Source organism: Tenrec ecaudatus, chromosome 5 (assembly GCF_050624435.1).
Source record: "Tenrec ecaudatus isolate mTenEca1 chromosome 5, mTenEca1.hap1, whole genome shotgun sequence".
Taxonomy (NCBI): Eukaryota; Metazoa; Chordata; class Mammalia; order Afrosoricida; family Tenrecidae; genus Tenrec; species Tenrec ecaudatus.
Genome location: NC_134534.1, coordinates 72,433,067 through 72,577,245, shown reverse-complemented (window position 1 = coordinate 72,577,245; position 144,179 = coordinate 72,433,067). Strand labels below are relative to the sequence as shown.

The 144,179-nt window shown below is 39.7% G+C and overlaps 2 protein-coding genes, 1 non-coding gene and 1 pseudogene across 7 annotated transcripts; 1 reads left to right on the top strand and 3 right to left on the bottom strand.

Annotated features, from left to right (window-relative positions):
• Nucleotides 1-17,093: 17,093 nt before the first annotated feature.
• On the bottom strand, nucleotides 17,094-61,568 carry MYBL1 (MYB proto-oncogene like 1). Of its 5 annotated transcripts, none has more exons than XM_075549613.1 (16): nucleotides 61,194-61,568; nucleotides 49,635-49,740; nucleotides 48,277-48,348; nucleotides 46,292-46,384; nucleotides 45,676-45,896; nucleotides 43,712-43,886; nucleotides 39,594-39,665; nucleotides 38,785-38,889; nucleotides 37,247-37,477; nucleotides 36,039-36,407; nucleotides 31,577-31,719; nucleotides 31,015-31,129; nucleotides 21,880-21,996; nucleotides 21,687-21,791; nucleotides 21,076-21,255; nucleotides 17,094-19,683 (listed from the first exon to the last, which is right to left on the bottom strand). In XM_075549613.1, exons 1-16 carry the CDS (start codon nucleotides 61,211-61,213, stop codon nucleotides 19,555-19,557), a joined length of 2,253 nt encoding a protein of 750 aa, XP_075405728.1. In that variant the 5' UTR covers nucleotides 61,214-61,568; the 3' UTR covers nucleotides 17,094-19,554. The 5 variants fall into 5 exon arrangements, with proteins under 5 accessions (XP_075405728.1, XP_075405727.1, XP_075405731.1 ...); XM_075549612.1 differs by having other exon boundaries at nucleotides 37,247-37,480; nucleotides 61,194-61,567; XM_075549616.1 differs by lacking the exon at nucleotides 37,247-37,477 and having other exon boundaries at nucleotides 61,194-61,567.
• LOC142448786 (RNA transcription, translation and transport factor protein-like) lies at nucleotides 26,344-27,973 on the bottom strand (annotated as a pseudogene).
• Nucleotides 36,574-36,661, top strand: LOC142449728 (small nucleolar RNA SNORD88). The gene has a single exon (XR_012784843.1). It is a non-coding gene; the product is annotated as a small nucleolar RNA SNORD88 (small nucleolar RNA).
• A 9,237-nt stretch (nucleotides 61,569-70,805) lies between the features above and the next one.
• Nucleotides 70,806-117,152, bottom strand: VCPIP1 (valosin containing protein interacting protein 1). The gene is made up of 3 exons (XM_075549611.1): nucleotides 114,159-117,152; nucleotides 107,315-107,401; nucleotides 70,806-85,180 (listed from the first exon to the last, which is right to left on the bottom strand). The coding sequence occupies exons 1-3, from the start codon at nucleotides 116,863-116,865 to the stop codon at nucleotides 84,315-84,317; spliced, it is 3,660 nt and encodes a 1,219-aa protein (XP_075405726.1). The 5' UTR covers nucleotides 116,866-117,152; the 3' UTR covers nucleotides 70,806-84,314.
• Between the last annotated feature and the right edge of the window lie 27,027 nt (nucleotides 117,153-144,179).

Sequence of the window (144,179 nt, the reverse complement as noted above, 5' to 3'; positions counted from 1 at the left end):
TTGACATTGAGCCAACACCGACCAGTAGTAACTCTGTAAGACAGGACAGAACTGTCCTTGTGGGTTTCCAAGACTGTAACTCTTTTGTGGGAGAAAGATGAGGTGGGGCTGGTAGCTTCAAACTGCTAACCTTGTGGTTAGCAGCCAGTCATGACCGTCCAAGCCATCATGGTTCCTTGTGCATCGGGGCGGGGCGGGAGGGGGGGGGGCGAAGAGTACATTGACCGGGAATTCAACTCAGATCTCCTGCATGGAACGTGAGGAACCTGCCACAGAACTGACACTGCTCCCGTTCAGCGCAATGTTTTGTTCACTGCCCTCACGCCAGCCCACTGCCTTATGGGGAGCCCGCGAGCTGCAGCGTGGAACCACTCCATCGCGGTTTGGGCTGCAATTGTTATAGAAGCTGGTCACCGGCCCTTTCTTTTGCTCCTCTTGAGTTCGAACTTATAGTCAGCAGCCGATCTCAAGTAGCTTTCTGTAAGCAAGATGAATTCTACTTTATAAATGAGAAAGCTCGTGTCAGAAATGTGCTGTAAAACAACTGCAACCCAGGGACATTTGGAAATCAAGTCGATCTGACTTCTTCTGTCAGCGAACTGGAAATCAGGTACTACTGCCTCGGGAGAAATGCAAACATTGGATTAATGGTAACTTGGGCTGGCTTTGAGAACATCCACAATTTGAACAGTCAACAGTGTAATTTGTAAAAACAGTCAGAATTTTAAATGCAAGTGATTCTTCTGCATCTCCAGTTTGTCTTATACACCTAAAGCAACATCACTTTTCAAAGATTTGGGGGAAAAAAGAAAAAAAAATCACTCCTAATCCCACAGATTTGAACACAAGCACTGTTAGCTTGAGACCAACAACTTTACCTTAGAGCAATCATAATTTTCATACCCTGCTTTTTTAACCTGATAGTCTATGTATTCCTGTCTATATTTCTACATAGTCCAAAGATGGAACAAATCTTGGACAAAAATACCCAAGTTTGAATCCAGCTCAGGCCCTTATACCACCTCTGTGCAAAGGCAGGCACAGTTGTGTTGGTGCTCAAAGCTTTTATAATTTAGGTGGAAGGAAGAATACAAAATTATAAGTACCAAAGTTGAGGCCGCATTAAATAAGTATTTCTTTAGCATGAGAAAGAATCAAACACACTTATTTCTAGAGACCTGGAGATTTGGATCTTCTGAGTTTGCTTCATACAGTTGACCAGAAATGCTTAGCTAGAAATGCCTTCTTCTTCTTTTTTTGCTTTAAATAGTTTATATTTCCTTTTTTTAAAAAATATTTTAGGCCCTTTTTTTATCATTTTATTAGGGGCTCGTACAACTTTTATCGCAATCCATACATCCATCCACTGTGTCAAGCACATTTGTACATTTGTTGCCATCAGCATTCTCAAAACATTTGTAGAAATGCCTTCTGATGGGCGTCTGGCTTCCTCTCCACACTGCAATACGAGCCCTGTGGCCCTCACAGGGTTAAGCTTCATCAGTATTACCAGAACTCCACTTCTATCCGCTGGATCTTGGGCAGGTCAAATAAATTCTCGGTCACCAGCTTGCACAACTAAGAAATGGAGCAACAATCATGCCCGGGGCGGTGGTGGTTGTGAGGGAAAATTAAATCATGGACAAAGCAGATGGAGGTACGATGGGTGGGGTCCCAAGCTGAATATCATTCACCCAGCGCCAGGCTTGGGGAGGTGCACACGCTACCCTGTCATTCCTCACAGGCTGCAGCGAGTCCCTTCCCATTTTACTTACTGTCACCTTTTCAGCATACAATCTATGCTTTCCTTTCGTGCCTAACTTTTAACGGATCTTCAAACTAGTAGATTTTGTTCCTTTTTTGTTTGTTTCCAAATCTTTTTCTAGCAACGAAATGGCTACAATAGAAATCAGGGAGAGCAACACGTTAACTGAGTCTCCCCCTTAATTATTTCTTCTGGAAAGCGCTGCCTAATGAAGCCTGATTTGGGTTTGTTGTCCATCCTTTGTGGTTCAACTGCCAAAAGGTTTAGAAGACTCAAGGGATTCGCTGACTTTGGCCTGTGCGCAGACGGGCCCTTGCGAACCACGCAGTTTCTAATGCAGGCCAGCGTCTGAAGAATTGGATGACTCTCCTGTCCAAGCTGCTCAGCTCGAGGAACAAAGGTCCAGCCATTTCACGCCCGGCTGGAAGGGCACACGCAGGCCCGCCCCTCCACTGGCCTCTATTCACCCGAACGACTTGCAGCCGTCACAGATTTGACTGTTACAAATCACGACAAGGAAACCCAGTTTAATGGACACATAAAAGCTCCCCTCCTCCCCTGGGGATGCCACCAGTCTTTTTTTTTTTTTTTGCATTTTATAAGTCACCCACAAAGATTTCTAAGAACGATTTCCTGTTTCTACTCAAGAAAGATGCCCTTTGGTGGTGGGACTTTTCAGAAATGCTATGTCAATCCTGAAAGTAACCACGAAAACTTGTCCCGAGGCCATTCATTATCCCACAGCTGACAGCACAGCTCTCTGCAAGGGCTGTATTTGGGTGGTCTCCAGGTGAATGTGCTTGACCCAATAACCCACCAGGTCTCACTAAAAAGAACGAAATTTTAAAAAATCATTTTATTGGCGGGATTTTTTTTTAAGATTAAAAAAACTCACTGCTGTTCAGTTGATTCGGACTCTTAGCAACCTGATAGGGCAGAGTTGAACTACCGCTGTGGGTTTCTTAAATTCACTGCCATCAGGTATTAGCTCACAGGGGCCCTGTGACTTTCTGAGACTATAACTCTTTTTTTTTTTAAGAAAGAAAGACATTTATTTTTTGCTGTTTTAATCCTTACAAGTTAAGGATATCAGCTAATAATTCACATATTTGGTCCCCAACATACGAAGGATGAAGTACCCAAGAGCAATATAACTTCAGGACATTGTGCCTGTGGTTGGGAAGTTACCTTCAAACTTCTTCAAGAGCAGAAACCCACAAAACGCCTACAGGGATAACAGTGGTGATGGTACTGATAGCAGAGCCAAGTTACAGATATTTTGGGGAAATGTTTTCTATGTTAAGAATATTACGTATTTTTGTCTTAAATATTCAATAATTTGAAGTCATTAAACTTACAGTTAGAAAGGAACACTCCTAAAATCAGTGTTCAGACAAGCAAAATTCAGCACAGAAGCAACTATAACTCTTCATGGGACTAAAAACCCCCACGAAGCTTCTCCCAAGGAGCAGCTTGGGGCTTCAAACTGCCGACCTTATGGATCAGGATCACAGCCCAGTTCCTAACCGCCACACCAGCACAGACAGATTCCTCTCTGTCCCACCGAGCCACTGGCGAGAGCCACTTTGAACTTTGAGGTTCACCGCCCAACACTCAGCCTCCTGTCCCCCAGGGCTCCCTTCAAGACTTACTCAGATTCCTGCAGCACAGTCCACAGGCCTGTAACCCAACAGGCCAGAGAAACCAGGACATCCCATCGCAGATTACACAGTGGGCTCGGCTTTACTGCCACCTTTGTAAAAGAACTGATCCTGGGATTACAATGACAGCAGACTCTCAAACAACATGGGCACCGGGGCTCCAACATCCATGGATTGGAAAATGTGAGCATGACTTTGACACCGCAGAAAAAAACATAACTGATAAGAGCCAACTATTGACCGGGAGCCTTCCCAATAAACAATCGACACACATTGTGCCGGATAGCTGTATCACATACTAGGATCATATAAAAGCTGCATGGACAAGAAAGAAAAAAAAAGTCATGGGTAATGGGGGAACAGGGTACTAACCCACCCAAGGGAAGGGTATTTGTGGTAGGTGCATAATGTGGTGTCAATTTGGGACTTGAGAGGACTAAGAGTGAAGGGGTGGAGTCTAGTCTGTCAATTGGGTAATAGCCAATGAGGCCTCTGTGTGGGCATGGCCTTCTCTTGAGGATTCTGGGAACTCCTATATTTTCCTCCTTGGAGGTGGGAGACACCTCTCTCTTTGCTCACTCCCTTAGAGACTCTCTACTGACAAGGTTGAATCCCTGTGAGACATGCCTGAGGAGAAGCCACATGGACCTACCCTTAAGCAACCAGATCTCTGGAGCTAGAGAAGCCATGTGGAAGATGCCTGCCAGCACTGAGATACTCACAATGCCACTGAATCAAAAAAACTTCCCACCCACTGGCCTGTGATCCTCCTGCCTTCAGTGTCATTGCATGTGTTTCCTGAGTCTGAAGAGGCCTTTATAGATTGGTATCATGGGCTAATATGGGCGAATATAGAACTTATGGTCTTGATCTGAACTGGGCTGGGATGTTTTCTCAATGTTAAATTGCTCTTATATATAAGCCTCTTTCTTTTTTTAATAGTTTTATTAAGGGTTCATAAAACTCTTATCACAATCCATATATACATCAATTGTGTAAAGCACATTTGTACATTCATTGCCCTCATTATTCTCAAAACATTTGCTCTCCACCTAAGACCTCATTTTCCCCTCCCTCCCTGTCCTTCTGGCACCTTAATACTACACCTATAAATATATGCACATAGATCTATTTCCATATCCTCATATATAAATATATTTTCATATGTACATGTCTTTATTTAGACCTCTATAAATGCCCTTTGCCTCCTAGCTCTTTCCTCTATTTCCTTGGACTTCCCTCTTGTCCCAATATCATGCTCAGTCTTCATTTAAGTTTCAGTAATTCCTCTTGGTTACATTACCCTTGATCATGCCCTATCAGGCCTCCTACACCCTCTTCACCACCAATTTGGATCGCTTGTTGTTCTCTTGTCCCTGGGCTTGTTAACACCACTACCTTTCCCCCCACCTCCCCCTCTCCCATGTCCCCCGGAACTGCCGGTCCTGTTGTTTTCTTCTCCAGATTCTTCATCCAGCCTATCTTATTTAGACAGACCTGCGAAGATAATAACATGCACGAAAACAAGACAGAGCAAAACCAAGTAACACTATACAACAAAACAACAACAAACCAATAACAAAAATCGATACAAACCACAAGAAAGAAAAGCTTGTAGTTAGTTCAAGGACTGTTTGTTGATAAGCCTCTTTCTTATGCACATCTGAGTCTCTCTGGATTTGATTCTCTAGTCAACCCAGACCGACACAGTATTGTTTATATCTCCACAGGAGACAAAGAGAGGGACCAGACTTGAATCCAGTGTGCTAAGACATGAATGCAACATACCAGCATGAAACAGGGAACCAATAGAGAGGTCTCTGGGGCCTGCCCTGATCCCAACTACATGGACACTCCTGCACACACACACCCCAAAGAATGTACTTCAGAGGACAGCACTGAAGTGACAGCTCAGGGAGAGGGGCACATCTGATCAGAGCACACGGAACAAATAAAGAGGGACAGAGAGAGAGTGGAACACAGCCTGGTCCACCAAGCACCCTAGGACGATATTCCTGCTCAGAGCAGCCAATGAACAGAGAGGACCACAGGATCCGCCCCATCACAAGACATGATGTCCCTCACTGATCCATAGTGCTACAGGAGAAAACACTGGAGACACAGTGTAGGAATTGTGCCCATCTGAGCCCACCACACCGGAGCGAAACATTAAGGGCGTATATCAGAGCAGCAAGGGGAGCAAAGCAATGAAGTCCTGGGGAATACCAAAAATAGACTTTGGGGCCAGAGCATGGCACCCCATCAGACTCAATCAGAAAACACTGTTAAAGGTCAACAAACAGATCTGGAACTATGTTTAGGCTTTTCTTTTTGTTGGTGGTGGAGGTTTTTTGTTTGTTTTCTTTTGGTGTTTTGCTCTGCCTTGTTTTTGTGCTTATTGCTGTCTGTGAGTCTCTATCTAGATAAGAAAGGCGGGATAAACAACCTAGAGCAGATGTACAAAGAGAAAGTTGTACATCAATGTTTATTATAACATGATGGGTCATCCTTGACTTAGAATGCTCTTACAACGAGCCGTTTTTTATGCGCACAGTTCTTGTTTTATTTTTGTTTATTCATTTTTATATGTATTACATATAACATTGCCACACGCAATTTGCTGGTGTTCCCATGCTCCTATGTGCCCTTGCTGATGTTTGATTTTATGATTTACTATTCAAAACACTGCCATATAGATTTAGTTTTCTAATTACTGGAAAACGTGGCTCCAATTGCTTGGAAACATGGATCCAAACACTGATGGCTTTGCTACAGCTGACAGGCAGAATTGTGAAGCAGTAAAATGCTACCGCGTGTCTGGGAAGGACCATGAAGACAGCTCTCACGCGTTTCTGTCTAAAAACGCCATGCTGATTCCAGGACGATCCAGAACCTTCCACAAATGGAGCTATTGCTGTAACTTACGAAATGTCAGCATCTTCCAACTCTTCTTCATTTTTGGAGTGTTTATGACTTGTGCATTTTGCTATGTATGTATTAAAATATATCTTTCAATGTATAGGCAATGTTTACAATCCCAAAGACAAATAAAGATTGGATTTCTAGAGGCTGATAATAATAAATTCACTCATAATAAAAACTGGAGAAAAAAAGAAACCATGAGATTTGACTTACATCAGTCAGAACTCAGGATCGAGTTGTGGGGAGAACCCCGTTGTAAATGGAGACTACCCGTAGGCACAAGAGTCAAAGGGCAGAAAAATGCAACAACAGAAGAATGGATTTTTAACATGGAACATATGTCTATATAAATATTATTCAACAGTTAAGATAAATTAAGGTGATACATGCGATGTCAAAGACGGTCTTTGAAAACATGTCAGTGAAAGAAGTCAGGCACAAAAGCACATATTATATGCAATATCTCAATAGCAAATGCAGAGAGACTGCCAGGAAGTGGGAACAACGGTGAAACGGGCCACAGCTAATGGGAAAGACGTCAGTTCAAACCCACCCGGCAGCCCCAAGGGCGAAAGGGCTGGTGACCTGCCCCCAGAGAGATTATGCGTGTTGTTAGTCACATCGAGTCCATTTTCCCTGATAGCAGCTCTGTGCACAACAGAACGAAACACTGCCCGGTCTGCGCCTTCCTCGCAATTGTCCCTGTGTGTGAGCCCACTGTGCAGCCACTGCGCCAGGCCACCTGGTGGAAGGCTTGCCTCTTTTTCTCTGCCCCTCAACTTTACCAAACACAATGTCCTTCTCCGGGGACTGGTCTCTCCTGACAACATGTCCAAAGTACGTGAGACAGTCTCTCCATCCTTGCCTCTACGGCGCATTCTGGCTGTACTGCTTCCAAGACAGACTTGCCCGTTCTTTCAGCAGCCCACGGTGCTTTCCACGTCCTTCACCAGCACCATCGTTCCGACGCATCACTTCTTCCGCGTTGATTGCCCAACTTTCACATGCATTTGAAGCGGTTGAAAATGCCATGCAAGATCAGAACCTAGAAAATCCTAGGAGGCAGTTCTACGCGGCCGTGCGGATTGCTGTGTAAAAATTGCCTCAAAGGTGCGCCCCCCCCCCCCCACTGCCCAGGCAAGATGGGAAGAGGAAGCAGATGGGGCGCTGCCTAAGAAACGCGAGTTGCTGTTAAGAGTTATGAAAAAAGGCTGTAAACAGATAGGGGTGATGGTTACAGGACGTGGTGAATATAATAAATGTCACTGAAATGGGAAACGTTTTATGTATATTTTATCACATGCAAATTTTTTAATGTACTTGGAGATATACTTACTCTGGTTGTGCCTACAGGCTGGCTTTGAGAACCTTAGGCTGGACCAAAATAGATTTCTTTTTAACCATCAAATTCTACATGGATATAAATTAATTCTGCATGTAACCATAATTATTCAAAGTCATCTTTGATGCTTAGACTTGATCAATTAAAAATGACCCTTTTGAAAATAAATAAATAAAATACTTGGAGATAATTCGGTGCTATAGCAAATTTCCGTAAACACCAAAGTAAATTTCTCATAGTTGTATATTTGGTAACAGAGAGAATTGGCTTAAATTTTAAAATTATATTTCTAAAATATGTGCTTTTTCACTGTTTGATTTTATGAGAAGGCTCACAATGCTACCGTTCGTTAGCTAGTCAACCCGTCTTCTTTCCGTCTAATCCAGTGACACGGGAAACTTTGGCAATGCCAGCTATTGCTCGTCCCAAAGCTTCAACCCAAATGTCCTCTCTACATCTTGAACTTTATTTTCCAAAGTCTTCCAACATTAGTCGGAACTGGTTGGATTGTTTTCTGGTTGTTGTTTTCAGTATCACTGGTAACTTTATGAGGAGTCCCGGAGTGGTGCCAATGGTGAACGTGCTCAGTAAAAGAGCATGTGTGACTGTTCTATCTTACATATTAAAAGGAACTTTACAATGGGATTCAGCTAAGGATCTTTAGCTGGGAAGATTATTCCAGGCTCAGTGCAATGACAAACCAAAGAACAAACCCACTGCCATCCAGTAGATTCTGGGTCAGAGTGACCCTGAGGCTCAGTAAGTCTGTATGGAAGCAGAGAGCCTCCTCTTACTCCTGCAGAGCTGCTAGTGGGTTTGAACTGCCAGCTTTATGGTTAGCAGCCCAACACTCACCCATCAGAGCCACCAGAGCTCCTTGTTCAAATCGCAATAGTATCTTTTTTAAGAAATCATTTTATTGGGGTTTCATACAATTCTTATCACAATCCATACATACATCCATTGTGTCAAGAACATATGTACATTTCTTGCCATCATCATTCTCAAAACATTTGCCTTCTACTTGAGCCCTTAATATCGACTGCTCATTTTCCCCCTCCCTCCCCACTCCCCCTTACCTCATGAACCCTTCATAATTCATAAATTATTATTTTGTCATATGTTACACTGTCCGACATCTCCCCCCACCCTCTTCTCTGATGTCCATCCCCCAGGGAGGAGGCCATATGTAGATTCTTGTAAAGAGTCTCTTATAAGAAGGGGTCGACTATGGAAGAGGACTTTCAGATTGATGCCATGTGAGAAAGACTCAACCAGTCACTGCTGGCTTTGAAAATGGGGCGAGGCGAGGCGAGAAGGCATTCAGGTGGTCTCTAGAAGCTGCAAAAGACCAGGAAACAAGTTTCCTGCTAGAGCCTCTAGCAGAAATAGAGGCCTACAGACAGCTGGGTTGTAACCCAGATGAACTAATTTCAGACTTCTGCCTTTCAGCCTGTAAAATAATAAATGTGTGTGATTCAGGCCACTGGATGTGTAGTCATTTGTTACAGCAACAATAGGGAAATAATACAGCACAGTGTCGTGTAAGAACTGCTCATTTTACAGAAAGATGCCACAGATGCTTCTAGTTCAAACTTCTTTGGTACAAAATAGTTCAAAGCTGGGGCTTACTTACGTAAGATAAATTTATATTTCCTGAGCAAGTACACACTGACAAAATGATAGACCAGGAGCCAGTCCGGTGGCAAGACACTAATTTGGATTTTAAATCCATCTAAGGAAAATCTATTCAGGCTCAATGTAGACTTTTTGTTAGTTCACTGTTTTTAAAGAAAGCATTTACCTAGTACCTGTTTCTATAGGCCTTCCAAATCTCATTTATATATATATATACACATATATATATTATACATATATATAGTAGTGATTAAAATATGCTGACAATTGTAATCATAGTAGTGAATAAAATATGGAGACAATTGGAATAACTGGTAAGCCCCCAGATCCATACGTTGAGGCTGACTTTTCTAATGTCAATGCAGCTATAGGGACAGACTAGAACTTGACAGGGGAAGGTTCTGCCAGGAGTGCCCATAGTTGCTGACGGAGAGCCAGGAAGTGAAGGGCCTGTTCCAAGCGCTGGCCTCCTTCTTCCAACACTCCCCGAGTTGGGTCATACTTCTGAGCCCTCTGGAAATGCCGCAGGGGAGGCAGTCTCGTTCAGGTCAGAGTGCTGTCAGGAAAATGGACTTGATCAAGGCAGGGGTGCTACAAACCTTCCATTTGTTAAAAAAAAAAAAAGGAAATAAACAAAACACTTCTTACAATTCGTTCAAAAGTGCAGATGCAGGTACATTAAAATTTAACACCTTATCATTGGATCTCCCGTTAGATTCATTTAAAGTTTTTTTCTGGTTTTCAATATTTTCTTTCTTTTCTATTGAAGTTTTGATCTGTTTTACTTTGTTACTGTTGTCATTTTAATGGTTTTCTGCATATGATGTCCAGGATAGGCATAGCCATAGAGACAGGAATGGGATTAATGGTTCCTTAGGGTGTGGCGGGGGGGGGATGGGGAGCTAAGCATGATGAGCACAAGAACCAAGAAAACATGCTAAAACCGATTGCGGTGATGACTGTACAACTCTTCCTGGTGCAGGTGAACTCCTGAATTGTTTGATATGTGAGCTACATGCCAATAAAACTGTTCAAGTGCAATAAAGTGAAGCATGCTCAAACGAGCTACACCTATATGCCAGAATGAAGCAGTGCCCGGTCCTATGCTAGCTTCATAACTGCTTCCGTAGGTCTGTCTGCTTTTGCAGCTATTGTGTCTCTGCATCTCATTGTCTCTCCACTTGACCAAAAAAGATGTCCTTTTCTAGCAATTGGTCTTTCCAGGTGATGTGTCTAAAGTAAGCAAGTCACAGTCTCCCCACCCTCCCTTCTAAGGAACATTCTAGCTGTACACGTTCTAAGACTGACCTGTTCGTTCATTCCTCTTCGGTATTCTTCACCAACACCGCAATGAAGGCATCAGTTCCCTGGTCTTGTTTTTCATGATTCAATTTCTATTTGCTTATGAGGTGACTGAAAAGATCATGACTTGGGATCAGCTGTACCTTAACATCACGTAACAATGTTTGTGCAGGATACAATAAACATCTGTTGTGTGAATGGACAAAGAACTAGGGCATGCGTGGTTCCAGGAGCCTTTCCTCCTCCCACTATAACAATACGGAGCTAAGCTATAACTAGTCAGTGAAAAGGACTTCATAAAACAAAAAATAACACCCCAAGTGTTACCCAGGAAAACATGTGGAGGGCCTCGTGGGAGCTGGACCTCTTCCGAGAATTGCAGATCAGTAACTACAACCAACCCGGAAGCGATGGTAACTACAAGCAAGAGGGGGGAACGCAGTGGGAATTCAGAAGAGTCAAAATTTGAGAGCTCTGCTGCTGTTTTCATGAAGCAAGGTTCTTCATTACACTCTACCCCGTCATATGCTTGTGTCTTTGTTATCACATCCATTTGGCAGATAGCTATCAGCTCTGCTGTCTGACGTCTCTGCTGCTGCACTTGATCAACCGAGCCTTGCTGGGGAGGACAAGCATAGGACAGGTGGTGTGTCACTGGGTAGTCATGAGAGCCTTGCCTTGTGATTGTGCTGGGGGGTGAAGCACGGGCTGAATTAGCACCAAGGCATCATTTGCAGCCTAGTAGAGGGTCTGACTCATGTTTGACAACTTAAAACAAGGCCTCCAAGGTGCCTGAACATTCTACTGGGTTTCTTCCTTCCACTTCTCTCAAGAACTACTTACAAACGTTTTCATTCCTCTCAGATCTCTGACCCTATCTCCCTTATCAGCCATTGTTTTCGTTCTCTCTCTCGGTAGATGACACTACCTCTTCACAGAGAAAGTGTGTACATACTCAAGGGCAGACCCCTATGCCAGGGGAGTAAGCAAAATGCACTGCCATTGAGTAGATTGTAACTCACAACACCCAACACGTGCCCAACAGCACCCACCACAGGGCGGCCAAGTCCAATGACAGATCTAGGGCTAGACAGCCTTGGTCTCTCTGCAGCTTGGGACACAGAAAGCCCATCTGAACTTGAAAGCTCCCCATGGAGTGGGGGTCTTCCCTGGGGGCGCATTGCAGCTCACGTGCGCCTCTACTCTATCCTGCTTGCTCGCTTCCTTGGTGGTGATCATAAGGGTAGTAAATTTCCTTTCACTCGCATTTCCATTTGAGTCTATTTCAGTGAAATCCACAACTTAAGAAGTCTGGCCCCTCTGTTCCACATGAGCCTTCTCTGTAGCATCCTCCACCTCCCTGAAAAGTCTCCCTGCTGTAGCCACCCTGGCCATGAGTCTGAATCTGGAATGCTTGCTCCCAGCATGAAGCCTTCCCCCGTCTTTATTCCTATTTACACCATGTCTACCAATCTGTCAGAACTCATTTTTTTTCTTCAGATGAAAACAGAATAGATCAGGGTTCTCTGTCACAATCGCTCATGAACTTGTATGTCTTTCCTTCATAGCATTAGACTTACACTATCTCTTTGCTCTGAGTTTCACCATTGTATCCATTGCGTCTGCTCTCCATTGTGTCACATGTACTAGTGCTTCACACAGAACCAAGTAGTGTGCAAATGCTGGACATGCAGCAGTGAGCAATGCAGTCTCTGGCCTCAAAGGATTTACAATCTACTTAGAATAATAAGATTTTAATTTTTAATCCAATAGAAGCTGTTTTTCTATTTGCACTCATAGTTAATAAAGTGAACGTGTTCGGTAAACTGGAGAGAGGTCTACTAGCCTGCAAGCACTGGGTGAACAGGGAGCATTGGGCATGAAGACTATGCATCCAACAGGTCTACGTGGTGTATACATAGCCCAAAGAAATATTCATTTATTTCAAGTGGTTTAGTATAAATATACTTTACCAGAAGAAATAATCCAAGAACAAATACTAAGAAGTTAATAGCTAATCACTTTAGATTCTGATGAGGAAACATATTAATGGAATAGCGTGAAGAATAATTCATTACATTTTCCTCTGGGGATTCCCCTCTCGCTACCATCACTATCTCCCACTACTACCCACCCGACCTATGCTTAATTTTGTAAAAAACTTATTGTTGGTACATAACGTGCAGAAACACACACATAACAGAGCTTGAAATTTCACAAACTGAGCATATCCATGAAACCTTCGCCCAGACCAAGAAATGGGGCATCACAACACTCAAGAAATCACTGGGGTTCTTCCAGCCCCACCCCAACCCGAGTCACCACTCTGTTGGTTTCTAACAGCATAGATTCACATTGTCAGGATTTGTAATTTTCTACAAATGGAATCATATATAAATACACATTCTATTGCATCCATAGGAATCAACTCAAATCCAGGATAGAAGACCAACTCAGCATTTACTGCATGAACTTGGACAAGCCTCTTATCCATGGCTTCTTTTCATATTAATATTAATGGATTATAACAGGGTTTATTTCATAGCGTCATTGTGAGAATTGGACAAGATAATGTATGTAAAGGATTCAGCACAGTGCATAGCAAAGGAATACTGCCTGGTTTACAATCGACCCTGTGCATTCGGGTTGTCTCCTCTCACCATACACGCTCGATCTGTCTGCTGAGCAAAGAATCAGAGAAGCTGGATTATATGAAAAGAATGCAGCTTATTAGGATTGGAGGAAGCTGATTAACAACCTGTGATATGCAGATGACACAACCTTATTTGCTCAAAGTGAGGATTTGATGCACTTGCTAATGAAGATCGGGGACTGTAGTCTTCCATGTGGATTTCAACTCACTGTAAAGAAAACCAGAATCCTTACAACTGGACCAATTGGTAACATCAGACAAATGGAAAAAAAGACTGAGAGTGTGAGATTGTCTAGGATTTTGTCTTACTTGGGTCCATAATCAATGCTCGTGGATGTAGCAGTCAAGAGATCAAACAATGCATTGCATTGGGAAAATCTGCTGCACAAGACCTCTTTAAAGTATTGAAAAGCAAGAATGTTACTTTGAGGACTAAGGTATACTTGCCCCAAACTACGGTATTTTTAATTGCCTCATTTGGCTTTGAAAGTTGGAAGGCCAACATTGAACAAGGAAGACCAAAGAATAAATGCATTTGAATTATGATGCTGGCGAAGAACATTTAAAATGTGGTGGACTACTAAAGAACAAACAAATCTGTTTTGGAAAAAGTACAGCCAGACATGTTATCAGGAGAGACCAGTCCCTGGAAAAGGATCATGCTTGAGAAAGCAGTGGCGCAGGCAGTGGAAAAGAGGGAGACCCTCGATGAGACGGACTGGCACACTGGGCTCAGGTGTGTGGAGATGGCACAGGATAGGCGGTGTTCGTTCTGTTGTACATTAGGGTCGGTTTGAGTTGGAACCGACTCAGTGGCACCCAGCAACAGACCTCAATGAACAGAACAGACGACACAGAGTCAAGCCAGGTCTTAAATAGGAGACATCGAGCCAGGTGTGAATGTGTATTTCATTTATTTCTGCTCACACAAAAAGAATGAGTGTAGTTCCTCTGGCAGTTATATTTCACACTCAGCCGACTGGCATCCTGGTTTCACCTATCAGTCTCATGTCTAGAAACAATAGCTTCACATTTTGATCTTTTTATTTAATAAAGGTTTCTATTCTTTGTAGCAGTATTTGTGGTTTACTCTTGCATAACAGGAATTTCAGCTACTTGATTCATCTGGCATTATTCATCTCTTTCACTAGAGTATCAGCTTTTTTAAAAAAATTAATCCAAAAAAGCTTGGACATTATCCTTATTATGTAATACCAGGCATACCAAAACACAACTGTCATCAAGTCCATTTCATCCATTGTGACTCAGTCCATAGGGTTTTACAGGCGCAGACAGATGTATCTTTCTCCTATGGAGTGGCTTATGAGTTTGAACCGCTGACCTTGTGGTTAGCAATTCAATGCCGCTAGAGCTCCTTAGCAAGAGTCATTGCTTTCTAAGAGTTTCCGTGAAAGAGGACGTTGCTCAAGGAGATGGATTGACTTAGTGGGTGCAATACGTGCATACATAATTGTGACAACCATGTAGGATCAAGCAGTGAGTGTCTCTATTGCACGTAGGGTCGTTATGAGTCAGAAACAACTCCATGAAACCGAAAAACCTGAATGGCCTAAGCAAGGTTACTGTGCTTATTGCTCGGATAGGTCAGACAGTCCAGCCAGAGGCACTTCAGAAGTGATGCACATGGGGTTACTGTGGGTCAGAAATGAACCGATGGCAACCGGTTCACTTGTTTGTTGTGAGTGACTATGAAAGTGGTTACCTGTGGTAGAGCCTTGGAAATTATGTCAGAATCTACTCAAACCTTTTGAGTTACGATTGGAAAAATTACAGTGATAAAACCAAAGGAAAGTGAATCTTCCTCCCACTCTGTGCTGGCCAGGAAAAGTCACTCAATTCTGTACATTCTGCACTTGGAACTTAAATAAGCACGCCACGTCTGAGAACTTCTGCAATAAGGGCAGTACATTACACTGATTATTGTACTCAGTTTTCTCAAACTCAGCAGTTTTTAATGGACTTAAACCAATATACTAAAAAATGTTCTTTTAATCTCTTCCTAACACATGTCAGCTGCAAATCTTCAGATGCCCCTTATATTAATCAACCTACTTCACATCTTCCTGAACCTTCTGTGTCTAAAAAACAACTAGAAAATCAGAATAGAACAAAGTACAGTTCTGACAAAATTTCCCTCAGGTCATTTGCCCTCTACTATCGACCTCCACTGCTCATAGAATGGGAATTATCTGTTCAAACTGCCATCTATTTTACATTACAAATTAAATGTCTGATTTATTGACAAGCCCATCACTCTATAACTACATAAATTAAGTAGAAAATGACAAAGTTCTAAAATGAGCTACAAGATAGTTTCTTGATGATAAAGAATTGAAGTTTCTTGGTTTCATGTAAATAAATAAGGAAGGAAATCAGTTCCACTGCATAAAATGATTAATATTTCCTAATAGAGTAATGACAATTTTCAAAATTGTTAGTACTAAGATTTTCTAAAGTAAGCACTACGAGACACAGAAATGAAGGAGCCATATAACCACCTCTCCCCTTCAGAAGTACAGCCATATGCTCTAGCTTGAAGCCAGGGCAGCAAGACTTCATCTCATGTACCTTGGACAGGAGATTAGGAGGTATCAGTCCCTAGCGAAGTGTAGTATGCTTCGTAGATATTCCACTACAAGGAGGAAGACCCTCAGGGAGGTGGACTGACACAGTGGCTGCGACAAACTCAAACCTAACAATGTGAGAAAGGTGCCAGGCAGGACAGGATTTCCTTGTTGTACACAGAATCAACATGAATTGGAACCAAACCCTACAGCACACATCACCACCTTTCAGAAAAGTAGTCATGGGGAAAATATGATGGAAGACTAAAATAATCAGGAAATGGTTTGCAGACTTGTTCTTACTTACTTGTTGTTCAGAGCTGAGTAAGGTTTTATCAGGCTAGGGGGAAAAAAAGAAAAAGAAAAAGCAGCCAGGCAGAGGGAACATTACAGGCACGTAGATGGGAGCATGGATGTAGATGTCTGAGCCAAGTCACCAGAAGTGTGGAATCGAGAAGTGATGGAGAATAGGCAACACCGAATCAAGCAAGTTCTTAAAACAGGAGATATCTGCTCAGGTATGAATGTGTATTTCACTTACTTCTACTTACATGCAAAGCATGAGTGTAATCCACCTGACAGTTATATCCTGGGTTCACATCTCAGTCTCATAAATTTGGGACAAGTCTTTTACAGACCGGTAATTTCATTTGTAGTGTGCTACCTCCAGGCATAGAATAACAGTAAAGTCTGGAGAGTGATAACCCACTAAGGCAATGGAATACTGCAGCCCTGGCTGAATGATCAGTCGTTGCCCAGGTGAAACAGCCACCAGGGCCACTGTGAAGTTCCCTGACATGTGTATGGAATGGAGAGCGGATGATTAGTCCAACAAGGCAGTGGCCTTTTGCAGGCCATGGGTTAGAGATTTCAAAAGAGAGGTGAGGGATGGGCAGATGAACCAGTGGGTCAGAGAATGGACAGCAATAATACCCTAAGTAAAGGAACAAAGAAAGGGCAGGAAAGAAAATTTACTTTGGATTTGTTGCAGTCATCAGCAAAACAGTCATATGAAAAGATCTATAAGGCAGCTGAAAATATGACTTGGAAAAAGGTCATATAAGAGGTAAATAGTATCAGTACAAAAAACAACACCCAAAACCTATAAAGGGAGTTTTAAGGGAAAAAGGGGGCCTTAGAACAGAACATTTATTAGCACCAAATGTACTCAAAACCATAAAACCCTAAAACATTTTCTCCTAAAAATAAATGAACAACACCAAGGCCGCTTGTACACAGATGCTTTATTTTGGATGCTAACATACATCAGCATGGTATGCAAGATTCTCGTAAAACAGGTTTCCCACTATACCAAAACCTCCATGTAGTCCAGAGTACTTGCTGCTCGAATGTGAACGCAACAAAATGGATTGTGCCGGACGTGTAGTCGGTGTCTGTGCAAGTACGGCTGGTACACGTATGTCTGGCACCTTTACAACATACGGGAACAAATGCAAGTAATACAACAGTATAAAGGATGACTTAAGACGTCCGACATGTTTCAGACCACTGGACGACTCAACCAATACCAATCCAAATATGTGCTGTGTTCAATAAGCCCCGGTTTATCTGTGATATATTACATTTGAGATAAGTTAATGCTCAAGAAACACTAAACTTTCAAAAATACATAGCACTTCCAAAAACATTCTACTTTGGTGTTGAGGGATTGCATATGTTCTAACCAACTAAGGGCTTCATTTAGAAAAAGAAATCCAACAAAAGAAAGATTATAGACTCTCAGCTCAAGGAAACCGAAATGACCCAGGAAGGTTTTGCTACAATCACTGGTTTCATAAAGTGAAATTTCTGTGAGGAGTTCATTAATTAGGAAGCAATCAATCAAGAGAGTTAACAAACACTGCTCAAGAGATTCAAATTGGTTTACCGATTTGTTATCAATAAGGCATAACCTTAGTACCACACATCCTCCCTTCTCACTACATAAAACATGCAAAAATTAGCAAGTGGATTTAAATAGCTTAAAATCCTTCTAGATCTACTGCTCAAGAGCTAGGCATTAGCATCCTTGGAATTTCGATTTCTAGTAACATAAAAACAGAACCGATCATCGTAAGCTGTTTTTATTTTGTTTTAGTATTTGCCAGATTTTGCTTGGGAATGGCTGACTCCATGAGGTTAACTTGAGAACTTGCCATTATCTGTACACACAGTGCAAGTGGTGGTCGCTCTTTCCTCCTCTCATAGCAGCAAGCCAACTCTGCTACTGTCTATAGCAGCACACTTCAGGAGTGGAGAGGGAGAGAGTGTGTCAATTATAAATAGTAACAACTACAGTGTACAGTTTTATTTACCTGTCAGTGTTTACATTGACAGCACACCATTATGTGTCTCAAAGAATCTCATAAAATCTACCACAAAAGCAAATGAGACATTCTTTCAAGAAAAAAATCGGTGCAAACACCTAAAACAGGCAACTGAAGCAATTGTTGCAACCTGTAGAGAAACACAAAACATTTATAAAAGGACAAAATATCTTTATAAATAAAAAATAATGTTCTCTACTCCTGGACCATTTGAGTAAATATAATAAATTTCTAAGTGCAGGCTGTTTTTAGGGACCAAGATACCGTATTATTTTTTTAAACAAAATAATTGCAAAATTTTTCAAACACATATACAAATCACTGGATTAATTTATATGACCCTTCCCAATATAATTTAAAAAGGAAATATTAAATTATTACTTAGTACATTTTTAGAACTACTTTATAACCAACATGATTTAAAGGGCATAGTGCAATATTTAGGTAGATGTGACCTACAGTATAGATATTGTACTCTTTGCAGCTATAACTTACTACTGTTTCATACTTAAAAAATTAAAATTGTTCTTTACCATGTTAGCTGTAACAACAGGAAACAAGACTGGCTTCTAGACACCCTATATATATATGTATATATATTTGTATATATAAATACCTACATTTAAGCTTTAAAAATGAAAATAAATTATAAAAACAGACTTCTTTCCAATTTACAAAGTTTTCCTGCTCCTAAATACTGTACATACATTCAATAAAACTCTCAGCTTTCTGAGATTTATGAAGAAAATACTGACTCTTTACTAGTAAGGGAAAAACCCTTTTCAATTCTTTTTGTTTTCAGTACCATGCTCAAATAAATACATTTAACACTGTAGTTAATCTTACTGCTTTTGAAAAATACCAAAAATAAGTAGTGCAACTTCCTATCCTTACTTTAAATTCATTTTCACTGTTTCTTTGTACACGCCAGCCGAAATAAATCAGCTCGTGGGCAAAAGTACTTTGTAAAATCACATGTACTTCCCATGCAAAGACTAGTTTCAGAAATCATTACATATTACAACAAAAAGGTAGCATCAAGAGAGTAATGACATTTATCTCATGACGAAAATATTTGAAAACTTACTTTTAGAAAATCTATGAACATTCTAATATTATTTTCCCTGTCTTATTCTTCAAAAATATTAAAATATATATTTATTTTTAAAATAACTTATTAAATTGTCTACCCCTTACTTCAGTGGCTTAGCTTTTTGCCTATCAAGTTTTTTTAAAAAAGCAAACCATTTAAGACTGTATTAAAACGTTAAGAACAATTCATTGACAAAAATTTCACTGCAACCTAATTTAGTGTAGAAATAACACGGAAGTAGGGTATTTCATCCACCCCGATAGCAATCACAGCATCAGAGCCCTGGAAGTGCTGCTGGCCGCCGTGTAAGTACTCAGGTATCTTCTTGCTTGCTCAGTCATAAGAAGTTGGTCTTCTGTCTTCCCATAAACCACTGTTTCCCATTCACAGTTTGACTAGGAAGGAAATATTAAAAGTGACATGAAAGTTTCCATAACTTTCCTACTATTTCACACTAGACTTTTAAAAGTTTGTTATTTTGCTGTTTCTACACTCGACGAGAAGGACTGGCACAGTGGCTGCAACAGCGGGCTCAGCCACCGGCACTGTGAGGGAGGGAGGGCGGGGCGAGGCGGGGTTTCATACTGCTGGGGAGTCAAAACCGACTTGGCAGCACCTAACAACTCTTCACAGGCCTTTCTCTGCAGATAGTTCATTAGTTTCGTCCCAAAGCCAAATGAGTAAATCTTAATATAGGGAGGGGTGGGGGGAATATTGCCCTTCATTGCATCAGGATTCTTGAAAGAAAAAAAGATGGAAATGCTGTCAAAAGTGATACTTTACATCATGCACATTAGGAAATATATTCATAACGCAAAATCAAGTTTATTTCATTTGTTCTCTTCCCTTATCAGTGAGGTTAGGTCATTCTATTATAGGCATGAACTGCTTTGCAATAAATTTTCCTGAACAGTTCTTTGTTAATTATTTGCTAGCAACTCTGATCATTTTAGAGGGATTAAGATGTGCGTTTTGAAAGCGGTAGTTCAAGCCGGCGGGGAGTAGGCCATGTTTGGTTGGCAATGATGCTTTCAGGGAACGCGTGCTTACATGTTCGGGAATCCCAGTGCTTCGGCTACTGTGATAGAAAGGGAAAATGCCCTGCTCCGTCAACTATCAAAATTTCTGGGATCGACTCTCAGTATAATAAAAAAATGTCCCAGCCTTCATTTCCAGCTATACTGGGTACATCACAGCAAGAAAAGAAGATTTGTTTTACAGTTCTTGAGCCAAAAAGTTCACTAGAAATCATCCTACCGATAAAACCATGCTGAAACAGCTTCCAATCACTTACCCTTTTATAACAGCAAATTAAGGCTAAACATATGTATTATAGTAGAAGAAGTGCCAGAAGATGGATACAGGTTTTAAGAAAATAATAGTGCTTAAGAAAATCACTAGTAGAGTCTTTGGCTACAAGTTGATTAGTTTTAATTATTTAATTATATGTGCCCAGATAAATGAGTCTCAAAAAAGCCAAATCTAGTTTGAGTAATGAAACAATGGTGATTGTTTTGTTTGAGTTCATTTCAAGGAGGCTTAGTGTTGCTGTGGGTAAGCATGCTGGCTGCTGACTAAAAGGCAGACTACTTCCATGAAGACCTACAGCAGCTTTGTTCCCTAATCCTACTCTCTCCTATAGTCTCCACGAGTCAGAGTAGACTCGACAGCCAGGGGCAGCATCAAATTTGGATTGAAAAGGCAAATATAATCTGTGGTCAGTAAATCCAAAGTGAAATTTAATGAACAACAACAAAACTCACTAAAAGAAATGCATAAATCCATACCTGAAGATTCTTTTCCAATCTGACCACTTTGGAAGTGTTATGGTTTGGTTTCTTTTTAGTAAGTGTGCATGTTTTGTTGGTTGAATTTATATCTTGTTTTTCAGGAGTCAAGTTGCACCTATTGTCATGTATTTCCAATAATGGTATCATTAATAAAGATGTTGTAAATATATTTTCTGACTATGGGAGAGAGAGAGAAAAAGAGGAAAGTAAAATGCCTAGTTCAAAAGTGAAGACAAATAGGCCTATGGAGTGAGTGGTAATGGAAGCCCTGCTCCTTTCCCGCCAAAAAGCCTTTTGGCGCTTATGAAACTCTGGTAATGTAGTACTTAATATCTTGGAAACTAAAGATTAGCACTGAAATTTTGAAGTTTTGAGAACTACCATTAATTTGATATTATACTTAAGAGTGCGAACTTCTGTCAAAACACAACACATAGAAAAATAAGCAGAAAAGCAAAATACTCTATAGTTAATCATTTCTCTTCTGAATTAGGCAGAATGGTACTGAAGGAACTCCATCTCCAAGGAACTGGTCACCCAATGAATAAAAAACAAAAAGCCAGACTTAAAGCAACCACTTCATTAAAAAGAACCATTTCTTTACAAACCTGCATGTCTGAAAGGTCCTCAGTTAATAGCTGAGTATCCGGTTCTTCTTTATCCCAGTGCTCCAAAACTAGCGATTTTCTGACTTTCTTCACAGAAGCAGTGCGCTAGAATGAACAATTTACAACAGAAACATCATGGCAGAGTAGCTTGGACAAAAAGAGACTTTTATTAACTATAATACTAAAAGATCACCTCTTGCTTGCAGCTTTTATAAGCAGGTTCGTCTTCCTGTTTCAGAAATATGTCTGTTCCAGTTTCTTCTTTTAATACTTCCCGGATATCTTCTTCCAAGAAGGCAAGTGGCTGTGACTAAATCATTTTTTAAAAGATTTTATTAAAAAAACTTAGAGTGGTCTCTTTTACCCCAAATAAAGAAAACCCTTCTTTTATATTTTTCTCCCCACATATAGTAAGCCTTTGTTTTGTAGTGTTCCATTACAGGCAGCATTTTTGTCTAGTCACTATAAATACATAAATTGAATTATATTACTCAGATTCATGGAAACATAATAGTGGCTAATGCAAGCATTGGAGTGTGGTACCTTCTTCATTCTAAGTTACTACACAAAAGGCTTCCTGCTTCAATGACGATCTTTAGAAGTAGTTAATAGGAAAGAAAGAATAGGCCAGAAGAAACAGATGGTGCATGGCTAACACTGCTAACAACTCTGAAAGGGACCACAGTAAGAAATCCTCAATAAAGTGGGGGAGAACTATGGAAAACGCAAACTCATGAAACAGACCAGGCTTACTGACAGAGACTGGTGGACCCCTCAAGACTATCTATGGTCCTTAGTCACTCTTCAAACAGGGAACTAAAGTCACCATCGTGGCTCAATTTTCAGCTAAACCAGAGACAGGCCTATAAATAACACCAGGGAGCTACACACTCCTCGAGCAATAAAGATGAGCTCAAAAAGGCAGTCCTTGCCCAGGAAGAAAGCTCAGACAATAGGAAGGAACAGGAAACAAGGGAAGTAGGAAGAGCACTGCTGTTACATTGTGGGGATTACAATTCATGTCACAAAACAAACTACTTGTCAATTATTGAATGGGAAACTAATTGCTCTGAAAACTTTCACCTAAATCACAATAAAAATGTAAAAAGGATGAAAAAGAGTGTTTCTTTATCATCTTCCTTTAAAAATTAGAAGTCACTGTTGACAAACTGGGAATGCTCTAGTTCATATTTTACATATAATGTGCTTATTATATAGCATGCAATTCCTAGTTAACGAACTTCTCTTACCACTCAGGTTGGAAGTAATGACCATGAATATAGTCAGCCTTCAGCTTAGACCTCAAACGGTGCTCAGGAAGGAAATGCATTATGTGTGTGTGTGTTTGCTCTTAAATGTGGGCTTAGTCTCAAAATAGTATTAATCTACTTTCTATCAACTAGTTAAGAATATGTAACTAAACACATTTGAAACTATATAAAATTGACTCCTAACATTAACTTGATTTTCAAAGAAAGGTAATCAAAGTTCCAGAGAATGGCGAGCTATTGTGCCGTGTGCATTAAATTTAGCTTAACTGGCAGCACTTGAGGGCCAGCACCTCGCGCTCCCAGCCAGCAAGGTCAGGGGGCATACCACTTGGATATAAGTGACATCTCACAGCACTTCAAAAGCTTTAGAAGTGAATTCTTAAAGTACTCTCATCTGGAGCCTGAAACATACAGCAATGACAACGCATGTTTAGAGTTTCTGTGTATTTTTCCAAGCGATTTTAAGGATTACAATCTACCACAGTAGTTGATTAAGTGTACTAAAAAGAACCTGGAATTCGCCTAGGAGAATACAAATGTCTTATGCCTCTATAGTGGCGGCTCAGACGTAGGTGAGTTGATTCACAAACAAGAATTATTCTTTTAATTGTCCTAATGGAACAAAACAAAACTACTGCATCTAATACCTTATGGGTTTCATCCTACCATAGTTCATAGAGATTTATATTTTATGGACCTGGTTTTTAGTCCTTTGAGTATGTTTTATTAAACACTGGAAGAAACACTGTCTACCAAAAAGACAACAGATATTCCAGATGTATTTAAGCTGAAAAATTCCAAAGTCAACCTCCACAGAGTGCATTTGATTTCAAGTCAGACATGTTACAATGCTTCAAGAGTAGCACAATAGTAGGTGTTCAGTAACTAACCAAGAGAAGATAAAAAAGAGAAATGAAACATCAGCTTTCCATAAAGATAGGTTTATCTATACTTATATTTATATGTATCTATATATATTTTTAGAATCATTTATTACCAAATGATTACCTTCCTTTTATCTTAAATCACGATGAAAATTATGCTTTGACAACAAATTCTACCCAAAAAGCTGTTGGCAATGCTAGCATTAATTTTAAGAGAGCTGCAGGCTCGGGAAAAAACACTGACAGAGACTTTATACTAGGTTGTTTGCAACCTATTCTCTCACTCTTTTTTAAATGATAATTTTCCTCCAAATTATAGAGTGATCAAATCACCCAGAGGCACTATAAAATTTTTCATGTGTCCAAGTCACTGTTAACTTGTCTAAAGCTCCATTATTCTGTTGTTATTGTTTGTTGTTGTTGTTGTTACTGTTAGGTGCCATCAAGTCAGCTGCAACCCATAGCGACCCCGTGAACAACAGGACGAAACACTGCCCAGTTCTGTGCCGTCCTATAAAGGTGGGATCATAAGAATATCTAGAAAGTACTAAAATAATATGATTGTTCACAATATTATATGGAGTTATATGACAAAAACCTTTGATTATTCAAAGACAAGAAAAAGACTAGGAGACCTGAGAGTATGAGATGGATTTTGGATGAAAATGATGAAATCTAGTTAACTAGAATTCATTAATGAATCCACCCAAAATATAACTCAAGAGAAGAACATTAACTAAAGTACCCTAAGAAGTGACTTGATTAACCTATTTTTAATAACTCTAACATCAGAAATCTCTACCTTCTTAGTATGCTCATGTCTTCTTTGGTATTTTGAAGTTGACAAAATATATGAAAGTACAATTCACTAAAACACTTCCCATTGCTATTCATTCATGAACTGCTGCTACCACTACTATTAAAATAGCAATTAACCACAAGGTAAGCAGGTATTTTTATGGTTATTGTTTGAATTTTAATGTGAATCGGTATTGTTGTTATGTACCATTTAGTCAGTTTTGACCCACAGAGACCTTATGCAATACAGAACAAAACACTGCACGGTCCTGGGCCATCCTCACAGTTGGTCTTATGCCTGAGCCCACTGTCACAGTCACTGTGTCCATCCATCTCCACTGAGGACTTCCTCTTTTTTGCTGACCCTCCACTTGACCGAGAATAATGTCCTTCTTCAGAAACTGGTGTCTCCTGACAAGATGTCCAAGTATATACGATGCAGTCTTCATCATCCTCGCCTCTAAGGAGCACTCTGGTTGTACTTCTTCCAAGACAGATTAGTTTGTCCTTTTAGCAATTCATGGTACTTTCAATATTCTTCTCTAGTATCACAATTCAAATGTATCAGTTATTTTTTCAGTCTTCCTTATTCACTGTCCAATTTTTGCATGCATATGAGGTAATGGAAAAATACCATGGCTTGAGTCAGGCTCACCTTAGTCCTTAAAGTAACATTCTTGCTATTCAATACTTTTAAAGAATTCTTATGTAGCAGTTACATTTTCTCATCTTTTGGTCTGACTATTTCCATGAGCCCTGATGGTGGATTCAAGGATGACAAAATCCTTCACAACTTCAACCTTTCCTCTGTTTATCACATTACCTATTGGTCCAGTTGTGAGGCTCTTGGTCTTTTTTACACTGAGTTGTAATCCATACTGAAGGCTGAAATCCTTGATCATCAGCAAGTGCTTCATGTCCTCCTTACTTATAGCAAGCAATGTTGTGTCATCTGCATATCGCAGGTTAATAAGCCTCGAAACTAATGACATTTTCTTCAAACAATCCAGCTTCTCTGATTTGCTGAGCTCACAGAGGAAGTATGGTGAGAGGCTAAAGCCCTGATGTTAAACCATGCAGCATGCCTTTGTCCTGTTCACACAGCTGTCTCCTGATCCATGTACAAGTTCTGCATGAGCACAATGAAGTGATCTGGAGGTCATGTTCTTCTCAAGGCTAGTCATAGTTTGCTATGATTCACACAAATACCTTGGTATAGTCAATAAAACACAAGTAAACATCTTTTTGGTATTTTTTTGCTTTGAGCCGACATCCATCTAATGTCAGCAATGATATTCTTTGTTCCACATCCTCTCCTGAATCAGGTCTGAAGCTCTGGCAGCTCCCTGTCAATGTATTGCCGCAATCATTGTTGAATGAGCTTCAGCAAAATTTTACTTGCATGTGATATCAGTGATACTGTTCTCTAGTTTGAGCATTCTGTTGGGTCACCTGTCTTAGGAATGCGTATCTCTTCCAGTCAGTTGAACAATAAGCTGTCTTTCAAATTTCCTGGCATAGACAAGAGGGTGCTTCCAGTGCCTCATCAGCTTGCTGGAACCTTTCAATTGGTATTCCAGAGATTCCTGGAGTTTCGTTTTTGTCTAATGATTTCAGTGTAGCTTGAACTTCTTCCTTCAGCACCATTGGTTCTTGCATATGCTACCTCTTGAAATGGTGGACTGTCAACTAGTTCATTTTGGTACAGTGACTCTGTGTATTCTTTCCTTTTTCTTTTTACACTTCTTGCACCATTCAATATTTTGCCCATAGAATCTTTCACTATTGTAACTCCAGGCTTGAATTTTTTTCTTCAGTTCTTTCAGTTTAAGGTATGCTGAGTGTGTTCTTCCTTTTTGGCTGTTTAACATTAGGCCTTTGCACATTTCATTGTAATATTTGACTTTGTCTTCTCAAGCTGGAGAAAATTTACATTTCAGACCATCAACTCTGTATGGAACAGCTCAAACCACTCATCAATAACATGAGCTTTCCCTCCCTCCCTGCCTGTTTTAGCCTACTCTTTTCCCTTGATTTCTCTTCTCCCCCTTATGACCTCCATTTTCCCTTTCATCCAAGTCAACCTTCAAGGCCATTGCTTCATCTTCCCACCTTTGCCCTTCTTCCCTTGGGAACTTTCAAAATCTGTTGAGTTGACACAACTCAATATAAAGTAGTATCTCAGTTTTGATTTGCAATTCTTAAGATGGTTAGTGATCATGAACATTTTTATCATATGTTTATTAGCCATTTACATGTCATGTTTTGGTGAACTGTTCATGTGCTTTGCCTGCTTTTTAATTAGATTACTTCATTTTTTCTTATTGAGGTATTGTAGTTTTTTTTTTCACTTGCCCAAACTTTATTAAAGAAAAAAAAGCTGTGATGGTAAATACCTAGAACATAGTGTATTTTCTGTGATTTGTCCCTCAAAAATGTGACATATGATTTCCAAACACATACCAGAAACATATAACGGTCCCCAACTGTACTAAGTAGGTGAGAAGCTGACGTGCTTATCTTCCAACTTTGCCCAGTCTGTGGTCTGTCTTTGGACCTGCTATAATTGACTGAACAGCAACTATGGCTTCATTAATTTTTGTCTGTAGCTCTCCAAGTTCTTCTACATACAGCAATCCAAGAATCTGAGCAACTTCATTAAGAACTGCACCTATTTGAGAATGATGACGGCAACATATGTATAAATGTGCTTGACACAATTGATCTATGTATGGATTGTAGTAAGAGTTGTATGAGTCCAACTGCGCCTGTGTCAAAACCAAGACTATGCTTGTCTACAGGCAAGCCCTCTTTTGTTTAATGAGCTTTAGCAACTGCATCCTGTGTCAGGCGCTCCTGACCCAAAATTCAAATTGCCTTTAGCATTACCAAGTAACCTTCATGGAGCTGAACCTGAACGTTAGCCAAAGCCATTACACCAGCCTTGAAGTCAGGGTTACTTACATCCTAGATGACCAGTGGCTCTGCATTGTTAGCTGCATTGTCAGCATTTTTTGTATTATCAGGAACTGTGTCCTTGTACTTTTTAGCATCATTTGCATATTCGAGTCTAACAGCTAAGCCAAGAAGCCAGTCAATTGCTTCTTGTCGATCTTGAATCTTGAAAGGACAGTTAACATCTTTGAAATACCTTTCTAAGAACTTGGGCCAATCACAGCTGTGGATGTTTCTTAAGTTCCCTCTATCTTCAGTCTTGTACTGTCGGATTTTCTGGTCTTCAAGCCACACAATAAAATTTCTAAATTGCTTCATCTTTGCAGTTGAAGCTGGCAGGGTTGTGGTAGTCAAGCGCTGTCAGCTTGCATCAACACATGGTCCCAGCTTCCCACAGCAGTCCCTTGCACTGCAGCCGGGAGATGGGAGGTGAGGTGGCGGTATTGTAGTTTTCTAGAGAATTTAGAAATTAGTCTTTTGATGTGTTAGATTTTCCACTCTGTGGGTTCTCTTTTTACTCTTTTGATGAAGTCTTTTTATGTATGATGTTTTATTTCTAGTAATTGCCGGTCATCTATTTTGTCTTCCACTCTATACGGTTTATTATATTTGATAATATGCCTATGCCTTGCAATATGGCCCTTAAGTTTGTCCCCATTTTCTCAAAGATAATCTTTATAGTTCTTGGACTTACATTTAGGTCTTTGATCCATCTTGAGTTCATTTTTATGCATGGGATGAGGCATGGTTCCTGTTTGGCTCTTCTGCAGATAGAAGTCTAATTTTGCCAGCATCATTTGTTGAAGAGACTATCTCTTTCCCATTCAATATTTTTTGGCTCTTTGTAGATCAGTTGTCTGCATTTGAATGAATCTATTTCTGGATTTCCTTTTCCATTCTATTGGTCTATGTACCTATCATTGTGCCTGTACTACACTGTTTTGACTACTGTTAAAACAGGTTTCAAGGCCTCTCACTCGAGGTCTACTTCTTTCTATTAGCTTTGTTTATTCTGGGTCTCTTCCCTCTACATATAAAGTTAGTAAGTACTTTTTCCATTTATATAAAGAAGAGTTTGGGCTCTGGAGCAGTTGTATTTGTAGATTACTTTGGGTAGTATCAACTTAAATGTTAAGCTTCTTATCCATGAACATAGAATATTCTTTCATAGATGTAGGTTTATTTTGGTTTCTTATTAGTGTTTTATAGTTATATCGAGTCTGCTGCTGTTTAATCTCTTAATATTCAGTGTAATAATTGATGTGTATGAGTTTGTCATTTTTGTTGGTTTTTTTGTTCTTCCTATATTTATACATTTTAGATACTGCTTTGACTGTGATTTTTGGTGAAGTTGTCTTTTATGTTGATCTCAGGTGTGTCTGCTACTTTCCCTGTGGGGTTTTTGGTTTCTTTCTGTTCTGGAATCCGTTGAGAAGTTAGTTATTCCTCTTGATAATGTCCCACATAATTCTTAGGTTTTCTTCAGACTCCTTTGCTCTTTTTGTTGACTGTTCTCATAGATTAGAGTCAAAAAAATTGTCTTCAAGCTCACTAATTTGGCTTTCCATTTCTTCAATTCTATTACTATGCTATTTTACACTGTTGTGAAATTCTGTTTTCTTCGTATTGATCTTTTGGGCTTCTGTTTAAAATTTTTCTTGTAAGGGTTCTAGTTTATCTCGTCTTTCCTTTGTTCTCTTGGACTCTTTCTCATCCAGTAAAACTACCCAATTACCATTCTTCTGAATTATATTTCTGAAAGTTCCAGAGCCTGTTTATCTTCAGCAATTTCCTTTAGCTCTGAGTATTGTTCACTTGTTTGTGCCTGTTTTTTTTGTTTGTTTGTTTGTTTGCTTGCTTGCTTGCTTTAGTGTGGACCATAGCTTCTGCAGCATCTTGATGTAGCTGTTAGGGGTGGCAGGGAGACTCATTTGTGTGAGAATAGTTAACTCCTTCCGTGGCGTTGGAGAGGGATAATAGAAACCTCACACAAGTAGAGGAAGAAAAGAAATAGAAGAAAGAGAAAATGAAAACCATTTTTTTAAAGGTTAAAACAACAAAAAAAGGTAGTCCTAACTTTAAGATATTATTTTTAAAAATTTTAAGTATAATTAAAAATAGTAAGACATTTTATTTAAAACGAACTTTTTGAAAAGTTTGGTTGGGATTTTCACTCTTCCCAGAAGCACTGTAGCAATTATGGGCAAGAGCAAAGTGTGTCAGGGCAAGAAGAGTGGGGCACCAGCATAGGTGAGGGACTTGTGCTGGAGGTGCTCTTAAGGCAAGGTCCAGTGGAGCAAGTGTGTCCATTTCTGGGCATGGAGTGACCTGCATGGTCACATTCAGGTGCTCAGACTGGCCGTGAGTCTGACGCGGCAGGTGTGTATGCCAGGTAGGAGGTGAGGCAGTGGCACAGGCCAGTGGAGGGCTGAGGGAGCCGGATGGGCAGGAGGATGCACTAGGTATCTCATGGGCAATTTACTCTTGCCTCCTCTCTTCTGCCTGCCCACACAGTGCTTGGCATTCGGCAATCTCGGGTTATGTAACTATTGAGAAGTTTTTAAAGATTGCTGGAGAAATGTCTTGTTTTGTTCTCTTGATGTTTTTCTCCTGATTGTTGAAGAGGGATTTACTCTCCTTGGGATTGGTCAGCCATTTTGAATCGGAAGCCTAAGCACATACTTCCTACAACTCAGAACAAGCTCTTTTATCTTCACAATAACTCCCTGGGGTATATTTTATAATCTCCATAACAAAAAAGAGAAAGTGAAGCTCAAAGGTTCCATGGTCAATTAGCTTTTTAAACATTATTTTTAAAGTGCTTATGTATACAAAAATGTTTAAATTATTTATTCCTCTTCAGGTAACTTTTAGTACTGAAAGTATTAAAAGTGTGAGTTGTAATATAAAAAAGGGATCTATGAACAGTGCTTTCTCAGTTGATAAAGAAAAGGTAAAAGTTAAAAACAGCCAAGCAAAGGTTTATTCACAAGTCAACTTATCAATTGAGATTTAAAAACTTGTAAGATTTTTTTTCATCATCTGTAACATTCACTTTATTTTTCATAATATTTTAAATGTATTTCTTTTTTAAAAAATCATTTTATTGGGGGCTCATACAATTCTTATCACAATCCATACATACATCCATTGTGTCAAGAACATATGTACATGTGTTGCCATCATCGTTCTCAAAACATTTGCCTTCTGCTTGAGCCCTTAATATCTGCTGCTCATTTTTCCCCTCCCTCCCAACTCCCCCCTACCTCATGAACTCTTCATCATTCATAAATTATTATTTTCTCATACCCTTGTAATATTTTGAGAATAACTTTTTTAATGTTAAAAAATCAAGAATGCTAAAAATCACAATTTGTGATTTGTTGAAAATAAGAAAAATCTTATAAAGAATATACATACCACAATCTTAAGAGGTCCATATTTTTTCTCCTGAGCAGCAAGTGCATTCTTAAATGGAGTAGGAGTTCTCGGTGTGGTACCCAATATAGATCTTCTAATAGTAGGTGTTCTAAACCTATCCAATCATTTAAATATTTATATCATAGTCAAAATTTGATTTATACTAGTTAAGTCAAAACCATGATAAAGGTACACATTAAATATTGTCTTATATCTCTTATACACTTGCTTTAGTTAAGCATTTCAAGGCTATATTGTAAAAAATACTTGCCTAAATTAATTTTTATTCCAATCATTATTTTTTAAAAAGACTAATGTAGAATAATAACTAAAATCATTATTTTGCTGGAAATTAAAGTCAGAAGCTATATTTAGCTGCATTTTTGTTGTTGTTAGTATTCTTGCAAAAAAATACAATGTTATTATTTTCTAGTTCTAGTCCTACATGTATAGTGATTAAAACATACACATTAAGTTAAAAATTAAGCGTACTAAGAGCTACTCTACTATGAAAATTACAGTCCTCATTTTCTCTTAACATACTTACTTAACAACCACTTACCCCACATTTTCCTTTTGATCTTTGGGGGTCATTTCCTTATGAAGGGGAGTTGTAATGAGAACTTTTTGCCCACAAATAGGGGTGGATGTAAATGAAGGGTTTTCCATATTAATTTGTTCGTTTCCAGGACATGTGTTAAAAAACTAAAAAGAGAGGCAAAGTTTAAAGACAATTTTTAGGACATCAAAGTCTCTACACAAACATTAAATTGTTAAGATCCTCATATCTCTTGGGAAAAAAATTATGATATTGTATTTACATCCTACTGCATGTAAATTAAGCTCCATGATGACAGGAATTTTTTGTCTGTTTTGTTCATTACTGCCTCCCTAGCTCTAAGAATAATATTTGGCATATAATATGTATCTTAAAAATATGTAGTTATTTTTAAAACTCATATTATAAAACAAAATACAAAAATTTAAAAATAAAATATCAAATAGCTTATCTATAATCCCCAAAAAAACTCCCTGTCAACACACCAATTCTGACACATAGTGACTCTACTGGTCAAAATAAAGCCACCTTATAGGGCTTACAGAAGCAGGCTACCTCATCTTTCTTTTTATAAGTAGCTGGTGGGTTTGAACTGCTAACCATTCAGTTAGCAACCCAATGCTTACTTCACTGTACCAAGGCTCCTTAGCAATCTATAGAAACCACATCAGAAAAGACATATCTTTTTTTTTAGTTGTTATTAGTAAATAACGTTAAGTGACCTTTTCTGTGAGAGGAGAAAGATGGGGCTCTCCACTTCTGTAAAGAGTAAAGTCTTGGAAAATCAAATGGGCAGTTCGATCCTGGATTGCTATGAGTTGGTGTCCAACTCGATGACAGTGAGTTTAGTTTTATGGGGTTGTTGTTTTTGGTTTTTTGCTATGAAAATACTTTGAATTCATTTTCAAAATACTCGTTTTACTTAAGATTCACAATCAGTATCCCTAGAACCAATGGTCAAGAAATGAAATGACAGATGGTGTTGGGCACATCTGCTCCAAAAGATCTTTTTAAAATGTTTACGAAAAAAAATGTCACTTTGAGGACTAAGGTGTGCCTGACCCAAACAATGGTCTTTTCGATGCCAAAACTTAACAATGAATAAAGAAGACTAACGAAGACTCGATGCCTTTGACTTTGAATTACGGTGTTGGTGAAGAATATTGATCTTATCATGAACTTCCAGAAAAACAAACAAATCTGTTTGGAAGTACCTACGGACCCTTAGAAGTGAGTATGGCAAGACTTAGTCTCACGTACATGCTAACATGTCCCTGGAGAAGGACGGCATGCTTGGTAAAGCAGAGGGTCAATGGAAAACCAGGAATCCCTTAAAGAGATGGGCTAACACAGTGGCTTCAATAATGGGCTCAAACAGCAGCAATCAATGGACCAGGATCAGGCAATGTTTCATTCTGGTGTAGATGGTGTCGCTATGAATCAGACTAACAACTTTGAATTCAGAATAAAACAACATGTTGTATCATTAAGGAATATAGCACTTGTCTCTCTAGAATACAGCACAGAACCTAATAGCCATAATTGATATTGCAAAGCCTGTTTACTAAATTACTGGTTGAATATAACTTACATATTATTGTGAAATTTATTTTCACAGTCAACAGATTGGAAGCAGTAGTATAAAGAATAGAAATTACTTTTTGGCTATTTACACCCGACATGAATTCTTGTAGTTCTATGGCAATTTACTTAATTCTAATACTTAACAATTTACTTAACCCTAAGACTAACATTCAAATTCTCTTAATACGCTGCAGTAGTGTCCCACCATTTACAGGGTAAAGTCCAACCTTGGATATAGAAACTCCTTTACTGTCAGGCCCTCGTTTACCAATCATTTTTCACCTGAGAATTTGCTCCTCAATAACAGTTGAATACTCCACATGGCTCCACTTTCAGCCAAACAATGGACAAGTCTAAAAAGTGAAAATAGTACCAGGAAGTGTGGACTTCCAAGGACAAGCAACCACACAGAGGCAAAAGGCAGTCTGCCCAAGGGTAAAGCTCAGGAGGCAAGAAGGGGTGGGGAAGAAGGACAGAGAGAAATAGTAAAGACAGGGAGGAGGTGGGAAGAGTGCTGTTACATTGTGAGTATTGTAGTCAATGTGACAAATTAAAATGTGCATAAGTTGCTGAATGGAAAGCCAATCTGCTCTGTGTATTTCACCTGAATCACAATTAAAATTTTTTTTTAATTTGTTGAGGGAGTGGGGTACAACAATAGTGAATACCTCTAGTCCGTAAAATTCCAAATGCAGAAATCGACGAGCATGTCTAAGCTGGTTTTTCCATTTGCAGAAGAGTAGGAGAGCACATATTATGTAAATGGTACCCTCTGAAGTGTGGAAACACAATTTTCAGAGACCAGAACGGCTGTATACTGCCAGATCCTTCTCATTCTCCCAGACTCAACACATAGCCCACCCATCCCCCACCAGCAATATCCCAGCATTCTTCAAAGCTTTTTCCCCATAAAACATTTTAATAAACACCAGCTCCATTTCCCTGGATAAGATGCTGGAAACATTAAGTGTTCAATAAGAAAAATCCTACTATAAAATAAGAACTGTTTGTCCCAGTATAAACATCACTACAGGAGAACAACTATTTCCTTAAGAATCTCCTCTCTGAGCAGCTGTTTAAGTTTCTTGCTGTGAACTATAAAAAGGAAAATTACATAGAGACTAAAATATAAATTACTCTACATAGCTGAGGTCTACATAGCATAAGTGTCGGCATGTTTGTGGGAAAACAAAATCACTGGAAACTCAGATATACATGTATACCCAATAATGTAAATGATGTGAAATGTTTGAAATTTGTGAACTTGTCATTAGTTTTAATGATTCAGTGTTCTTGAGAATAGTAATTATATAAAATTGCTATTGCAGCTTTATTTTCAATAATGATATTCCTCTAAGCCTTGGATTTCCCCGATGTAAAAAGTCATTGTAGATAATTTAATGTTAGACTATAGAAAGGTCATTAGATTCTTGTTACATGTTGTTAGCCTGGCTTTTATTGTTTATCAGATTTAATATTATTCTTGAAAATAGTTGATGCTATGTCATGTACTACCTTTCTAATAAAAGTTATGTTATGAACTATAAAAAAGGTCTTATACTTTATGAGTCATATTGGTTGAATATTAAGTCAGGAAACTGGATCTCAGCCTTTGTTCAGCCACTAGATAACTCTGGGAAAATCATCTACCTTTCTACGGTTACCTATTGATTATTTCTATAAAAGTATGGAATTACTTATCTCAAAAGTCTCCTTTAGCTAATGAGAATATTTGTACAACTAGAGGAATGTAAGCAATGTTACTGAACTGTACATGTTAAAACTGTTGAGATGAAGCATGTTTTGTTATATTTTCATACATAATAAAAAATTTTGAAAATTTTAACTCCTCTATAGCTCTAAAAATTGAGTATACACTATGAAAGGTGATTCTACAGAATGTCAAAATTATTGAAAAATATTATTAATATCTCATACAAGCAAAGTTTTACTGAAGATAATTCAAAGACAGTTATAGCACAAAGGCCAGAAATTGGAGCTTGATTCAAAAGAGGCTATGGAACAGGGATATCTTTAATAATATAAATGGGTCTTGACAGAACAGAAAGAGATTATCTGTTTTTTATTGTCTCTAAAGAGGCACTGGACTGTGTTGGTCACCGCAAGTTATGAACAACATGGTGAACAATAAGAATTCCAGAACACTTGATTTTGTTCACGTGCTAGCTACACAAAAACCAAGAGGCAGTCAAAATCTGAACAGAACAAGAGGAAACCGTGAGGTTTCAAATCAAGAAAGGTGAGCATCAGGGTTCTATCCTTTCACCACACGTATTCAATCTGTGTGCTGAACAAATTATCTAAGAAGCTGGACTCTATCACTGAGAACATGAGATCCGAACTGAAGGAAGGCTCATTAACAACCGCCCGTATGAAGATGGCACAACCTGGCTTGCTGAAAGCTAAGAAACTTGAAACACTGATAAAGATCAAAGATGACTGCCTTTGGTATGAATTATCGCCCAATAAAAGAAGAAAAACCCTCACAGGTAAACCAATAAGCAACATCATGATAAAGGGAGAAAGGATTGATGTTGTCAAGGATTATATTTTACTTAAATCCACAATCAACACCTATGACAGCAAGTCAAGAAATCCAACAACAAATTGCAAATGACAAAGTATTAAAAAGCAAAGATGTCAACCAACTCAGCAATACCTAGCAGCTACATAATGAAACACCTGTATTTTGTGAGATACCTTCTGATTTATAAGAGTTTAGGAACTCACCTGTATAAGTTTAAACACATTAACATTTGTATGTGTAATCAAAGCAATCACTGCTGGTAAGAATATTAAAGATGTAATTTAATCTAGTTCATCAACATCCTGGAGCATAAGAAAATACAACACTACTTACTTGGGAAGGGGAAAATGGTAGTGTTTTCACTGGTGTATGTTTTAGTGCTGTATGACCACCATCACTGAAAGCGCTGTCACCAAACCCGCATCCTGGGGAATGACCCCCACGCATTTTCTTCTTCTTTCTGAGGATGGTTGGTGGAGTGCTAAACTTTGCCGCATTTGGAGATGTTAGAGGTATAGCCTCACTGTCTCCACCATTACAACTATTTTTTTTCCCTTCAAGCACAAGACTGACGTTAAATTGGCATTCCATAGGCCCTTCATTATGCTGAATCCGCATTAGCTTCACTGGGGTAGACTTGACAGGAGAAGCAGCAGCATCAGAAAGATCAAAACTGGTGACATCACTCCATGCTACAGGATCCTGTAAGGAATTAAAATTTTAACTGGTTAATGCTATACCCTGGTTAAATCTTGAGCATGGAATGATAATTTCCATGGGGAATTATGCATCTTTATCAGTAAAAGTGCGCTTTGCCTAGGCATCATTTCTTTACTCTTTTTTTAAGTAAAACCATTTAAAAAGAATGGTATCCCAGTGATGGCCAAAACTGGGTCAGATCACCCCTGAGGATACAATGCTCCAGAACCTTTAATGCCTGGGAGTCTAAGGGGGGCCCTAGTGCATTGCTGATGGCAATGATAAATGGTGCAGTCACTGTAGAAAACAGGCAGACAGTTCTTCAAAAGGATAAAGAGAATTACCATATGACCCAGCAATTCCACTCCTACGTAGATATACAGAAGACCTTAAAAGCAAAGACTGAGACAGATTCTTATATATCAATATTCATTGCAGTATTATTCACAATAGACAAAAAATAGAATTGCACATCTAAACTGGTAAAGGTGGCAAATGTTTGTTATATATTCACATATAATTTTCACTTTTTAAAATCTTACTGTGTTTTAGGTGAAAGTTTACATAGCAAATAAGTTTCCTATTCAATGGTTCATACACAAATATTTCATGGCATTGGTAGTGATTCTTGTACTTTACCACTCTCAAGATGAAAATATATTAAAGTTGAGAACTTCAATACAAGCGCCCACTGGAAAATGTCAGAACCAAAACTAAGTAAGGCATACAAAGTAATGATTGACATGTAACTAACTGGTCAGCGTCCACTAAATCGAAGTTTCTGAGCGTGAAATCATGTAACTAATATTGAGCTTTTGATAACCTAACACTTTCAAACTTACAGATTCAATAAGTTCTAGAGTCTCTGCAAATTCAGGAATGGTCTGTAGCGATGACAGCACAGCATTTGCCTCTATAGCCAGGAACTTTGTGGGTGAATTCTGCTGAGCAGACACAGTTTGATTTTCATCCATGCTGTAAAATTCACTTGTGTGTTCCTCAAGGGTATTGAGAGTATTAGACACGCTATCATCCATAAGGAAACTACCAGACCAGCTAGAAAAGCTTCCAGTCTGCTAAAAGTACCAAAGAAAGGTGTTGTCATTTTCAACATAAGCATAAATTTGTATTGCAAAACAAAGTCTTTCTAGGATAAATTTCATCTTCACTTCAGTTAAAAATACAGTAGCATACATTGTCTTATAAAAATTAACATAAAGTTTTTTCATTAATCCTCATAGCTTGAACTCTATTTCCTTTTTTGAACTGAATTTTTAAAAAATTATCTTTAAAATCAAGACATAAAACAAGCATTTACAACCAACATAAAGATCCAACTCCTAGAATATGGCCTCTCTCTATCTTTCAAACTTCATTGCCAACACTGCAGCTTACACACCCCATCTCAGGGAATAGCTCTTACAAACCAAACCAATTGCCGTCAAGTTTATTCTGATTCTCAGTTGTTATATGGACAGAGAAGAGCTTCATCCCAGGGTTCCCAAGGCTATCATCTTTCTGGAAGCAGACTTCCATGACAGCTTCCTTTTGTAGAGCAGCTCGGAGGCTCCTATCTTCAATCTGTGGGTTACCTTCAGAGCACTTCACCAGTACTGGCAACTCCTCCATGAGTTTTATAAGTGTCTTTACCCATATTACTGCTGCTCCCTCCATCTAGAATACACACTCTGCTGGCCAGGGAAATTCCTATCCTCTCCTTTAGTACTCAGTTCAAGTACAATTGTTAAATGCAATAACTAATGTATATGCGCATGGACTCTATCACAGTGGGCGCAATAATTTCTCTCTAGAGGCCATAAAATCCTTAATCAACAAGATCTTAATAAGAGAGTAGATTTTATATAGAAAGTTTTCAGAAAAGAAATTTCTTTCTTAGTTTAATGCATAGCTTAGTTATTGAGTGCTGGCTGCTGTAAAAGACAGACCACAACTAGGTGGCAAACACCTTTATTTCCTCACCATTTCAGAGGCGAGAAGTCCCGATGCAAGACCCTGGCTCTAGGGGCAAACTCTCCGCACTGTCAGCTGAGCTTCTGTTCATGAACAATCTTCATGTGGCTCAGCATCTCCCTCCCCCATCTCAGTTTACTACCTTACGGTAATCTCTTTTAGATCTCAAGAGATTGATTCAAAATGTGCCCTAAACTACTCCTGAGTTATTGAAAAAACAAACACAACCCATTTCCAAACGGGTTTATAAACACAAGCATAGAGGTTAGGATTTATAATACACTGTCTGAAATCATATTCAATGTTCTCTACTTGTTGAAATATTAAAGTCACAGGTGATTTTTAAAAACTATGAAAGCATACAAATGGAATATTCTAACAATAATTTACAGACAAACGAATTTCTTACCGATGGAAGTCGCTTTCGTCTAACTTCATTCTCAGCTGACATAAGAAGTAACTCGAGTTCCTTTATTTTCTTTTCCTTATCAGGATCTTCATCAACAAATGGTTGCTAAAATAAGGTAAATAAGAAAGAAAACTAGACTGCTTAAATCCTTGATTTATGATTATTATAACTATGATTTTCATTTTTAAGCAACTTGAAACAATTTGCTCTGATAAGGTTTAAAATCACTGCCATCAAGTTGATTCCAACTCACAGTGAACCTGTAAGGCAGAATACTGCTCCCTAGGATTTGTGAGGCTGTAAAGTGCTACAGATCTAGACTGCCTTCATCTTCTCCCGCAGAGCAGCCCCAAAACAGTTTCGTTCAACTAGACTAAACTCCAAAAACTCATATCACAATCTCTTTGTTAGCTAAAGAGGACTTAACAAATGTTTCCAATTAAGCCAAAAATATTTAAGAAAATTTAAATACATAAAAGCAAACACCTTAAAAACCCATCAAATTTTAAATTTGCATTTGAAATAAGTTTGTTTATTGAATCCCAATGCATAAGTTCTAGCCAACTGAGCAAAAGCTTGTCAACTCACAACTTTAGTGCTTTAAGTTGAAAGGATGAAAGGCCTGGTGTTTTTTCAAACATACTGACATATTTCCTCCTTATACTCAAATTATGCTATAATATTCAAAGAAATCAGAGGAGAGATTATTGGTTTCCCCCTACTTCTTTAGGTCAGGAAACTACTAAACTTCCTAATATATGTTCAAAAGCATTTCATTCATTTTCATTTTGTTGGATATAAAACGTTACCTGAATAAAGGTAGAAGTCTGAACATGTTCTACACAACTGCCTTCAGGTGACATATATTGGTAACCTGGGATCTAAAAAACAATTAAATCATGAATAACTTAGGCAAAGCATAAAAGCCATTGTCAAAATATAAACATTAAAAATTTTTAAATTATTTCTATTAACTTTGAAAATTCATAACTATATTAGTTTATCTGTTAACTACATCTCTACTCTTATATTCTATTGATTAAAAATACTAAAATCTGTAAGGGGGTGTCCAGTTGCCTGCAGATGGCCTTTGGTGAAGGGTAGCAATGATGAAACATTCTTAAATACTTCCTCCCCACGGCTATCATGATTCCAATTCTACCTTACAAATCCGGCTAGACCAGAGGATGTGCACTGGTACAGATAGGAACCAGAACACAGGGAATCCAGGACAGATATCCCTTCAGGACCAGTGGTAAGAGTGGTGATACCGGGAGGGTGGCGGGAGGGTGGCATAGAAAGGGGGAACCGATTACAAGGACCTGCATATAATCTCCTCCCTGGGGGATAGACAACAGAAAAGTAGGTGAAGGGAGACATCAGACAGTATAAGATATGGCAAAATAATACTTTACAAATTATCAAGGTTTCATGAGAGAGGGGGAGTGGGAAAAATGAGGAGCTGATATCAAGGGCTCAAGTAGAAAGCAAATGTTTTGAGAATGATGAGGGCAACAAATGTACAAATGTGCTTGACACAATAGATGTATGTACGGATGGTGATGAGTTGTACGAGCCCCCAATAAGATGATTTAAATATATTAAAATCATCTTATCTGACCTCATTCAAAAACCAGTGCATTTGAAAATCAAAAGGTAAATTATATCTAGTGTTTCATGCAAATATGTAGTACAAAATACTTTAACTTGAAATCTCTAATTTCAAGTTCTTCAAATGCCATGTTCTTAGCTGAGGTGATGGTTGTGTCCTGTCGAGCCAATCTTGACTCATCGTGACTCTACGTGGCAAAGTAGAACTTCCCTATACGATTTCCTAGACTGTAATCTCTATGGAAGCACATTGCCAGGTCTTTTTTCCGGGGGGGCTGCTTGTGGGTTTGAGCCTTCAGTCTTTGGGTTAACAGTCAAATGCTTAAACATTGTGCCAACAGGGCTCCTTTTTAAGTCATAACACGTAGGAAAGGCCTTTAATTTCGCCTTTATGAAATGTGAGATTTAGCCTAGATTATCAGCCAATCAGTCGACCTGTTATTTTTTAATCTGGTATTTATAAGAGTGCTTTATCTCTCAGAGGAAGGTCCTGGTTGATATGAAACACTCAAAAGGATGAAGACTAGAACAGGTTTATCAAAGTTCCTATCTCCCACTCTTTAATACTAGCCCCTAGTAACCTTTGCATCAAAAAATATGAAAGAGAAGACTTCAGTCATGTGCCTTGAATAAATCACTGTGATTGTGGACTAGAAATCATCCTGCCATTTTCCTAGAACATTGAGAAAGCTGCAATAGCATATAGTAGGCAACGGGGAAAATAAATTTGTGAGAAATAATTTTAAACCCTTTAACATCTAATAAACATAAATGAGTCTACTTTCCATAAATGTTTACCTAAATTACTGTCATTGTCCTTATACACTAACTCCTACTATGCTGCTGTGTCTTTGAGTCGGTTCCAACTCACAGAGATGCCACAGGACAGAAGAATAGAATTGTCCTGAAGGACTTCCAAGCCCGTAATCTTTATCAAAGCAGTTTGCTACATCTTCTTCCCACAGAGTGGCTGGTGAATTCTAATCACCAACCTCCAACTAGCAGCCAATAACTTAACCACTTCATCGTCAGGGCTGATTCCTTCTACTACCTCACTGCCATTGAGTCGATTCTGACTTCCTCACTGCTCTCCTTTAGGTTTCTGAGGCTGCAAATCTTTATAGAAGCAGAAAGCTTTGTCTTTCATCTGTGCAGTGGCTAGTGGGTTCAAAATTATGATCTCCAGCCCAACATGCAATCCACTGAGCCATCAGGACTCCTATTTCTACTATAAAAACAAACAAACTCACTGCCATTGAGTTAGTGCCAACTCAGAGACCCTACAGGGCAGGGTAGAACCGCCACTGTGAGTTTCGAAGACACTGTACAGGAGTAGAATGCCCTATCTTTCTCCAAGAAAGCAGTTGATGGTTTCAAACTGCTGACCTTGCAGTTAGCAACCCAATGAATAACCACTACACCACTAAGATTCCTTACTTCTACTATAGGACCTATTTTTTACAATATTTAATTAGTATCATTTATTGTTCAGCTTATTAACTCTAAAACACTAGAAACTTATATTTTTCATAAAAATCTGTGGTTAGTATTTCATGCCAATCCATTTTTTTCTTTCAAATTTCACTTTATAGAAAAATTAGAAATCTCGTCTTAGAAGTTTAAGTGACTTGAACTATAAATATAAAAGTCTTCCAAAAAGTAGCAAACGGAGAGTGAATGATTCTTAAAGCATAAGTAACATCCTTATCTTTCTAAAATAAAACATGCTTTAATTGAGATGGTTAAACACTCCCTTGGTCCCAAATAATGTGTAAAATTATCTTTCTATGAATAAAAACTATTTAAATGATAAACTTTCTAAGAAAGAAGCTTATGATTTAAATTATGCTGCTGAAATGTAGGACTCTAAACTGTAAAATAATGTCTTTTAAGGTATTGAGTATTACCAAATAATTACACTGTCTTCACATGCTCTGTAATTTGTATATTAAGATGTCATTAGTTTTTATAGCAGTTTATTAAATATTACGTTTTAAGAACTTTAGAGTGTTTAGAGAGAAGAGATCAAATGGGAAGCATAGTAAGCACAGATTTCATCTTTTGGTAGATATTATTAAGCCCTAATTCAATCTTTATATTTATGTGATAAAAAACAAATTTATTAATGATGGTTTAAAAAAACAAAACAGCATGTCAAGCAAATGGAAAAACTTAAAACAAACCTTAGGAAGACTCGTACTTTTTTGCAGATAAAAAAGGTACTGTTAGGGACAACATAAATTTCATCCCATTTTGAGTTTGCATAATCTGTACTTTAATGAACTAGTCTAAACAAAGACTGACATCAGCCAATTTGATTAGTTGGGGGAAAACCAAAGTTGAATGTCATTGGAAGAACCAATTATTTACCATACTCCAAAATGATGGCTTGAGTCATTTTGACTGTTTTTCTCTTTTAAATATTTTATAAATGTCCACCTCTCCTAGATAAACAGTATTGCAATTACATAGAAATAATTTCGAATGACAACCATAATATTTTTTTTAATTCCTGTCAATTCTGACTCACAGTGAGCATGTAAGACAGAGCAGTACTGCCTACAGAGTTCCCAAAGTTGTAAATCTTATGAAGACAGACTGTCATATCTTTCTCCTCTGGAGCTGGTGGGTTTAAACCAGTATCCTTTTGGTTAGCAGCCAAAAGTGTCACCAGAACCCCAGGGAAACTATAATAGAGTACTAAAGCACAGATAAGTACTGGCTTTAAATCAGAATAAAGAATCAAAATATTATAGTTTTAGGAAATTTATATATCAAGTTTCTTAACTAAATTATATATAAATTATATTTAACAAGAAAGTTTAATGAGTTTGTTTGTTTGTTTGTTTTACAAGAATCGATATATAACACCCTCCCTGGGGGACAGACAGCAGAAAAGTAGGTGATGGGAAACATTGGACAGTGTAAGACATGACAAAATAATAATAATTTATAAATTATCAAGGGTCTGTGAGGGAGGGAGGCAGGGAGACAGGGGAAAAAATAAGGAGCTGATGTCAAGGGCTCAAGTAGAAAGCAAAGGTTTTGAGAATGATGATGGCAAAAAATGTACAAATGTGCTTGACACAATGGATGGATGTATGGATTGTGATAAGAGTTGTACAAGCCCCCAATAAAGTGATTTCTTTGAATGGAGGTAAAATCTCCATTAATAGGAATAAATTATGGCATATTTTTTAATTACGTGAGTTAAATACTGATTGTCCTGTTCTGCATACCCATTAAGAAACTAAACATTTTTCTACAGAGCAACTAAGTAAATTTTTAAAATAATAAAGGTATTAAAAATATGTGCCTGAACAGGTATGTAAAATTGGTTCTGGGTTTGCAAATGGTCCATAGTCGCACAAGGTTTGTGTTGAAGCTTTGATGAAGTTCGTTCCGATTTTATTCCATCTTGTAAGTAGCCCTCCTGTTCCACTTTTCTTCTCATAGTAGAATTCCAATGATTTTTGATAGAATTATCAGTCCTAGGAAATAAAAGTTGATGTTTTAAAAGGAAAGATACTCCACAAACAAATGTTATCATTGTATAATTGCTTTAAAAATGTATATGAAGTGCTCAAAACAAACATTTACAATTTTGGAAATTAGATAATTTTTAATTCAAAAGATGAAACGAACTCTCAAACTAAAATTAAAACATATTCAGAGCTTTGTCAACAGTAACTCAAAAGATTTGATACTATACTTAGGGAATAATCACCTTATGTTAATGGAAAGGAACAACTCAAGGAGGATTCAGAAATGTAATCAAAGGACAGGGAGAAATTGTTACATTGGTGTATATTTTGTTCTAAATATTCTCACCACCAACAACAAAATTAAAAACATTTTTCTTAAATAAACTGAAACTTTCGGGGTTTATCAAATAAATCACATAATTAGACGATGTACTACATAAGTGCCTGCAAGTCACAACTGATACAGCAGAAAGACAAAGAAGGCCCCTGCTCGCATGGAACTTACGTTATAGTTTGAAGAAGAGCAGAAGATTGGAGAAAAGCACAGAGAAGCAATAAGAAAAATATCAGGTAGTGCAAGAAAATAATTTGAATAAGATAAGAAAAAGAAAGTGATTATTGCAATCTTGATTAGGTGATCAGAGATGTCCTCCCTGAGAAGGTGTCAACATCTGACGAGCAGCCAAGAAAGACCCAGCTGTACAAGAACAGAAAAAGAACATTCCAAATAAAGAGAACGGTAAAAAGCCTAAGCCAAGAATACGCATGGGGATGGGAAAAAGGGCAAACCATCCTTTACAGAATCCGTTTCCTTTTTCATTCTTAGAACAAAATACCTATGAGAAGAAAGTTCATTGGCCTCCCGTTTTACCTATGGTTCCATTTATAAAAATGACCATCTTCAATCTACAGCTATTTGTAGTTAAAGTCCAACCTTAATACAGGACCATTTACTGAACCTACTTTATGTTAAGGCACTAAATTAACAAACAAAAAAACCCCAAACTCACTGACACAGAATCGATTTTAACGCATAGGCACAAAATGAGGCTCTCTACAAAATGTAAGATGATACATAAGAGATTGAAAACATTAGCAATTCCGGATCAGGTTAATAATTTGTTTTAAAAACTTTATACTATACCTTAGCATTCCTATCTAAAAAAGACACCAATTTTTGCTCTATTTAACAAGTGGATGAAGTATTAACTAAGAACATACACAAAATCACTTTATAAATTAGGAAGTATGATACAAATAGAGATTATAGAAATATTTAAATCCATATTTTCTAATGAAGGTGCAGATTTTCCAGAGTTTGTTGATCTATTGTATTAAAGATTATATCAAGTAAAATTTGAACCAGTGCAAAGTATAGAACATTTAGCATATAATTACCTCTGAAGGAAATTCCATTATTTTAGCACTACACACACACACACACACACATACACACACACCAAGATTCAAATTATATCCTAAGAATTTTTTTGAATTTTTGTAGTTTACTTTAGTTGGTGTATTTGTTCTCTGGTCTAAAGCAGAGTATTCAAGCCAAATCTCAACCAAGTTTGTACATCTAGTTCCTGATGGGTCTCATATTAAACAGGATTTGGGGAATGTATTAGGTCTATCATTTCGTTGCTACACAACGAAAATGGTCTTAAAAGGGTTGTTTATAGTACATATTAATTCTAAATAGAATAAGTCACAAGATACTTAAAATTAATTTAACAGAACTATAAAATAGATCACATGTAAGGGCAGAAAAACGTGTCTACATTTATATATGCACCTTCCAGGAAGAAGTTTAGCAATTTCTGCCCAACGATTTCCCAACCGCTTGTGTGCTTCATAGATGATCCTGTCCTCCTCCTCTGTCCAGGAAGATTTCTTTACCTCAGGGTTCAGATGATTGTGCCACCTTTCTCTACACTGCTTGCCTATTCTCCCTTTTAAATGCTTGGCAATTAAAGACCATCTCTTTGGCCCATATTTCTGTACTAATTCAATAACCTAAATAACAGAAAAACAAGTGTTAAAAGGCTGTATCTTGACAGAATTTAAGAACATAGCTCAAAATTACTAAGTAGATGCATAAGTCACAATCAGCATTAAAACTTACAAAATATAATTTTACTAACATTTGCCTAGCTTAAAACTTGACTTTGTTATTTATCTAAAATACAAATGGGATGTAAAGTGACTTTGTAAGTTGAAATGCTTTCACAGAAAATTAATTTGAAATAACAGTGAAAACAAAGACGTGTGCATTTTCTTTAAAAAATAAGAAAAAACTTGAGTTGAATGCCAATTAAATCAATTTGGAAGCAGAAAGTATCAGCAGAGAGCTACTGGTTTTTTATTTTTCCCTTTCCACACAGTGAAAACAAGAAAGATGAGTGTGTTACCCTCTGATCCTCTTCTTTGGTCCAGGGACCCTTTATCAATTCTGGATTTAAAACTTTTTGCCATCGATGCTGGCACTGAAAATCAGAACGATTCTGAAAGAATTTTGATAATTTAGTTATTGCATTTTTCAGATAGCAAATCAGCCCAAATGTCATACATCATAACCTTAAGAAGCAAGTCTGCAAAAATAGTGCAATCATTCAGCAGCAATTACTCAATGAATAGTAAATGCGTAATGCTTATTTGATATGCCTTGGTGCCAAGGTTGTTTTTTAATTAAAGCCATTAGTAGTGCTTAGACTACAAATAAAAATAATATACCATATATACTTGCGTATGAGCCGACCTGAATATCAGCCGAGACACCTAATTTTACCACAAAACGGCATTAAAAATGTGCTGAAAAACTCGGCTTATACACGAGTATAGAGGGTAATTAATCTCTAGACTATGTCTTATGACACAGCAAACAGCAAAGCCATGATACAGGTACCACCATAAAGAAAGGGAGCTAGGATTGAGAAATAAGAGTGATCAGACAGAAAACTATAAAGAGAAGATATATGAACTCAAATAGCATAGCAGTCTGGATTCATGACTATATATAATTTTTAAAGTCCCCAAAAATGTTATTAGGATACTAGATAGTATTAAAATGGATATTTAATATGATGAGCCACCAAGATAGGTAAAAAAAATTCAGTATACTACTATAGAATATGTGCCTTATGTTTAAATTCCATTAAAAAGAAAATTAATTTGCCAGGGTAAACAAAATAAACTATGATGTGGAAACATCTCTAACTACTTCACCCAATGGTTAAGTGACGTGTTAATTTAGTTAAGTTTGTTATCTCTGCTAACTCCTGTTCACAAAGAACTGTCAAAATTATTCAAAAATTACAAAGATACTACGTCCATACACAGGACTGAAGATCATCTAAACAGATATCAAGGGACAGATACTTTGCCAACCAATGGTTCTGTTTGGTGCCCAATGACGTGCAAATTACATTCTTCACACAAAGCTGCTTCTGTTACGGCTCTGTACCTTAATGCTACTCTATTCCAAGACTATCACTTGCTTTCAAAATGTGTTCTTGGGGCATTTCTATTTATCTCATTTACTTTAAATTTTCTAATACTTATTTATCTTCTACTTGTTGACCACCTGCTAATTCCCAGGAAATACACCAAATATCCCATATGTTATTTCTCATTCTCACAATACAGGGGGGAAAAAACCTAACCTTTTATCTATATACAATACACAAATTATGAGTGTGAAGAAGGTTAATTAATTTTCCAGGACCAGTCAACTATAGTAGGACTGATATCTGAGAAAAATTCTGATTAACTCCAAAATCTATGCTGTTTTCATTATTTGGTCTTGATTTACAGGTTATGTTAAGGAGTAATATAAATATATACAAAGAACATAGAGGATGATTTGATTTCTGAAACTCAAAGAAGTCAACATCAAAATCCAAATCTGATTATCTTCTCTAACTACTGATAGTATAGAAGGAACAAACAAGAGCATGAGAAAACATTTTATAAATTGCATTAAAGTGAATATGTGAATAGTAGTATGGTGAACAGAAATCACAATTTTTAAATCAATAACAATAAAATATGTGCCTTACATGACAAACCTTTTTAACAGAAACTTTTTCTGATTTAGCAGTTACTGTTTAGCCTTTATAATATTTCATTACTTTAAACTTTTCTCAAAATATTTCAGTATATATCTATAAAGTGCTATTCACACATTTTTTTTTAATTAGTAATCTTGTTAGGCCTCTGGATAAAAGTGTTACTAGAAAAGTAAGACTTACTAAGCCATTCGCAAACAGCAGATGAAAACAAGAGAAGAACTTTTAGAAAGTCTAAATCTAAAATACATAAGCACTTACATTTTTTAAAAATAGCAAGTTTAACCAAATGACCTAAAGCAGCCATATTCGAAATATGTTTTACTTACTTGAAGCTGACTAGCAATTAGAGTCCAATCGTCAGTACCATGCTGTTCAACTAACTTCTTTAGCTTATCATCCTTTTAAGACAGATATGAAAATTAGAAAGTGTCCTCCTACTCCATTTCTCTTCTCCACAAATACCAGGGTAAGTCTAAAGCATTGCTACAAATACCACAGAAACCTTTATTAAATAAAAACATCAAAAGGTGAAGATATTATTTCATGGTCTAGCCTCCATCTAAGGGGAAACACTTAAGAAGGGTTTTTATCCCCATAATTCTAATTCTTCCACCAAAGAATTCTGTGCTCTTCAATTTACACCACATCAAAACACCAGTTTGGGCATCCTCACAGGACTCAAATCATGTGCCTTTTAAATGTTCTTTGAAATTTGGTAACAAAAAGAAGCTTAAAGAGTCAAGATCAAAGCTATAGGGTGGACAAGGTAAAGTTTGCCAGTAAAATTCTTCTAGGACAACCCTTGCTATACTCAAAGAATGCACAGATGCATTGTCATAATGGAAAACATTCTTAGGGAAATTCCTAGTCTTTGCTCACCAATGCAGTTTTCTCTTTTCTTAAATTGAACTTCTTCATAATAAGTTCTTCACTTTAAGTACTGTGATCCTCTGTGTCCTAGAAAAATCTATTACAATTTTCCCTTTTGGGATCTCCTAAAACAGCGCTGACTTCTCTGGCTAAAATTTAACTGGCCTTCTGAATATCTACCTAGGAGTGGAATTGCTGGGTCATATGGTCATTCCATTTAACCTTTTGGAAGCTACATTTGTAATTGAACCTTGCTCTCTGGGTTTATAATGGTAAATCCAAGAATCATTTCTATTTACAATTCATCAAAAATTCATCATTAGCTTTGATCTTGCTTAAAAGAGAAATATGAGCTCACTGAGTTAACTAATCTTGATGTAACATTTTGAAAATATCCTTTTTTTAAAGACACACAACAAAACTAAGACAAATACATTCCTGAAATAACTTGTCTGTAGTCATCCACTGATTGCAGACACATTTAAACACATTTATTTAGAATAAAGCTATGTATGTATATACTGCAACTCTAGTAATACTTTTTCACACACACATTGTACACACACACACGTATAATACATATATAAATATTTATATAATTTTGTCATGTCATTTGAAGGCCATTTTTAGAAGGACTGAATGAACTATAATGCATGTTCCCTTTATTCACAATCCTGTCTTTGTTGAGGGCCACATCAACCTGCTATTCACATCTCTGAAGAAAAAGCGAAGGTTGGTAATGGATCACTTTTCTGATTTCATTTTCAAAGGTATTTCACAGCTATCCATGAATGATATTATCACAAACAGTTACCTCATCTCTTGTCCATTTTACTCTGTTCCAGAGCTTCTTCAATCCTTTTTGCTGTGGAACTTCATAATCATGATCAGCATACTGAAGGTCATCATCCTCATCCTCACTACAAAGGAAAAAAAATCATGAAATCTGGAATATATTTTTACATTCAATTATTGAATCTATCCTGGTGTGCAGATATGACTGAAGAAGTTATTCAGAATAAATGACAATAATCACATTTTCTAATTCAAATCATTAAAAAGTAAGTCACATAAAAAGGAACAGATCCAATTCTCAGTGGCATTAGAGACTATATATGTCACCAAGGCTCGAATTATCACCTTGATAGACATGCCAAAGGATATTACTTTAATTCTAAAGCTATCGAACTAAAGTATTTTAAGTAAGAGAATTAGAGATGAAATTTTACTTCTGTTTTATAAAGATACTAGCAGGAATATGGAGAAATGGAGGAATGAGAGCCAATTAGGACTCTTTAACAATAATGCAAGTAAGAAATTATTAGGATCTGATAGATGGTAATGGCAAAATACTAATTATGACCAGTTAAAGGCACAATTAAAAAATAATCCATTAGTAATGCCAACCATAATTTTTAAAAATCAGACTACTCAAAAAACAATATTTTAAAGCACAAGATCAAGATATAGTGACAAAACACTACTGTGAAACTCAAAAGATAATCATATGGAAGAATATTCAGACCACGAACTTAGATAATATTACAAGGATGACTATTCTCCTTAAATTAATTCATAAGTTTAAATTAAATGAATGAAATTACCAATAGATTTTAGAGGGACATTAGACAAGCGGATATTACAATTCATCGAAAAATATATCAGCAAGAATAGCTAGAAAGACTTTTAAAAACTAAGGATATTAACACTACTCAATAGTAAATTGCATGGTATGGCAGTAATAAATAAAACGTAATGGCAGTGGTACACAAACACATAAATCAGTGAGAGAATATGCAGGGGGAAAGCTTAAACTAAATACCAGCAGCAGCAGAATTTTAAACCAGTGGAACAAAGATAAATTTTGAATAAATAATATTAAGATACTGGCTATCCACTTAGAAAAACAAAGTTAGCTTACAACAAAATTCATTCAATTGGCACGAGTACAAGATTTCAAAAATATTGTAGAAAAATGTTATTATCTTTTTTTCCTTTTTTGTCCAGTTTTATTCTCTGCAACATGAAGTTAGACCTTTTATGAGGTGGAGGTGTCTTTTTCTGATAGTGACATAAAAAAGACTGAACAAAATGAATTTCATCCCACTTTCCGGATGTTTACAAAACAATTTTAATTGGAGAATGGTAGCATAGTTCAAAGTTCCATTAGCAAGCCAGACCTCTCCCAATCCCAAAACATATTGGGGTCATTACAAAACACAATCACCTTTTTCTTTTTCATGCGTTAATAGTTTAAAGGTTCCCAGTTCTCAAGAAGGTGCCCCAGATGGGAGCTGTGGATTTTATTGGTTGGATTTCTCCTCATTGCAAACCCAACCCACTCGAGCTCCTTAACCTTCTAACCACCAGTTGAGACCCTACTTCTGATTCTACTTTTCATGAACTTTCTGGAGCCCCTTGTATTTCTATTTCAAAAAAACAACATAAAGAGACTACAGAAAAACTGGGAGAATTTTATTTTTCATGCCCTTTGATAAGAGAAATCTAGATATGAAACAATTCAAGAAACTATATAAAAAAGTAGACCAAGAGGGGAGGGAGGGGAAAAATGAAGAGCTGATACCAAGGGCTCAAGTAAAAAGCAAATGTTTTGAGAATGATGATGGCAACAAACATGCAAATGTGCTTGACACACTGATGTATGTATTGATTGTGATGAGAGTTGTATGAGCCCCAATAAAATTATTTTTTAAAACATAAAAATTTAAAAAAAGAATTGACCAACTGAGGTAATTGGTCATGGAAGTGGAAAAGAGTACACAGTCAAATTAAATAAATGTAGAAGTACTAAATTTTGTAACCGATGGAGGAATCAAGGGAGTTCTAAAGTTTCTCACTTTGGGAACATAAGTAAAATTATGGAATGTGTGACCAAACCTAGGAATGGAGAAGACAATGGAGAAAATAAGTAGTTTTGAACTAGCTAATTCCAAGGTACATGAAATAAACAGGCAAATAAATATATAAATGTATATGAATAAAGGGTCTTCAAGACGTTCTAGAAACAAGGACAATGATCCACCTACAATTTTGGTGAATAGTGAGTGAAATCTTAAAAGCTCATAAGCAACCATCTCAGATGTAACTATTGGTCTCTCCATTCGAACAAAAGAATATTAATGAAAATTGAGAGACATATGAAAACATTTAGTTCAGTGAATTAATACACTATGCAAACATCGGCCTCTATGACCCTCAGACCCAAGGAACTGGATGGTGCCTGGTTACTAGGACCAACTGCTGTGATAAGGATCACATTAGAAGATCCTGGATAAAGAGGGAGAAAAATGTAGCACAGAACTTAAAATCATAAAAAAAAAAGACTAGGCTTACTGCAACCCTCTAAACTAAGGTCTTTAGTCATTCTTCAGGTCCAAAGCTGAACTCACCACCATGTTAGACTAGTCAACCAGTAAAGGTCAAGGGCAGCACTTACCAGAGGGCCAAGTCCAGGTTAGCAAAAGAGGAATGGATACAGGAAACATGGGGAGGAGGTGGGGTAAGTGATGATACATGGAGAGGATTGTAATGGATGCTTTTAAACAAAACGTGTATAAATTGTTGAACGTGAAACTAGGATGCTCTGTAAACTTTCACCTAATTCACAAAAAGTGAGGAGAGAAAAAAGGTCATGGAAAAATGAAATTAAATGGAATTTTCCCATAAACTTTATGAAGCTGCCTCATACATACATACATACATGAACACACACACACAGTTTAAGTAAAAAAGTACTGCTACAAAACTTAGGTACCACATTAAGAACCTACAGCAGTGTAGCATTTAAAGCACTTAGCAGCTACTCAGAAGTTTGGCAGTTCAAACCCACCAGTCACTCTGCAAGGAAAAAGCAAAATGCACTTGTCTGCCACCATGAAGATTTACAGCCATGGAAATCCTATGGGAAAGTTCTACCCTGTTCTATAAGGTTGCTATGAGTTACAATGGACTCCAAGGCATGGGTTTAGCTTTCGGTTTAGGCAAGTATCAGATAAGGAACCCTGTTCAAGTGCTCAGGTGCTAACAGAAAGGTGAACAGTGTGAACCCTCCAGCCACTTACAAGAGAAAGATATGGCAGTCTGCTTTCATAAAGAGTACAGCCTTGCAAAGCCTACATGATTGCTCTCCCCTGCCCTGCACGGTCACTATGAATCAGAGTCGACTTGATAGCAATGGGCACTGTTGGGCTTCTCTATGACCTTTCTTTAAAACCACAACAACCCAAGGAATGGATTATTATTCTCAATTGACAGAATAGTCAACTTTGACTTGTAAAAGTAATTTACTACCCATAATCACAAAAAATACCATAACTGAATTCTAAAGTGCACTATCTTCAATATAGTGAGGAGATGGGGAAGAGGATATCAAGAAGCTGGAAGACAGCAAAAACGTAAAACCTCACATAAATTTTGAAATCAGAACAAAGTTTTAGTTCTAACAACTATTTTGCAACATTTGTCACATTAGCTCCATGGGGCTTTGGTTTAGCAACTTGTAAAATGAGGCACATTGCACAGGTGGCCTGATATTTGTATTGTGTGTGTAGGCTATCTAATAAAATTAAAATGTGCTTTTGTTTGTGAAGTTCAGTTCTTCTCCAAACATTCATTCTGATTTTAAAAAGCAAAGGTTCCAAGATTTGTTTAACCTTAAAGTGAAAACCTACTGCCATTGAGCGGATTCCAATTTACAGCAAACCCATGTGTGTCAGTACCACTGGGTTTTCGGTGGCTGGTCTTTCAGATATGCAAAGGTCACCAGGCCTACCCCTCCTACCCCCCACCCCAAATATTACCTCTCTTTAGCAGCCAAGTTTGTTAACTGTTTGTACCACTCAAGGATTCCTGTTTAGCCCCACTGTAATATATTCAAGCAAATGTGGGTAAGCCCTAGTATCTACTGACATTTAAAAAACAAAAACCTTAATGCCATGGAGTGATGTTCACTCATAGCGATGCCCAGTGGGTGGCTGAGACCACAACTGTTGATTGAGAGTAAGAAAGCCCTGCCTTCGTCCCACAGAGCTGCTGGTGGTTTTGAACTGCCAGCCATGTGGAAGGCAGCTCAGGGCTAACCACTATACCAGCAGGGCTCCTATCTATTTACATATAGTGCATAATTTCAATCTTACAATGTTGAAAAAGGCTTGGATTTCATATATAAAGTATACAGATTCTTTGCAGGCACTGAAAATTCTCTTCAATTATTATTTCTACGGGACCAAAATTCTTGATATCTGACCAAAGGTACTAAGATTCCCTGTTACTCCACATATAATACTAATCTACCTGCTTGAGGAATTCAGCTCAGCATCTTTCAGGACTCCATGCTGTCTATGTCAGAAGCCGTTTTAAATAATGATCCACCAGTCCTACTTCTATATATGGCTGGGTTGTTCAACTGCACTGTGCAACAGACGCAAAGTTAATGATAGAAAATATCTTATTTGCCAACATCTTCAACTCTCAGAAATACCTTTCTATTAGCTAAAATTGGTTGTTAAACTGAAGATGCTTTAGAGTCCAATGAGTTCATATCTAAAAAAAATATGACCAAACCAGAAAAAGCTATCTGTTCATGTAGTCATAGCACCTACCCTTCCTTCCTCTTAATGCTGATTATACTTGCCAACCTCCATAAGAAAATGCATGTAGAGACTACCATATTCACCTCTCAGAGCCAGACAGTAACTGCCATTTACTATCCAAATTAATGAATGACCTCCCTTACTTTTACCTCCCCCCAGTACTCCAAAATTACCCAACACCCTTCCAACTCAAATATAACATCCGTCTTCCAATACAGGTCATCTCAGGTAGATATAAGAAAACTTTTTTTAAAAAAATGAAAATACCTCTAAAGGAAGACCAAAGGCATTCCCGTTTTTTTAAAATCATTTTATTGGGGTCTCATACAACTCATCACAATCCATACATACATCCATTGTGTCAAGCACATTTGTACATTTGTTGCTATCATCATTCTCAAAAAATTTTCTTTCTACATGAGCCCTTGGTATCAGCTCATCTTTCCCCTCCCTCCCCGGCCCTTTCCCCTTCACTAACCCTTGATAATTTATAAATTATTATTTTTTCATGTTTTACACTGTCCAACGTCTCCCTTCACCCACCCCTCTGCTGTCCATCCCCTAGGGAGGGGGTTATATGTAGATCTTGGGATCAGTTCCTCCTTTCTCCTCTACCTTCCCCTTCCCCTCCTGGTATCGCTACTCTCATCGTTGGTCCTGAGGGGTTTATCTGTCCTGGATTTCCTGTGTTTCCAGCTCTTATCTGTACTAGTGTACATCCTCTGGTCTAGCCAGATTTGTAAGGTAGAGTTGGGATCATGATAGGGGTGGTGGGGGAGAAGCATTAAAGAACTAGAGGAAAGTTGTATGTTTCATTGGTGCTATACTGCACCCTGACTGGCTCATCAGGGTGTGACCCTTCTTTGTAAGGGGATATCCAGTTGCCTACAGATGGACTTTGGGTCTGCACTCCTCACTTCCCTCATTCACAATATGATTTTGTGTTCTTTGATGTCTGATACATGCTCTTATCAACACCTCATGATCACGCAGGCTGGTGTTTCTTCCATGTGGGCCTCTTTGCTTCTCAGCTTAGATGGCCTTTAAGACCCCAGATGCTTTAGCTTTTGGTAGGCGGGCACCATCAGCTTTCTTCACCGCATTTGGTATGCACCCGTTTTGTCTTCAGCAATCGTGTCGGGAAGGTATCGTGGAATGTCAGTTTAATAGAACAAAGTGTTCTTGCATTGAGGGAGTACTTGAGTAGAGGCCCAATGTCCATCTGCTACCTTAATACTAAACCTATATATATATGCACATAGATCTATTTCCCCATCCTCATATATATATTTACATATGTACATGCCTATATTTAGACCTTTATAAATGCCCTTTGCCTCCTAGTTCTTTTCTTTAGTTCCTCTTACTTTACTCTTGTCCCACTATCATGTTCAGCCTTCATTTGGGTTTCAGTAATTCCTCTCTGTAACACTGCCCTTGATCAAACCCTCCGAAGCCTCCTACACCCTCCTGGCCATCGATTTTGGATCACTTGTTGTTCCCTTGTCCCTGGGTTTGTTAACACCCACTTCCTTCCCTCCCCCTCCTCCCCCCCCCTCTCCCAGGCATTCCCATTTGTTAAAAAAAAAAAAAGTAATGCAAATGCCCCTCTTCTTTTAAACAGAAGAACCTGATAGAACAAAATGCAGTACAGAAAAGATTCGTTCTTTGGCAGTGCCTAACCTTTCAATAGCCCCCACAAAACTGCTCCCTCCTGCCATCCCAAGCAGTCCAGGGGTGCTTGTCACAGATTCTCCATGAATCCCACCACAACAGCCGCCACAACTGCTTAAAAAAGTTTCTTTTTAAGTAAAAAAAAAATTAATGGGTATTTGCCAACTAAATTGCAAGATATCTACATCACATCTAATGACTATGAAATCCACCTTCAATTTCTTACCCAAACCTTTGCTTGCTTTAATTTAATATTAAGCTTGAGTGTAAAAATGTTATTTTGAGCAATAGGATGAATTTCCAAGGAACAATTTTCCTCTAAGTTTATTCAATTTAACATTACAATTTGGGCTAATTTTTTCTTAACCACTCTCTTTGTAAGAAATTTCTACATTAAGTTTTAGTCTCTACTTTTAATGGCTATTGGTTTCAGATACAAGGAGCCATGTTGGTGCAGCGGGTTATGCACTGGACAGCTAACAGCAAGATCAGCTATTTGAAACCACCAACTATACTCCCATAAAGATCTTGGAAACCCACAGAGGCAGTTCCGCCCTGTTATATAGGGTCACTGTGATCTGAATCAACTTGATAACCAATTTGAGTTTCAGAAACAGTTTTTTTAAAAAAAAAACCCTTCAACATTTAAAAAACACTGGGATTTTTCAGTATGCTAGTGTTAGGACACATGAAGTAAAATAGAGTACAATTCTCAGAATCATCGATTACTGGGATTTTTCTAGCGTCTATTTCTTTAGCTTGGGCATCAAGTTTCTCTACATATTTAAGTTATTGCTGAAAGAATGAAATAATTTTAAAATAAATCTAACTTTAAAAGTTCCTAAGAACCTAGCAATACCTGTCAACATCAGCTACAATAAGAAGACTCCTGAGAATGCCTTTAATCTGCCAAAACAAACATGAAGGGGAAAAAAACTAAAAGTAGTCTCATAAAAATTCCACTTTTACCATTAAAAAGAGACCCACTGTTCAACAAGTATTACGCAGCAAAAAGATCTGCTTTATTTTTTCTGCCTTTTATGGAAATCATCTTTTATAACTTTTAGCATGTTTGTTTTGTAACAACCAACCTTGGTAATATGCCATATAGTAACTAACTAAAATCAGATCCTTGCTCTGTAGGTTAAAGAAGTAAGTCATTTTTAGCCTAGAGTAACTAATTTATAAGACAGCAAAAAAGGTGAAAAAAATTTCTAGTCAGAAAGCAAAAACAGAATGGAAATTTAGTCAATAATTCCATCCCTAAACTTGGTTTCTAGAAACATTCTGCTGGTTTTATTTTATAAGAAAATATTTCTTTTTAACTGTTTAATACCAAAATTCAAATACAACATTTTCTAGATAATGAATAAATAATGCAATTAAGGAACAGCAAAATGAAAAAATAAACTTTAGTAGGCCAAGAAAATGGTTAGGAGTAACATTATATTGTGTGTGTTATTAGGACATTGTGGTCATGACTTGACCTATGAAATAACAAACTACTTAGTACCAATAAGATAAAACATTTGGCAGAAATTTAGTCTTAAAAAACACCATTAATATCGCCTGAGCAAAGTAGACTTAGGTAGACTAAGGTAGAATGTAAGAGTCTTAAATTTTTTGTTTTTATTTTAAAAGAACTGATTTGAAATTTTAAAAATATTGGTGACTGTAAAATTGGCTCTAATAAAATCACTTCAAACTGATCATATCTTAACTACAAATTACCTCAAGTCTGAAACTTTTGTCACCATTTAAAAAATCACCTCTTTGTTATAATGTATATTGAGGACAGAATAACAATATATTCAATTTAAGTCTGATCTCATTCAAGGTCTGAAAATTGACCAGATTAATTTAGGAAAGTGAAATTAGGCCACCCAGTGGTTAATACGATGCACTGCACACATGAAGTCCATTCTCAAGACCAATTTTTCCCGTAACCTTTGACAGTTACAAAGAGCAACAATACTGGTGTTCTACATAGTTCTTATCTACAAACAACCAAAAAAAATGAAACCACTTCTCTTGATTCCATTGATTTGTATGCATTTTTAAGGAGAAAAAAAAATCCTTAAAAAGGTCTTCAGAATAGGAACTATGTTAAAGCTGGAAATTACCTCTCAGATCATCTAGTCCAGAGGTTCTCAACTTTCCTAACGCAGCGACCCTTTAATACAGTTCCTCATGTTTGGTGCCCCTCCAACCATAAAATTAAGTTTTGTTGCTACTTCATAATTGTAATTTTGCTACTGTTATGAATCAGGTGACCCCTGTGAAAGGGTCGCAACCCACAGGTTGAGAATGCTGATCTAGTCCAACAAAAAGATAAAACCTGGTCACAGGATTTAACAACATTGTGACAAAATAACAAAGCTGGATGAAGGATCAGTCTCTTAGTTTGGTCATCTTGCACCTACAATACCAGCTTGGCTGGAAACAACACTATAAAATTATGTCCTACACACACACCACACTGAAAAGCATCTTCCAATTCAAGAGCTGGCTTTGAACTTTTATCTTGGTAGCTCCTAAATGAGATGTTTGCCTTACCTTATTTTTAAGGGTAGAAATGGATTTGTAAAATTAGACATGCTTATTTGTAAATATACTTTTAAATAAAAAACATGGTAGTTACAAGTCAACATTAATTTTAGTATTGTCTGTATATTATGCCATGAAAACCCCCAGTAGGATCAAAAAAGCTCATTAAAGTCACAATAATGAAATGAGCCCTTTCCATTATGTAAATCGAGGTAGCTATCTTAAACACAATCAAAAGAGCCAACATCCTTCAGTTGTTTCACACTTCAGGTAACAGCTTTTCACTTTTTTATGTGTTTTTTTTTTCAGCTGACACAGAAAACGGATCTTACAGGATTTATGCCTGCCATCTTATGCAAAACTTCAAAACAGCCAAGTATATTTCTTTACTCAACAACTTAAATGGTTATATACTGCAGATCTCAAGTGACTACACTATTTCCTCTCTCTTCCAACTATAAAGTTCAAGGATATTTTTAAGATACTAATTAACCAAAAGGCAAAAGACTAGACTTTGCTCAGTAGATAGAATGTATCTCTTGTCAAACATTTCATATTGTATCACCTTCTAAGGTAAATAGTCATACATGCAAGAAAAATAATTGAGTAGGAAACATCCAGTAAGAAGACGCTAAGAAATCTGAAAAGCTATTCTGAGATAATTTCTCACCCATCCATTACCTGTATACTTTCAGGAGAGAGTGTTGCTTCTTTTGCTGCATTATTTAATCACTATAGACTTCTTTTTCTTCAAAGCATCCTATGTTCTAATTAATTTATATAGCTGACAAAGGATTAAAATCAATAGCACAGTATATGTTAAAATCTCAAAGCTCACAGAATTGTCACTAATAGAACATATCTAAAGTGGACGGAAAGCCAGTTGGGGGGAGGGCGCTGATATTCAAATATCCACATCTGAATATAAGTGTAGATACTAATAGCTGCACTGTCAAAGATATTTTCACACAAAATTAACATCAATATTAAAAAGGAGACAAGGTCGAGAAGATAATGCCACAGAGTTTTGTTAAACTGACATATTCCCTTCTCATTTTCTTACTGAAGCTATTTATTTATTGAAATTATAATTCAAAACTCAGAATAGGCCTATCTAAACCTGTATTTCAGTAATCATACTTACAGAGCTTTTAATATGTATCTTTTCTGAAGATCAGAGGTTAATTGGGTCCTTGAAGTTCCAAAACAGTTGTTCTAAGCCAGGAGGTGATTTTGCCCTTCAAGGCAAAAAAAAACAACTGACATTGTCTGGAGACATGAGCCAGTGAGTTTGGAGACCTTTTTGTTACTGGTATTTACTGAGTAGAGGCCAGGGATGTTAATAAGCACCCTTCAATGCAGTGGACATCTTCCCACTTCAAAGTTATTCCATACCAAATGTCAACTGGGTTGAGGCCAAAAATCCTGCTCTAGATAAGAGGTTTTTTTCTGCGTGTGTGCAGAAAATAATAACCCAACAGGGGCTTAGTTATATGAGTAAATGAATAAAGAAAAGAATAGTATGCATGGTTACTTCCAATTTTTGAGTTTTTATCAGAATCTTCAGTAAATGAATCCAAGTAATAAAATTTCAGCTGAGGAAATACATCTCTAACTAAGACTTGGAAGCTGTGAATCTGGGTAAGTAAAATTATAGGGAAATTATGCCAATCACCCTTTGGGGTTTACATAACCATGCTGCAAACTTTCACACACCCTAAGTTGTCATTCTTATTCGGCCATGAAAATGATTACTCCGCACGACGGTAAGTCGCTACTTCAGTGATACATAAACATTAGACGCATCAGTTTATCTTGGAGCTTTTTCCAACCGGTGCCTGCTGTGAAAAACACTGGGAGCCCTAGAGCCAGGCATGGACACTCAAGATATTACACGAATCGCAGATACTGTTTCAAGTTACGCTTAAGCTACTGTAGACCGGGCGGCACGCGCCGAGCAGTGGCTGACTTGAGTGGGGTCGACTTAGTCACTTCTCCCGTGACTTACAGCGGTGTCCTGCCCTTCGACAGCAGGCGCAGGTAGCTAGGAAGCGGGGTGCAATGGTATGGCCACCACAGAGCCCAGTAGGGACCCGGAGCGAGGGGCCCCCTCCCCAGGCTCCCGCGGAGCTCCTAGGGAGCGGGCAGCGTCGTCCGAGGAGAGGGTCCCTCCGAGCCCGCGACCAGGCCAGCCAGCCAGGCCCCGGCCGCGGCTATCTGCGTAGCGCCCCGGAAAGCGCGAGGGCAGGCAGCCGGACCTGGCACGAAACCCTGTCCCACCGAGGCAGGGCTCCGAGAAATTGAGAGTGTGGACGCGCGTGGTGGGGAGGACCAGCCCAAAGGGCTTCTGTCTGCCCCTTCCTCCCCGGGCTTCCCAAATCGCCACACGGCCAGCAGGACCGCGAGGCCGCGGCGGCTGCGGGGCGCCGCGGAGGGACCTTCTGCCCCGGCGGCCAGGGCCTGGCGGGGGGCGCGGAGGCCGGGAGGGGAGTCTCCGTGCGACGGCGCCCGCAGGCCTGGGCGAAGGGGATGTCACCCACCTGCGCGACCTCTTCGCCATCCTTCAAGTACCGCATAGGCGCGGGCAGGACGGGGACGCGGCTCAGCCTCCTCCAGCCTCAGACCAATGCTCCTTCTTCGCGACCCTCCCGCTAGCGCCTCTCGCCCCCTCCCCGGAACGCCGGTGCCCGCCAGGCAGCACCGAGACGCCGGGGCCGGACCGTGACCCGCCCGCGACCGCAGCCCCGCTCGCTCCTAGCCCCGGCACGGCGCGGCCAGGGATGCCCCTGACCTGTCAGGAGGCGCGCTCCCGCCCTCGGCCGGCGCCTCCCGCCGCCCCTCAGCCTCCCGGCGGCCGCCCCGGCGCGGCCCCGCGGCAGGCACCGACCCCCGCCCCTCTCCGCGGCGAGCAGCACTGCAGGGCTCGCAGCCCAAGCCCGCTGCAGGGTTTTGTCCGCACCGCCGAATCTCGCGCCCAGCCTCCCTCAGGAGCCGCCGTTTGAATCTGCGCACGCGGCCCCGAACCTCATTGGCTGGGGCGGCCGCACGCGAGGCGGGGGGGCTGGGGCGGGGTGGGGAGAGCGCGCGCGGCCGGGGGCGGGGCGGGGGGCTGGAAGCTGGGGCTGGAACTCCGGGGCGTCGGGGCGGGAGTCGGGAGCAGGGGGTGGGGCCACAGGCGGGGCGCGCGGGCCCCACGCTGACAGGACCCGGAGCGCTCCGGGCGCCGCACCGCGAGGGGCGGGGCGTCGTGGCCGCGCGGCCTGCTGGGAAAGTGAGTTCCTGCGCTGGCCCAGGGCTGCATCCCGAGCACTGACGAGCCCGCAGCAGCGCCCGAGACGCGCCCGGGCGCGGGGCTCTGGCAGCATCCACTCCGCGGCGGTTCCGCACTCCACAGTATAGGTGGCCTGGGTGGTCTTCACACTCGGGACGAATCTGACCCTAAGCCTGCGCGGCCGTTATGTGTTCTTAGCACCGCAGCCCCGACGTCACAGCGCTTGGAATGTTGAAGAATGTGGCAAGAAACGGAATTTCGCCTGTTTTCCTCTGGGATGACAGGAGCGGGACGGGTGTAAAGTTTTCACCAGAAAGCGTGTTAGGATGGGTAAGGGAAATCATCTGGGTCTGCGGCTGGTCTTTGAAACACGTCCTCTCCTACCCGGCTTTTTGGCAATGTGCGCGGAGACGAAATCCTGGAGACCAGGGAGGAAATACTGGAAGACAAAAATGGGCTGTGAATTTCGCCCGCGATCAAAGTAACTGCCAAAAGTGTACATGTGTACGGTAGTCATCACAGTCATTAGTGGAAAGTGACCGGCCTTAAGCACGGACATGGACCCGGGGGTGGGGACCATGAGAGGAACCTCCCCAGAAGGCATGTCAGAACAAACGTGATGCTTGATAAAGTAAAAGTAGGTGAGCAGAGGAAAAAGAGGAAGGTCCTCGACTAGGCGATTGACACAACGGCTGCAACAATGGGCTCAGACCCGAGAACAATCGTGAAGACGGCACAGGACCCCGCAGTATTTCCTTCGGCTGTACATAGCGTCGCGATGTGTCGGAACCCACTTGACGGCACCCACCCAGAAGTCAGGTGGATTAACTACAGTCTCTATTAGCAGTGGATCTGAATTTGCAAGGCAGCAGCATGCTCTACTGCATCAAGCACTGAACCACGTAGTATGATTGTTGCAAACTGGCACGTTGCTATTTTGACATTTTACACATCATCTTTTGCAAATTAAAGATGCAGGTGCAATTGTGAATTAGGAGGCGCGTTCATGTTTCGTGTCCTACTGTCAAAACTTAAAACATCTGCCTTTTTTTTTTCATCTGCCTTTTTATAGTTCCTTTTTTTCAAGGTGTAGTTTCTGAGAAGGTAGAGTAGCTTTTCTTGTAAATCATTCCTTACTATGTTGCTGGTTCAATGAAAACAACAACCCCGAGTTAGAAAGCAATGTTATTTGGAGTCTGATTTTTTTTCCCTTGGAAAAAAAATTATTCCATTGTTATAGGTTACTCTATTGTTATACTGTAGCAGAAAGCAGAATGTCTGCTGTATTTTAGGCTGTAGGCAGTTTTACATAAAATATGTATTTATAGAGCATGAAGGCAGGTGTTTTAGATTGTCCCAGTTTAAAAAAAAATCTCATTTTGCAGGTAGCGAAAAGCATAAAAATTCCTCAGATATAACAATACACAATAAATTGGTTAAGAGACACAATGTGGAACTAAAGTTGTATTGGAATTTACATATCCCAATATATCATAAACCAAGTCTTCGTTTTGAAGAGTTGGTGAATGTTCTGAAGTTTCCCCAGTGACATACCCTCAAGGCACAGGGAATTGCATACTAAGGAGAGAGACAGAAAGCAGAGAAAGTATCTGGGAGCACATGTGGGGCATTCCTCTGAAAACTATTTTATCTTTTAAAATGCATGTAAATTTTGCATTCTGTTCCTTAACTGTATGCTTAATTTATTATAAAACATTTTAAAACTGCTTTACAAGGTACATCCTTATTCAAATCTTGTAGGATATTGCTTCCCAAGAAAGTTGCCCTGTGCTCATGCCTTACATGGCTGTACCTACTGGCATTCTGATCCATAAGCATATTCATATTATAGACATTTTTAATTGCTTTACTAACCCCCTTTTTACTCCAAATCCTTAAGGAAATCGCTTCCTAAGAAACATGCACTGTGCTCATCCTTCACGTGGCTGTGCCTCCTCCTCATCCTCCCAAGTCAAAGGTCAAATTCTCCCAGAGGTTGCTTAATGCCAGTTTGGAAAGTTTCTGCTTAATGTAGCACCTAAGAAATTAAACTTTTAAGAGAGCCATATCACCTATCCGCACAGGGGATTTGCATGTGTTTTATGTACTGCTAAAGCTACCTCCTGGTCTTGCACAGTGACATGGCAAGGTGTGCAATAAAATAACCTGTCTGTGGAATGGATGGAAAAAGGGGCAAAAATAAGCTGGCACTTGAATCTGTGCTTACGAACAGATTTTTTTTAAGTACAAATTAAAATGAATTACATTTGAAATTACTACTAAATTTTACGAAGCCATGCCAATAAGATTTTAATAATTTCTTAATGGAAAGTAATATGGCACAAAAGTAGATGTGTATAAACTTTGATAGACATTTTATCTTAAAGTAATTCAATAGCAGCAAAAAACTAACACCAAACCCTATTACATCCAATGGACATGAAGAAACAAATCATTCCACATATTACCTGCCCTTACCACTGCATTAATGCCTTTTCACTAAAGCTTTCATCCCGATTTCTGAAACCACCTCCATGACGATCTTCCATTCTGTACACCCTTCATACTCTTTTGCAAGCCTCTGTTCTGCCTGCTCCTTAACTGTGGGTATTCCCCAAACAGTATTGCTTTTGAAGCTGTTACCACTTTAGTTTCATTTTAAGCTATCTCATCTACTTCTGTGGTTTCATCATATTATAGAAACATATAATTTACAAATATTTACTTCTAGCCACAAATTCTCTTTCCACCTGGAAGCAGAAACTCCCAACACTCAGCCTCTTAAGAACTCAAGTTAAAACTGCACCTAATTCACATTTGAAAAGCGAAAACCCAAGAGGCTGCATTCACCTTTTCACTTATTCATTCCATTCCAACAGCCAGTTCAAGCTCTCGTTTCTCATTTGGGTAGTGTTTTTTAACTGATCTCTCAGCTCCTAGGTTTGTTCCATCACACACATCCTCCAAGTGGCCTTCTCAAAGATGTTTACAACATAAACTTATTTCTGCCCTGCTTTTCCAGACAAAGTGCAGTCTTACCTTGAGTTGGGGGGTAAGTATTGGGAGGAAATAGGAGGAACTGCTAGTGGTGATGGCGTTTTGAGGTGATAAAAATGTTCTAAAATTAATTGTGGTGATTGTTGCCCAACTCTGACTACACTAAAAACCATTGACTTGTCCACTTTAAATGGGTGAATTCTACAAAACATGAACTATCTCACTAAAGTTGCTATCTAAAAGCATAAGTCATTGGCTTCCCATTGCCTGTGGGATAGGCTCTTTAGTACAACAATCAGATAACCTGATGCTTTGGTCCCATCGCTGTCACTCAAGCCTCATAATAATGCTTATCTGAAAAGTAACCATACACTAAATTGCACTACTCATATGTGAGATACTTAACATGTCTTATCCTCTGTTAGTGATGCAATTCCCACCTCATAGATGAAGAAACTGAGACTAAAAATGATTTTTTTATTGCTAAAATTTAAGAGACTAACTGGCAATAAGATCATCTGATGGAAAGATCTCAACTCAAGATGTTTGAGAGGAGGATGATCAAGATTTACATAACGGGTATAAGTCATTCATTCTAATGAAGTTAGCTAGTTTTAGTTAATGTAGGGCATAAAACTTGATTGATGCTTTTAGAATAATTACATCAGTATGTCACTTAAGGAGCCCTGGCGGCATAGTGGTTACTTGTTGGGCAGCTAGGAAGTCAGCCATTTGGAACCACCGGCCGCTCCGAGGCAGGAAGACTGGGCTTTCTACTCCCATAAAGAATTACAGTCTCAGAAACGCACAGGGGTAGTTCTGCTCTGTCTTAGAGGGTCGATATGAGTCGGCAGTGAATCAATGGCAGTGAATTTGTTTTCGGTCTGAGTGGCAAAAGGTTGACAACTGAAACCCATCCATCACTGTGGGTGAAAGATTTGGCAGCCTGCCTTGCTGAAGTTTTATAGTCTTGGAAATCCTATGGGCTAGATGCTATAGGATCAGAGTCAATTCAGAAGTGACTCAGTGGCAAGTAGTCACATACCTATAAGTAGGTGGTTTGTAAGTATATTCTTAAGTAATATTTTTTGTTACTTGGTGTTGGGTCTCATATGGGGAAAGGAAAATCAGGGGACGGGGGAGTGGGATAAAGTATAAGGGTGACATTGAGTGGTTTGAGCTGTTGAATGAAGAGATGATAGTCTGAAATGTAAAACTTCCACCTGATTCACAACATAACATTAAATCGTTAAGTAAAAAGTAACCATGCCAGTATCTCTAACGGATTGCCTTCTGATCAATTCTTTAAATGCCATCTCCTTATTTTTTAATTTACTTTTTTACACATGCAAATAATGAATAAAAGAATGGTTTTGCCTATTTGGGATGGAAGAGAACAGTCTAACATTAAAATGGAGATGCCTTCAATTTACAAACACATGATGGCACCCCCTAGAGGAGACAAAAAGTCCTGAAATTATCCTGGGCAATTTCATTAAAAACTTCAGAACTGGGCTTTGGATTCAAGATAATAGAGATGTATGATTAACTATCTGTCCTCCATCCCAACTGCACGTTATTACAAGAAAGCACAAAGGAGCATGAACCCAAAGCGACTAGAAGTGGAACATAGAAGAGGAACATCAATGAACCTGCTGTTAATTATTTCTGGGAAAGAGAAATTATTAGAAGCATATTGATGTGTAAGGTAAAACAGGACGAGGATGCAGAAATGGGATCTTTTCCCCATGGTGTCTGGAATTAGGAAGAAAGTAGATTGTACAAGATGGCAAATCCTGCCAATAACCTACTGTTTTAACTGTTGTACTTGTGAAGTAACTGCCAATGCATTTATACCTGGGTGGAAAACAAAGTTGCTCTGATAGCAGACTAGTTCAAGTGTTTGGCTGCTAACCAAAAGACTGATTGTTCAAATTCACCAGCCACTATGCAGAGGATGTTGCAGTCTGCTTCTATAACGAGAAGGCCTTGGAAACCCTATGGGGCAGTTCTACTTCGTACTGTAGAGTCACTCTCAGTCAGAATTGACCCAACAGCGTTGCTTCTTGGGAGTTAAATCCCAGAGGGATGATCCCTAAATGGATTGAAGCGTAGTATCTACCTTGAGACAGCTCTAACTTCCAGTTGGTGTATTAGTGTCCCACAGAAAAGATTCCTCATTTTTTGACATTTGGCATCACCTTAACTGTTTTTCAGTTTAATCAAGCTATAGATATTTTTCTAAAAAGGCAATTACACTTTTTGAATGCCCTAAGACTTGACAATGTAGTGTGTGTGTGTGTGTGTGTGTGTGTGTGTGTGTGTGTGTGTGAATACAAGAAGCAGAAGGACTTTGGGCCTCTACTCAAATCTTACCTCAGTACAAGAACAATTTGTTCTCTTAGTGCAACATTGTATGATACCTTCCTAACACTATTGCTGAAGACAACATGGGTGCATATGCAAATGTGGTGAAGAAAGCTGATAGTGCCAGGCTATTTACAGATTTGGCATCATGGGTCTTAAAGGTTTGTAGTGAAGTGGTCATCTGGCAGGGAAGCAAGAAATCCCACATGGAAGAAGCATACCAGCCTGTGTGATCATTCATAAGGTATTAACGGGAAAAGGTATCAGGAATTCCAAAACAAGCAACCAAATTGGTATGAAGGGGTGTGGATGTAGTGGGGACCCAAAACCCACCTGTAAGATAATTGGACAGTCCCTCACAGAAGGGCTACATGGAGGGGATGATATATCCATGGTTCAGTATAGCCCTAATAATACACACAACTATCCTCTATTTCTTTAATATTTCCTCCTCTCACTGGTATGGTTCTTGTTTTACCTCCTTCATCTTGCTAGACATGAGTATTTTCATTTGTATAATTAAGATCATTTGATGCATGAAAGCCAAGATAGATAACACTCCAGAAACAGTAATTGGAGTAATGATTCCCTGGGGGTACAGGAAAAGAGAGGGGGAGAAAGCTGATAGCAATGATGACTGTATAATCCCACTTGAGGGGAATGAAGAACAGAATCGTAGGTGATTGGATATATTGGATGGTGTAAGACATGGAAAATAATAATATATAGCATAACAGCAAGGGCTCCTGGGGAGTAGGCAGGGGGAGGAAGGGGATAAAGGGAAGCTGCTATCAAGGAGCTAAAGAAGAAAGAAAAGGCTTTGAAACCGATGGTGACAGTAATTTTACAATTATGCTTGATCTAATTGAATTGTGAATTGTTACAGCATCGTAGGAGCTCCCAACAAAATGACTTTTAAAAAAGTTTGTGGAAAAATTCTATTTATTTTAATTCTATTTTCACACAAACTTTTTTCAAGCTCCTCATATGTGACTACAGATGGCTCAAAGTCAAGCTATACATCCATGTAATCACAACCACTAATTGCACTCATGAAGAATGTTAAATTGATGCTGTATTATATATATGTAATAAATGAACTATGAGAAAATAAAAATAATTTTTAAATGACTTGACAATGTAAAGAAAAAAAACAGTATAGCTGGTAAAAGGAAATAGAGGGAAGATATCAGGTAGAAAGCATAGGAATTTGCTTTGTAAATCTGTAAATCTCAAGTTGCATATAGGCGAGTCTGGTTAAGAGATACCTGAACTTGATGACTATATTAATCCAAGGGGATTAATTAACCCCCCCCAAAAAATGATGTTCATTTGTTTTGTTTTTTATGTGAGGGGATAGTGCATTTGGAGTTTGTTCCACCAGGTCAGACTGTTAAACAAGCTTTCTATTTAGAGGTTCTGAAAAGATAGTGTAACAGTGTGTGACCAACAAAGACTTGATTTGAGGCAGACAGGGGACTGGCTTTGCTACAATGACAATACACCCGTTCATGCAGCTGTCTCGTGGGCCAGTTTTGGGCAAAAAAACAGCACGTCTCTATTGCCCCACACGCCGTACTCACCTGACCTCTCTCCCTGTGACTTCTTTCTGTTTCTGCGAATGCAGAGGGGCAGGAAAGGACAGCGATTTGAAGATATAGAAGAGATGAAGATAAAAACGAGAGAGGTGCTATCAGCCATCCAAACAGATGAGTTTTAAAAATGTTTCCAAGAATGGACTCACAGATTTGACAAATGTATTAAGTGTAATGGAGTACTTTGAAAGTGATGTTTGCTTTGTAAAAAAAATTAAATCCATAGCTTTGGAAAAAAATCTGTTATTTGGGGTTGTACCTCCTTGTAGATGTTTAACTATGCTATTTAAGTTTTAAAACCTAAAATGGCTCAAGGATATGCATCTTTAGTAATAGGAGAATCAACAAATATTGCCTTAATAGTTTGATCATTTTAGAGTTCAAACCTATACTCATCTTATTTAACTAAAAAGAAACAGAAGATAGTTGTCTCCAGGGATTGTTGTTGTTGTTGTTAGGTGCCATCGAGTGGACTTTGGCTCATTGCACAACAGAACAAAGCACCGCACAGCCCTGTGCCTTCCTCCAAACCGTCCCTAGGTTGAAACCCGCTGATGCAGCACTTTGTCCCCCATGTAGGCGAGGGCCTTCCTCTTCCTCGACACCCCTCCACTTTATCAAACATGCTGTTCTTCTCCAGGGACTGGGCTCTCCAAACACTCTGTCTGAAGGGTGTAAGGCGAAGTCTTGCCATCCTTGTGAGGTGCCTCTAGTGATTGGGGTGGGGCACTGGGTAGCTTTTATCGTTCTGAACTGTTTTTTAACCATGTACATGCATTGCTGTGAGGGTAATTTTTAAAATGAAAAGAAAGGCCCATGTGCTAGACAGGGGTCTTGAGAGAAACAAAACCAGGACACTTATGATATTACACACACACACACACGCACACATTGTATATACTCGAGTATAAGCTGACCCAAATATCAGCCAAGGCACCTAATTTTACCACAAAACTGCATTAAAAATGTGCTGAAAAACTCGGCTTATACACAAGTATATATGGTGTGTGTGTGTGTGTGTGTGTGTGTGTGTGTGTGTTTGTGTGTGTACAATATGAAGAAATAAACAGAGCAGTACAGAGGGCTTCACCTCACCTCCATGAGAAAAGTCAATACACTGGTGGTCCTTCAATTCACAAGGGCTGCTGGGTGCAAGTCAAAGAAGAAGACAGCTGATTTTTCTGTACAGCAATACAGGCAGTCCGGCCACAGGCAGCAAAGAGCAGGACAGGTCACCAACAGTCAGCCAGATGACAGGGTCCAACAGTCCCTAGCCAAGTGTTGTATACACCAGCAGTGTGATGAAGCAGGTCTTGAAGGAACCTCAAACTATAGCAATATGGTCCATGGGTTGGGTCCCACCGGCAGTGGAGCTCGCAAGTTGAGACACAGAACTAGCTAAGGCAGCTGCACACTGGTCTGATCATCAGAGAGCAAGAGACAGAAAGGCGAGGCTCGCTAAGCCATTGCCCTTCACTTAAACTGCAACCTTATTAATCCCACATGTGTTTATTGGCCAGGTTGGCACAGTAAACATTCCTATCATAGTCCAATTCTATAAGAACTTTTATCAGTTATTTTTGATATTTAATTATTCTAATAATATCAGCACAAAAAAATTAATAGCATGTAAAATTTACTACACTGGCAAGCCAAATCACTTGCCACCAAAAGTCGCACAGTGATGATTTCTTAAGTTTAAAAGTCATTTTGGGTAAATCAAGAAGTATTGTTACCAGGGCTCCAGTTCGTGCACCATGGTTTATTCTGAGCAAAACATGATTACGTTTGTCTCTGAGATCAGTGGATGGCTGCAGACAAGTTCTTTTTTTTTAATTAATAAACAATTTTATTGAAGGCTCGTACAGCTCTTTATAACAATCCATACATCAATTGTATCAAACACATTTGTACATATGCTGCAATCATCATTTTCAAAACATTTACATTCTGCTTGAGCCTTTGGTATCAGCTCTTTTGTCCCTCCTTCCCTCACCCTCCCATCCTCATGGACCCTTGATAAAGTATAAATTATTATTGTTTGCATATCTTACACTGTCCGCTGTCTCCCTTCACCCACATTTCTGGAATTCGTCCCCTGGAAGGGAGTGTGTGTGTTATACTGTAGACAAGTTCCTAGTAATACACTCATCGTAATCTCACCAGAGAACCTTAAAAATCCAATCAAAACACTGGCTTACAAGGGGATCTGCTGGGCCAGTTCAAGACAGAAGAGGCCAGTTCAGAAAGTTATGGCTGGTGATTGTGTTTTGAAGTTTTGAAGTGGGTAATCTTGATAGATTTTCTCAAAAAAACACAGAACTATCACGGGGGTCTTATTAGGAAGGAGTTTTCATTCAAATGAAAACTGCATTGGTGAGGAAAAGGCCAGGAAAGTTGTACTAAGGAATTTATTCCCATCACAATGCATCTACTCACTCTGGGAGGGTGGCAAGGGCTGTCCTGTAATTTTGCTGGGAACTTTGCTCATCCATCCTGCCGTCCTGATCCTGCCGCTGGATACTTTTCTGCTCTTCAATTTACACCGCATCAAAACGGCAGGCTTCAGGGGCTCGAATTGTCCTTCAGTTTTGAGAATAAAAACAAGTCTGAAGGCAACACTGCCTTCAGATGTCTCTAGGTCTATTTGGAGGAGACATCAAGAACCAATAGCTTCATGTTTTAGCATCTTTATTTAAGGAAGGTTTCCATGACTTTGTAATGATAACTTTTTTACTCACTTTATTTTAAGTTACTAATCACTTACTGACACTGGAAACAGAAGGCAATAGACACTGATTCTGACAAGAGGGAAACAGAGGAAAAAAGAACTAATCACTCTCTTTATTCTGGTAATACTGAAAGAAGTCAGAATAAATAAGGGCTTCCGACTCCTTTGATTTTTACTGTATTGTTTTAGGTTTACTATATATCTAATTGGCACAGGTCAAATAGAGTTTAATTTTAGTTTCCAAGGAGAAGCTCATGATTGAAGCTGGTTTGATACACAACTGCCGAATCTCATTTTCTGTCGCAATTTGTTTACTTTTCCCTTAATTTTCACAAATTTTCTCAAAACTTCTCATTTGTATCCATTCAACTGCAGTGTGTCACCATCCCTGTAGAAGAAGGTTTGGGGGGCTGAAGTGTGACAAACATTTTAAAGCTTGTGAACAGCCATCTAAGATAGAACTGTTAGTCTCTGCCCCCATCTGGAGCAAAAGACACAGAGACCAAAGACTCGGGAGGAAACTACTCAACAGGACCTGTAACGCACACAAAGCACATCCTTACCTATCCTGAGACCTGAAGAATGACATGGTGCCCTGTGTCCACCACCAGTGTTCTGACCAGGGATACAACAGATGGTCCTGGGTTGGGTGGGAGAAAAACAGAACAAAACTCAACTTTTCAAACAGAGCCAAACCTGTTGGACTGACAGAGACTAACAGAACCCTTGAGACTTCCACTGAACCACCCTTTAAATGTGGAACGGAAAATGACTCCTGGATATCCATTTTTCAGTTAAATAGAAAATTAGCTCAGAAAATGAACAATATCCCTGTGAGTAATGTACTTAAATAAAAAGAAAGCAGCTATCTGAGATCAAACATTTACTTTAAAGTAAAAATAAGAAGCTAAGAGAAGTTAGATGAATGGGAATAAAACAAACAGAATGGAAGTGATAATAATGCTGACACATTGCAAAGGAAAGTAACAATGTGGCCAAAGAATATGCATACAATTGTTAAATATGCTTTGTAAGTTTTCACCAAAAATTGAAGAAAGTGAAGAAAGCAGATGGTGCCCGGCTATCCAAAGGAAGTGTCTGGGGTCTCAAAGGCTTGTCTTAAAACAAGCAGCCATCTAAATAAAGCATCAGCTAAGTCCACACGGAATAAGCACCCCAGCATGTGTGATCCAAGAACTGTAAACACTATAAATACTAAAATCCAAACGGGGGGAGGAAATGGTAGTAGAGCTTAAATTGTGAACCCCTGGTTTGCAGGCTGCGGATGACAGTGAAAGTCCAAAACCCATTTGCAAGGTTCCCCCATGAGGATGAAGACTCTGGTGAATCCCCTCTGACTGGGCCAGAGAGGGGAATGGGCTTGTGAGTACATTGCAGGGTGGATGCCTGCGATTATTGTGAGATCAAAATGTGACACCTTGTTGGTGGGTCTCCTTCTTGACTCAGTGTATAATTGCTGGTTTTTAATATTTTCAGGCTTGTTAAACAATTGAGGCTTCAGTCTCATTGTGCCATTGTTGGGCCACTTGTTTGTATTAGGTCTTGATTTTATACAATTTTCTGTATGTGAAACCCAGATTAGGTAAACCTACAGACAACTGGATCAATAGATTCAAAGAGACATGACCAAGGAGGCTGGCAGGACATCGAGAGGCAACAACACTGAGCACAAGGAAGAAGAAATATCCTGGAATTGATTGTAGTGGCTACACAGCTCTATGAACATGCTTGTACTATTAAAATATATATGAAAGTTAAATATATATTATTTTACAGTATAAAAATAAAGGGATAAACAAAAGCATCTTACTTAATGTTGCTCAAAGGGCTAGCCTAGGACGTGTCACATTTTGCCAATTTGGTTTTTAAACATCCCATTGGTTCTTTATGTCTCAGCTGATACGTGACCTCTCACCTCCCCTGTCACCACACCACCTAGCATGTCCCCTATATTTACACTTTGTTGCTTTCTCAGATGCACATTTAGAGGGGGTGATATATGGTTGGCAAATGCTAGGTAGGCAGGCACTCTACTGCTTGTTTAGGAAACCGAGTCAGAAGCTGATGTGACCTTGGGGCAGAAGCCTGCCTTCATCTTGGTGTTTAGCTTGGTGTTTAGCTTTACAGCAGTGGACTCATTCTTTCTCACTTTCACTAAAAGCACACATATAGTAGAAGCAGAAAATACTAGGGTCAGTCAAAAAGCACTGCTACAAAATCATAGCAATGGTTATTAAACAAAAATACCATAATGTAAAGCAATTGTTTCTCAAAGGTATCTTCCATCTCGAGCTATACATTTCTGCAGGCACTACACCCATCTCTCTCACCCTGCCCCGAGGGACCTGGTGGTGTGATCTAACCACAAGGTCAGCAGTTCAAAACTACCAACCACTCCTGGGGAGAAAGATGAGCCTTACCACTCCTGCACAGTGTTACAGCTTCAGAAACCTACAGGGGGCAGTTTTTCCCTGCCTGGGGGGCGGGGGAGGGTCTTCTTGTCTGTTTTTGGAACCCTTCCCCGGTGATTGACATATACAAACAGTAGCTTTGGCATCATCAAGGGACTCAAATCATGCTCCTTTCCTTTTGAGTTTGAAGAATAAGCCTGAAGGGGCAAAATCAACAAAATTCTTAAGTCATGATGAAAAAAATATTCCTCACCACAACTTTCCTGGCATTTTTCTCACCAAGGAAGTTTTTAATTTTCTAAAAACCTTCTTCATAATAAGCCCTATAACTGTCCTGTGCCCTTCAACAAACCTGCCAAGATTTTCCCTTAGGGATCCCCAAGATAGTTGGCATGACCTGCTATCTAAACCCATCTCTCAGCTTAGAATCTGACTCACCTAGCAGACATCGTCAAAAAGCCAGTCTTAATTGGACGGTTCTTTAGAAGGCACCTAAATGAGGGTAAGACAGGTGCATTTTGGAGAGAACTTCTCTGCAGCCATCCACAGATTTAAGCACATTTTGTGTGAAATGAACCTGTCTGTGTGTGAACTGGAATTCTAGTAGCAGACGTTTCCCCTACTGTCCTATGTACTATTTTCAAGTACCTGACACATGATATCCCTGAAACAGAGCATACAATAAAAACAAGATCGTAGTACAAATAAGAAGTTGCAGTGACAGATTCTAATTCAAAAGAGTACTATAATAATAAAACAACTGACTTACATCTGCTTTCATGGAGTGATGGAAAGTTATTTAAAATGCTGCGTTAAGGAGAGCAGACAGGTAAGCAAGCAGTGGACTGCGAGTCATAGTGACCCTCTAGGACAGAACTTCCCCCTTTAAGTTTCGGAGACTAAATCTTTAGGGGAGCAGAGACTCATCTTTCTTCCCCCTTGAAGTAGCTGGTGTAATAGAACCGCAGCCCAACCATAACCCACACCACCACCACCACCGAGGTTAGTGGTTCGAGCCCACTCGTTGCCCCATGGAGGAAAGATGGTGCTACCTACTCCAATTAAGCTTTTAATGAATGTTTTGAGTCAGAATTGACATAATGGCAGTGAGTTTGAATATTTCCCATATCTATCTCATAATAAAATGAAACTGCTAAAATTTTAAACCACATTAAATATATCAACAATATATCCCTAAAAACTCTCATTATCCAATCTTTTGCATTTATAAAAATAGAAAAACCCTCATGTATTTCGCACATTCATGGCATGCACCTGACAACTGAGGTGTAAAGTGAGAGTAATGGTTTGATGGTTAAAAGCATGTGTCGATTTGACTGGTCCATGATTCTCAGTGGTTTGGCAGGTAGGAAATGGACAAATTTGGCATTTATATAATGATAGTCTGGCACTTCCAACAATGTAGTCATCTCTTTTGGGATCTGATGGAATTATTCTCCATTTTCACAAAGTGCTGTTTTTCACATAATGAACTGGTCTTTGGCACCTCACTATGTTGCTCAGTGAGGAGTGGGCAAGCTTCATTGGTCTAGGTATTTCTGGAATTCCTTTTGAGTGCATGGTAATACCATATCAATTGCCAATAAGCATTGGACTAACCCAGGTGACTTTACTCTTTCTCCCAGAGTAAGATAAATATATTTTCTGTCAAATTACATATTCTGGTGGTATAAGGTCGCAGATACTAAAAGGAAAACATACATTCACATAGATTTAATTCTAACTGGAAGTTCAAATGGTAAATTGGCCACCACTGACAGCATTTGTTTTAGAAATGCAAAAATAAATAAAGGCAGTCTAGTCTTCAAATCACAAGAATTACTAACAAAGGATTGAACAAGCCAAAAACAAAGGGGAAAAAATGGCAGTTGAGATGATTCCTACTCATAGCAACCCTGCACAGGGTTTTCAGAGGCTAAGTCTTCACAGGAGCAGGCTCATCTTTCTCCTGCAGAACAGCTGGTGGGTTTGCCCCATCCAGAGCAGCAACCCAACACCTCCCCCAGAGTGCCTCCAGGGCTCCTCAGGGCTTGAGGAACAGTTCTACTCTACATATGGCGTTGCAGCGGTTAACAACGGTATCTTAAAATCAGCTGCAAGGAGTATACCAGTAATCGGGAAGACAATCAACAATAGATGTTTGTAAGAGCTTATGAACCACAAAATTTCACTCCTTTCTAAACAGAACATGTAGCATTGAAATGAAGAACATGGCTGTGGAGTCACAAACATCTTGGTTTACATAGCTGTCACTTACTACAGTGCCTTGGGTAAAGTGCCTGAAGTATCTGAGCCTGGTTTCTGATCAATGAAGAATTATTACCAACCCCCCCCCCCCCCGCCAGGAGTTGTTGTTCTGAGGGATAAACTATTGCATGTTAAGTGTTTGGTCTATGCCTGGACATGGAGAACCAAAGCCAGTGCCAGAGTCAATTCCAACACATAATGATCCTATATTCATTTCTGAGGTTATAAATTTACATGGGAGCAAACAGTGTCTCTCTCCAGAGCAGCTCAGGGAATTGAACTGCCAACCTTGGGGCTAACAGTCCAACACTCACATGACAGTGCCAGCACGAGTCCTTGGGCATAAAGAACGGGGTTGCTAAAAACACCTATTCTTGGATTTTGCCATTATCTAAAGACAGTGTTGTGTTTCACTGTAACTTGGACTATAAATAAAATGTAAATGTCATTATTTTAGAGTTAGACCTCATGCATTGACAAGCCCACATGCGCACACACGTGCACCCACATACACAGACACACGCATCTATTTTAGATAAGTAAGAAGTGTAACAAATGGATCACGGACAAGCTTAGTTCCAAATAAGGAGGAGTGCAAGTTTGAAGAGTCCATGTTTCCACTTTGGGTTACCAGAGTTTGGAACATCAACTTAAGACTGCAATTTTTCTATATACATTTTTAATTACTAGAAATAATCAAAAGGTCAGAATTGTAGTTACTGGGGTCTGAAAGATCCAGTAAATGAAATCCATATGAACTGACCTAAGTAGGAGCTTTAGTTGTATTCTTTATTAAAGAGACTGATCGCTGTAGATTATCTTGATGCATGTGATTAGTGGTGTGCATGGACAAGACTTCGTTTGGGACAAGCATAACCAAAACGGATTTGTGTTCGTCTTGGGCCTCACACCCGTGTCACCGGCCAACAACTGTGGCCTCAGCAAGCAAGACCCCAACAGCATGGGCAGAAGAGGGGGGGCAGCAATTGAAGCAGCATTAGCTTCTAGATGTATGTGTAGCTTAACGTCCATCCTGGCAACATTCAACCACATAGACCTTTGTGGTCCCATAAAGTGGTTTCATTTTCAAAGAGAAAGATGTCCCTTTATTATTTGCCCCTAATGATGTTAAAGACCCCAAAGCCTGAAATAAACAAGCAGTGTCATGCAAGGCTCTCAGTCCTCCTGCTTCTGACTTCTTCACCCACCCAGCAGCATGTCGCCTTTCCCTCTTGATGCGGTGTAGTCCTACTGTGGTTCTGGAGCCAGGCCTGGGGCACTCTCTGCGCGGCAGCTGCACATGACCGTAACAGCAGCACTAACAGGGTAATGGCAGCCAGGATCACCACTGCCAGCTCCGCTCTCAGCACCCAACACCTCATTTCCATCCCATGACCCCCATCTCCGAAACACCTTCTCTCCCCACATAGGCTAAGTCCTGATCCCAGCGGCACACAGGCAAAGCTGGCCTCCTGTATCCAGCGGACACAGCTTTGGGGCTTTGTTCAGTGGGCTCCCAAAAGGTTCGGATATAACAGAGTTAAAGGGAATTGATGTATATCGTGTACCGGGTTGGCCTGTATATATTTTGGGGCTCACAAACCGCCTAACACCCTATTCCACTGAAGGTATCATGGTCATTAAGCAGTTGAATAAAACCTAGGGCATCAGTGACTTCTGACTGCATCATTTTCGTGATTAGAAATGGAGGCCCTACAGGCTCTATCTCTTGCCTTGGACCACAGAACAAGTTAGCCACAAGCAGACTGTTAGTTCTCTTGATTGTGTTCTATGTGGTCATCCGGCACTTGTAAAATTTGAAATCATCCAACTTATAGAACCCATAGGCTCTCACACTTACTTGACCTATGGCTCCCTTTTCAGATAAAAAATTGCTCAGCAACCCCTGGCAATTTTAACTTTAATCCATAATCCAGGATAACATGGAGCCATCTGCTTTTGCAGCTGCCTCTGGATCATTCCAGTACCCCCTTTTCTCCCACTCCCCCGCCAAGCCCAGGGGATAGCGTCACCCACTTTGGGAAGCACTGTGACAGTAAGTACATACCAGAAGTAAACGTTTTTGTTATCAACTTATTCAAATGATGTGTACACTACATGACAATTTTTCTTACTTGAATGGTAACTGAACTCTGAATTACTTGATATATGAGGGTCGGTCCAAAAGTACTGGCACCAAGCCATGAAGCCTTTACTACACAAAACCTAATCACTGTTATCCAGTCAGTTTTGAGCTGCGGTGGGCATACAGGACGGAGCAAAACTGACCCACAGGGCGTACTCCCTCATCTTCCTCCTGAGGAGCTCAGCCCACTGAGCAAGCAGAGCTCTTTTTTCTTAACACGTCAAAACATGAAATTTCTGTTCCTTCACATCCTTTGCAAGGATCTATATACTTCTGAAAGCAAGAATTTGCGCTCAATTAAAGCGGTTTTGGCACTTTGCCGACTACTAATTGTCTAGTATATGGGGAACAGAATAGCCTGACAGTCACCATCAGGATGGTTGGGTGGGTAGGGTAAGGTTTCCCAAGGAAATCCTCGTAGGACAGTCCCTGCCCCCCTCACAGAAGGAACAGGGATCCTGTTGGAAAAGGGGACCTTTGCCACAACTGTTTTCTTCCCCTCACCAACGCAGTTTCCAGTTAAAACTTCTTTCTAATAAGCCCTCATGATTGTCCTGTGTCCTTTGAGGAAATCAAGATGACTCCTTTAGAATCCTGAAAAAGTCACAATAATCTTCTGATCTCTCTCCATCTCGAATTCAAGTGGCCTCAGAAAGTCACTGATAGGATTTTAATGTTTTTAGATTTCTAAGGCAGTCAAAGGACACTAACAAACCAAGGAGACAGTGAGTGAAGCCGTCTGCAGTGATCCACTGATCACAGAGGGGTGGTTAAACTTGGCCTGGAATAAACCCACCTATCTATACACTGGAAACTTACTTTATACTTTTTGACTTATCCACGAATAATTAGCAATAGCATGTATTTTGAGTATTTACCAGGGTTTCAAACTAGTTTGAACCAGTTGTCATACTACAAATGAAACCAGAATAAATCTCATTTTGATTGCTGTTTGTACAAATATGAATGTGATTTCCTCTATTTTCCTCATTATTTCTGAGCAGTAACTGGCACAAAATCCAAGCTATACTTTATTAAAATGCGTTCATTTGGTTCTTTATTCAATAAGCATCACAAGACCAATAAAATGTCTTAAGAACTTTGCTGATTCCTTTCTAATTGTGCTCACTTAATCCACCATTGAAATCTGCATGAATGGAGAAATTAGTATTCCAAGGAACCCTTGTGGCCCTGCTGAATAAGGGTCGGACTGATAATCTTGAGGTCACAGGTTCAAACCCACTACCCACTCCTTAGGAGAACGATGAGGCTACCTGCTCTTGTGTAACCCTATATAGGATTGCTGAGTTGGAATGAATGGATTTGGTGTATGATGTCCCACTTAAGAACATTCTGAAAAAGTTTTATAACACTAAGAAATCCTTTATAAAATGAAATCATATTTTCATGCATTATAAATATTAAGGTATAATTCCAGGGAAACTAAAAAATAACAAAATTACCTTGAAAGGTTAATGTAGAGAAGTTGGGGGGAATCAGTATGTATTAACTTATAATTTTATTATTGATATAAAACTTCCAAATACTGTACAGTGAGGTGTGCTTAGAACACTATACACTTACCAATGATTTATCATTCAAATATAATATATACAACAATCACAAATCAGAAAATGGTTAACAGCCAGTGCCTCAGAGATAATATAATATCTATGCTATTTTACTTTCATTGAGCAATTAAAGCACTATTTATTCTTTCTAAATATTTACACTCTTACCACTTATTTTTTACATATTCTGAATGGCGGTTCCTTCCAAAAGGTAAGCTTTTGAGATCTTGGCACTATTTCTTAGTCAAATAAGCCTGAAGATATTGATAATTTTGTCAGTCTTTATTGCTCCACCACAGGCATAACAGGCTCAGGAAGGGACCTCTGCATTGTAAAAGAACATTATGCAATATCTTATCATTTAAAGTACTAAGTAATTGATACTCACAAGCAGGTAACATCAACTAAAACTTTTTTTACGAGTTTTTCCTTTGCCTTTACAAGAGGACAAACATTGTTGATACACTACAAAAGCATGTGGGCTCCATAATTAAAAAATTAATTGTTAAATATGCAAGTATGCCATTTTCTTCAGTAATTACAATTTTTATAATTCCTGCTATTTTGGAACCATTAAAATTCCCATGATTTAAGTATCATTAAAAATGAACTGAAACACTTTATTAGTCTCAACAAATTTTCAAGAATGGCAGGCCCTCCCTGCAACGACCCCTCTACATTGCACATTGGTGACATAGCTCCCCTCTGTTACTTTATTACCTAAGTATACATTCTACTATAAACTTACATTTCTTATTAATTGTGAGCGGTCTTGAGGCTGTTTGATGTTGTTTGGTTATATGAGGACTTTGAGATGAAGGATGTATCTACTCATCTTACGTAAAGTGTGGTCTCACTAATGTGACACAAGGCCATTTAACTTCAGATATGTTGATGGAGTTTAATCCAATTTTGCAAAGCCTTAAATCAAAATCTTAAAGTGGAAACCTTGCTTTGAGAACCATGAAAACCTCAAAATCTGCTCTGATGTATAGGCCAATTAAAACTACTGTTGAAAAATAAAGACAGCATGAATATTTTGAAATAAACATTTTATGACATTGTCAATATGCTGACCAGCTGAAATATAACTAATGAGAAGCTAACTTACATAAGATTTTATTTGACTAATGCCTAAAGGTTATCTACTAGTAAGGTTAAATTTTTAGAGAAACTTTCCCTAGCAGCCAGTATTCGGAGCTAACTACATAAAATAATACTGTTATAAGTTTTATATTTAATAGCTAACAAGTGTTATGTCTGTAAGATTCTCAAAATCCTGTCAAAAGTTTTGACTCATTATGATTAATGAGGAGCAAGTAAGTGATCTTCCCTGAGGTGAAAGCCATACGTAAAAACCACTACTAATCTCCAATGAAGTTGGATCCTTTAAAATAACGGGAATATAGACCAGTGCCTGGGAATCACAGATGACTTTCAAACCGATAGCTTAACTGTGAGCAAGAAGTCTTGGTTTGAAAAAGTAAACTAAAAATTCATGAGAAGATATACAAAGCAAATTTCACAGTCAACAGCACTTGCTAAATTTCTCAGGTCTTTATTCTAAGAATTTTCTAATAAACTACCAGAAACAGTGAAAAGGAGAAAGTGGGGAAGGGATTTAGACTTGCTCTTTACCTAGTTCCTGAAAAACCATATAAACATTCTTTGGAGTTCTCTATATGTTATCATATACTATTTGGCAGTATCATATTTTCTTTGATTGTAACTAGTTTCTGATGACCAACACCCTCTTCAATTACTCCTGGATTTTGAGTCAGTGCATACTTGGTACGATAAGCTATAAAACAGATGACTGAAGAAAAACACTATAATTTTATTTCAATTACAGTGGAACACTGTAGATAGCATTTAATTATAGGACTATAGAGGTGATGTTACCTTCTAAGGTTAAAAATATTTTAACCATTTAAAAATCTCTGGTTTGGATCTAAGGCTGTAATGACATAATAAATGGCAAAACTAGGCATTGTATAACAAAGTGCTTGATTGTGGCAATAATATGAGAGAACAAAGTGTCATATTTAAAATTTAAAGAAACTCTGTTCTACCATGTCTTTGTAAAGATGATACCTGGGCCTACATTTCAAGGAATGTGGATTTCTCAGAACCGAGCCTTTTACTCGCTATCAAGGAGGAGCCGAGCTGCTGCCACGTGGCACTGCTGTGGCAAGAGAAATTGCTCAGGTGTTCTTAGAGTCAGCCATCTTCTCACTTTCGCATCTGTATTCTAATTTACACTAAATTTAAGTATGTAATATAATAGGGAGGGGGATAAGAGTTACTTCTGATTTATTACTTGATGCTAGGGCACAATACATATCAATTATTAAGTACAGCAAGTCACAGATGAAGAAAATATTTGTTGAAAAACAAGTAATTATCATTTACTAGAAAGCTTCAGTGGTTGAAAAGTAAAAAATAATTATAGTGGTTAGTGACATTTATAATAATGTTTAGGTTAATATACATAGAAGCCTCCACGACTAGCTAAGTGGGAAATATTATTCAGTAACAATATCTCTCATTTTAAGCAATACTAAGGGCAAAGTATGAATGTTCTATATTTTCTTGCTATTCTGATAAAGGAAAAGATACTTGGAAGTTCAGAAGTAGAATGGTGCTAAAACATGGTAATTTTTTAAAGTATGCGACATAATTGACCCAGATATTTATCTTGCTCAGCTATTACTTGTAAATGTCTACATTCTCCATCTCTCTAGTCAAAATGGAGTCGTTCATTTAATAAGCCAATTCAGAGTAAGAAGACCCTTTAAAGCCTATCTTATTTGGAAACGAGTTAAAATGCTGTCTATATTCCTTATGAATCAACAGAAAATTTTAAACACCTGATAATATACTTTCTGATGTATATTTTCTCATAATGTAAATATAGTTTTACATGTTACATGTGCAAACAGAAACAGCCAGGCTTTGAATGCTCTAGGTAAGAGATTGTATTAACATACATTGTCTTTCATCCATTCAAATTCAACTTAATTGGGTGAACAGAGGGAAAAGATAGATTCAAATGTACATTTCAGAATACAGAATGGTAGAATAGGATAAAATAGTGCAATACTAATCTCAGTATAACATTCTTTGTCTCTAAGGAATCAGCATGAGAGGGGCTTCTCAAGGAAGCTGGCACAACAGATTTGATGAGCACACTATTTAAGCAAACGCCATGTCGATCAGGGTAGGATGCAGCACAATCTGCATCCCAAAGCAGAGTGACGCCAACACTGAAAGAAAAGTTTATGAGTTCTAAGAAAAGGAAACATTTTTGGTTCAAAGGGGTGCAAAGATAGTATATTCAAGCTTAAATATGACTGATCAAAATTGTAGATTAGTGTAACTCATTCATAAAGATAAATTCTAATTTATAAGTTCTCTGTGAACCTGACAAACTCTGGAAATTAGAGATCATTAACTATTGTTACTATTTTTGGATTTTCTACAACCCTTTGCAATCAACCATTCTGCAAGATTAAAGATCCAATGGTGTACTTGACCACGTCAAGGTTCAAATAGCAATGGTAACGTATTAGTAACAACAGAGCACACAGTTGGCTGTGTTGGCTCAGGCAGCAACATAACTGAATCACATTGACTTTATCCTTTCTAGAATAGACTTTTTCTCCCTAATCTTGCTCAAAACAGCAAAATATTTATCATTACACTCGAGTCTCAAGATATTTTCATCAAGAATACATATCTCTATGAATGTGTTTATGTTCACAGAAATGTCAGGATCCCAATAGAGCCTAAGAATCATTTTATAAATTTTAAGATATAATCTAGTTCAATAACCTCCAAATTTACATTAAAATGTTTGACACTCTAATAAATAGATGTTTAACTTGATGACATCAACATTAGTAAAACCTCAGTCCCCAGCCCCTTCCCATGTTCTAGCCTTTCAGATAACAAACACATTTAGCAAAGAGAATTTTCATGTTTGAAACATTAAGACTTTCATGAAACTGAAAACACAAAGAATATCCAATGAACCACATAAATGGAAGAAGCACATCTGAGCAGATCTAATATCTAACTTATAGGTAACTCAGAGTCCGTTTGGGCAGCAGTATATTAAGAGCTATTGCCAATCACACACTTGCTATCATGCACTGAATAACAAGATATAATCTTTGAAATATACGTACAAGATTTTTAATGACTAATCAAGTTATGTGGCCCAGCCAACAAATATTAGATATTCACAACCAACATTCTGCCCTTATTAGCGTCTAATTAGATCAGGAGTGATCCATTGGCTCAGTCGTGTTAATCATATCCGCATCTTGACTATCCATCTCTTCGGGCTCCTCCACTGAATTTCCTTTTTGTGCTTTTGACCTGGTGGCAAATGCTGCTCCCAAGGCATCTGCCACACTCCTATCAGTTGTTTCTGTACTCAAATTTTCAGTGCCGTCAGTTAAAGAAAAGGAGTCAGACAAGCCAGTCTGAAGAGACCCAGATTTCGCAGAACTCACGACTTCTTTCCTTTGAGGAGGATCAGACAGCGACTGCTCTGTACTTTGATCCCGCAAGTGCTTGTCCATTGAAGCCTGAATAGAAGATACCATTTCCTGCAATTTCTTTCGCTGAGCCTCAACCAAATCAGGATCAAGCTGCCTGCTGTCTCTCATTGTTACTACTCCAGGAGCAATTCGAATAAGCTCACTGTTACTAGGAGCAGCTGTGAATACAGAAGGCTCTGTTTTAGTGGAACTGTTACTAAAGTCTGTCCCTGTATTATGCTTTCTTGCGAGTGGAGTTTCCCTAGCTCTTGGATCAAGATGTGGGTTACTGGATGCAGTTCCTAGAGAATGCCCTTTTCCCTGAAAGGCAGTTACATTATGGAGCTGCTCTGATTTCTTTTTCACTACTCCACCACTACCTAGTTTTAGTACCCCATGTGAGGGACTTGACTCCCTACTTCTTGTAGTAGCCTCTGCTCGAACCTGACTTACAGCCTCTTTAACTAAATCCTCAACATCAGGACCAATGGGGAAATGTCCTGCAGCATCCACACACAACTCCAGTCTATCTTCAGAAGCATTGTAAACAAAGGTTTTGCCAGGTAGATGTGGAAAAGTACAATGCTTCCCATCAGCCATACCTAAAGAAAGGGAAAAGATATTTAATATTTTAAATTATACTTAAGATATTACCAAGATTATAAAGGCCATGACACTTGTAATAGTAAATTTTCACTAAGAATATATGGATAATAGCTTTGAAAACAGAATTCATTCAGAATTACTCTTCTTAAAGTAAAAGAATTTACTGAAAAAAGAAACACTACTACAGATGTTAAAGTAGTTCTCCCAACTTTGCTTTTTGGTGGAGTTTTTTTAAACTCATTATCCTACTAACAAAGTGAGGAACGGAGCTTGAAAACAAATATCAGGCTTTAAGGAAAACATGATATAAACCAACATAAAAATAAGATTTCGTTTTCCAAAGCACAAAACATTAATTTTGTAAAAACATCTATATATGAGGTATACCTGACTTGTTACTGAGTATATGGGACTAAAAACCACAAATAATTCCAGTGAATTATGGAATGCCAGAATAACAGTGCCTAACATGTATACAGCAGGGTACATCAAAACATACTGCTACTCAATAATAGAAAGTTATTAAAAATATCACAGTGTGAACCCATTGTTTCCTGCTATATTCCCCATACTTTGGATTTTAGGAATCATGATATATTAAAATTTCTTTATTACATGTCAATAATTCCATTACTAAATAGTTAAGATGTATGCTTAAGAAACTCTTACACATATGCACCAGATATTAATACCTAAAATGGCATTTTCCTTACAGCAAAAAAACTGGAAACTATCTAAAAGTCTATGAGCTAAACAATGAATGGTGTTAAAAACAATGTAATACTATGGCAGCAGTGAACATTAACGTTATAATTCGTTATACCAATTAACATGTATGAATCTGCAAAAGTATTGCATAAAATAAGTCATCAAAGAATAAAAAGGCAGTTCCCAGGTTATGAATTTATGAATTATATGCAACCCATAGTTAAGAACCAAACCTTGAAAGCCTATTATAAAATTCTGATGTAAAACAGCCTATGGACACTACTAGCTTGCAACACACATCAAAATGGTATTATTACTTCATTACTATGCTAAAGATGGCTTAGCTTGTGTATCTGAAAGCGTTTCTTCTATATTTTCAAAAGGGACAGTATATACTAAGACAAACATCTGACTGGCTCAAAAATGACTGTACCTAACTGCTCTGACAATGTTCAAATTCAACTTAAATACAGATTTAGACCCAAGTGGAAGGTGAATTATGAGAGTGACGAGTGCAACGAATGTATAAGGGTGCTTTGCTCATTTGATGTACATACAGATTGTGATAAGAGCCTTATGAGCCCCAATAAAAAGATTTAAAAAAAAAGAAAATGATTAGGGCAAAGAATGTACGGATGTGCTTTATACAATTGATGTATGTATATGTATATGTATGGATTGTGATAAGAGTTGTATGAGCCCCTAATAAAATGTAAATAAATAAATTTAAAAAAAAGAAAGAGAACTTCATAATTCAGGGGCTGCTTATACGTGGCCTATTTCCATTTTACAAAGACCTACAAGGAAATTACAATATTTTAATTGATTTTAAAATAACTTTCCAACTGATTTTAAAGTAAGTTTCTAAATATATACAATAGGGACATTAACAGTCCAACTTGCTCTCAGCTGGTGTAAACTTTAGGGCTATAAACTACACTGGGTCAAGATGTAAATTTAACAACCATCTATCTTTAAAGTGAATTTGAACACAGTAAGAAGTATATTCTTTTCCTATTTTTGGAGAGTGTGCTTTATTATATTTTATGCTTTATTATATTTTATGATTCTATAACCATAAGGTAATAATAATGATTTTCCATGTGAATTTGTCCAAAAATAATGATAAAACTTTACTACTAATATTAGAATGAACTGCATTTTGGAAGACAATCTCCTGAGGATAATTCATTTCAAATTACTGTGTTAAAATAAAGTTAAATAATTCTACAAATAACAACCTGAGTCCAAACATTAATAAGCATTTATTCAGTATTTTTTTAGGCAATAGGCCCAAATTCTGTGTTACTATAGTGTCACATGTGTCAGAACCAACTCAATGGTTGTAGTTTTGATTGTTTTGTGTTCCCCCCTCCCCTGGTTCGGTTTTTAGATCCTTTACTAAAATGTTTTACATGCATTATCTCATTTGAGCCTCCGAAGAACCCACAGATTAGTATGTCTACTTAAGAAATAAAAAAACTGACACTTAGAAATAACAAAGGGCATGGTTGAACTTCATCTGATCTCACTCAGATGGTCTGACTACAGAGCTCTAAACAACCTCCTAATACAAACCTCCTAATAAGGGTAAATACCTCAACTAACATGATCTGAACAGTACAGTTTATTGAGATGTAATCCACCCATTTAACGTGGCTCTTTGAAACTTCAATCAGCACCACAATCACCTTTAAAGGAGAAACCAAGAGCCTATCAGTAGCCACTCTCCATCCACCATCCACCATCCCAATTGTAGACAACTACTAATCTACTGTGTCTGGGTTTGCCTCTCCTGTACAAATCATATAAATGAAATCCGATAACATGTGATCTTTTGTGACTAGCTTCTTTCCCCTAGCATGTTTTCAGAATTCATCCAGGTTGTAGTTTTTAATGAGTATTCCTTTTTTACCACCAAATATTGTTTCATTGTATAGATAGACACGTTGTACCCATTGATGTAGAGTTGATTCCAACTCATTGTGAACTCTTTAAAGAAGCAAATTCCCCCCCACCCCCGTAGTGGCTGGTGGGACTCTCAGTGAGTAGCCAAGCCCTTAACCAGTATGTACCAGGGCTCCTTTTGTACAAACCTATCACTCACTCACTGCCGTCAAGTTACTTCTGGTTCCCAGCAACCCCATAGAGCAGAGTAGAACTGCCTGTTAGTTGCCAAGACTCTAACTGTTTATGGGACAAAGAATAGAATCTTTTCCCCACAGAGCAGCTGGTGGTTTCAAACTACTTACCTAACAGCAGCTCAATTTGCAACCAATATGCCAACAGGATGAACTGCCAAATTATTTTCCAAAATGGCTACACCACTTTCTATCCCATTAGACACTGTGTGTGAATTTAATTCTCTACATCCTCCCCAACACTTACTATCTATCTCTTTTTATAGCCACCCTGGTGGGTATAAAGTGGCATTTGACTGTGGCTTGGTAGCCATGACGGCTAATGATATGGATGTCTTGGTGTACTTACGAACCACCACTGAATTTTCTTTGGAGAAATGTTTAGTCAGACACACTTTACCCATTTAAAACTTGGATTATTTTTCTTTTGTCTTAAGAGTTCTTTATATTTTAAGATTGCACAAATGAATCCTAGTCAAAAGAGGAAATAGATACAGAACAGAATTTCAAATTTTCATAGGATACAAACTTTCTGGAGCCATTGAGGCTTGTGAACACCTAAAATTATTGCACTGAGAAAATACAAAACATCCCGAATGCAATAAATGTCACTGAATTGCATATGTAGAAATTGAATTGGTATATATCTTGCTATGTATATTTTCAACAGTAATAAAAATATTTTGGAGAACTCTTCATATATTTAAAATATAACTTCACCAGCAGATATGTAATCTGCACATCTTTCCACTCATTCTATTGATTGGTTTCTCATTTTCTTTCCTTTTAAAAAAATCAATTTAATTAGGGACTCATACAACTCTTTATCACAATCCATACATACATCAATTGTGTAAAACACATTTGAACATTCATTGCCTTCATCATTCTCAAACATTTGCTCTCCACCTAAGCCCCTGGCATCAGCTCCTCATTTTTTAACTACCTCCCCATTTCCCCTCCCTCATGAACCCTTGATAATTTATAAATTATTATTTTGTCATATCTTGCCCTGTCCGATGTGTCCCTGAACCCACTTTTCTGTTGTCCATCTCCCAGGAAGGAGGTCACATGTAGATCCTTGTAATGGGTTCCCCCTTTCCAACCCACCCTCCCTCTACCCTACCAGTATCGCCACTCTCACCACTGGTCCTGAAGGGATCATCTGCCCTGGATTCCCTGAGTTTCCAGTTCCTATCTGTACCAGTGTACATCCTTTGGTCTAGCCAGATTTGTATGGCAGAATTGGGATCACATAGTGGGGGAGGAGGAAGCATTTGGGAACTAGAGGAAAGTCGTATGTTTCATCGTTGCTACATCGCATCCTGACTGGCTCATATCCTCCCCGTGACCCTTCTGTAAGGGGATGTCCAGTGGCCTACAAAAGGGCTTTGGGTCTCTACTCCACACGGCTGCCCTCATTCACTATGATAAGATTTTTCGTTCTGATGATGCCTGATAACTGATCCCTTCGACACCTTGTGATTGCACAGGCTGGTGTGCTTCCTCCATGTGGGCTTTGTTGCTTCTGAGCTAGATGGCCGCTTGTTTACCTTCAAGCCTTTAAGATCCCAGACGCTATCTCTTTTGATAGACGGGCACCATCAACTTTGGCTTCTCATTTTCTTGATGATGTCCATTGATCCTATGACATTACTTTGATTAAACATCTCAAACACAAAAACTCACTGCCAGAGTCAATTATGACTGATAGCAACCCTATAGTACAGAACAGGACTGCTCCTCTGGGTTTCTGAGACTGTAACTCTTTACAGCAGTAGGAAACCCCATCCTTCTCAAATGGAGCAGTTGGTGATTTTCAACTCCTGACCTATGCAGCACAATATGTAACCTACTACTCATCAGAGTCCCTAATGATTAAACAAATTCATTACCAAATAAACCATTATCTCTCCTTAACCAATCACAAAATCAGAAGGAGGCATAATCAGAGACCAATTAACACCCCTTATCAACAAAGACTCAAGAAAACAAGTGAGTTGGGTAGAGATGACAACTTTGGGGCCCTCAGCATCAAAGGCAAGGAAGGAGAAACCATATAAATATAAAAAGACACATAGAACTACAGATGGCTGGCACTCTGCCAGAAGAACTTGTATACCAAGGTCAAACTGAAACAAAGCACCCAGAGTTCCCAGCCAAAATGAGTTGATGCAGGCACGAATTAGTGTCTCTGCCCCAAGTCCTGAGGCCAGCAGGAGTGCCTTCACCCCGTAAAAGTCATCTAACTCATGGTACTTCCAAACATCCCCTCCTCTAGCTGCTCGCCCCTGCCTACATGATCACAATCCAGTAGTACCTACTACCTTCCCCAACCCCAGAACCAATACCCACAGACCAGCATACACGATCCCATGTCCCTTGCTCATCTATGCCTGGGATCCAAAGATGACCCAGTTACTCCCACTAGGGTCCTACAAAACAGAGTTTCCCACTTCTCTAGCCACCCAGTCATGTTAGGAGCTGATGGTTCAGCAGAACCTTTCTGCTACCTATTGACCCACTCATGCTGAGAGCCCAAGGGACTGACTGCACAGGTTCCAAAACCAGCTACTCAAGTCACTGTCCACCAACTTCTGTGCCTAGCTACTGGAACTGGAAGTCCTGGGACCAGTGGTCCCTCTTCTACCTACCCCACTGTGCCAGGCGGCCTGAGGACTGGAAGCACCATCCCTGTACAGTTGCCCACTCCAGGGACCACACACCAGCAGGACCTGCCCAATCATTAGCACTCAGACCCCACAACAAGAAACCCAAAGACTACAGCACCTCTTACTCCTTCCAGCCACCTGTGCTGGTGACATGAGGAACATGATCTGTGTGCACTATAACTGGTGACATCCCCCAACCTCACAGCACAACCACAACCTTGTGCCTGTTTCAACCTACCCTACATACCATCCTGGGCCACCCAAAACCATTAGTGAGAGCTTCTGTACCTGAAGACCCAGGCATCCTTGCCCCAACCACCCAGAAGCCAGCAATACACATAACACCCAACCCAGTGAGACTAGTGAGAATGATAGTGACTAATGCTATGAGGATGCTTCTGCATCAAACCCTAGGTACCAATAGACACATCACCTCACCAGCAGCACAAACTACATCATCAGCCATCCCACAAGACTAGTGACAAAGACCTGCACTCACACCCAGCCAGTGTCCCACCCACTCATTAGAGACAGGTGCTGAGAGCTCCCCTGCAGTTATACTAGCAACAGAATACAGCACATGCTCCACCTAACTGGGTATATCAAAACACCAGGACATAGCAATCATGTGACCCAATAAAATGACACTTCAATGCTTTAGAGACAATATCAAATCACATTAAAAAAGGAGGACTAGAGGCCTCAAGCAAGTGAACAAAATAAAGAGCTGTAATGCCTTGTGGGGGAAGAAACAGTAATGGAACTACTGATAATGAATTCAAAGATTAGCATACGGTGTTCTCCAAAAGGTCAGGGAAACACAAAGTAACAGAAAAATTCAGAATCAAAATGACAAAATAAACAATTAGAAACCATACAAAAATAGCATGTAGAAGACTAAAAGATTGACGATAAAATCTCAGAAACAGTTCAATAGAAAGATATAGGAGTAGAATTAAATCAATGGAAGACAACACTAAAACAAATTAACTAGCATCAAAGCGATTCCATCTCATAGAGACCTGATAAGGCAGGGCAAAACTGCCCTTTGGGTTTCAGAGGATGTGAATCTCTATACAGACCCTGTGACGAGCAGCCCAACTTGTAAGCCACCAAGGCCACCAGGGAGAGGCATGCCCAGTGCAAATAAGAGGACAAATCCCTGACATCAATTTGTTTGAAAAAAAAGTCAGGGAGAAAAAGGAATGAAGAAAGCCTAAGAAGTATGTGGAACATTATCAAGAAGAAAAAAATCACACATAACTACAATGTCAGCACAGGAGGGATGTGTCTCTGTCTCTCTCTCTCTCTCTCTCACACACACACACACACACCGTCACACACACACTTAAAAGATTTGTTGGCAGAAACTTCCCTAAAACCATGAAAGACAAAAAATATCCACCTAAGAAGTTCCACAAACTTCACATAAACATGTAATAAAAAGATAAAGAATCCGCTCAGAAGAAGCAGAACATCATCTAGAGAGGGAAAGGAATCCGGTTAGCTCTGCCACTGGCAGAAACCATGCAGAGAGAGCAATGAGATGACATAAACTTTGAAGAAGGGGAAAAATCACTAACTAAAAATTATTCATCCAGTATGCATGTTAAGAGCCCCCATTTAAAATGATATTTTAAAACAAAGTATTCATCCAACAAAATAGTCTCTCAAATAGGCCAGTGAAATTAGGATAATTTGAGGTAAATAAAAATTAAACGAAAAACAACAAAACAAAAATTAAAGGAATTTGTAAAAACCAGATCAAACTTAAAGAAATATTAAAGATAGAGATCCAACAACATCATAGAAAAATTATGATTAGTACATAGAGCAGTAGCAACAAGATAACAACCCATTAAAAAGAATTCTCAAAATAAAACTAAAAGACGGGAAAAAAGAAAACCAGAGTTGTGAATTTGTAAATAATTACCAACACAAAAAGGGGCGGGGGGATGGAATTACAGAGCTTTACTATGGAAAGTCAAATGATACCAAGGGAAGACTTCTTTAAACTTAAAAAAAATGGTAAATTTCAAAGTAACCTCAAAGGAAAATAACAAACCAAATCATTAAAAAAAGAGAAAAAAAAGACATAGTAAACACAAAAACCATAAAACAAAAATTTACAAACAAAAAGAATGTAGCACAAAAATTAAGCTGAGCCAAGAAACTATTAACACCACACAAAAAGGCAAAAGAAAATTACAGTAGTAGTACATTCATGCATATCAATAATCACACTGAATGTGAACAGCTTATATGCACCAGAAAAGAGGCAGGGGTGACAGAACTGAAAACAAAAACATTAATCATAAATATACTGTCTCCTAAGGATTGTGATGAGGTGTATAAGCCCCCAACAATAAAATGACTAAAAGTGATATATACACACAGTTTATAAACTGTAGAAAGTCATAGGTAAATTAAAACTCAAGAATGGAAAGCATATGTCACATTGTTTAATAACTAAGAAAGGGCAGAAGTAGCCAAATTAATTGCTGATAAGAGACTCTCAGGAAGGATCCATGATAAATGATAAGACATGACAATACATATGATTAAATGTTTAACTTATCACGAGAGCATTAGCACATATATATATGTGCACCCAGTAACAGGGCTCCAAAATACATCAAACTCTAACAGCAACAAAAAGGATTGTAACAGAATACGATGAAAAGTTATACATCAACAAATTTGGAAATACACAAATTTCTAGAAACTCACTGCCTACCTAAATTAACACAGAACCGTGGGTGAAGGGAATTAGCAGATAGTATAAAACATGAAAATAAAAATAATTTATAAATATCAATGGTTCACGAGGGTGGGAAGGTGGGGGAGGTAGGGAAAAAAGAGGAGCCGATACCAAGGGCTCAAGTAGGAAGAAAATGTTTTGGAAATGATGATGGCAACAAATGTACAAATGTGTTTGATGCAATTGATGTATGGATTGTTATAAGAGCTGTAGGAGCCCCCAACAGAATAATTTATTTTTTAAAAAGCCCACTCTAGATAAAAAGTTTCATAGGTACTCAATCAATACTTACTGAATAGTAACAAATATTTTTTTTAATGGAAAGGAAAAACTGAGCACGCTCATAGTAGAAAACATTGAATTGTTAATAAAAAAAATTTTTTAAACTCCTAACACCACAGGGAAAGTGGAACCAGACTTCAACCCAGTGCCGCAAGGTGTGAATGCAATATCCCGACGTGGAGTAGGGAACCAGTGGAGAGGTCTGGGAGGCTGGGCCAAGCACCAAAAATTAAGTGGATTCCTGCCCCTCCCCCGAAAAGAATTTGTTTCAAAGGATGACATTGATTCTGCAGCTCCGGGAAATGGACATATCTGATCAGAGCACACGGGAGCAGATGAAGGGGCAGGAGGAGAGAGTGGAACACAACCTGGCCCACCAGGCCGTGAGGATGATGTTCCTGAGTAGAGCAGCCAGTCCACAGAGAGAACAACATGGCTGGCCCAACTATGAGACATGATGCCCCTCAGTGACTAAGGGCGATACAGGGGACAGCACCGGAGACACTGTGTGGGAATTGCACCTGACCTGATCCCACCACACCGAGGCAAATCACTGGGGGAGTGCAGCGGAACAGCAAGGAAACGGAGTGGCAAGGTTCCCAGGGAATGCTGAAAGTGGACTTTGGGGCCAGGGAGTGGTGCCCCAACAGTTTGGACTGGAAAACGCTCTTAAGGGCCAGCACACAATCCTTGAACGAACTTCAAGCTTTTCTTTTGTGAAGTGTTTTGTTTTGTTCTTTGTCAGTGGTTTGCTTTTGTTGTTTTGTTGTCTGGTTGTATACTGTTGCTTTGTTTTCCTCTGTCTAGTTTTCGTGCATGTTAGTGACTCCACAGGTCTATCTGAATAGGACAGGCTGGATGAACTATCTGGAGGAAAAACAACGGGACTGACAGTTCTGGGGGGACCTGGGGTGGGGGGGTAGGGGGGGTAAGGAAGTGGTGTTAACAAACACAGGGACAAGGGAACAACATGGGACCCAAAATGGTAGTGAGGGGGGGAGTGGCAGGCCTGGTGGGGAATGATCAAGGGTAAGGTTGCGTAGAGAAGAGGTATAGCTGTAGCCCAGGAGGGAAAGAGCATGGTAGTGGGGCAGGAGGAAAGTCAAGGGAGATGAAGGAGCTGGGAGTCAAGGGGCACTTATGGAGGTCTAGACAAAGACATGTACATGCAAATATATATGAGGTTGGGGAAATAGATCTATGTGTCTATATTTATAGGTTTAGTATTAAGGTGGCGGAAAGACCTTGGGCCTCTACTCAAGCACTCCCTCAATGCATGAATACTTTTTTTTTAATTAAATTTGCGCTCTATGATGCTCGCTCTACCGACACAACTGCTGAAGCCAAAGCGGGTGAACAAGTAAATGAGGTGAAGAAAGCTGATGGTGCCCGGCTATCAAAAGAGATATAGTGACTGGGGTCTTAAAGGCTTGAAGATAAACAAGCAGCCATCTAGCTCAGAAGCAACAAAGTCCACATGGAAGAACACACCAACCTGTGTGATCGCGTGGTCCCGAAGGGATCAGTTATCAGGCATCAAAGAACAAAAAATCTTATCATTGGCTGCACACCTCCATGATACGATCGCCGAAGACAAACGGGTGCATAAGCAAATGTGGCAAAGAAAGCTGATGGTGCCTGGCTATCGAAAGAGATAGTGTCTGGGGTCTTAAAGGCTTGAAGGTGAACAAGCGGCCATCTAGCTCAGAAGCAATAAAGCCCACATGGAATAAGCACACCAGCCTGTGCGATCACGAGGTGCCAAAGGGACCAGGTATAAGGCATCATGCAAAAAAAGAATATATATATATGTATGTGTGTGTATATATATATATACCATAGTGAATGAAGGTGGAGGTGCAGAGTGGAAACCCGAGGCCCAAGTGTTGACCACTGGAGATCCCCTCACAGAGGGGTTTAGGAGAGGAGATGCGTCAGTCAGAGTGCGATGTAGTACCGATGAAGAGCACAGCTTTCCCCCAGATCCTGGATGCTTCCTCCCCGCAACTACCATGATCCGAATTCTACTTTGCAGGACAGGATAGGGCAAAGATTGTACACTGGTGTATATGGGAGATGGAGGCACAGGGAATCCAAGGTGGATGATACCGTCAGGACCAGGGGTGTGAGGGGTGAGGCTGGGAGAGTGGAGGGTGAGTGGTTTGGAAAGGAGGAATTGATTAAAAGGATCCACATGTGACCTCCTCTCTGGGAGATGGACGGCAGAGAAGGGGGGTAAGGGAGACTCCGGATAGGGCAAGATATGACAAAATAACAATCTGTGGATTATCAAGGGCTCATGAGGGAGGAGGGAGTGGGGAAGGAGGGAAAAAAAAAAAAGAGGACCTGATGCAGAGGGCTTAAGTGGAGAGCAAATGCTCTGAGAGTGATTGGGGCAGGGAATGTACGGATGTGCTTTATACAATTGATGTATGTATATGTGTGGATTGTGATAAGAGTTGTATGAGCTCCTAATAAAATGTAAAAAAAAAAATGATTAGGGCAAAGAATGTACGGATGTGCTTTATACAATTGATGTATGTATATGCATGGATTGTGAAAAGAGTTGTATGAGTCCCTAATAAAATGTTTAAAAAAAAACAAAACTCCTAACAACAAACAAGGCCTGGCCTACATAGCTTCACTGGAGAACTCTACATTTCTCTGAGGAGGGTTCACAGCAGTACTATTAAAACTGTTGCAGAGCACAGAAAAGGAGCATTTCTACATGAATTCTATGAAGCACAGCCCTGATAGCAATGGCAGGCAAACCGATCACAAAAAAGGAAAATCACCTAACATTACTCCTCATGAAGGTAGGCACAAGAACGCTCAGAAAAATTATAGCTAGACTTCAACGTTTCACATATATATACCACTGCATGTCCAAATTGCAGCTATCACTGATGTTCCAACAATAAAATATCAAGCAATGTAATCCACATATTTTACAATCACATGATTATCTCAATCGACACAGAAAAGACATTTAATAAAAGTCTTATACCCATTCCTGATAAAAAGTCAGCAAAATATAAACAAGGAAGTTCCTTTAAAAGGTTTCTTTTTAAAAACCATAATGTTAGCAGTTCTAAACCACCAGCCATGCCTCAAGAGAAAAATGAGGCTTTCTGCCCCTATACATAAAATAAAGAATCACAATCTTGGAAACTTACAAGGATCATTCTTCCCTGTTCTATAGGGTCCTCGGAGTCTGAAGTGACTCAAGGGAGTAAATCAACTCAATGACATGACATTTTGGCCGTGAAAGAGTGAACAGCGGGGAGAGACTAACAGCATTCCCCTCAACAATGGGAACCAGAGAAGGATGCCTCTATCACTACTCTTTTTCAACATCATACTAGAAGATAATGAAACAAGAAATAAAAATATATGAGTCGGTAAGGAATACACAGAATTATCCCTACTAACAGATAATATATCATTATACGTAGAAAATCTCAAAGACGACCCTAAAAAGCTACTAGAACTACTGTATATACTCAAATATAAGCCAACCTGAGTGTAAGCCCAGGTACCTAATTATTACCTGGGAAACCAGAAAAACTGATTGATTCGAGTATAAGCCTAGGGTGGAAAATGAGTTTCAAAAATCAAAACAAATGAAAATAAAATTACTAAAAATTGAGACATCAGTGGGGTAATGTATTTAAATATTTATCTTAAATAAAAAACATAAATAAACGTACAAGTCATTCAACATTAGTAAATCAGCACAATAAGTGGAAAGTAGGTTCAACAAAAACAATAGGGTATCAATAATGATACCTTAAGAATACTATTCCCTGAGCTCAATCAGCAACCAAGCTAAAATGTAAAGAGTTAAAGTCCTTCAAAACTGGATTCCTCATCATCATCCGTATCCCAATGCAGAGCTTCAGCTGGTGTGAGGTCATGATAGACTCTGTCCTTACTGAGATCGCTGTCATCACCATCACTGCTGTCATTTTCATACAAAGCACAGTCTTCACTGCCATCCATAGCATTACTAATACTACATTTCTGGAAGGCACGTCGCACCGTGTCTTCTGGAATGTCTTCCCATACATCTAGAACCCACTTTGCTATTAACTCTATGTCAGGCTTCATGAGATTTCCTCCTTTTGTTAGTTGGGTTGACCAGATGACATCCATTCATGCCACATCCTTCACACATGGTCTTTAAAAGGCTTATTCAAAGATACATCTAGAGGCTGCAGTACATATGTAAGCCCACCTGGAATAATGCCTAAAGTAACTTTACTAGATTTTGCCAATTTTCTTATGTCATCTGATAGGTGGGCTCTGAACATATACCAAACAAGTAACGATGGCTTTTTCTTTAAGGCTGCTCCTGGTCGTTGGTTCCAAATTTCTTCCAGACATTTTTTTGTTCCGTCTTCATCCATCCAGCCTTTAGCATGTGCATGCACAGTAATTCTAGGTGGGAAATTGATCTTTTTAGGCAAGGTCTTTCTTTTAAAAATAATGAAAGGACACAGCTTAGTTCCATTAGCCAAACATGATAGAACAACTATAAAGTGTTTATATTTCATTTCCTGTGATTTTGAGAAAAATGTTTGTTTTTTTTTCCTAAACTTGCCATAGTTCTGTAGCTTGGAAGATCAAAAGTCATGGCAGTTTCATCCATATTCCCAATATCTGCCAGGTCATAAGTATAAATCCTTCTTTGTTTTATAATAAATGACTGGAATGACATAATTTTTTCTTCCAAGTCTTGTGGCAATTTCTGGGAAATCTTTGTTCTTTGTCTCAAACATAGGCCAAATCTATCCATAAAGCGAGTACACCATCCTGCTGACACAGCAAATTTTTCAATGCCTGGTGCTTTTCATTTGTCATCCTTAGCCATTTGTAGAGCACATATGTGGATTCCCGTGAGTGTTACGCAGTAACCATTTTGACATCACTCCATAACCCATTTATGCAATTCATTCTCTAAAGCCCCATAAAAAGACGTTAAACCACTAGGAGCTTTTTTAGCTTTTGGAATCTGTTCCAAGTCAGCCTTCATTTGCCACCACTCTCTCACTTGCTTTTCATCAACACAGAATTCCCTACTTGCAATACTGTTATTGCTCTCTTTTGCTCTTGACACAACCTTCATTTTGGAACCAGCCTCATATGACAGGCATTTTTGTTCTGGTTCAAGAGTATCCATTTCTAATAGTATAAAAAAAACACACAAGACTTGAAAAAGAACTTTCAGGGTAATGCCCTCCCTCCCCCCACCCCCTCCGCCCCTGAGATAGACGTGTTAGCCGGGAGGAGGGGGGAGTCCATGTGGGCAGGGAATGCAGGATGTGAATTAACACAGAGACTAGAGGGGAGAGACAGAGCACAGCCACAGACACATCATTACCAATTCAGCTGCCGGCGTAAGTGAATCACTACGGGTGCTTCTGCGAATTGGAGCTGTCCACATCATAGGACAGCTCTGATTGGTTAGATGTGAGTAAACAAACATTCAAAGCCCTGTAGTGTCAGCTGGGTTTTGAATGAACAGCGGAGAAATGACAATCACCCAGTTACTTGGGGGGTGGGGAGGGAGGCGGCACAGCAAGATGTCACACCTCGCTGGGGTACCACTGACCCATGTATAAGCTGAACCCCAGTTTTTCAGCACACTTTTGTGCTGAAAAACTCAGCGTGTACACGAGTATATATGGTAATTAAGTGAAGGATGCAACAAACAAGCAGGATTTAGATTAACATACAAACTACCAGTTAGATTCCTCTACACCAATAAAGAAAACTCTAAAACAGAAACCAGGAAAATGATATCACACCCAGAGACAAAATACTTAGAAATAAATCCAACCAGGGGTACAGAAAATCATATAAATAAAACTACAAAACATCGCAAGAAATTAAATGAGACCTATATAAATACATACTGTATAGGAACACTTGGCAATATGAAAATGTCAATTTCACCAAAAGCAATCTGTAGATATAATGTAATCCTAATCTAAGTTCCAATAGTGTTCTTTAATGAGATGGGAAAAGTAATCACCGACTTTCGAGACAAAGGAAAGCAGCCCTGGATAAGTACAGCAATACTGACAAAGAACAAAGGAGAAAGCTCCCACTACCTGCTCTCAGTATCTACTATCTAGCCACAGAGATCAATGTCACATCAACAAACGAAGGTCTCACAACCTTTGTTACATTCATTCATATCCTTACGGTCAACTCTACTTGAACACAGTGTGAGCTCTTCCCCACTTACATTTTGAGTGACTTCCAGGCTGAGGGGTCCTCCTCTGACATATCAGACAATGTTTCCACTGCTCGTCCTCAGCTCACAGTAGCCGATCCTTCAGAAGTGGAGGACCTGTTCTTTCTAGACTGTTCTCAGTCTAGCTCTACTGCAATCTACCCACCAGAGTTAATCTTGTTTTTGAAACACTGGGAGTACGTACAGTTTCCAGCATCCCAGCAAACTGCAAACCACTACACTACAACAAAATGGCAGGTGAGTGGTAATGGCTATAATAGCAACAGCCATACACACAAACCTGCAAAACTGGAAAGCAACAAATCCTGGTGAGAGTGGAGAAATTGGAATTCTCATACCCTACTGTTAGGATGATTTGCCTTTCAGCCAAACAAGGTCGGCCAATACAGTGAAACTTAGCTCCAAAGAAGTATGCACTCTTCAGAACATTCACATCGGATCAAAAGGGAAACATTTGTCCAAGGATGAAGCTTAAAAAGCAGGAACTGGCAAAAAATAAGTATGAATGGAAACAGAGAACCCAGGGAAAAAGTAGGAAGAGCGGTGTTTCATTGAGAGGATTGCAACTAAGGTCAGGAAACAAAATGTGCACAACTTGTTGAATAGGAAACTAACAATCTGTACATTTTTACCCAAACCACAAATTTTAATAGAATAGGGAGAGTGGGGGGAATCCTTAATAAAATGTTAGCAAATTACATCCAACAAAATTTGTTTAGCACTTAAAAAAAAAATCAACCCACATAAACCACTTTATTATCAAACTAAGAGTAAAAACACTATGATCACCTCAATAGATGTAGGAAAAAAGTATATACACTTTAAGAAGAAATAAAACTGTCTGACTTGTAAGCATTTTGATGACTTACATAGACCATGATTTCTTAAACTTTTTCTACATGAGATCTCATTGTGCCTAAGATATGTGCAACATTGGCAAGCGCTGCCAGAACCGCCTCGAATCATCATGTGCTCGATTCTGAATTTATCTTTGGTCACTGCACATTCAGAAATGCTTCACTGCTACCAAAAGAGATTCTCACTTCTCATACGGGATCGTGGCCCAGAGTTTAAGAAGCTTCAACATAGATAATCACAAGAATCTGCTAAAAAAAGCTTCTAAAACTCAGACATGAGTTAAGCATACACTAACAACAATAAGACACTGCTTTTTAAAAAGCATAAGAATTAAGCTATAAATCTAACAAAGTATGTATAAGATTGGGATGGTGGCAGTTGGATAAATAAATAAAATGGAGAAATAGAACTCTTTTATGTTTGGTCTTGGAGCCCTGGTAGTGCAATGGTTAAGCACTAGTGCTAATAGAAAGGTCAGCAGCCACTCCTCAAAGGAAAGACTTGGCAATTTGTTAGTAGCCTTAGAAACCATATAGGGCAATTTTACTCCATCATGTAAGAATCCTATGCGTCAAAATGAATTCAGCAACACTCAACAATGACTGGGAGATTCAACGTTATTTGCAATTGTCCCAAATCTGATCTAATGTACCTACCAGGCGTCCTCAAACTACGGCCCGAGGACCACATGCGGCCCACAAAGGACATTTATCAGGCCCGCCGGGTGTTTTTGCCCATTTGTTTTTTGACTTCAAAATAAGATATGTGCAGTGTGCATAGGAATTTGTTCATAGGTTTGTTTGTTTCTTTTTAAAATATAGTCCGGGCCTCCAATGGGTCTGAGGGACAGTGAACTGGCCCCCTGTTTAAAAGTTTGAGGACCCCTGAATTGTATGCATTAAATGTACTACAATCAAAATCCCAAGATGGTTTTGTAGATATGAAAACTCTCATTCTAAAATTTAGTTGAAGCAGCAAAGGATCTAGAATACTCAAGACCCACGTGTTCAATTCTCACAAGTTTTACTGCATTTGCAAAGCACCTATCTTATAAAAGATATGTGCCTTAAACTCAATTACCCAAAAAAAATCAACCCAATTAAAAAATGGGCAACACCCAAAAATATATAGGAAATAATTACACGAAAAGGTGCTAAAACTGTTAGTCATGAGAGAGATCACCCAAAGAAACTTGAACTCTCATATCGTATTAATGGGAATGCAAAATGGTTCAACTACTTAGATAAACATACAATGATCATGTGACCCAGAAACCCTATGCATGAGGTATTTAACAAAAAGATCTGCACACAAATGTTTAGTGATTTTGTTCATAGGAACACTAATAGTTCAGTGGTAAATTCTCACCTTCATGCAAGAAATAAACTTCTAATACTACAATAAAATGAATAAATCTCAAAAGCATTATGCTAAATCGATATGCATCAATTTTACTGCATAGGAAGAACACAGCGACTATTTAAGGTTTTAGGAACAGTTTTTGTCACAGCTATTCAATGCTGCCTACTAGGCAACTTATTCAACTGCTCGTTAACAACTACTACAAAAGCAAGCAGGTTGTCAGGTGCCACTGAGTTGGTTACAGCTCAGTGAATACAGCAGAATGAACCACCACCCAGACTTGTGCCATCGTCGCAACTGCTGTATTTGAGCCCCTGTTGCAGTAACTGTGTCTATCCGTCTTGAGAGCCTTCCTCTTTTTTGCTGCCCCTCTACTTTACCACGCATGGCATCCTTTTCCAAGAACTAGTCTCTCCTGACAACACGTTCAAAGTATGTAAGACAGTCTCACAATCCTTGCTTCCAAGGAACAAGCTGGCTGTACTTCTTCCAAAACAGATTTATTTGTTCTTTTGGCAATCCATGGTAGAGTCTTCACCAGTATCACAATTCAATTGCATAAATTTTTCTTTGGCCTTCCTCAGCAATGTCCAACTTTCACATGCCTATGGGGTAAGTGAAAATAGTTTGGGACAGGTGGCACCTTAGTCTTCAAAGTAACATATCTGCTTTTCAACACTTTAAAGGGCTTTGGGACAGCAGATTTGCCCAATGCAATGACTCATTTATTTGGTTTCCTGACTGCTGCTTCCGGGAGCAATGATTGTGGATCCAAGCAAGATTAAATCCTCAACAACTTCATAAGTTTCTCTTTTTAATCATGGTCCACTTAAGGGTTTCTTTAGGTTGAGCTGTAATCTACAGTGAAGGTTGCAATCTTTGATCTTCATTAGCAAGTGCTGCAAGTCCTCCTCATTTTCAACAAACAAGCATGTATCATCTGCAGAGCAGACTGTCAATAAGCCTACCTTCAATCCTGATTCCACATTCTCCTTCATATAATCCAGCTTCCCTGATTATTTACTTAACATACAAACTGAGGAAGTATGACGAAAGGATACGGCCCTGACAGACACCTTTCCGATTTTAACCCAGCAGTAAGGCCTTGTTCTCACCACACCACTCTTGATCCATATATAAGATCCACTTGAGTACCATGATGTGTTCTGGGATTCCCATTCTCCTCAGGCTATCCATGTTTGTTACCTTTGCATAGTCAATAAAACACAAGTAAACAGCTTTCTTCTGGTATTCTCTGCTTTCAGCCAAGACCCACCTAACATCAGCATTGATATACCTTGTTCCAGGTTTCTTCTGCATCAGGTCTGAAACCTGTGGCATCTCCCTGTTAATGTACTGCTACAACTGTTGTTGGATGATCTTCAGCCAATTTTTACTTATGTGTGATGTCAATATTTTGAGTATTCTTTGGGTTACCTTTCTTTGGAATGAGCAGAAATATGTATCTCTTCCACTCAGTCGTCCAAGTAGCTGTCTTCCAAATTTCTTGACCTAGTGAAGTGAGTGCTTTTAGTGCCTCATCAGCTTGTTGAAACATTTCAATTAGTATTCCATCAAATTCCTCTTAATTCCCTTGAATTATATTGAACATTAATGACAGGAGACCTAAGGGGCTGTGAGAGGACATCTAGAACATCATACTTGAAGAAGACAAAAGGTCTTTACACAGACAGGGAAGATCACAGTGGATGTCAGAAGGGCTCTCAAACTGCTCTTAACCATAGCGGAGCTAAGGCACACAGACCAAATGAGCTGAAGAGAACATCTAAAAGGGCAGTGCGAGAAGACACAGCCAGACATTATTACAACGAAATGTGCGAAGACCTACAGTTAGAAAGCCACGTGCATCTCACTTGGGAAGCGCCACGGAACACAGGCTATACATCAGTGTAGCCTATACAGCCTATGTTCCGAGAAGCTTCCCAAGAGATACACTTGGAAGAAAGACCTCGCGATCTACTGCCAAAAATAAGCCAATGGCCTACCTAAATCCCCTCCTAGGGGGATGGACAACAGACAAGGGGGTAAAGGAAGACATCGGACAGGGCAAGACATGGAAAAATAATAATTTATAAATTATCAAGGGTTCATGTGAGAGGGAGGGGGGAAAATGAGGAGCTGATACCAAGGGCTCAAGTAGAAAGAAAATGCTTTGAAAATGATGTTGGCAACATATGTACAAATGTGCTTGACACAACGGATGGATGTATGGATTGTGTTAAGAGTTGTGTGAGCCCCCAATAAAATGATTTCAAAAAATAAGCCAATGATAACTCCACTATCTGAAGAAGCTGATGGTGTCAGCTATCAAAATTTATAGCCTCTGGAGTCTTAAAGGCTTGAAGGTAAACAAGCAGGCATCTAGCTGAGAAGCAACGAAGCCCACCGAGAAGAAGCACACCAGCCTGTGTGATCATGAGGTATCTATGGGATCAGGTTATCAGGCATTAAAGAACCAAAAATCATTATCATTGTTTATGAAGGGGAGTACAAAGTAGAGACCCAAAGCCCATCTGTAGGCAACTGGACATCCCCTTATAGAAGGGTCACAAGGAAGAGACGAGTCAGGCAGGGTGCAGTATAGCACCAATGAAACACAACTTTCCTCTAGTTCTTTAATGCTTTCTCCTCCCGCTCCTCCCCCCCCCCCTCCACACACACTATCAAGATCCCAATTCTACCTTACAAATCAGGTCGGGCTAGACCAGAGGATATAAACTGGTACAGATAAGAGCTGGAAATGCAGGGAAACCAGGACAGATAAACCCCTCAAGACCAATAATAAGAGTAGAGATACCAGGAGGGTAAGAGAAAGGTGGGAGGAGAAAGGAGGAACCATTCACAATGACTTACATCTAACCCCCTCCCTGGGGAATGGACAACAGAAAAGTAGGTGAAGGGAGACATCAGTCAGTGTAAGACATGAAAAAACAACATTAATTTATAAATTATCAAGGGCTTATGAAAGAGGGAGGGAGAAAATGAGGAGCTGATACCAAGGGCTCAAGTACAAAGAAAATGTTTTGAGAATGATGATGGCAACAAATGTACAAATGTGCTTGGCACAATGGATGTATGGATTGTGATAAGAGTTGAATGAGTCTCCAATAAAATGATTTAAGAAAACAACTCCACTATCTTAAACTGAAAGAACTCAAGAAAAAAAATCAAGGCTCAAGTGGCAATACTGAAAGATTCTTGGGAAAATATTAAATAATGCAGGAAGTATCAGAAGAAGATGTAAAGAATACATAGAGTCACTATACCAAAAAGAACAAATTGAGAAAAGAACAAATCGATATCTCATCATTCCAAGAGTTAGCATATGAGCAAGAACCACGGGTACTGAAGGAAGAAGTTCAAGCTGCACTGAAAGCATTAGCCCAAAACATGGATCCAGGAATTGATGGAATACCAACTGATGTTTCAAAAAGCTTAAGAACCACTAGAAGCAAAGCAGCCAGACAATCTATAAATAAATGATTGTGGCCATGATCCATTAAAACTATACACAAAACAAGAAGGGAGCTGGGGACCAGATTTGACACAAAAGCCATAGTTTGCCAACCCCTCCTAAATATAAAAGCATCAGATGTAAAAAGCTGTTCTGTGATTCTATTTATACAACAATCTGAAAAAGGCAAAAATAAAGTGGCAGAAATCAAATCAGATATAGGTAGGATTTAAGGTAAAGGGGGAAGAGAATGGGACATAAAGAAGCTTCCTGACGTGATGTAAATATCCATGGTGACAGTTACATGGCCATATATTTGCCAAAATGCATATACTTGGATACCTACACCTGGGCACATTTTACTGCATATAAATTATGTCATCTGTCTTTTTTAAAAAGGAAGCAAAAAAGGGCCATTCTTTGACTTGTTTTAAAATCAAGGAGTTAAATACTGACTGAATATTTGGTGATATTAAGGAATTACCGGTCTTTTAAATTTTTTTTCACTCTCTTTAAGTATAATAATGACATTGGTTTTGGTAATAAAAAAAAGCCTTTTGTCTTTATAAATAAATAAGTACTGAAGTATTTATAGGGAAAGAAGTATTGTGTGTAGGGCTTACTACACATAATAGTCCAGTTGAGAGGGATAATGATCATTTTTTTAATTAATCACTTTATTGGGGGCGCTTGCAAATCTTATGTCATTTCATCATTCAACTGTATTAACCACACTTGTACATATATTGCCATCAACATTTCAAAAACATTTTCTATTTGAGTCCTTAGTATCAGCTCCTCTTTTTTCCCCCCTCCCTCCCTCACCCTCCCACTCTCGCGAATCCTTGACCAATTATATATCGTTGTCCTGGAAGATGCATCCCATAAGTTGGAAAATAATAGCAGACTCAAGTAAACAAGCAATCATGAAAATGAGACAGGATGAGCACTATTTGTTCTTTTAGCACCTGGGGTCAGACAGAAGTCGGAATTCAATGGGCAGCAACTAACAACAACAATGTATGGCATGTCTACAAAGGCCAGGTAGGTTAAAAAGTGAGACAGCCAGAGTGCTAAGTCTGAAGCTAAATAAATTCACACCAAATCGTTAAAACATCATGTGAGATTCAAATGTAGACACTGGTAACCTCTCTTAAGGCTCTGAAACTCTAAAAACACAGCTACACAATTGCATGTATCTTTACAAACAAAGTACATACATATAAAAAAGCAGGTAAATGTAAAATTAGCCATTTCTTTAACTCTAGAAAGCAATGAGTTATAAAATAATCATAGTCAAAACACAACAACCATAAAAACATTATCTGGCTCTAGGATAGTCACTGGCGTTTTACCAAATCTGCTTCTATATTCACAACATATCTTTAGTTGTTAAGAATCTTATGTTTTAACAGGATATTTTAACATAAACTGGTCTTGTTCATTTGAATTAGGCAGTCTGCTGGGGGAGGGGAGGTGGAAAAGAATAATATGTACCTAAAATTAACTTTGCAAATATTTTTAGAAAAATACTATCAGATGCAAACTTTATTAGCCTTATAATAGTTTGAGTAGAGATACTAAGAATAACACCAGAAATTAATTATACCCATGGTTTTCTTCATAATATTGTAGAATACACCACCATGTTGGAACATGTGAGGAAGTCCTTTTGCATAAGACCATACATCTTCTCCTGTAAGATAAAAATATTTACCATGTTAACAACATGCAGAAAAGGTAAACTCCGAGTTTCTGGACTACAGCTCACCCTAGAACGCAGACTGCACTGTAACACGCATGGCCCTTAAAGGTGCAGGCTTCACCAGTCGCTGTCATGGAAGAGTGCAGGCCTAAGACTTCAAGACCACCTGATTTTTCAGAGGAAGCCAAAAAAATCCAGGCTTTTAATGTAATTCTATTTTGAAATATAAGAACTTCAAAGTGCTCAAACAATAGAAAAATATTTCTTTTGTAAAAGTAGCATAAGAAATTGTGTGTTAAAACTAGATAGAGAGGGGCCAGGAAGAAAAGCAAATGGTAAGATTAAAGATAATTAAAGTTGTACTTTGTTCTTGTCCCAAAACTGATTAGACAGACAGACAGCCCTTGCTACTCTCAAAAAATGAGCAAATGCATTGTGATGGGAAGAGAAAATCCTTCACCCAAATTGTCTGGCCTTTTTCTCACTGAAGCAGTTTTCAGTTAAAAAAAAAAAAAAATCTTCCCGTAAGTTCCCATGATTATTTTGTATCCTTTCAGAAAAAAAACAGTATCACCCCCACCCTCTTTTAAAATCCCCCCAATCAGTTGCCATAACCTTTGTGAGCTCACTTCTGCCTTGAATTTTATTTACTGGTGCAACAAGTCCCCTTGGAATCATTGTTTTCTAAGATACCCTATTAAGACGATGGTAAGTGCATTACTGAGAGAACTTGTCTGGAGCCATCCACTGGATCACAGAGACATGTTAAACCTGTTTTGTTTATAATAAACCTGTTGTTGTATGAACTGAAACCCTACTGATAATATTGCCATCGTACCTAAAACTTGATTCACTGATGACAAGATACTTCTCTCATGTGGCTGTATTTAAGAGTGAATGACCACCCCCATTTAAAAAAAATTTGCTGCCATCACGTTGATTTTGACTTATTAGTGACCTTATATAGGGTTTCCAAGACTAAATCAGTATAGGTGCACCCATTAGTGCGGTGAACTGAGGGACTGGATGAGAATGTAATACAGCTAATTCCCCCATGCTCGTAACTACAGGTCTGGAAAGCCAACTCTAGTGGGGGAAGACTCTCACAGTTATGAGATACATTAGCATATTCAATTAATAATATTAACATGTAACTAGTATATCCCATTAATATATCTTAATATACATTCTCATGACTGGACACAAACTCTCCAATAACCTGCCATAAAGGAACTGTCATAAAGGAGCTACCACATAAAATGAATCACTTCTGTGTCTGGCTACTTCACAATGCCTAAAGGTTTTCTATGGACTAAAGCAATTAGGTCCTATAGCTAACCCACCATAAATGTAGCAGGCCCCTGGGGAGGGATCTGCGGGTGGCTGAGGTCAACTAGGACTAGGTCAAGACACTGACTCATCTTACTGATTATGTTACCTGATTATGATGTTACCTATTGAAAATGTCTGATGTTAGCTGTATTACATGCCTTATGAAAGATCTGTAAGCCCCACTATATATACCCATTGGAAAATACATTCTCTCAGTCCTGACACCATAGGATGAGGAGCCCCTATGCCCTGCTGTCTGTCTGTCCATCTTTAATATGTTCCACAATCACAGTCGCTCCTGAGGACCTGTTCGAGTGTTGGGGACCCCCTGACCCTGACACATTGGTTAGCAGCCAAACCCCTGATCCACAGCGGTAGACACAGAGGTTTAATTTTGTAATCTGAATAAATAATCCTTTGCTATCAAGTTGAGTTTTAATAAATAACCCTTTGCTATCAAGTTGATTTTAACTCATAGTGAGCCTGTAGGGCAGGGAAGAACTGCTTCATAGGGTTTCCAGGGCTGTAACCTTTCAGAGGTAGACTGTCACCTCTTTCTCTCTTGGATTGGCCTTAGAGTCAGCAACTGAGCTCTTATCACGGTGCCGTTGTTAAATATTAATAAAAACCTCCAGTGGAGAAATATTAATAACTTCTGGTAGAAGTTTGGATAGCTGAAATTATCATTAAGCTTCATTTTTATAAATCATTTCTATAGTGATGACCTGTCATTTTCAGCTCTACTCAGTTCACTGCGATCACGTCAATTATGACTGATAGAAGCAGGACAGGGCAAAGTAGACCTGCTCCTGTTAGGGCTTCAAGGATTGAGAGAACACAGAAAGCCTCGCCTTTCTCTGGCAGAGTAGCTGGCAGGTTTAAACCACTGACCATGTGGTTACCACCACAGTGTTATCTACCATATTTAATATGTTATGAAATAGTCTAAGACACCATTTATTTTGACATTATCTCAAATTATATGATAACACTTCATTTTTTTATAGGAAGAATCTGAACAGTTGCCACAAGAATGACTAAGGCCTCAGAATTAATCATCTGGATGCATGTAAGAAACTGAATCTCTTTCTTAGTACTTTACATACCTGAGCACTGTGCTCCTATTTCAAATCAACCCCACAGGGCAGGGCAGAAGTGTCCCCTGTGAGTTTCCTGGATTGTAATTCTTTACAGGAGCAGAAGCCTCAGCCTCGTCTTTCTTCCATGGAGCAGCTGATGGTGTCAAGGTGCTGACCTTGCGGGTTAGCAGCCCAACTTGTATAGGGTCGCTATGAGTCAGAATTGATTCAATGGCAGTGAGCTTCAGTTGGGTTGAATACTTCTTAGTTAAGCAGGCAGATGACTTCTTACTCTATTTTAATGTTCTCAAGTTTGTTTCATTCTTGTCCTCATATGCAATGGGCTGCTAACCACAAGGCCAGCAGTTCGAAACCATGAGCCACTCCAAAGGAGAAAATGAGACTTTGTACTCCCCACCACAATTTGAATACAATAGATATACTGCACATCTATTTTTGTACTGCATGTACAAATCTGAGTTTTATACATACATATAATACTAGGTTTTCATCCTTCTACCAAGATCTCAATTTCACCCTCTTCAGAGTATCTCCAAACCTTATAGCCTTTTCCTGATATTTCCTAATACTGCTATTAACCTCTATGAGGGGTCAAATTGTCTTACAACAAATTTGTAATAGCCAGTCTTTGCTTATAGAAATGTATCAACAACTGGCTGAACTTTTTTTTAAAAAGTGAATTATTTCCTTTGATAACAAAAATGAGGAAAGGAATTAGAAATCAGGAAGCAGAATCAGTCCGCCTACTTGTCTCATAAAGCAACCAAACCTACTGCCATCAAGTTGATTCTAAGTCACATAGAGGTTTTCTAAGATCTGTACATCTTTACGGGAGCAGGTGGCCCCATCATTCTCCTGTGGAGCAGTTGGTGGGTTCAAACCACAAACCAAGAAGTCAGCAGTCCAACTCATACCCAACAGCACGACCCGCATGCCTACAGCTATCCAATGCGTTTCTTTCCATCCCCTCCTACTGCTGCATCAGGTCTTATCTCCTGCCTGGATGACTGCCGTCCTCTTATGAGTAGTTTTCACTCATCTCACCCTCCCCAAATCTGTCCTCCAAACAGCAAACAGAATTTTACCTGTAATGCTCCTCTTCAAAACCATACAGTAAAAGCCAAGTCCCATTTCATGGTTCTTCTTTGAGTCTATCTCACATCTTTGATCAAAGCCATGGCCTTTATCACACAGAAGGTGAATTTGGTTTACTGTCGCCCATCCTACACTAGAAGCTTGTCGGTTACAGGGAAAGGCCAGTGACCTACTCAACTTTCTACTCCCAGGATGTGGCACAGTACTTGACAGAGAGTAGCACTCTTAGCATTGGCTCAACTAATGTACTACATATAAATGAATATTATAAATAAGGGTTTCCTCTTAATCAATGTCTAAAAACAGTTTAGAAAGAAATTAAATGGAGCAGTACAATGATAATAGTTCTTCGTGTTATGTCCATAAATTATAACTAACGGTACCATCATTTTCTAGTTTTTTTTATCATTTTCTATTTAAGAGTCTAATTAAAACAAAAACAAAGTACCGTATATATTTGTGCATAAGCCGAGTGTTTCAGCACATTTTTAATGCAGTTTTTGTGGTAAAATTAGGTGCCTTGGCTGATATTTGGGTTGGCTTATACTCGAGTATATATGGTAAATTAAAAATTTAAAGAATCTAATAAAACATAATCATAGCACAAACACAGAGAAACCATTTACTTTTGTACTATTTCACTAGAAGGCAAACTCTCAGCAAACAAAAATAGTTGGCAAAGCATCTAGCAAATATTGTTAACTTTGTATTTTCCTATTAGTATCTTAATAGGTTAACTTTGTAATTTACTTTAAAATCTGTCTCTTCACAGTACAATAGCAAATAAAACAACAAATATGATCGTTGACACTTGTGGCATGATACTAATCATTAAAATGTATAGAAAACCTCCAACACCTCAACAAGAAAAAGGAAAGTAATCTAATTTAAAAATAGGTGAAGGACATGAACAGACACTAAAACAAAGAAAACATTGGGTGACACATGAACAGACACTAAAACAAAGAAAACATTGGGTGACATAAAAGAAATGCTCTCAATGGCTGGCCATTCAAGAGATGCAAATCAAATTAACAATGAAATATCGTCTTACCTTATATAATAACAAAGTTCTCAATAACAGAAAAAATGTAGAGAGATTGGAACTCTCTTCCATTGTAGAAATGTAAAATAGTGCAAATATATTTACAAATATGGTGGAACATACAGGGGGCAAAAAGTTCTGAAAACTTAAGACATAACCAAACACCAAGAGAAAATGAGTGGCTGGTCCTGGGGACTCAGGACCATGGTTTGGGTATTCCAAGTGTGACAGCATAGTCCACAAAGACAATGTTCTACATCCCTTTTTGGGCTGGGAACAGCCATCTATGGTGCCACTGTTGGTCTCTCCCTGGCCCAGAAGAGTGAAGACAACTGAAGTCCACAGAAACAATTCATCCAAGGACTAATGGACGACTTAAGAACACCACAGCCTATCCATTTAACAGAATCCTCATGTGCATTTTCAACTCTAAACCATACTCATTATCAGGAAGCTAAGCAATCAGAGGAGATGCTTGATGAAAATGGATGGAATCAGCTATAGGGATAGGGATCCTTCACCCGCGCTACGGTGAGGCCTGATTAAATATTTCTGTCCCTCACCAGCGAGTACCAGAATTCTCCTACACTCAACTGTAGTTTCATTTTCCTTTGTACCACATTGTATGCAAACCCTGCCAAATTCTACTTTCCAGACTGTCATCGTTATCCAGTGCTGACTAACCGCTCCATCACTGACACCGCCTTTCTTTGGATATGTTAGTGTCATCTATTTACTTCAGCAGAAAACAGTTCAAAGTGCTTACTACCTGCGAGGCACTGTACTGGATGCTAAGCAAACAAAAAGAGAAAAGACATGAGCTACCTCCCTCCTCAAGAGCTCATCTTCTATTGAGGAGGACTTTCACTTTCCTGGTTTTGACCTGGGAGATTGATGGTCTTTTAAAATAACTTCTGCATATATCTAATTTCATCCACTCTCTGCTGATGTCATTTAATTTTCAGAGTTCTACAAGTACTTTACTGTCTGTCGCCCTTATGCACTGTCTACAGGGGGTATTTTCTGTAGAAAGGGCAACTGGAGCACTGGGGAATTAAGCAGCTTGCCTAAGATCACTAAGTTAATATGTAGTGGAGCCAAGATTCAAATTCCAAGCCTGCCTGACTCCAAAGATCACACAATCTTTCCTCCATTCCATGCAGTCTCTAATAAACATTCCCTCTAAAAACAGTTTCTACAAACTCTTAGAGACAGACATATGTAAAATGCCTATCTTAGTTCCTGATTCAATTACTATGACTACCAAACTAAAATCAACAATTCCAAGTACAAATCTGCACAAGGTTTTTCGATCTCCTGTTAACTACTAGGTTTCCACACATAATAAAACATGAACTGCATTCCCTTCACGGGTCGTGACCCAACTTGCTGGTATTTTTTTTTATATATTTAGAAAAATAGAAACAAATCAAAATCACTTTTCAAGTTGAATGCTTTTCTAATCTCCGCAAAAATAAGGAAGGCCCTTCTGTTTTCCTTCCTAGTTGAAAGCTTAGTTAAGCACATTAACAAGGATAAAACAACAAAGATTAAGCACATAAAAGCAGGGTAAGTGGTGCACATTGGATAGCATCACAAATCGAATGAAGCTTTAAGTCACGTATTTGGTTGATAAAATTAATAAGAAATACTTCTTCAATGACCCCATTACTATGATTCCCCGTTGCTAGAATAGTTCATTGCAATCAATGGCCAAGATTCACTCAGCAGTGAAATTACTTAAATATAAACTGTAGAAAAAGAAAATGTGATGAACCTGGGAAGAGAGACAGGAAATGGGAGAGACCATTATGTGGGGGGCAGTAAGAATGTAAACATGAGAAACTGCAACTCATCAAACAGGAAGTCCTGAAACCACCTGACAGTCAGAAAAATGAAATTCAAAAATAAACAAAGGCAAGATGAGTAAGCTCAATGCTTACAGAGCCTAGGCGTTCAATCAAAAGGCTTTCAAGGATAAACTATAAGTCTGTCTTTTTAAAAAATTAGCAGGTTACCTTCACATTCCAGTTGTTTTCCATATAGCTACCTATAACCAGTCCAAAAACTAAATAATTTTCTCCTGAACACCTAATCTTTTTTTCTACAATGACTAGATATTTTGCCAAGGCAGTAGTAAAATAATCATACATCATCCAAGAAAAAATAACCTTACCCATTAATGTTGCTAAGAGACACAAGGAGTACATTTCTTTGTCAACTTGCTCCTGAAGCTCCTTAGATTTGCTGGAAACAGCAATCTCTTCTTGTTTCACAGTGTGAGCTGAGTGGGCTGCAGCAGTCTGACCACCTTCCGCTTTACTTTTTAGAATCTCGATTGTAATTCTGTCACCGTGCTGTAAAGGGACTGGTTCCTTTTCCAATCCTGGCTGAGGTGGCATTAGTTCTTTAGGAGGAAACCCATATCGAATGCATTGCAAATATGGAGGAATGTTGAATTCTCTGGCTATACTTTCCTGAAGTTCAAAATAGGTTGTAGAAGACTTTAGGGTAACCATGGACTGACGGCCATCATTTGTTGTTATGCGGATTTTCTTCTCCTTAGAAGTTGTTGGTGAATAGGGAGCCTTGGTAGGTGTTGCAGGTGCAGAGGATGGACCATCACGAATGGTACTAGGAGAAACAGTCCTGGACTGACCTTTCTGTTCTTGTTTTAACTTCTCAGTTTTCCGTTTCTGCATTATAGAAGCCTGTTCCGTAATATTTTGTTGAATAGTTCTTTCAGTTTTACTCATATTTAGCTCCTCTTTGTGCAAAGTTTTTGTTTTCTGTCCAGTAAGAATAATTTTAGTTGGGAGCTGAGACTCTGACTCTTGTCCCTGTACATCTCCAATTCTTTGGGCATGAGCACCATCTATATTTACAGGCGTATAATCATCAGGATTCTTTTTGGCAGTCTGATGCAATATAGTATGGACAACTTTTTGAACTAAGATTTCACTCCCAAATTCCCCTGGAAAGTGCTTGGTAACAAGTTTCATTGCAACATCATAAACATTACTATTCAAAGATGAATCACTTTCATACTGGAACCAATATACAGTTTCTCTGACCACCCGTCCACTCCATTCCAACGTAATGGGAAAAGCTTCTGGAAGATTGTCATACTCTTTACCGTCCCAAAAGTGTTTGAATCCACAGCCACATTTGCCACCAGTGGACCTAGAATTAGTTCTGTCCCCATCCAAATACACAATAGAACCATCTCCTCTGACTCTTCGCACAGATGTGCCATGGCACCAATTACAAGCCGTTAGGTTACTCAATCCGTAGTCTGGTACCAAAACATCTTTCAATGAATCGTATGAGCAAATCAAATTGTTCAAGGGAAAGTTATAATTTTTGTCAGGCCTCAGCTGTCCATGAGTACTTTTTGCCAGGTTATACAATTTCCCTCCGGGAGCCAACCACTCTGGAGGAACATGAAGCTCAGAAAGGGCACCGCAGAGCAAACATTTGTGAAGACGATTATCCATGACTGCTTTCTTAGCAGCTGCTGTGACTTCTTCAGGTTGAACCCCTATCACCCCAGTCCTCCTGTAGAAATACTGATGAACATCAGCCACCAAACTAGGATGGATACCATGTTTGTCCATAAAGACTTCTTCCATAGCAGCCACAAGCCTGAGTAGGTACTTATCCTGCAAACTTCTGTCACCTCCAATCACACAACCACCATCATCCTCAAGTTTGATGTACTTTTTAATAAGATCCTGAGGCACACCCCATGCTTTAGGAAGCAAATTCAGAGGCAATTTGGGTAAAGCAGCTCCTTTTATGCCGACCAAGGGGATATAATGGTTTCTACCTGAGCTACTCCATGCAATGCAGATTGGCTTGTTCAGATGACCATCTCTCCCAGTGCACTTCTCTGCTGGGATGAGCCCAGGCAGAAAGGTGGCTGAATAATCACCAGAGCTTCTCATGCCACTGAGAGAGTCTAACAAAATAATAGGACGATGTAACACGTTGGCAAGGCCAAAGATGTGGATGTTCCTCAGGCCCAGAGGAACACCTTCCGGTGGTACAAACAGAGGGTCACACTCATTGATAATGTCCTCCCACTCGGCAGCATCAATGAAGTCATGGAACAGGGCCTGATACCGGGCCAAGTGCTGCTGAAAGTGCTGTTTAAGATTCTCTCTCAGAGCATGCCAGAAGAGCTCCCTGCCGACTAAAGCCCGGGACACAGCATGCACCAGGCAGTGCCCATCCCCATCCACATGCACCGGAATGAGGCACTCTTGGCTTCTGTTGGCCCGCTTAATGTCCTCCAGAGTGTCATGCAAATACAGGAGACTTCCAGAGCGGTCTTTGCCGTAGCCCACCGTGTTAACGTGCTCGGGCTCGATGAGGAAAGCGCGGTCACCCAATAAAGCGCAATCGAAGAGTTCGCCCTGGTTCATGTCCCGGAGCAGCTTAGCTCGGCCTGTCTGCTTGTCCATTCCATAGCGAGCTAATATGGGCGACAACAATTTGCAATGGTAGTTGGACAGGCCCATCACCTTTACCAGTTCCGTGTTCTTCTTGGGTGCCCCGGTCACCCCGAGCAGAGCGTTCCGCAGCAGGTTGTGTAGCACGACGTCGGGGTCGGTCACCTCCTCCACCCCCAGCAGCTGTTGCTGCTCGTGCCGCTGTCCGCACTCGGTGCACTCGATGCTGACTGAACCCGAGGCCGGGAAGAACAGGCGCGCCTGGCACTTCGGATCCGGGCAGCTCCCGGAGAGGATTCGCCGGTCTCTCCGCTTCGAGAGCCCCCCCGGGGCGGCCGCTGCCGTCGCCGCCAGAGGCGGCGGAGTCTGCGGAGCCTCGGGAGGAGGTGGTGGCGGCGGCAGCGGAGGAGGTGGCGGCGGCTGAGACATAGCTCTCGGCTCTCGTGTCTCGCTCCGCGTCCCAAGCGACCCTCAAAGGCTCATAGCACAGACCCCCGCCGGCCTGACTCGGGTAGTACAGGCCCAGGGCGAATCAGTTTCCTTTTCCCTACCAGTACCTCCTCCTCCTAAGCGGAGGCGGAAACGCCGGACGTTGTTTCTCTTCTTACTTCTCCACTGCCGTAGCCGTTGCCCCGAACGTAACGGCCACCACCCCACTCCGCACTCACACTCACTCACTCACTCTCGCTCTCTCTCTCCCTCAAACACACAGATATACACGCCCTTGCTCAAAGTGCGCAGGCGCACCTTCCGCGCTGCCCTCTGGGAACTAGAGTCTTCCTGACCCTCTCGTGGTTTTTAAATGCTAGAATCTTGGGCCCGAAATGAACTACAAGTACCGTGAGGCTATGCGGCAAGGCGCCAGCCGGGAGGCGGAAAAGGAAGGCAGAAGGTAGGGCGGGCAGAAGGGAAGACAGTGACTCATGTTGTCTGCCGGAAGTTGTAGTTTTATTGGATCTATGTTGTCGTCCTTCCCACTCTGGGGTCCCAGCCAAACAGGCTGAGAGACTACATGTCCTAAGATGCTTTGCGCTGTGTCTAGTCGCGCTTCCCCTTTGGTTCCAGGGAAAAGTACTCGGAAGCTCGGTGGAAACCGAAGTTAAAGGGAAATGAGTGTTGGAAGCGGAGAGTCTGAAGTTTACAACTCCTAGAAGGGGCAGGGAGAGGTATGGTTCTCAGTAAAGAACGTACAGTAGATAAATGCCCAGGAATTTAATGCGCTGGGAAGTTGAATGAAATTATCTAGTCTAGGCTAGTGTTCATGTAAGAAGGGAGAAAACAGTGAATTGATTCTCGGGGTGTCCCTTGTGTCTTCTGTTCTGCCGCTCTTAGATACTCTTATTCCTACTGCTATCCCAGGCTGCTGAGGCTCCTGCCACCCCACTTTTCTACAACCCCCCCCACTAGAGAGTCGTTAAAACTCCATTTCCGTTTCTCGTTGCCTGTATTCATACATCTTTGCCATTTACCGTACAAATGACAATACCTAGGGTTATACAATATTTTTATATACATATACAAAACCTTTTAGCTACATAAGACTGTTTGTTCCTTAAAACCTGCTCTCCAGAAAATAACAACTCCCATTTATTAGTTCTTTATTTTTTTTAATCATTTTATTGAGGGCTCGTACGACTCCTCACAATCCATATGTACACTCATTTGTGTCAAGCACATTTGTTGCCATCCTCATTCTCAAACATTTTCTTTCTACTTGAGTTCTTAATTTGTGTCTGATACAGTGCCTAGCACTTACATATAAGATTTCATTTCATCCTTATAACCTAACAAGGAGACTCATATAGAAAAGAAATAACTTGCTCAAGGTCACACAGCCAATAGGTGACATTCAAACCTAGACATGCACTCGTTTTACAGAAGGGCATAGACGGGAAAGGTTAGGCCATGCACTCGAAGGGCATAGACGGGAAAGGTTAGGCCAATCCTTACTTACAGCACTAAGTTAGATAGCAACTGATAACACTATGGCTTTATAGTTTACATAATCTGTTCATATAGATAATCTCATTCTAGAAATTTTTACCAGGTACTGTTGATCCCATTTACAATTGTAGAAACAATCTGGCGCACAAAGCCCAGTCTTTCTCTGAGTAACGCTGGTAGCTTCAAACTACAGACCATTAGGATCACAGCCCAGTGCATTAACCACTACACCACCAGGCCTCCTGTAGAAACAAGCTAGGGAGAGTCAGTGCTTTATACAAAGTCAAGGTCAAGCAACCAGTGTCTTATGGAACCCAGTCTAAAACCCCGAAGATTTTATGCTACATCCTACAAATAGAGAGTGGAAGAAGGAGGCTGTGTTAATGACCTGTGATTCCTCTTAGTGACTCAAAAATTATTCTTTTATTACTTGTGTATTTGAAAACTTCTTGAAAAACACATTCACTTGTTAACTGGAAGTTAGCATTATTTTAATTCTGATTATACACTAAGCCCTTTTCAGTTATCTCTGGAAATTCTTGCTTTCTGGAACCTTAGATAAGTAAACTAACATAAACTATCTGAAACTTTTAGCACAAAATAGAAACATTAGTGCGCTTCATAAGGATATTTGAATCTTCTGTCACTACCAGGGAAACTGTCTACCTTAGGAGGGTCTTTTGAGTGAACAGAATTTAGCACTCGGAACTCCTTTCCCGAGGCTGTAACTTTTTGCAGGAATACGTAGCCTCATCTTGTTCTCAAGAACCTGCTGGCAAGTTTTAAACGACCAGCCTCTGACAGTGTCGATCAGATAGCTTGAAGGGTATGAGTATTAATGTGCACCAAATTTTTTTTACAAATCCCTGCAAAAATAAATATGTTTAAATAAGATATCCTTCAAGTGTACATTCTTTTCTTCATTTTACTGGGCCCATACAACATAATGTTCTATCTTGACGTATATATTTTTACTCATTTATTTATTTTGCAGGATCTTGTTTTTAAGATGAAAGGCCTCACAGTGAATGGCTTTCCCATTTAACGATCTTTACTCAGATTGTTCCATGACACTGGTTACAATTTTCACAACGTGGCAGCAACCTCATTTTTTCTGTTTGTTCCATTTCTGTTCATCTAGTCAGCCTTCCCCCCTTGTCTTCTAATCTTTGTTATGAGAGAAATTTTGCTCATTGGTCTCAGATGGTTGCTCAAGAGACTTTTCACTTGTGAGCCATAAGATTTATTGTATCCATCTATTGTTTAGCTGCACGGTGACCTCTAGGCGTGGTTTCCATTGCGGGTTAAAAGAGATGACAGTCCAGAGGTTCCTCCGGTCTTTATCAATCCAGTAAATCTGATCATTTTTTATGAACTTAAAGGCTAAACATTTTTCTCCCATTCTAAACAAGACTTTCTACAAAGGAGTTTCAAAAAGTTTGTTGATAAATTTCATTCTCTTTCAATTGAATTTTTCCACTAACCTTTTGAAAGTCCTTACATTGTGGTATCAAGGAACCCTAGTAGAGTAGGGGTTTGCACTGGGCTACTAACAGCAAGTTCAGCAGTTCAAAGCTCCCAACCACTCCATGGGAGAAAAATATAGAGCAAAGCTATCTGCATCCATAAAGATTTGTAGCCTGAGAAACACAAAGAGGCAGTGTAGGGTCTATAGGGTAGCTATGAATCAGAATGGACTCAGTGGCCGTGACTTTCGTTGGTTTGGTTATATTGTGGTCCCAGGTTAGAAAAAGCCATAGTCTATGTGGGTTGTTAGAGTTGTTGATTAATTTCTTCTTTGACTTCTTAGTTTCTTTCATCGTGTTTTATATCAGACAAGTAGAGGATAGGAGTTGTTTCTTAGATGGCCATTCTCAAGCTTTTAAGACCTTTGCTAGTTACATAATCTGGTGTCAATTTGAGGATTAAGAGTGTGTAGGGGTGGAGTCTATTTTGTGAATCCAGAGATAACCAATGAGACCTCTGTGTGGACATGGCCTTCTCCTGAGAATTTTGGGAAATCCTGTATTTCTTCCTTGGAGCCAGGAGACACCTCTCTCTCTCTAGTCACTTCCTTGGAGACTCTTTACTGATAAGATAAGACAGACTTCCTGTGAGACATCCCTGAGGAAAAGCCACATGGACCTACCCTGATGCAGCGCTGGGTGCTGTAGAAGCCATGTGGAGACCCCTGCCAGCACTGAGATGCTTACACCCAGAATCAAAGGCTTTCTACCCACTGGCCTGTGATCTTCCTGCATAGTGTCATTGCATGTGTTCTGTGAGTCTGAAGAGGATTGTATAGATTGGTATCAGACATATGGGCTAATATTAGATATGTTTTCTCAATATTCAACTGTTCTTATACATAAACCTCTTTCTTATACACACACGAGTCTTCCTGCATTTGTTTCTCTAGTCTACCCAGACTAACACAAGACCCTAGGTGCAACTCACCAGAGATACTTTTCAATGAATTTTTTTCTCAAATCATCCAAGAAAAGTTCATTTCTATTCTGTCACTAGTTTGGTGGTGACTACAAGTCCTCCTTAAACAGATTTTTTTTAAAAGGGAATCAGCCTAAACAGATGTTTTTAAAATGTTTTGCTATTGTTGAGAATATACACAACAAACATACACCAATTCAACAGTTTCTACCTGTATCATTTAGTGGTATCACTTACATACTTGGCCGTGCAACTATTCTCACCATCTTTTGCTAAGTGCTTCCTCGTTAACATAAACTCACGGCCCTCCCAAAGACCCTATCTTTCCTGTCAAGTTACTGTGCTCAGTTTGATCCCCTATCAACCAAAACCAAACTCACTATCAGTGGACGCCGACTCACAGTGACCCTGCGTAGACAGTTCTTAGAAGAGTGTAATGCTGACCTTTTTACTAGTTATGCAAAACTGTTGGTTGGTTTTAAGATGACATCAAGGGGTATTTTATGTTTACGGTTTAAAGCAGTAGTTTCACAGGCTTATCCCCTTACATGTCTCCTAAAAGTCTACATAGAGTTCATGAGATTTTGAAATTATGTTCTCTCGTCTCCTTTTTGAATCAGCATTCTTCTTTGGAATCTCTGATGCAATGTTCCATTATGCTAGCCAGGCCCCAGCCAGTTTTCTGGTCTCGTGGCAAAGAGAGGCAGTGGTTCAGGGAGGCCATTAAGCACACACTGGACCTAAAATGTGAGTCAAGCCTGGTAAGCTGAGAAACTGGATGTTCGTTTTAAGTGGAAATTTTTTTGGCTGTGACTTGTTGTAGGGGATGAAAGAGATCACAAATCTCCGAAACAGTAGGGATACATTTATTTAAAGTCTTAAAGAATGCTAAGGTAAGGACAGTTCGGTGAATAAGGGGCACCACCAGCACGAGGCCATGATGGCATTCCCTGATTTCCATAAGACTGGAGGCTTATATAGCTCATGGTAGGACCAGGGAAACTGTCCCAAACCCAGAATTGGTGGCAGGTCAACACGGCAGAATTGCAGGAGAGCCCACAGAAGCAGGAAAGGGACTGTGATTGGGTACATACACCATTCAAGACAAAAGAAACTATAAAATTGGTTGAAAGCCCTCTGACCACGGCAGTCAAGATATGACTCACAATCATGTGAGCCCCACACCCAAGTTTCCATCTAGGGCACACCTAGGCAGCTCCCTGGACTGGCTAGGGGAGTGGACCTAATCCACTTGCTGATGCACTCTGTCTGAGGGCAAGATCATTCACATGGCCAGTTAATGGGCAGAAACAATTCAGTGGAGGCTGCAACCTATGTGGGGACTCAAAAATGGGCTTGGGGCTTTTACTGTCAGCTGCAGCCTTCTGCACACATGGCGCTCTGAATTTAAACTCTTAATACAGACTGAGCACTTGCCCCAGCCATGAGTTTTGCTTTTTTCTGCAACAGAATCCAAAGAATTAAATCAGTGAGGCCTCGCTGTTCCTGATGAAACTGAAGAAGGATAGCAGTCTGGAATTTTAACTCCTAACATGAACTTTGGGGTTTAGCATTATCAAGGAAGTCTCTTTTTTGGTGCTAGTATGATTAGTGAAGTAGAGTTCTTATATTTGCGTATGTCATTCAAAATCAGATCATAGTAAAATAACTGCCCCCTGCTCTCCCCGACCCCCACAACCTTCTTAAAGCTTCTTTGTTGACATTTCTCATAGTATTTTTAATTGTGCATTAGGTGAAGGTTTACAGGGCAGATCATCAGTTTTATGTTCAACAGTTCATTTTATGTCTTGGTCTATTGCAATCCTCTCAGGATACCATCACTTTCCCCACACCCTCCTTGTTTTCCATTTCCTTTCCTCCTCTCTTAACCTTTGAGCTTTGCCCTGGGCTGAACTCTGCCCTTTAACTCATACATAGTTGTCTATTCTACCACAGGGGTGAGTGACTTCCATCCCAGAGCTAAAGCGTGAGAGCCTCAGTCTTGAGAGCCCCACCAAGCTCTCTCTGACCAATAAACCTAGTACCGTTTATGATTTTGAGCTCAGTGGAACATTTTCTTTCACACTATCCAGAACCTTCTCATGTAATCCTTTTCAGAGCAGTTGACAGTGGTAGCCAGGCACTATCTCCTTCTTCTGGTCTCCGGGTCATGAGTTTACTGCACTGATTGTATCCATGTGCCTTTAGATTGTCATCACTCTTATTTCCTCCAGACTGAGAGACAACAGCTGGCTGGCTGGCTACTCACCAGTTTTTAAGGCCTGAGTCACTTTCTAGGATGTACAACCTTTTCTCTGTCAACTCTGCTACGCCAGGAGACTTTGGCGTCCCTGAGACTTTGGTGTCCTGATCCCCAGTCCCAGTGAGTCTTGATAATTTCTAAATTATTGTGTCGGACTTCTCCCTTCACCCACTTTTCTATTGTCCGTTCCCCAGGGAGGAGGTTATATGTAGCTCCTTGTGATCAGTTCCCCCTTTCCACCCCACCCTCCCATCACTCTCCCAGTATTGCCATTCACACCACTGTTCCTGAAGGGATCATCCACCTTGAATTCCCTGTGTTTCCAGTTCCTTTCTGTACCAGTGTACATCCTCTGGTCTAACCAGACTTGTAAGGTAGAAGTAAGATCATGATAGTGGGGGCGGGGAGGAAGCATTTAGGAACTAGAATGTTGTATGTTTCATCATTGCTACACTGCACCCTGACTGACTCATCTCCTCCCTGAAACCCTTCTGTAAGGGGATGTCCAGTGGCCTACAAATGGGCTTTGGTTCTCCACTCCGCATTAGCCCCCTCATTCACAATGATAGGGTTTTTTGGTCTGATGATGCCTGATACCTGATCCCTTCAACACTTCGTGCTGCTGTGCTTCTTCCATGTGGACTTTGTTGCTTCTGAGCTAGATGGCCGCTTGTTTACCTTCAAGCCTTTAAGACCCCAGATGCTGTATGTTTTACTAGCCGGCACCATCAGCTTTCTTCACCACATTTGCTTACCCACCCACTTTGTCTTCAGTGATCATATCAGGGAGGTGAGCACACAATGATATGATTTTTTGTTCTTTGATGCCTGATAACTGATCCCTTTGGCACCTCGTGATCACGCAGGCTGGTGTGCTTCATCCATGTTGGCTTTGTTGCTTCTGAGCTAGATGGCTGCTTGTTTACCTTCAAGCCTTTAAGACCCCAGACACTATATCTTTTGATAGCCGGGCGCCATCAGCTTTCTTCACCACATTTGCTTATTCACCCGCTTTGTCTTCAGCGGTTTTGTCAGGAAGGTGAGCATCATAGAATGCCAATTTAATAGAAGAAAGTATTCTTGCTTTGAGGGAGTACTTGAGTGGAAGCCAATGTCCTTCTGCTACCTTAATACTAAACCTATAAATATATGCACATAGATCTATTTCCCCATCTTCATATATAAATATATTTGCATATATACCTGTCTTTATTTAGATCTCTATAAATGCCCTTTGCCTGCTACCCTATTTCCCTGAAAATGAGACAGTGTATTATATTAGTTTTTGCTTCCAAAGATGCGCTAGGTCTTATTTTCGGGATATCTTATTTTTCCATGAAGAAGAATGCGGTACACATTTATTGTTTATTAAAAGGGACCTCGCATTTCCTGTCTGCTCTGGCTGCACTGCGGCCAAAAGTAAGCTGTGCGGCAGCGCCCACTGCTACAGTCCAGAGTCCAGAGTTACTACAGTAGCGTTGGGGGGCCTCATTTTCGGGGAGATCTTATTTTGGGGGGATGCCTTATATTTCAGTGAGAAGCAAAACTGTATGTAGGTCTTATTTTCAGGGATGTCTTACTTTCAGGGAAACACAATAGTTCTTTCCTCTATTTCCTTTGACTTTCCTCTTGTCCCACTATTATACTCAGTCTTCATTTGGGTTTCAGTAATTCCTCTTGGTTACATTACCCTTCATCACATCCTACCAGGCCTCCTACACCCTCCTCACCACAGATTTGGATCATTTGTTGTTCCCTTGTTCCTGGGTTTGTTAACACCACTACCTTTCCCCCCACCTTCCCCTCTCCCATATCCCCCCAGAACTGTTGGTCCCGTTGTTTTCTCCTCCAGATTGCTCATCCAGCCTATCTTATTTAGACAGACCTGCGGAGATAATAACATGCACAAAAACAAGACAGAGCAAAACCAAGCAACAATATACAACAAAACAACAACAAACCAATGACAAAAAATACAAAACACAACAAGAAAGAAAGCTTGTAGTTAGTTCAAGGACTGTTTGTTGGCTTTTAGGAGTGTTTTCCAGTCCACTCTGTTGGGGCACCACGCCCTGACCCCAAAGTCTACCTTTGGCATTGCCTGGGGGCCTCATTGCTCTGTTCCCTATACTTTTTCTAACTGCTTTATTAGCACTTTATCCACATGTCCTACAATTCAATAATTCAGTTCTATCTAGAAGAGTTGTACAGTTGTCATGCTCAATTCTAGAATATTTTCTTCTTCCTTTTAATCGTTATTCATGTAATTATTATTTTTTCTAATTGTGGCAAAAATATACACAACAGTGCATTCTCCAATTTCATAACTTCTGCTTGTATAATTCAGTGTCATTGATTATGCTCTTTGTGCTGTATAACCACTATTGATATCCTTTTCCAAATTACTCTACCATGACTGACATAAATTAAGTGTCCCCTAGGCAAGAACTCTTTCCCCGTCACCTATGGTAACCATTGGTCAGGTTTGGTTTCTTTTTTTTGCCCCCTGTCGTTTTCTTTTTTGTTTGTTTTAAATCATTTTATTAGTGATTCATGCAACTCTTATCACAATCCATACATACATCAATTGTGTAAAGCACATTTGTACATTCATTGCCCTCATCATTCTCAAAATATTTGCTCTCCAAGTAAGACCTTGGCATCACCTCCTCATTTTTCACCTCCCTCCCCGTTCCTCCCTCCCTCATGAACCCTTGATAATTTATAAATTATTATTTTGTCATATCTTGCACTGTCTGATGTCTCCCTTCACCCACTTTTCTGTTGTCCATCCCCCAGGGAGAAGGTCGTATGTAGATCCTTGTAAGCGGTTCCCCCTTTCTACCCCACCTACTCCACCCTCCCGGTATCGCCACTCTCACCACTGGTCCTGAAGGGATCATCTGCCCTGGATTCCCTGTGTTTCCAGTTCCTATCTGTACCAGTGTATATCCTGTGGTGTAGCCAGATTTGTAAGGTAGAATTGGGATCATGATAGTGGAAGGAAGAAGCATTTAAGAAGTAGAGGAAAGTTGTATATTTCATCATTACTACACTGCACCCTGACTGTCTTGTCTCCTCCCCAAAATCCTTCTGTAAGGGGATGTACAGTTTCCTACAGATAGACTTTGGGTCTCCATCCCACATTCCCCCTCATTCACAATGATATGATTTTTGTTCTGATGATGCCTGATACCTGATCCCTTCGACACCTTGTGATCACACCGGCTGGTGTAATTTTTCCATGTGGGCTTTGTTGCTTTCAACCTAGACGGCCACTTGTTTACCTTCAAGCTTTTAAGACCCCAGATGCTATATGTTTTGATAGCCAGACACCATCAACTTTCTTCACCACATTTGTTTATCCATCCACTTTGTCTTCAGCGATCGTATTAAGGAGGTGAACATACAATGATATGATTTTTTGTTCTTTGATGCCTTATAACTGGTCCCTTCAGCACCTCGTGAGCATGCAGGCTGGTGTGCTTCTTCCATGTGGGCTTTGTTGCTCCTGAGCTAGATGGCCCCTTGTTTACCTTCAAGCGTTTAAGATCCTAGATGCTATATCTTTTGGTAGCCAGGCTCCATCAGCTTTCTTCACCACATTTGCTTATGCACTCCCTTTGTCTTCAGTGATTGTGTAGGGAAGGTGAGCATCATAGAATGCCAGTTTAATAGAACCAAGTATTCTTGCATTTAGGGAGTACTTGAGTGGAGGTCCAATGTCCATCTGCTGCCTTAATACTAAACCTATAAATAGATGCACATAGATCTATTTCCCCATCCTCATTTGTAAATATATTTACATATGTAAATGCTTTTATTTAGATCTCTATAAATGCCCTTTGCCTCCTAGCTCTTTCCTCTATTTCCTTTTACTTTCCTCTTGTCCTCCTATCATGCTCAGCCTTCATTTGCGTTTCAGTAATTCCTCTCGTTACATTACCCTTGGTCATGACCTACCAGCCCTCCTACATCCTCCTCACCACCAATTTTTGATCATTTGTTGTTCTCTTGTCTCCCCTGTGGTTTTCTTAATACAGTATTCACATATTATGGTAGCTACATAATCTTTTTGTCAACCCGTGGAGTTTAGCCTGTCAATCAGGTTTCAGCTCAATGACCTTATTTGGAGATGCAACAGAGTTAAATAGCTCACCAGAGGCCAGATAGACTCATTCCCTGCGAAACATTACTAACAACCAGCCTGATGGAGCTATGCTGATACAGCCAAAGCCCAGGAGCTAGAGGAGCCACATGGAGATGCAAGCCAGCGCTGAGATGCTTCTACCACCACTGGATCCACAAGACTTTCTATCCACTGGCCTGTGGTCTTCCTGCATTCGGCATCATTGTATGTGTTTTGTGAGTCTGAAGAGGAATTTATAGATTGATATCGGACACGTGGGTGATGGTAGTCACCTAATCTGGTGTCAATTTAACAATTAAGAGTGTAGGGGTGGAGTCGAGGCTGTCAATCTGGAGATAGCCAATGAGACTTCTGTGTAGCATGGCCTTCTCCTGAGAATTCTGGGAAATCTGGTAGTTGCTTTTTGGGGACAGGATAGACGCTCTCTCTTTGCCAATCCCTGGGAGACATTGCAGAAGACAAGCCACATGGATGCAACCAGACCTCGGAAGCTGGAGACGCCACAGAGAGACCCCTGGCAGCACTGAAATGTTTACAACGCCACTGGACCCAAAGACTTTCTACCCACTGGCTTGGGATCATCCTGCACTCGACATCATTGCATGTGTTTCATGAGTCTGAAGAGGACTTTACAGATTGGTTTCGGACATATGGGCTAACATCAGACTTATGGCCTTGGACTAGACTGGATTGGGATGTTTTCTCAAAGTTCAATTCCTCTCGTATATAAATTTCTTTCTTGTACACATTTGTTTCTCTAGTCTACCCAGACTAACACATGCACTGATTTCAAACTTATGGACCTGATCTGGACTGGGCTGCAATGTTTTCTCAGTATTCAATTGCTCTTTTGTATAAAGCTCTTCCCTTTTTTAGATGTAAACTTTTCTTTATTATTTTTTAAATTTTTATTTTATTGGGACTCTTACAGCTCTTATCACACTCCATGCATATATCTATTGTGTCTAACACATCTGTACATATGTTGTCCTTTTTTCAAAACATTCTTTGTACTTGAGTGCTTGGTATCAGCTCCTCATTTTTTTCCCTCCTCCCCCACCCCACCTCCCCCATGAAGTTCATAAAGCTCTTTCTTATTAAATATGAATGTCTCTGGATTTGTTTCTCTAGACAACCCAGACTGACACGCATCATATACTTCCATGGTTAAATAGCTTTTAAAATGAGTTGTGTGATCACAATCCGCTCCAGTGCTCCCGTCTGCATTCATTGTTTACTCTCCAAATCCCCTCACTGTCCCTATCTCTCACTCCACCCCTCTATCCCCTTGCATCAGTTATTATCTCTGTGTTTCTACTCCTTCTGTGCTTCACAAACTGGAAAACCCAACGTAAACAATGAAAACAGAATTGAAGTAAAGTAAGGATAAAATAATAAAATAAAGATTAAAAGTACAAATAATGAGAAAGAAAAGACCACAATCAATATTTTAAAGCCAGGGAAGAAATTTTTGTCATGGAATAAGCAAGAAATACTTGTGCATAGAACAAATTCAGGCTGGGTCAAGAAGGAGATTAACTGACCAAGTATCAAGTTCGATGCAGCATTATAATGTTTACAATGATCTCTGTCGGATAGTAAAGCTGTTCTAGACCCTTGCCTGTGGCTAGAGGGGATTTCTGCCAGTGGCTTAATCTGACGAGATCAGTGGTTCTCAACCTGTGGGTCGCAACCCCTTTGGGGGTCGCCCAGTTCATAACAGTAGCAAAATTATAGTTATGAAGTAGCAACAAAAATAATTTTATGGTTGGGGGGCCACCACAGCATGAGGAACTGTATTAAGTGGTCACATTAGGAAGGTTGAGAACCACTGGACTAGATACTCTGCAGATGGGTTTTGGGCTCCCACTGTCCTCCATAGCCTTCTACAAATTGGGTGTTCAGAATTTAAACTCTGATATATTTCCCTTCATCGTATTTGGATTTTGTTTTGTCATCTTTGGGTCACCAGGCTGGTGTGCTTCTTCCATGTGGACTTAGTTGATTCCTCATTTAAATGGCTGCTTGTTTGAATTCTAGCCGTTAAGACCCCAGGCACTATTCCAGTTGGTAGCGCTGGGCACCATCTGCTTTCTTCACCACTCTTTGCTGTAGCACCCTTGTCTTCTGTGATCATTTCATGACTGTGACTATGGAGCAGGGCTGTGTTACTAGAATGTTCTTGGATTCAGGCTACAGCTCAGTGGGAGCCCAGAATCCATCTGCTTGTCCCTGGGATACACATGACTCAGGTTTACTTTGGTGGTCGTATTATGACAAAATCAAAACCCCATAAGACCAACTATACCAGCAACAGCAACAAACCAATCAGCAAACAAATATGTGTGTGTGTGTGTGTGTGTGTAAACAAAAGAGAGGAAACCAAAAATCCATAGAAACAAAAAAATAAAACATGGTCAATCATCAACCTGGGGTAGAAGGCAAATTCACTGATAACATCATTATTTTTCCAATGACACAGAACTCCGGATACTATCTGGATGAGGAGTCTATATGAGTACAGTTCCTCCATGAGCCTCAACCCATGAGTTATTGCTCTGCACAGTTCCATCTCCCATTCCATGGAGTTCTTACCCTAAGCATGGAGGTTGGTGCCAGGGGAAAACTTCCTGGATCAATTCTTCCAAATGCAGATCCCTGCCCAACAGATCAAAACTTGTCATAGCACTGTGAAAGGGACATCACGGTCCCACATATATGGTGATTCTTGGTTCCTTCCCATTGGACACCCACCAAATTGGGCCACTGACTGCCACTTCTACAACCCCAGGGCAGCCTCTCTCTGCTGCTTCTTCCTTCCAAGTACTGCAGTTCGCAGTCCAAGGATGCAGGCAGCTTCAAGGCAGGGCTCAGTTCATTCAGCCTGGCCTCTGTGTTAAGTTCTTCTGGTGTAGTCCCTGGGTTATACCATGCTGCATCCAAGTTCATCATGATGCTTAGTGTTTGGGGTGGCTCATCAAGGGTTGGGCAGACAAAATACTTTTTTTTAATCCTATGGATTATTTGTATCAATCCTTTCAGATTCCTTCAAAAATGTGAGTGTACCGTAATGATGATAGATAGAATTTAAATCCAAGGTACTTGGCAAGCAAGAGTTGCAGTTGTGCACAATAGTTTTTTTATGGGCAATCATGTATGTGTCTGACAAAAAAGCATCAGTACTAGGTGTCAGCAAATCACAGGAGAGAACACTTCGAGTAGAGAATTGTTTCAACAGCATTAAATGAACAGTGTTTCCTTAACAAGGACCCCTCTCACTCAACAGCTTCCCATTCAAATACTAATGTCCACAAAGCCTGACACTTTCCAGGGTGTGTCTGTAAAGTCTCTAGATGTTAGTAGCATGGTGATAGGGCAGGGGAGGAGACTTCTGTATACAAATAACTTTAGGAAATTATAAGTAAGTCATGTTGGCTGCTTTGTACTACACACACACATACACACACACACACACACACACACCTTTGTTGGACTTCTCAGGGCCTTTCATATGATAATGACAATGTGAATCTTTCCAAAGAGCCACAAGAATGGCCCCGGAACTTCTAAGGAGATGGGTTTAGTGTCAGTGTCTGGTTGAGCTATAACGTGCTAGGAGATCTCTACAAGTTCCATTTGCCTTGCACATTGTCTAATTAGATAGTACATTTTGGGGTAAACTGGGGATGTTGATTGAAATAATGGGCACCTTGGCACTACTGTTATGGAGCTGTTCCAAACTCCTTTGGCTACAAAACCATTTTAGAATGGCTTTAGGAAAAGCCAGTACAGGCAAATACTGCCTCTCTTGCTAGTTTCTACCTTTATTAGTTTGCTTGGGAAAGGTTGTCTTCACCTCTGAGGTCAGTTAATGCAACCCATAGTTTCTGGTAATTTATGTGGGTTTTTTAATTCAATGTTTTCATCTCACTGAAATGTATTTTTATATGAGATATAAGGGAGAAATTCAATTTTTATTTGTTTTCTATCATGCTTTTTAATTTTTACAGAACACTACCTGTCCCAAAATCTTACATTTAAAGTTTTATTGTTTTTGTTTTCAGATACAGAACACTTCAGACTAACATTTATTGATAAATTCAATATCATCTATTAAGGGAAATTAATCACACTCCCTGGTGAACTAGCCATCAGAAAGATTACAGCCAAGAAAACTCTCTTGAACATTTGTGGTGCCAACACCCAGGGCTGCAAAGAGTTGGAATCAACTCAACAGGCATGGGTATATATATATATACATATGTTTTATAAGCTTATGGTAAGAACTAAATTAATTAAAGTACTTAGAACTATTCCTGGAACATAGTAAGTGCCTAATCACCAGCTAATATTATCATCATGAAGATGATGATGGTGGTAGCGGTGATGATTAATATGTATAGAGATGGAAAAGAAAAGGGAAAAGTTCAAGAATGGCTACTCTGTCCCAGGTGCAGCCATAATCTCATTTGATATGAGTTATTGTTATTATTATTTCCCCTTAACAGATGAAGAAACTAAAATTCAGGGAGGTTATATGTGGAAGGAAGGAGCCCTAGTGACTCAGTGGTTAAGTACTCAGCTGCTAACAGGAAAACCAGGGGTTGGGACCCACAAGCTTCTCCTTGAGAGAATTATGAAGTTGTCTGCTCCCTTAGAGATTTACAGCCTGGGAAACCCTATAGAGGGTTGCCGTGAGTCACTTGATGGCAGTGGGTTTGGGTTGGTTTTACATTATTCATGTCACAAGATTATTGTGGTCGTTACATAAGCTGGTGTCAATTTAGGACTTGAGAGGATTCAGAGTGAATGGGGTGGAGTCTATCAATTGGGTCATAGCCAATGAGCCTTTGTGTGGGCATGTCTTTCTCCTGAGAATTCTAGGACCTCCTATTTTTCCTTCTTGGAGACTGGAGACACTTTTCCCTCTATGCCCTCCCTGGAAGATGTTCTACTGACAAGACACATGGTGCTAGTCCCTGGGAGCTGGAGAAGCCACATGGACCTACCCTGATGCAACCAGAGAAGCCACGTTGAGACCCCTGCCAGCACTGAGATGCTTACAGCACCACTGATCCCCAAGACTTCCAGCATACTTGCCTGTGATCTTCCTGCATTCAGCACCAATGCATGTGTTTCGTGAGTCTGAAGAACACTTTATAGATTGGTATCAGACTTATGGACTTGATCTGGACTGGGCTGGGATGTTTTGTCAATATTCAATTGCTCTTGTATATAAACCTCTTTCTTATTCATATATGAGTCTCTATGAATTTGTTTCTCTAGTCTACCTGGACTAACACAATTATCACAAGATGTAAATGTAGACCATATGAATCAAATAAAACAATATTGGGGAGCTGATGTCAGGGGCTCAAGTGGGAAGAGAATGGTTTGAAAGTGATGATGGCAGCATATGTGCAAATGTGCTTATACACTGGATGAATGTATGGATTGTGATAAGAGATGTAAAAGCTTCCAATAAAAGTATTTTAAAAAATAGAATTCCAATAGGAAAAAAACGACAAAATTCAGTGAGTATCATTTGTGATGCACGGAGATGTCTTAATGACCCTCAGGCAGAGTTGTTCAGGCAGCTCCCTAAGTAGAATCATGTAGAAGGATGCGCACAGCACACCTATCTCTGGGCACTACAGAAAGTTATAAACGTTTCAGAAGCTGGGGTCAGGAACGGGGCAAATGTGTGAGTTAGGGTAACTATAAGCATGGAACGAGCTAGGTTAATACTAGATGATAGTACTTTTATAGGCTACCAGAGGGATAGAGCCAATCATTAAAGACATTTCTAAAACCAAAACCAAACCAAAAAGCACTCTGCTCTCAAGCTGAAGCCCACTCATAGCAACACTTAGGACAGGGTAGAACTGCTCCTGTGAGTTTCTGAGATGAATTCTTTTTCTTTCTTTTTTAATCATTTTATTGGGAGACTTACAGATATTATAACAATCCATAATTCAATTAGATCACACATAATTGTACAACTGCTGCCACCATCCATTTAAAAATATTTTCTTTCTTCTTGAACTCTTTGATATCAGCTCCCCTTTGGATTGTAATTCTTAACAGGAGTAGAAACCTCATTTTTCCCCTTTAGAGTGGCTGGTGGTTTCAAACTGCTAGCCTCGAGGTTAGTGGCCCAAAGCATAACTCACTATCAGCCTACAAAGTTGTATGACCCTCTAGGACTAAAGACCAGTGTTTTAAGAGGCAGGATTGAATGAATGTACAATCTGGTATCAAAAAAAACCCAAACAACTACTCTCATAAAAAACTACTCTCTGAACATCTATTGCTATGCTGATGATATTTTCTGTAAATTTTTCCTGTTTTGGTCTCCCTTCTAGATACTAAAACTTCAGGTTATCCCATTGGTGTTTGGGATAACAAAAGGGGCGGTGGACTCTGATCATCCTCTGTGACAGCTTTCCTGGAAAACTTGTCAGCGAGGGACTAGGTATATTGAGCTTTAAATGAGGGAGTCTCAAAGATTGGGGGGGGGGGTGGTGCTGGTGGCCCAGGTGAAATAGGTTTATAAAGCTTCTTCCCAGAGGGGTCTCCTCTACTCTAAGCTGGGAAGATTTTTGCCAGCATTTCAGTGAGAATGACACTCCTGAAGAATATCTAAAAATTTCAGTGTATTTAAGTTTTTGTCATTTATGACGGTGTATGGTAAGGTCCAAAGGGCATGGACCTTGGAGTCAGATAAATCCAGTGTTTACCACGCAGCGTTGCCACTTATTGGCTGTGTCATGCTGGGCAGGCTAGTAAACCTCTCAGGGATTCCTCATCTCTGAACCAGGTCTAAGGAAACCCCCTCTCACAGAATCCTGGATGTTCACTGAGGCAGCCAACCTGGGCGTGATTGTAGCCGCTCTGGCCCACTCAGTCACTCAATGCCCTCCTTCCTGTCAGATTGTGGGTTTGGACGTGAACATCCGCCTGTCATTTGTTTACTTTCATCATGTTCTATTCTCATCTGGTGCAGTGCTGAAACTCGCTGCCATCGGGTTGATGCGGACTCACAGCAAGGCTACAGGACAGGGTACAAGTGCGCCTGTGGTTTCTGGCTCCCAGGCTGACTCTATGGGAGTAGAAAGCCTGGTCCTTCTCCCACTTAACTACTGATCTGTGTGATTAGCAGTTCAACATGTATGCTCCATGCCACCCGGGCTCCTAGAAATGCACACTGGGAATTGGCAAACGTGCCCAGAAACTGCTAATGGGTAAGCAAACTTTAGTTTTATTTTAATGTCTATTGATCCAGCAGAGAGAAAAGGGACAGATGTAGATAAATAAGATGTGAGGTCCCTGCCTGAGAATAGGGGCCTCTGGGGGAAACCCCAGCCCTCTCTCCTTGCCCAGCCTTCCTGGCCAGGGCGCCTTGCTTGAATTTATTCAAGGAGTAAAGAGCAGGCCCTTCGCTGAGGAGTGCGAGCCCTTCGATTTACACCCATCAAAATGGCAGCCTTGGCGCCCTTCGGGGCCTCGTGCTCCTTTTCAGTGATCTCTGAGTCTGGGACGGAAGAGAGGTCCGACTTCAGAGCGCTCTCCCTCGGGTTTAGCCGCCCACTGAAGCCGCAAGTGAAACGCATGCCAGGGAGCTTCATCCATAAAGAGAGTCTATGCGGTTTTGGATGATCATCATGAATAGCATAGATTCTTCCTGGGTCTGGGAATCCATCATCCGCCCTCATACCATGTAAGTTTCATATACTGTTTGGTCATTTTTAAAAAATTCTAATCTTCCATGAAAGTCAAGAATAGTGTAATAAACTCCCATGACGCTTATCCAATAATTATTAAGAGTTTGCCAGCATTTACTTCATATGTTTCCTTTGCTAAAATATTTCAAAGTAAATACAAAATGCCATATAAGAAAAACGGTGGTTTTGGCCCTGCATATTTAGAAGGAATATCTCTGTGGAAACAAATTATATACCTCAAAACAATGTTAACAAAACTAAAAATAATTTATTGGTAGCTTCTAATACCAATTCCGTAACCAAATTTCCTCTTCGGTCTTAAAAATGTCTTTTTATGCAGTTATGGAAATTTCTTAGACATTTCCAAGTGCCTTATGGGACAGCTACTGGGCTTAAAGGCTAAAGACCTTTGTATCCAGCAGCGGTTCTCTACCTATGGGTCGCGACCCCTTTGGGAGACAAACAACCCTTTCACAGGGGTCGTCTAAGACCATTGGAAAACACAAATATTTCACAATATATAATTACATATTGTGATTAATCACTATGTTTTAAGTATGTTCAATTTGTAACAATGAAAATACATCCTGCATATCAGATATTTACATTACAATTCATAACGGTAGCAAAATGACAGTTGTGAAGTAGCAATGAAAATAATTTTATGGTTGGGGATCACCATAACATGAGGAACTGTATTAAAGGGTCCCAACATTAGGAAGGTTGAGAACCACTGGTCTAGGGCATAGATTCGCAAACTTATTTGGCCTACTATCCCCTTTTCAGGAAAAAAAAAATGTCACTCAGCACTCCCTGGCAAGTAAAAACGTTAGTATTATATAGCCATAATCCAGGATAAAGTCTTAAGAATGTGTGCAATGCCCCTGGATCATTCCAGCAACCCCCAGGGGCGCTATTTGGAAACACTGATCTAGGAGATGATGGAGCGCTGTTGGCATGCCACAGTCCATAAACATAATAGCCTACATCCTAACTTGGTGAATAATGTCTGGGGTCTTAAAAGCTTGCAAACAGCCATCGAAGATACAACTCTTGATCTCTTGCTGCCTGGAACAAAGGAGACGGAAGAAAACCAGACTCGGGAAGCAATTAGTTCACAGGACTAAAGACCCATGAACTACACACAGCCTCCTACAGGGTGAGCCCAGAGCTAGGACGACACGGGGAGAGTGCTGAAATACTGCAGGGATAACCATCAATATTCACATTGTGTATGAATTAGGGAATGGGAAAATAACTCGCTTTGTAAACGCACCGAAAACACAATAAAACATACACCAAGAGATACCTTTTTATAGCTAGTTTGTTCAAATCAAGATCTAAATTAGAGCTACACAAAGGCCTTAGATGTTTTATATTTCTCTTAATTCAGGGCTCTCCTTTTTATCGCTTTTTTCCTTTTTGTCCCTCTTCCTTCCTTCATCTCATTAACTTGTTATACAAACTGCTTATATTGTCCTATAAGATGTCTCATATTTAATACCAAAACATTTAAAATTTTAAACATCAAAAAGAGAGGTTTAAACCTTAACTTTAAACTTCCATTAAGTCAGAAACCATCTCTCTAGAATGTTCTTTGAGTGTCTGGCCTTCAACACAGTCCAGTGAACCATAAAAACTCACCACACTTGGACTGCATATGCAAGCAGTTTAATAAGAGTGTTTGTGCTTAATGCGTTCATTTTGTCATCCAGTCATCTCGGGCACTTGACCTGCTTACTGTGATGTGTCAACTGTTATTAACTTAATAGAATCTGAAAATAGCGCACCATTTCTGAAACTTAAAAAAAGGATTGCTTCAGATTGCTAAACTCAGCATTCTTTGTTTCAGATATTAGAAAAATTAAAAAAAAGTGAACTGTAGTTAACATTAGTAAAAGCCTAGTTAATTTGCTTTAAGGATGCACAGAAAAACAGTGACTAAATAATACATATTTATTGATCTCCAAGTCTGTCTTCACTAAGAAGGATGACTTTGATTTGTTGTCAATGGAGCAGAGTCCCATACCTGCAATAACTTGGTTGTAGTGCATGAATACTGTTCAAGGTTTTATTAAGGTGTTTGAATTTTATTTTTATTTTATTTTAAAAATCATTTTATTGGGGGCTTATACAGCTCTTATCATAATACATACATTACATACATCCATTGTGTCAAGCACACTTGTACTTTTTTTCCCCCCTGGGGCCACTGTGTGCTCAGCACAGTCCCGGCAACAAGACCACAAGGGAAGACCGGCATCAACAGCCTTGGCCCTCAGGGGCACTTCGACTCTGCCCAACCCCACAGGGCACTGTGAGGGGCCATCAGCAGTGGGGTTGGGGTTGGGGCATTTGTACACTTGTTGTCATCATTTTAAAAACATTTTCTTTCTACTTGAGCCCTTGGTATCAGCTCATTTTTCCCCTCCCACCCCCACCCTTCCTCTCTCATGAACCCTTGATTTTTTTTTTTCATGTCTTACACTGACCCACTTACACTTCACCCACTTTTCTGTTGTCTATCCCCCAGAGAGGGGATTATATGTAGATCATTGTGATTGGGTTCTCTTTTCTCCCCCACCTTCCCCTTCCTCTCCTGGTATTACTACTCTCATTATTGGTCCTGAGGGGTTTATCTGTCCTGGATTCCCTGTTATTTCCAGCTCTTATCTATACCGTGTACATACTCTGATCTAGCCGGATTTATAAGGTAGAATTGGGATCATGATAGTTGGAGGAGGAAGCATTAAAGAACTAGAGGAAAGCTCAACTCTTCCTTGTGACCCTTCTGTAAGGAGATGTCCAGTTGTCCACAGTTGGGCTTTGGGTCTTCACTCTGAACTCCCCCTCATTCACATTGATATAAATTTTTGTTCTGGGTCTTTGATGCCTGATTCCATCAAAACCTCATGATCATACAGGTTGGTGTACTTCTTCCATGTGGGCTTTGTTGCTTCTCAGCTACATGGCCACTTGTTTGTCTTCAAGCCTTAAAGACCCCATACGCTATATCATTTGATAGCCAGGCACCACATTTGTTATGCACCCATGTTGTCTTCAGCAACCATGTGGGGAAGGTGAGCATCACAGAATGCCAGGTTATTAGAATAAAGTGTTCTTGTGTTGAGGGGAGTACTTAAGTAGATGTCCAGTGTCCGTCTGCTACCTTAATACTAAACTTATAAATATATGTACATATATCTATTTCCCTATCATTATATATAAATATATTTACATATGTACATGACTGTATTTAGACCTCTATAAATGCCCTTTGCCTTCTAGTTCTTTCCTCTATTTCCTTTTACTTTTCCTCTTATCCCACTATCATGCTTAGCCTTCATTCGGTTTTCAGTAATTCCTCTAGGTTACATTGCCATTGATCAAGCCCTACTAGGCCTCCTATGCCCTCCTCACCATGGATTTTTCATCACTTGTTGTTCCCTGTCCCTAGGTTTGTTAACACCCTCTTTCTTTCCCCCACCTCTCCCTCTCCCAAAGCCCTGCCACCCCCTGCAACCATCAGTCCTGTTGTTTTCTCCTCCTGATTGTTTATCTCGCCTATTTTATCTAGATAGACATTCAGAGGCAATAATAAGCACAAAAACAAGACAGAGCAAAACAAAGCAACAAAAGAAAACAAAACAACAATATAAAAGCCAACAACAAAAAAAGAAAAGCCTATAAATAGTTCAAAGTCTGTTTGTTGACCTTTAGGAGTGTTTTCCGGTTGAGTCTGATGGGGTGACATGCCCTGGCCCCACAGTCTATTTTTTAAATTCTCCACGGACTTCATTGCTTTCTTTGCTCCCCTTGCTGCTCTGTTTCATACCCTTAGTGTTTTACCCTGTGTGGTGGGGTCAAATCAGGCACAATTCCCACACTGTGGCTCCAGTGTTGACCCCTCGTAGTGCTATGGGTCAGTGAGGGATGTCATGTCTCATGGTGGGCCCAGCCCTCTCTGTGTATTCACTACATCAAATATCATCCTTGGGGCTTGGTGGGCCAGGATGTACTCCACTCTCTCTCCATCTTTGTTTGTTCCCATGTGCTCTGAGCAGACATGTCCCTCTCCCTGACTGTAGCTTCAGTGCTGCCCTCTGAAGTGAATTACTCGGGGGAGTGGGGTTGTTCAAGTTTAAAGTTAAAATGTCCATATAATATCAGTAATTTTGAATTCTCTACTAGCTTGATGACCCAAAGTAAGCGCATGATTGTAAATCAAGAAAAAAATTGTATATACAGAAAACCAGGTATTTCATATTTGTCTTCCACACAACAAAATGCAGCATCTTCTATTGAAATTGTGCTCACATCTTCTGTACCTAATTCTAGTTCCACTACTCGTTAACTGCATGGTGTTAGAAAAATCATTTAATTTTCCTGAGCCATTGTTCTCTTATGGAAAATGGACATAAAGCCAAAAAGTAAATAAATCAACTCGCTGCCATCAAGTCCATGCTGACTCATAGCCACCCGCTGTGGTTTCCTACACTGAAACTGTTCGCTGAAGTAGAAAGCCCAGGCTCTGTCCCACGGAGGTGCTTCCTGGTTTTGAACTGCCAATTCCAATGACTGCAGTGCAATATGTGACCACTCTGCCACCAGGGCTCCTCGAGGTGGACAGAACCGACTTAACTGTGGGACTTTCTGGGTGATAAAAGAGATGGTGGATTTTTAGTGTAGCCTGGGAAATTCTGGGCGCATCATTGACACATGCGCCAAACTACCACTGACAGGGAAGCCTTTGCCAAGATACATAACGATTATTTTGAAATCAGTTGGAAGCCAGAATCCTTGAATCTTCAGTCAGGCATCCACTGTTTCACCCACCCCCACCTGCTGCCTAAATAGCTGAGTGTGTAAAGGACCAGTGTGTTGATGTCGGCTGGGCCCTTAACATAGATTCTGGGCTGGCTTAGGTTTACTCAATGGCTAATCTTTCCTCAAGACACCCTTCATGAAAATATACATACCTTGAGAGCAGGAATCACATCTTATCCATCTTTCTACCTTCTTGTGCTTAGCATCATATTTTTTAATGTAGTAGAAGTAAGATAAATATTTTTTTTGAATTTGTACCTGATAGGCTAGAAAACACTGGTGTCTCCCCACCAAACAGTCTTTGATTAGGAAAGGCTTATTCTTCTGAGGTAGCAAATGCAATTTAAATGAAACTCAACCACAACAAGAAGATCAGCACTAGCACATAATGCTTGAGAAGTTGTCATAAACCAAGAAAAACCCACAGCCATTGAGTTGACTTCAACTCATAGCACCCCTTGTTTTGAGCTTAAAATCTGAGCAGTGGGTTTATGGAGATTATGGTTTACATCAAAAGCCCATAACTCATTTCAGAGTCTCCACATAGAATTCCATTGAATTCTTACTCAACATTCCAACCGTGTGAATAGCTTCCCCCTTCAGCAAAGCACGTTAGAAAGTGGATTGCTACCACTCCCTAGCCATTCCAGGAGCAGGTACCTGAGCCCTTAAGGACTTCTCTGGATGGAATATGGGGTGTTAGGGGTCACAGGATCATCAGTCATATCTTGACTGCCTTGGCTGGAGGTCCCTGAATCCTAGAAGGTTTTCTATAAGCTTCTTCAGAGGCAAGGATAGTGCGACTTCATCCTGTATATTTGGACATGTTGTCAGGAGTGACCAGTCCCTGAAGAAGGACATCATGTTTGATAAAGTAGAGGGGCAGCAAAAAAAAGGCCTTCAACAAGGAAGGTGGATCGACACAGTGGCTGCAACAATGGGCTCAGGCATAGGGACAATTGTGAGGATGGCGCGGGACCAGGCAGCGTTTCATTCTGTTCTGTATAAGCAGCATCATGAGTTGCAACTGACTTGGCCCCTAACAATAACATAAACTGTTCTATATAGAATAGTGTCAATATCCAAATCGCTACCCTTTCCCACTTCTGTAGTACCCCTGGAACTATGATGTATTGATCTGCTGCCCATCATGCTTTTGTGACCATTTCCCAAGTAACCCCTTAAGTGGCTGTGTTTCTGTAAACCCTTGGACACTTTTATGGCCTCGTACAAATGGTCTCCATCATCCACATGATGTGTCTGTCTCATCTTTACCCTGTTTAAAAGTTAACAACTGTGTTTCTATAAGTTATCTTGGAGATTTGGGGTCTCTTTTCTCTCCTATAACACCATTCCCTAGAGAACAGAGTAAAACACCTTTCTAGGACTTGTGAGGCTGTAAGTCTTTGTGGGAGCAATCAGCCTAATTTTTACTCCAAAGGAGTGACTGGTGAATTCAACTGATGACCCTTTGGTTCACTGCTCAACCTGTAACCCACTGCACCACCAGGGCTCCAAGGAGTTGTCAGAGCAAAAGTAGGTGTCCATTCATCCCTTCACTAGGGAGGTAGTTTATTGTGCCAATCTGGCCGATAAACACATGTGGGAATAATTGAAGGGCGGAGAGACAAATGGCGCACCTTGCCTTTTTGTCTCTTGCTCTTTGATCATCGGACCAGTGTGTGGCTGCCTTTCTTGTTCTCTGCCTCAATTTACAGGCTACACTACCTGTGGGACACCTAACCCGTGGACTGTGTCGCTGTATTTTGAGGTTCCTTCAAGACCTGTTTCACCACACCATTGGAATTTACATCTTTTGAACTGGGGACTGTTGAACCCTGACATCTGGCTGACTGTTGGTGACCTGCCTTGCTGTTTGCTGCCTGTGCCCTGATAGCCTGAATTGCTCCACAGAGGACTACCCTGTGGCCCTAAAGGCTTGAAGGATTGTCAGTGTCTCACAACTGTCTCACGGGAGTGAGTTGCACTGAACCATTTGTACTGCTTTATAATTTAACTGTTTATTTCTTATGTTATCTATCTATTTATCTATCTATCTATCTATCTATATATAATAACTATCATTCTGGTTTTGTTTCTCTAGAGAACCCTGTCTAACACAACTAGCAAACATGCACCAAGCACCTGCACTGGATGTCAAGAACTATGCTAGACGCCAGAATGTAGAGATGAAAGACACCCTTTCTGCTCTTGTGGTGCTCACAATTTTAGTGATGTTTGACCAGGGGAAATGTTTTAAAATAAAAGAATGATGTTATATGTTATAGGTGCTTTAAAAGAAAGTAATTCACCACACTTAAGCTAAGGACTACACTTTACTGAATAGCAACAGCAAGGATTACAATTAACTTTATCCAAAGAATTTGGTCTTTGTCCTTGGTTCCTGAAAGAAAACGTCTAAGACCTTTGAATTTCCCATGATTGAAGTGGCTTTGATGAGACTTCCTGACTATGCCTGAAGGTTTATGTCACAGGTTCCCAAATTTATTTGGCCAATTTACCCCATCTCTGAAGGAAAAAGCCCAGCACCACCTAGAAATCGAAGACTTTTGTACTTTAGCCTATAAGAAATGGTGAAGTATAGGTATATGCTTTTGCACCCCCCTCTCCCGATATTGTTCCAGTGACCCCCCCACCACCTCCCGCCAGGGGACAGTATCATTCACTTTGGAAAGCTGTCTTATGTGAATGAGGTACCTCTTGGGGAGTACTGGCCAGCTCAGAAAGGCCACTGGGTACCATCAGGGAAATGGAGGCATGAGTCAAGCATTCATGCTTACAGAATGAGGTCCTAGTAAGCTGTGGACTTGACTGTAAATTCTGTGGACATCTTGATCCATGGAAGACATTGATATCCAGGGAGGGTAGTGTGTTGCGTCTCTTCTTTAGGTCATGGAAGCTCTAGGAACTCTCCTAGACCCCAGTATAGTTCTTCATTTTTCCCCTTTGGGCTGTAGCAAGTCAGAAATCATGACCATTTCCATGAGTTCTGTGAATCGTTCTATCAAATTATTAAACCTAAGGGAGTAGCAGGAACCAGGAGGTCAGAAGGAAGGAGCTAGAGCCCTGAGTTCAAGGCTGGTATCCTGAGGGGATAGAAATCCAAAACCAAATCCAATCCACTCACTCTCATCCATTCTGACTCCTAGTGGCCCAATAGGGCAGGGGAGAACTGCTTCATAAAGTGTTTGAGACTATACCCTTTACAGGAGCAGACAGGCTCATCATTCTCCCTCAGAGCGACTCAGTGCTTAAGCCACAGCATAACCAGGGCCCCTGATGGCTGGTGGGAACCCCTTCAATCTGTAACAGCAGATCAAGATGATGGTAGAACGGAGACTCATTCGTTGCAGCTGGTGTCTGAAGACTTGGGCTAACTTGGCAGTCTGGAGGACCATGGCTTGTGACCTGTGAGGCTGACGAGCTTCAGGTGCCTCAAATCAGAGACAGATGCAGCCTATGTGGCCAGTGTCAGAACAGAGGGGAACTGAATTGATCATAAATAGATTTGAATTGATCAACACAGTTTGGTGTGAGAAGTGAGATCTGATTTTTAAAGCAGCCAGGAGTTTTGCAATTTTGTAAACAAGTTGTTTTGCCTATTGCATATAATTGATTTCTCACAATCCTCTACCTTCCACCTAAGAAAAAGAGATTTATACAAATTACCTAAAGTAGCAGGTGCTGGAAAGTGGAGTTAGGCTTTAACTCATGTCTTTATTAATCATTACTCAATACTAGATCCCCAATGTGACTTCCCAGCAAGTATTAGAAAACCTGCCTGGCAAATTCTAAGATGTTACCATGGCTTACAACTGTGTAATTGACAAGACATATAGCATCTTTAAATCTCTTTCTGAAAGTGTCATATTTCTCTACTCTTATAAACCAGAACTCCACCACTCACTCCAGAGGTGAGTTCCTCTGGCCAAGTATATAGGTTCCAAGCCCTCCGGCCAATGTCAGTCATTTTCCAAATTGTCAGTACTGAGTGCATTATATAATTCTAATTTTTTGGTATTAGTTACATTTTATCTAAAATGATCCAACCAAAGAATGATTTTTCACCAAATGGGAAGAAGAGACAATATTTTCTTAAAGTCTAATCATGAGAAACTCATCGGACAAATCCAAACTCCCAAACTGAAATACCTGGCCAGTATTCTTCAAAAGTAACATGGTCATGCAAACCCAGGAACGACGGGAAATCTGCCACAAATTAAAGGCAGTAGGTTATCCTGGGTTGGATGCTGCAACAGAAACAGGACATTCATGGAATAACTGGTGAAATCTGATTGAAGTGTGTAATTTAGTTGTCAGTGTTGTCCCAATGTTAATTTCTCCATTTTTACAACCAGACCACGGT

Bases quoted from the DNA above. Each gene is read 5' to 3' on its own strand.
- VCPIP1 (XM_075549611.1), bottom strand. From the start codon at position 116,865: ATGTCTCAGCCGCCGCCACCTCCTCCGCTGCCGCCGCCACCACCTCCT. The intron at 107,402-114,158 runs GTAAGGTTATTT...TTTATCTTACAG, and splicing joins TCTCTTAGCAACATTAATGG to GAGAAGATGTATGGTCTTAT. The intron at 85,181-107,314 runs GTATAATTAATT...CCCTTTCTTTAG, and splicing joins TATTATGAAGAAAACCATGG to GTATGGCTGATGGGAAGCAT.
- MYBL1 (XM_075549612.1), bottom strand. From the start codon at position 61,213: ATGGCGAAGAGGTCGCGCAG. The intron at 31,130-31,576 runs GTAAGTGGTTGT...ATGATTGGATAG, and splicing joins GATCAAAAGGAAAATGTGGG to GTTTAGAACACCTACTATTA. The intron at 21,997-31,014 runs GTATGTATATTC...AAAATGATTTAG, and splicing joins ATGGACCTCTTAAGATTGTG to TCACAGCCACTTGCCTTCTT.